At 35.4% G+C, this 140982-nt stretch overlaps 1 protein-coding gene across 1 annotated transcript; it reads left to right on the plus strand.

The window, feature by feature from the left end:
* The first annotated feature begins 7585 nt into the window (after positions 1–7585).
* Positions 7586–103042, plus strand: LOC145690443 (uncharacterized). The gene is made up of 8 exons (XM_081765333.1): positions 7586–7798; positions 42854–44235; positions 50327–50626; positions 52081–52212; positions 60232–60427; positions 65632–65870; positions 87949–88179; positions 102536–103042. The coding sequence occupies exons 1-8, from the start codon at positions 7702–7704 to the stop codon at positions 102842–102844; spliced, it is 2886 nt and encodes a 961-aa protein (XP_081621459.1). The 5' UTR covers positions 7586–7701; the 3' UTR covers positions 102845–103042.
* Positions 103043–140982: the final 37940 nt, after the last annotated feature.

The raw sequence follows: 140982 nt of genomic DNA on the forward strand, positions 1-140982 counted from the left end.
TTTGAAAGGACACAACAAAATATGGAAATCACGGAAAGGGGCACATATCTTACTTGTCACAGACGGTATATAATAAACTTATTCACGTCATGGTTTTAGAAAGTATTAAAGAAAATTGTGACAGAAATTAAGAAGTCAGAGTATTATGCATTAATTTTGGATTCGACAGTGGACAGTGCGCGTATTGATCAACTTTATGTAATTATTCGTTATTGTGTCGAAGGAAAGTTGTACGAGCGTTGTTTATCATTCATTCCCATAAAGCGCCACACTGGGAAATCTTTGTCAGATATTATCTTAATTCTTGAACAACATGGCTTAGATATAACTCATTGCCAAGGCCAGAGCTACGACATTGCTGCAAATATGTGTGCGCGATACAATAGTTTGCAAGCAAATATTGAAGAAAGAAAAACAAACAATTGCCTTCTCCATGAGCTTCTTATGCTCTAAATTTAGTTGGTGTGCGTGCAGCACAATGTTGCTTGCAAGCTGATTTTTTTTTTTTTTTTTTTTTTTTGTAAGTTTCTTTCTCAAGTTCTAGACAGGTGGAATTTGCTGTGTTCGGGTGTTAAACCAAATGAAAACAATCGATCCTAATATCACTCAGTGATACTAGATGGTGAAGCCATGCTGAATCATGTAAGGCTGTATTTTAAATTTTCAAACAATAACGAAGATCCTTGAGGTGATAAGCAAGAATGAAGAAGAGCGCACCCATACTCGACGAGATGCAAATATTCCTCACACACAGATGATGAAATATGAACTGCACTTGGGTTGTTTTGTGACAGAATATTAACAAGGTTTAATGAAACCAGCAACTACTTGTAAAAGCCTGGCTTAGATATTGTAACAGCAGTTAATTTGATGAAAAGTCTGGAAATTTTCGTATCCTCTCTAAGAGACAAATGAAAATGATGCACCTGAAAGCAGCAGAACCAAAAGGTTCCCTGAACGCAATGATGACATTCATTTAACACGAAGGAAAATTTTCAAAGTTGAGACATTTACCGTTATTATCGACATACTTCTTGTCGAAATCAAAAGAATTGCAGCATATGAACACGTCTGTTCTATTTTCCACTCTATTCCAAAATTAGGACGGAAATATGTCATGAAGGTATCCAACAATTCATTACAGTTCACAAGGAGGGCGTGGAAAATGAAAATATAAAAGATGAAATCACTCATTTCTCTAGCATGCCAAGTGAACTTTGTGGTGGGCAAACACCGTGTGCGTGGGTTGTCTCGGGGTTTTCCCGTTTCCTCCCATTTCATTCATTACTCATCATCACCGTCTCCTTTAGCCTAACGGGCATAACTGTGGGGACGTAAAACTAAAAAATTTCATTTTTATTTCTCTAGCTATATTACGAAAACGCAGCTTGAAGCTCAAGATAAGACAACATGTTATAAGCATATTTATAAAAATGATTTGCAATCAGTTTTTTTCCCGATAGTTTTATTGCTCTTCACCTGTATCTAACACTCACTATTTCTAGTTGTGAGGCTAAAAGAGCATTCTCAAAATTGTCATTCATCAAAAACTCTCTACGAACTGCGTTAAAGGAAGATAAATTGAATGCATTATCATTCTATCGTCAGAACATGACATAACGGGAGAACTGGACTTTTCTGAAACGATTACAAAGTTGCTGACTGAACTGAAGCAAGAGGCACTGAAAGCAAGAAAGAAGCAATTCAGTATATGAAAGTAGGCTTATTTTAACATACTTCCTTAAACAGAATGTAAGTGTTTCTATAACATGTAATTAGTGGTTCCAGATACTTTTTTTTTTCTCGAAAAGACATTTATTCATGAAAATGGAAGTGAAATACCTGCAACTATGTTAGAGTCACTTTTAATGTGTACGTAATTAAAATGAACAAATCAAGGAAGAAGAGTTATTCTCAATAGAAACAATAATGTGTCCTGTCTCCTGTTCATGGAACTAGGATAAGATAAGATTATTATTATTATAGTTACAATATGCGGCTTTCCCTTTTATTATTTGTGTTTTTAAATGTGACCTAATATGCAAACTAGACTCTAATATGCAAACTCTATACCTAGGTACTAGAGTTAAGTGTTATACATGTTTGTGTGCCTACTAAATGATCTTCGTATTTTCCACATGACTAGGGGAGGTGGAGCCATAATGGACACCTTAAGATTGAAATACCAACGTTCCTGTGAATGGAAAGTCGATGATTTTTCAGTACAATATACTTTATTTTTTCTCCTACAAATGTAAACACAGTAGGTGTATGGCATGAACTTTTGACCAAACAAGTTGTATGTGCAAATAAATTGACCTATTGTGAATGATCGTTTTATCCTACCCACTGGTGAAAATGGCCCCACCCTTGTTGGAACATATATACATTAACCAAAATTATGTTGTTTCGATAAGGAAATGCTATTTTCCTTACTCATTTTGAAAATATTAATGAAACAATTAGTTGTACAACTATAAAACAATGTGCGGAAAACTATAAAAGCGAAAATAATACTTAAATAAAACTAAGTGAAGAAGAAAATACAAAGTGGAATAGAAAGTCTATCAATAAATTTTCTAGATTAGGTCTCTAACATACACAGATGTTACCTCGGTCACAGGAGCACTGGCCTTCATAGTCAGTGTGTTAAGAAATAGCCTACTGTGTGTATCGATAGTTGTGCATTCCGCGCTATTGTGACTACATGTGACACCCCTTTTGCGATTCCAACATGAACGACTAGCTTGATTGACATGTGCGTTTCCAGATTGGAAGAACATCAATGGAAAACGAGGCAAGATCAGAAAGACTTCAAACGAGCTCAACACAGAAAATGTCTAAACCGTGTGTTCTTCGACAAGCCTCATGCACAAGTTACCGAATGCCACGATAGCTTGTTCATGTAGCAATCTCAAAAGGGGACGCACGCAGTCACAATAGCACGGACTGCATAACTATTGATATAAAGAGTAGGCTTTCTCTTAACACCTATGTCTCGTGGTACACTGACGTGTTAGAGAACTAGTCTCAAAACTGCGTGAAACTTTAGATTTACAATTAAATGTTCTACAGAAATTTGTACAGCAGTCATTCCAGAAAATCCTGTCTATCGCCATTGAAGCACTATGTCACGCACAAGTCACAGACATACAGCTCACAGATGACGAGAAGAACCCTAGCAGAAGTAGTGTGACGTAGGTATGGGCTCGCCCACTTTTCGCACGGGGGTTTCAAATGACACCACGGAATAGCATACAAATAATTGCCCGAAGTAGCAGACGACATCTAAGTATAGACCACATCTCAAAAACCGAAAATGGACTTGACCGTGTCGTTGGCCTTTCCCCACTGCCTCTGTTTTAGGGCTCTTCTCGTCATCTGTGAGCTATACTTCATCCTCTGCACCTGCTCCGGCACACTCGTCGTGTGGCCATTCTAAACAACGATCGTAACGAATCCACCCCCTTATCACACTTTGATCGCGCGAATGTGTCACAACAGAATATACATGTCATTGCCATCTTCTACTAGATGCTATTTCTCCCAACAGCTTCGTACAATTCGCTCGTATGCGTGATGGATTACCCGATTTCATATCTCCCACTCCATTATTCTTTTGTGTATTTTCAAGATAATGCTTATATCGAAACTAAGGCACATCCTTCTCTGCGTTTCACTCCCCGTCTTTGTTGTAGAGACGTACATATGGGAATGAGGCAGATGTTCTTAGGACTAACAACAGTGTTCTGAGCAGAGTCCTTCAATGAGTCAGGTGTTGAGGAAGCTGTGTTCTGAATAGATTCCATCGGCGGTTCAGATGTTGGAGGAAGGCTAGGCACATGAACGTCATCAGAAGGTCCAACAGAGTCAGAGGAGAGCAATTGGGGCGACGTTGTTGCTCGTACATATCCCGCACGCTGCATGCCTTCAGCAACTACTGTGATTTCCACCGTTGGCACTCTGTTCTCTTGCACCGTGACTTCTGACGGCAAAAAACTACGTCCGTAAACACATGTGGATCATACGAGAAAATACCACATTGACGAAAAAAGCAATGGTTGTGTTGGGCGTCGCAGGGTATAGTACGCTGCTCAATTCGTCACGCAGTATGTTGGTACCCTGTACAATTTTAAGGGACCATTTTGCCCCAATCCTGATATAACTTTCGAAAATCCTTTACCTGCTATTCGCAATCTTCCACAAGGAAATCATTCTTGATTGTTTGATGGCCAAACCTTTCTCACTATCTATGCGTCAATGCGTGTAACAGGTTTTATGCAAGTAATAACTTTTTTTCAGCAACAGGTAGAATATTCACTTGATACCTTATATCGACGTACCATAAAAATGGTTTTCTCCGCTTATTTCACACGCTATTGTAGATAGCGACGTCTCCCTTTCTCAACACTTTGCGCTACTCTAACTACGGCTTGTGCAGTTCTCTATCACCAGAGGAACATCGTCATATACCGAGGTGACCATCTTGCCCCGGAGATCATTATGTCCCATCTCCCCTACACACAAAGGGCTTTCTATCAGACTTCACCTCCCGCCTCTTATTGCTCTTAAATGAACCCTGGTAATTAAAGATAAGCAATGAGCATTGCACATAATTGATAACCTGTTTTTGTGCAAAAATTGGCGATTAAAAATTACCTACAGCTAGCAACCCTGGAATCCTCGTGGAAAAACAAGGATGCTTTACAGCAAATGTTCGAAGTGGCTACCGCTTTCTTGTAAACACAAATTTACACGTACCATGTTTCTTGACACCTTTTCAGGAGTGTTCTTGGTGATTAATTGAATTTTTGTTTCAATGTTTGTCTTCAGTTCCTCAGTGGTCCTGAGGTTATTCTTGTAACCACATTTTTTTTAGGTAACTCTATAAGAAAAAGTCAGGTGATGTTAAGTCCGGAAAATGGGAGGGCCACAAATGTTTGAAGATAATCTGATTACCAAGAACTTTCCCTAACATTTCTAATGCTGCTTGTAGACGATCCAAGAAAGCTTGAACAAGACCACTTAATACCTCAAATTTACACGTTCAAAGGAGTATTGTTTGAGACACTTGAACAAGAGTTTCGAATTGACTTGAAACAACTTTTACACGATCATAGAGGCATTTAATCTGTTTTATATTCTTGTTAATAGATGACAGTCCAAAACAATAGACTGTAACTATGAAAACAAGCGAAACTGCGTACTGATTTAGTTCAGACCTGCACATGAATAGCTATAATATTAGCATATTTTTCGCAACTTTCTGCAGGCATTTGTAATTTAATAGATTATATTAAATAATTTAGAAAACAAGTCAATTGATTTTGCAGCAATCCCATTTGAAGTTTAAAGAAAAGGCTGAAATCACAGAAAACCAAACGAAGCAATGATAATATTTTTCTGTTACAAGACTTACCTCCCATATCCGCATCAGACTTTCTTCACAAATCTTTCCCTGTTTTGGTACTGGTTAAGAATAACCCGTCAACGAATAGTAATATTACTGTTAAAATGTGAGTGTGTATGAAGAATTATCTGAGATACCGTTATAATTCCCACTGTCGAAACATGCCTGTATAATGTAGGACAGTATTTTATGTTTAGAAGTTTAATGTTACCAGTATCAAATAATTACAAGAGCTATAGTTCAGTTTAAATGAGTGAATATGATGTAAAGGGTTTGTTGCACTATTCTCATTTATACATAATTTTTATTCTTGTACTATAACCTCCGTCGATGACGCGCCTGCTCCGTACGGACGTACTTTCCCGTGGATCCCCTTCAATGCTCCTGCCCCGACACTGTTAAATAGCATCTCGATTTTATTTATTTATTACTATTATCGCACAGTCTTGTATGTAGCATATGTTAGGAAGCACATTTGTACCTTACGAGAAAGCACTGGTAAAGTTAATCTGCACACGTGAATGCAATCTTTACCTTAAGAAATAACTTCTAAATACTACTAACTTCCAAATACTACGTGTGGATTTCATGATAAAATAATTAGATTACAATAGGATAACATGTAATCATTTCCAGGATACTTCAGTTTGCGAGCATATTATCAATCTGTACGCAATTATTTGATATTATCAGAGATTAATGACAATACAAAACGTCTTATTAAATCAAGAAAAGTCAGTTATATATATATATATATTTTTTTATTTAATGGTCTCTTCTTGCTTAATCTACACCCGGTATTCTTGTATATTAAATTCTCAAATTAATACTTATACTTCTCATTGCCTCAAAATTTAACAAAAGTTATGGGCATGCAAGCACTATAACTATATAAATCCTGAATATTATCAATAAAAAATACTAACAATATCTCCCGACGCAAATATTAGCTTTTGTTTATTATAATACACACTTGGAATATCAGATAATTATGGAAAAGAGTACCGAAAAGATATTTATTCAACTGCAGCTCTGTCTCACGACGCCATCATACTTGTTTTTTATATTCCTGCACTCAACTCGATCGCTAATTGACTATTGAATGCTCTTGAATTGGATTGTTTAGAACAGGGCCGAAACGAAATTTCTTGAACGAAACTACTGAATTCAAGACAAAAATGACGTCAGTGCTGACGTCTTTTTTATCAAATAGTCTTGAATGGTCTTGAACAAGAGTCTTGTTCAAGCTTTCTTGGATCGTCTACAAAAAGTATAATGTATCATTTTAAGTGGTGCCAAGGTTAATAGCTGTAGGTGAATCATTTTGTATCGCAAATTTTTGCTTAAAAACTGAGGTTATCAATTATTTGCAAATTCTCATTGCTTATCATTAATTAGCCTAAAACACGCCTGTTGCAGGGATTTTGTGACAATAGTGTTGGCAGGTGCCGCGTTTCTGTCAAAAACACCCATTTTAAGGACTGGCATTAAAGTCTTTTTACATAGCAACACTGCATCAACTTTGTAACATTTTCGTACTAATGGATAAATGTTGATGCATACTGCACATATATATAGAGGGATTTATCCGCAGGAAATCAGTTTTCTGCAACTGGATATTGATTTTCTTCAGTTTGTACATTTTTATTTCACACTCGGTAATTTGTTTAGTTACTGCATAAAACTTTACAAATTCCGACATTGGTCATGATCTCAAAAATATCTACATAGAACACGCTTACATTTGTTTCAAGTCACAGGTCTTTATCGTTTTTGGTTCAAAAGATATACGCAATCAAACTTGGGTTGCAACTTTACGGACACACTTTAGTTGTCTTGGACTTCGTTCGTGTTTCGGTTTTCGGTATTAGGCGATATTTTTTGATATTTTGGTTTTCGATATTTCGGTTTCGCGTATCGTTCAGTATTTCGCTTTTTCCGTGTATAGATATTTTTCGGTTTTCAAAACACAGAAAGTCGGTATTTAAATAACCTCAATACCGAACACCCTAGGTCATTTATTTACTTTTATTATTATTATTATTATTATTATTATTATTATTATTATTATTATTATTATTATTATTATTATTATTATTATTATTATTATTATTATTATTATTATCAATTTTCAGCGTGTGGGAATTTTTTAAAGTATGAGGGAAAATTTGAAAGGGGAACTTCCACATAATGGTTGGCATCACTGGCCTGCGACTACATTTGATCGTTTTGAAGTCTTGAAATAATATAATACGTAATCTTATTTAATGTAACAGGAGAAATATTTGAACATGGAATTCAATGAAGTGCTTGCTCAAGTTCAAGGGATTTTGATTACGGTAGAAAAAGTGCATGGATCACTTATTTCATTTGAATATGAGAGTAATGGTAAGTAGCCTTGGATCTGTGTTTCTAAAAGCACTTCTCAAATACTTCTGCATGATAACTATAGTGCAGATTAAGAATAGTCCGTCAAATTAAGAAAACATGTTCCTTTTACATTTCTTGGTTTAAATGGTTCTCTGAGCCGTTCTGTATGATTGTTACACAGTTACATGCTCAGTTAATTGCGTACAAATTGATAATATGCGTACAAACATTTTGTCTCTCGAAATGACTACGTGGTATCCAGGGTGCGAAATCCCGGGGGGAGGACGGGAGGGATTTCCCCCCACCAAAAATTTTACACTTGCGTTTCCCCCTCACCAAAATCTGTAAGGGGGGGACACCTTAATAGGAAAATATAAGTAGGTCTATAATGAAAATTTTCAGACAAACGATAATTTTAAATGCATTCCCGTTTAGAAAAACACAGTTTATTTGTAAAAGGTTCAGGTGTTTAACTTTTTCGGTTGTTGACGAGATGAAGACCTTCATTCTCTAGCGTACCAGTTACCTGCAAAATTGGTAAAATTTCTCAAACAAACAGATTGTTTTTCAATTTCAGTGGACGAATGTACAAACAGGTTTGCGGATAAGCACTTGCTGTTATATGTAACATATGTGGACGAAGAAAATAAACCTTGTTGTCGTTTTTATAAATTAATGCCTGTAGAGAATGCCGATGCAAAATCCCTTGAAGAGAAAATTATTCGGTAACTCTTTACTTTGGGCAAGGCAGTGATATGCTATCACTGTTAATATTATTCACGGGTTGTCACTGATTCTTTGTTGTTCCTTATTCACATAGATATTCGTCACTAATGTCGTTGCCGTTCCTGATACACAGCGAGCGCCAGCGAGTGAAGGCGGGTTTGAGCCCCACAGGGCACGTTATTTTTTGTCTTTCGTTCTTGGGAACTGTAACTGCGGGAACCGGTTCAGATGAATCGGTTATTGTCACTGCCTTGCCTAAAATAAAGATTTGCCAATTATTCAAGCATTTTCCGAAGATGGCATAGATATTTTTAATCTTAAAGAATAACTTGGATTTAGTGCGGACGGGGATGCAGGGGAAGGTTCTAGATTACTGGTCCCTCGTGTAGGTTAGTAGCTAGGTTGATTTCTTTCTGTACTAAAGTTTATACATTTAATTTTCACAGTATTGCCGAGCGAGCGTTAGCGAGTGAAGGCGGGTTAGAGCCCCGCAGGGCACGTTGTTTTCTGTCTTTATTACTGCTCAATGGGAAGGGGGACCAGTAATCTAGAACCTTGCCGGGATGCAGTGTTTACTGGGAGAAACGAAGGTGTTGCTGCTCAAATTGAAAGAAATGTCAACCCGTGCCTAATTAGCGTACACTGCATGGTACATCGAATGGACCTAGTTTCTGAAAGAGTTTTCGGAATTGTGAATGTTGTTCACAACTTTGAATGTTTGTTCGGCGAACTTTACAAGGTGTTCAATAAGTCATCTACAGCTGCAAAACTTAAAAGTATCGCGATAGTCACAGATACGCAGGACTGCTGAAAATCAAACGATTGTTTCACACGTTGGATTTCAAATGAGAAGGATGCATTATTGGCAGCAGTGTTGGCTGGTTTAAACCAAGGTGGTTTAAACCATGGTTTAAACCAAGGTTTAAACCAGCTGGTTTTTTCAAAAAAACCAACTGGTTTAAACCAAAAAACAAAAAAATGTTCCTAAAAATGTAAGTGTTTGTAAAATCTTGATGAACACACATTTGTGGGTTATCACGTTTCACTCCCGTATATTATTCGTATTATATTCAGACCTAAATTTCCCATTCATTACTCAAAAAGATTATACTACAAAAGCTACTTTTTAGATAAGTTTATGAAAGTTTCTTATGTGATTTTTTTTTATAGTTTATTATTGTTATGTAACTGCAATCAAAGAAAAATTCTAAGCATTGTTTCGTTTTAATAATGTTTACTATTGATAAAATATATCGAAATGCCATACCTTTCGGGAGGGGGGTGGGGGGTTATACAAACCCCACGAGAGACATTTATTGAAATCAGAAGTATCTTTGGTATCTACTTATATATAAATGGGTCAGAGCCAAAGTGGACTCAAATAATTCGTATCTTTATTCACTTTTCTTACTGATATGCAAATTAAGTCGTATTTTTTTTTTTTACTTGGACTAAACTTTTTTTTACAAGTTTATAAATGTTTATTTTGTGATTTTTTTGTAGTTGTTATTATTGTTATGTAATTGCAATCGAAGAAAAATTCTAAATATTGTTTCGTTTCAATGTTTACTATTGATAAAATACATCGAAAATGCCGTACTTTGTGTGTGTGTGGGGAGGGGGGTCATACAGACCCCACGAAAGGCATTTAGTGAAATAAGTATCTTTGGTATCTATTTATGTATAAATGAGTCTGAGCCAAAGTGGACTCAAATAATTCGTATCTTTATTCCCTTTTCTTATTGATATGCAGATTAAGTCGGTGTATTTCTTTAATTTGGACCAATAAAAGTCGTTGTTAACTAACTTGAACTAGATTAGTTCTTCTGTACTCCGTCGTACTTTGAAATTGTTCATATGTAATTAATTCTGTGTAATGGTTTCACTTGTGCAACTGTTTATCTTTTTGTCCTTCTGAAATGACTCTTGACAGTTATATTAAGAAGCATGTAAAGACCAGTACAATGTATTTTTTTTTTTTTTTATCAGGATTCCTTCGTGAGTGAGTCGGCAGACGTATCGCATTTGTGGCCAATTAGTCCTGGTTCCGAGTTCAAATGGAGGACAATTTCTCTCGGATGTAACTCGAGAAGCGGTTTTTAATCCGCTTTAAGCTTATGTGACCCCTTCCAGCATAACCCGGTTGTTGCATAATAACATCAAGGCGAAACAAACTTATTTCTGTCCATATATGATATGAATATATAGAGCAAATCATTTAAACCATAAAAACCTGGTTTAAACCAAAAAACCTGGTTTAAACCAAAAAAACCTGGTTTAAACCAAAAAAACCGGTTTTTTTGGTTTTTTTAATAAAAACCATGGTTTTTGCCAACCCTGATTGGCAGCCTTTAGATATTTTTCTTATATGATGCAATTCCTACTCTTGGAGTACGAAAATAATGACCATTTCAACAGACAGTTTTAAACTGAGTGGTATTTACATATTTAAAAAAAAAAAAAAAAAAAAAAAAAAAAAACTGTCAGGGAAAAAGAACATTCTATTGTTCTGTTTTCTTCTGGATACTCGTATTGTGTCCATTCTGTCTAATAGTGAAATAATCCAAAAGGAAGCAGTTTCGTACAATGAAAGAGAAAAAATTGAATCTACTATCCATGCTCTGAGAGAAATGCGTATGAAAGATGATGTCTACCAAAGTCTTTGCAAAGATAAGTATTTAGTGCACTGCACACAAGCATCTGGTACAGAGAGTGATGATAGTGAGTTTGATCAAATAAGGGGGCAGGTAATCCAGCGTTTAGTAGACGAAGTGGAAAGAAGGTTTCCTTCTAATGATGTGCTAAAGTGCTATTCAGTGTTTGAAAATAAAGATCGTAATAGCATGAGTGGTTTATACGGTAACGTAGACGTATGTAAAGCAGCTCAATTGTTTGGTTTGAATCTTGATACTGCAGTGTCAGAATGATTTGGTTTGATTTAGTTTAACGTCCCACGCTTATGCCTGCTAGGCTAAAGGAGACGTGGACCTACTGATTATAATGGAATCCGAACCACTTTGGTCGTTTAACTGTACCCCACCGGGAATCGAACCAGGGACTACGCTAACCGAAGTCAAGCGTGGTAGCCACTAGACCAAGTGGGGGTTCTACAGTGTCAGAATGGAGAGAGTACAAGTCAAGTTGAAAGTCGGTAAATGATTTTCAAGTTCTTAAAGCCTTAACGCAGAAAGTTCGTTATCAACTGCTGCCTGTGAACGTGGATTCAGTGTTGTTCATATTAAAAGTTCCGAAAGAAACCGTATGTTGGCGAGCACCTTGCAATCTTTATTGATAATTAAACTCAGGTGGACTTCCTTTTAAATTATGGGATGCTGTTACTGCTGCTCGTACGTGGGTTTCTTCTCGCCATCACATGTCCAGCTCTCGTTACACACGGAAAGAAAGTGAAGTTTAATCTTAAAATATTTCTCTAAGATAAGAAACATTATTGCAAACTATATTTTAGGTCCATAAATACAGTAACACAATCATTCAATACTCGTATTATTGTGGCTCTCTTTGATGGTCTAGTGGCTAGCACGCGCGCACCATCTTCGGTGCACGGGGTCCTGGGTTCGATTCCCGGTGGAAGCACCTTACAAACATTTGAACGATTACCGTGGTTCGGATCCGCCTTAAACTGTAAGTCCACATCTCTCAGCCTCGCTGCTGAAAAGGGTCATTAAACTTAAATCAGCAAATCAATCGTTTTATAGTGTTTGTGGTTTTATTTTCTAAAGTTTAACGTCGTACGAATATTCACCAAAGCTAAGGAAGACTGTCATGATGAGATGAATTATAATGGTGAATTAAGATAGTGGAAGGAAGCGGGAGGACCCCGAGAAAACCCACACACAATTGTTTGTATACCACAAGCAGAATTTGGCGCAAGCTGGGATCCAGTCAATGATCCCACGCATCTGAGGTGAGCGCTCTACCATTGTGGCAACACGGCTTTTTGTTGTTTATCAAGTGTTTGTATAGAAATCATATCTGTTATTTATAATAATGTATTCTTGCTAATAATACAATATAGATACATAGTATCATTTAGACTTACAAAGGTGACCGGATATCTGAACGACCAAACTGAAACACTACATACTTAGCGAAGAAACGGTAATTTCATAAATAATAATAAAAGCTATACTCTGACTCTACAGCTCATGAGGATCTATGGCTGGCCAGGTGAAGCATTTCAACTTAGTAGATCTAATGCTTGGTTAGCACAACGATTCTCAGGAGCTATTATTTCTTACTTCTAGATCTCATACTGCTATTTTCGTGAATGCAGTCTTCAATATGATGGTAAACACAAGAGGAATGTGCTCCCATGGGAGTCTAACCCTGGACCGTACGCACCGATATGCAGTAGATAAATGTACCAATTTTGGTTAAATAAACAAATAACATTAAAGTGTTTTTAAATAACAATGACGACTAGTTTGAACATTATTATTATTATTAATAATAATAATAATAATAATACATTAATATTTCAATTTTTGGGGGGCTCCACGAAGTATTAGTGTGGATATCTGAACTTCCCCCCACCATTTTCAAATGATTTCGCACCCTGGTGGTATCCTATTACATGTAGTTATTTCATCACTAAATTCACTCGCAGTATCCTAGAAGAGGCATTACTCGAGCAGACGGTACTACCGAATTTTGGCATATTTCTTACATTTTCAGGTTAGATTAGAGCTTTGTATTTCTTTTAGCAAAGCGTGCACTAAATGAGGAGCTCCATTACTACTCGTCTTCAGGAGGGCCCAGAATAAATAAACGTATGGCATAAAAACTACAGTGCATAAAACAGAAACCAACTTGTGCTAGGTGCCACTAAAAAGCAATGCTATCTAACCGGTCAGGGCAGAAGCGCAGCAGGGGGTCCCGAACGATAGGGAAAGAGCGCGTCCGTAGGGAGCAGGCGCGTCAGTGATGGGGTATATATGCATAAACAGATAGTTGAAGAGCACACACATGCAATGCTTTCACTTCCATTCAAAATTCATTTCAATATTCTGTGCACTGACAGTAATTACTTATATTCACACTCTCATTTCTTCACGAGAAGTGTTTTATATCGTATTTTACCTATACATTTTCTATTTGTGAGAACCGTTTGCTCGAGTGAACCCCTAGAAGATTTTTAAGGTTAGGAGTTGCATTCATGAGTGCGAATTCAATTTACCAAGTCTCCCTTTTGGGTATAAATACGGGTTTAAACATACCATAGAAAAGATTTGTCAGAAAATGGGTAAACGTTACAATGGCCGCTCCAGTTGGTATCTTGCAATCCCAAGAAGTTATACTCGATTAATTTTAACATTGAAGGTGCAAACTTACCTAGCCCTAGGGTAACTATTATTCTCTACTATACCCTTTAAAACGGGCCTACTTACTAGAGTTGTAAACGCCGAAAATTCAATAAATCATGTTTTAAATCTCCCTAGCTTGAAAATTATAGAATTTGTCCAATCGGTTCAAGGAATAACACGGGAACTAAAATACACTCTACTTAATTGTTTATGTTGCAGAATCCTACGGTACCAGGGAAACGAATCCAGCAGTAGTACTTAAAGGAGTATTCCCATACTCCAACTTCTTGTATAGAATTCGTTTTTCCGATATAGAGGATGATAAAACATGGAACCATCACTGCTTTGCGTCACTGTTTTCACGGTCACTTAGATACATAGTGACCCACCCAATGCCATTGAACTCCGATTTAAGCCCTTATTGCACCCGGGGTGGATGGATGACATAGTGACATAAAAATGTTGAAATCAACCGATGTTAGTGTTGAATCGTTAGTTTTCTGCGGTGCTAACTTAATTGGTGATAGATCTGATACAGTTTAATTCCAACTTCTGGCCCTAGTGGTGGCAATATCACCTGTAGCCCTCCTAGTTGGGAGTAGGATTGGGCCATTCCATCTCCATTCAGGCAGGGGGAGCCAGGTGACCATCTCCGATTTTTTTTGAAAAAAGTATATTTGGTAGTCCTGTTGGAGATATGAAACCTGCAAAGAGGATTTTCCCAGAAAAAAAATTGTCTTCGAGTTATGGGCTAATGAAATTCGGACGAAAATCACTATTTGTAATACAAAAGTGAATGAGCATAATCTTGAAAGACACGTAGTTCAGTAACTACTTGTGATAATTGGATGATTCTTTTTTTTATTTAAAAGTGCTCAGATTACATTTGAGGTTCTGATATAAAAAGCACGAATTACAGTCCAACAAGAGTATTTTGCAAACACCGGAAAACTTAGTAAAAAAGTAAAATGCAAGAATTTTGACATTTATTTTCCGTATGAAAGAATGAGAGAATAACCGTATTATAGTGACAAAATATAATACTCCTTCTGGGATGCCTATAGATATTTTTGTTTCCCATCTACGATGGTACATGGGAGAGAAAATGTGAGTGAAAGTATGATTAAACGTCATTTTCGCCTGAAATTTGGGCGGATTTTCTCCAAAAGGCCATTCTTAAAAAATCTGAAAATCTGCCTGAACGATCTTTCATTGTTCCCTATGTGAATCTTGCAAACAGAAATGGAGATATTTGTGTATTAAATTTTTCGTAAATTTTTAAAATATTGTGTTGCACAGGGGCCGGCTATGCAACCACGCATAGCGTTGGCGCCTGTAATGTATGCAACCATAATACTGGAGTAGTTGCATAGTATTGCGCAACATGTACCTAGGTATGATGCAAGTGTTTTGCAGTACATCAAACGCTCTGGAATAGCTCCCATTTGGCATTTAGACTGCATTGTGTGAAGTGTTGTATGTCAACGATATTACCCATTGCGCATGTCAATGCATCGTCTTGTTCGTGTTTCACAATAGATATACTATCTAATGTATATAAAAGTTAGTTAGCATTGCAAATGTGTCTTCACAACATAGCACCAAGAGAGTTAAGTGCAGTGATTATTTAAAAAGACACAAGAAAGTAATATGCAAAAGTAACACGAAAAATTTTACTGTTGTTGGTGATCTTACAAAATTATTTCGGATCACAAGTACAAGTAAACAGTGCCGATAATTTGTGCAAAAACTGTTTTATTTATTACAAGGCTCAGATCGAGAAACCAGCTGCTTCGGTTGAACCAAATAGTGCGATCATTATTACAGATCAAATTACTGCAGATGACGATTCACTGACTTCAGATCCAATCTACGTTCCAAGTAGTGCAGTGATTGGTACTTTAAATAGTAGCATAAGTGTACTTGATACGCAAGTGTCACCCGTGAAAAAAACATGGCAAGTGAAGGAAGAAAGAAGAGTCACGTACGTAAAACGAAAATCAGAACAACTAGAAAACATGTTTTCGACGGCAGTGTCTGGAAAATTACAAGATGCTTTTGGTGTGAGTGTACCGTGTTCCTCAGGAAGTCCGTCCGAGAGTTGCAATAATTGTGAAATGTGGTTTTCCAACATCACTTGTGCAATAGAGAAATCACCCTATCGTGAAAGAGTACGACTTCTCAGTATCGTGCCTGAAACCTTCAGTAAACGCATGATCGTCGAACGCATCCCATCTGCGACAAACTATCTAATAGATAAGTCACGCAAAGTGAAAAAAGAAAAGGGTATGTGGGCAACGCCAGATCCGTACCAAGGACACCCTTTACCGCTTACCGCGAGACTGCATTGTCATATTACGTAGATGATAGTAAAGACTGTTCTAGACAAAGTTCGAATCAAAAAGATGTTGTTTTTGTACATGAAAACGGTGAAAAAGTAAAAAGAGTTAAACGTTTTATGACCCGCTCCATTAAAGAAGCCTTCAGATTGATGAATGAAGGTAATCCCGATATAAAGATATCTATTTCTAAATTTTACTCTTTACGTCCCAAGTGGGTTAAATGTCAGCCGGTGAAACAAACATGCACATCTATTTATTGTACCAATATAAATCTCATATGTACATCCCTGAGCAATCTTACTGAACGAAATATAGTAGATACAGATCTGTACTTTTTGTGTCTCTGTGGCGATCCTACCAAAAAGTGTTGGTTGCAAGAAGGTGAGAATTGCCCAGGACTAAATACAATTTCGGAACAAAGTTTAGAGATACAAGATACTGATGAAATCACGTATGCACAATGGGATAGCGGAGATCTTGTGAAAGAAACTGGAAACCTAAATAGATTTTTAAAGCATGTAAAATACTGGATTTCAAAAGGAATAACTTATAGCTATATTGGAAAAATCCAGCGAGAAAGCACAGCGGAAATAAAAAAGATCTACACTTCTTAAAACATCCTTGTTATTGCATTTCGATTTTGCCGAGAACTGGTCTGTTGTTTTGCCAGATGAAATCCAAAGTTATCATTGGCACAATTCACAGATATCTATATTTACGTGTGTAGTGTACTTCAATGGCAACACAAAAAGTTATGCGGTAGTGAGCAATGACTTGCAACATGATACTGCTCATGCACTTTGTGCAATCAAACTGATACATCAAGATGTTAATGAAATCACCGACTCATACAATGAATTGCTCATAATTTATATTTCAGATGGAGCGGCTTCTCATTTTAAAAACAGGATCCAGCTGTATGAGCTTGAAAAACATTTCCAAGACGATTCAATCAAGAGAAGATGGATCTTCTCGGCAACGGGACACGGAAAAAGTGCATGTGACGGTATAGGTGGGCTCTGCAAACATTATGCAACAACGTTTAATCTTCGAAATGACCCGGTAAGAGCTATAAGGGCTGCAGAATCGTTGTCAACACGGTTTCGGAACTTATCAAAGGCACAAGGCTCTTATTATTAAGTGCACGTACTAATCAAGACTTCAGAAATAAAAAATCACAAGAGTGGGCCAATGTTAAACCTGTGATTGGTATTCAGTCTAGTCATTTTTGGCAGGTCGACAATACAGGCACATTCATGGCAAGAAGCACGAAACATGTACTTGAGAAAATACAAGTAGCTAACAGTTCCAAAAGAATATATTATACTCTGAATGACCTTCAAATTGGAGATTTTGTTGCTTGCGTCTATGATAAGCAGTGATTGGTGGGTCAAGTAGTTTCACTCTCACAGGAATTTCGCGATATTACAGTGTCTTTTATGATTCCTCATGGACCTGCAACTTCCTTTAAATGACCAGCTGAAAACGATGAGTGTAACGTTAATTTGAAAGATGTTCTTCTAAAACTCATTCCGCCGTCTCCTACTTTTGCCTCAGCACGCTATCACAAATTCCTTTCCAAAGAAGTGATGCTGGTACAAGACCTCTTTGCTTCAACATGACTTACAGAGAGAGAAGCCAGTATGTAATAATTAACTATGCTATTGATTAATTTTTCATGTTATTTATACATACCACAAAATTGTTTAAATCGACCACTTTTTGTAATGTTAAATTCCATATATATATATATATATATATATATGTTCTAGTGTACATTTATATAAGAATATTGCATCATTGCACGTTTCGATTTACTTCTTCAAACGATGAAAATTAAAAAAGAAAAAAAGAACTACCATGTCAAGCGTGGTTGCATACCCGACCCCTGTGCAACGCAATATTTTAAAAATTTACGAAAAATTTAATACACAAATATCTCCATTTCTGTTTGCATGATTCACGTAGGAAACAATGAAAGATCGTTCAGGCAGATTTTCAGATTTTTTAAGAATGGCCTTTTGGAGAAAATCCGTCCTAATTTCAGGCGAAAATGACGTTTTATCATGCTTTCACTCACGTTTTCTCACCCATGTGCCATCGTAGATAGGAAACAAAATTATCTATAGGGATCCCAGAAGGAGTATTATATTGTGTCACAATAATACGGTTATTCTTTCATACGGAAAATAAATGTCAAAATTCTTGCATTTTACTTTTTTTTACTAAGTTTTCCGGTGTTTACAAAATACTCTTGTTGGACTGTAATTCGAGTTCTTTATATCAAAACGACAAATGTAATCTGAGTTCTTCTAAAAAAAAAAAAAAAAAAAAAAATCATCCAACTATCACAAGTAGTTACTGAATTACGTGTCTTTCAAGATTTTGCTCACCCACTTTCTTATTAAAAATAGTGATTTTCGTCCGAAATTCATTAGCCCATAACTCGAAGACAAAATTTTTTCTGGGAAAAACCTCTTTGCAGGTTTCATATCTCCAACAGGGTTACCAAATATATTTTTTTCAAAAAAATCAGAGATAGTCACCTAGTCAATTTTGCATATACCTGCCTGAATTGAGATGGAACGGTCGGAGTGGCATGCATAAAATGATTTTAAAAAAGACCGAATCCATATTTTCGGGATCACTTAGGTAAAGAGTGACACTCCAGATGTCAATTAATTTCAAGTTCAGCCCACATTAGCACCCTGAAAGTTGATGTAAATTGTGACATGTAAAATAATTTAAAATGACCGATATTACTGTCGAATCCATACGGGGTCCTTAAGTAGATTGATACCAATTCCGATGATTTATGTTCAACTATAGCCTCCAGTAAAGGTAAGACCCAACACACCTAGGAAAAGTAGAAGGAAATAACATAAAATGATCGAAAACGACCAATATTAATCAAGAGTTCATAGTTTTCGGGATCGCAGAGATGAATAGCAACACTTCCGGTGAAGTTTAAGTCAAAGTTCAGCCCCATTTGTATTCCTGGTGGTGGGGGTTGTGGGGAATGGTGGCATGAAATAAACAATCAAAAACAACCGATATTATTATTCAAATTCATACTTTTCGGGGCCCCAAAGCTAATTGTCGACACTTTCTACACTATTTAAGTCTACGTTTAACTCCCATTACTGGCCGTGGGGTGTTGAAAAGGGGTTGTAAAAATAATCGAAAACGAGCGATATTAGTGTCGAATTCGTAGTTCTTGATGTCACTGAGATTAATAATTACAACCCTGATAGCGTTAAGATCCCAGTTCAGTCCCCATCAGCAGGGGATGAGAAGAAGTGAAAAATGAAAGATCCCAAATGAATGAAATTAGAGATGAATACATAGTTTGGATTCGTAAAGCTATCAGATTACAATCGCGATGACATTTAATCCCAAGTTCATGTATGAACAAGCATGTCAGCTGCATTGGAAATTTGGAAGCCGAGGTGGCTTAACGTTAGAGCGTTCACCTGTGATGCATGAGGTCCCTCTTTCGATCCAATCTCGCGCCAAGTGAACTTTGTGGTGGAGGAATACTATGGACGTGGGTTTCCTCAGAGTTCTCCCATTTCCTCTCACTTTCTTCATTCCACCATTTTCATTATTTTATCATCGTCACCGTCTCCTTTAGCCTAGCCGGCATAACCGTGGGACGTAAAATTTAAAGATTTCATTTCATTTAATTTTCCGGAATATCTGGAGCAACTTTAATCAATCTTGGTAGAGATATGACTTTCAATCTGAAAAAAAAAAAAAAAAAAAAGTACTGTGATAGTAAAACACCTCAGGGGATGGAACTTGGGAGGAGTGACATAAAAATAATGTAAAACAACTGATATTAGTGTGCAATCTATAGTTTTCTGAGTCGCTAAAATGAGTTGTAAGACTTCCCAATAACGTTTAAGTCAATTTTCATCCCCATCGGTAGAGGATGAGGAAAGAAAAGAGGAGTCAAAAAATAAATTACTGACATTTTTGACATTTTTGTCGTATTCATTGTTTTCGGAGTCGGAAAAAGCGTGATTTTTTTTTTTTTTTTTTTTTTTGATGATTTTTGGAAGATAGGTAGTACCAACTTCAGGTTGGGCTTTTCAGTCGTATCAATTTTATTAAATGCGTATTTTGGGGCGGAGGGTAGCGTGTTTCAATATTTCTTTCAAAAGTGGAGTATCTTTTGAATTCTTTTTCATTAAACTTTCATTGGAATCAATGTTTTAAAGGTAAAGGGATTCAGATATTTCTCAATAATCTAATCTCACCTTGTGAAGAACGGGCATTTCAGCTAGTGTATATGTGTATATTAGCGCAACACTACCCGATCTCTCTCTCTCTCTCTCTCTCTCTCTCTCTCTCTCTCTCTCTCTCAATATACAGTGGTGCCCATCCCACCCCTCATGTCCATGACGCACCCCCCTCAGCTGTCTATCCATGGTGTTCTTCCATGAAAAAAAAAATCTTTTCGATTAATTTTTACACCCCCTCAAACATATTTATATAGATTTTTACCCCCCCAAATATTTCAATGACTCAGTTTGCGTCATAGCCCCCCTTTGTGGGCACTCCTGCAATATATATATATATATTAGTGTGTATGTGCGCGCGTTAATAAAATTGTTGAGTGCATAAAACTATATATCCTTCTTTCTAAGTGAACATCAGAGAAAATTATCAGAACAATTGAAAAAGAACTCAGAAAAAAGACATGCATGAAATACATTTAAGTTCTTTGGCGCAGTCAATATTAACTTCAAATTATGCGCTACTAGAGTTTGTGTGTGAATTGTACGAGGAGCTGCCGAAAGATTTTAGAAACTAAAATTCAAGTACGGGTTCGTATTAAGACGTATCACTTCTAAATGCGTGTCCCCCTCTAGTGATGAAAGATATAACTGCGAGGCTGCATGTTTGTTTGTTTGAAAATTAGTGGGCTGGAATTGTAGGTTGCTGTGAACCTGTTAGTCGGCAAAAACAGAGCTCGAGCGACATGATGTGCGTCAGTAAACTTTCATGTTTTTAAGTACGGTTTAACATAAGAGCAGTGCCATCTCTCTTATTTGGCTTACGAATGTAAACGCGGTCGATAAAGCCGGGCAGATGAGCCTCGCTCTGGGGGCCCTAGCACCGAAGTTCGGATAAAAATGTCGCTGCAGTAGGAAAATTATTGAAAGAAAATCGCCATATCACATACGAGGAAATTTAGTCAACTTTGGATAATGGTAAAACTGCAGTCCAGTTCAGTATGAAAGATTATCTCGGTCTTTCCAAGCATTGCATTGCATTCCACATGTACTTACGCCTGGGGTAACCTTGTGGAGTGGTGCTGCTATATGCTTAAAAGATTTTCGCAGAGACTAAGGAAAGACGTATATAATACCGTCACATATAACGAAAGGTGGTGAGTGTTGACTGAACGTTGGTGCATTGTATGTGAATGTCAAATACGAATGAAGTGAAACGTGTAATGGCAGTACATAAGTGTGTGTTGGGTATTTGCAACATACGGTAATTACTTCTCAATATTCTTACTACAGCATGCGATTTACGTTCTTTAAGGTACGAGTGGTACTTAAAAAAAAACCTCTATGGCCAATGGAACCCGGAGGTTCAATGCCGCGTTCATAGAAGCTCTCCACTGACTTCTATCATTAGCCAATTGGATCCAGTTTCTACTTTGTATTCCTATCTTTGCGAGATCCATCTTAATATTGTCTCCCATCTGCGCCTAGGTCATCCTAATGGTCGTTTTCCGATTGGTCTTCCAGTCAAGACTTTGAAAGCGTTTCTACTTTCTTCCATTCTAGCTACATGACCTGCCCACCTAAGCCTCCTAGATTTGACGACCCTAACAATGTTGGGTAAACCGTATAAATTATGTAGTTCCTCGTTATGAAGTTTCCGCCATTCCCCATTCCCGTTCCTCTTGGGTCCGAATATTCGTCTAAGGATCTTGTTCTCAAATACTTTCAGCCTATGTTCTTCCCGCAGAGTAAGTGACCATGTTTCGCAGCCATACAGAAACACAGCCAGAACAACAGGCATGATTATCGTTTTAGATATTTTAAGCTATTTTGCCTAAAGTTATAAAATCTAAAAAAAAATTCGGAGAGGGGATAGGACACTTCTAAATACGTCCTATTATCTGGGAACAAATATATAGACGCGCACACAAAAGAATCTTCGTCCTAAATATCGATGGTGGTTTCCCTGTTGGAATAGTTAACGATTTACAATATAAACCCTGTGTTACGAAGAGAAGAAAACAGGATTGTCCGGTTATCCGTTCAAAACGGGATTTTCCCTAATCATCCTCTGCATGACACTTGTTTTTATACTATGCTGTACATACTGTACATTTGAGTCTCATTGTATTATGATTATCATCTTCCATAATCGAAATAACAGAACAGGACTTTTCTTATTTTCACTTTAAATTATTTCGGAACTTGATTTAAATCAACGATTTTTATTTAAAAAACCAAGTGATTTAAATCGTGATTTAGGGCCGTATGCATAGTTATTCTGCGGGCTACTTAGGGGCTACGTACGGGACACGCGATAATTTGCGTTGCAGAGTTCTCCCGTAGGGTTAAACAAGCCCGCAACCTCCCCGTAAGCCGAGGGAATGGCTAGGGGTGTTTCAACGCACCCTTTGCTAGCCCGTAGCAGTTTCTGTTGTTGTATAAAATGCATATGCTCCGTGCTGAAGAAATGTTTGAGTATGTTATACCCTGGCCGGTGAACGATGATTTCTGACAGATCAGCTCCGGAGGACAACTGAGGAGTTCGGTGTTGCCATGTGCTTCTCGCGCAAGGGGAGAATAGTCTGCTCCCTCGTTGAGGGCGAGAGGGGGTGAGTGAAAGTTTGGCAATGTGCGGTGGTTACCATGGAGATGCGATAGATTCTGAGCCTAAGGTTGGTTGACCTGCTGTCTTCTGCTCGCTCGGCGTGACCTTGTGCAAAGCTGTCAGAAGTCATCGTTCACCGGCCAGGGTATAATGAGTTTACCGAATTCGTTTAGCTGATTAAGCGATAATGAATGACATATTTTGATGGCAGCCAATTTTAAAAATATATACCAATTCCTGAAAGAAGATTGCAAGATACTTTGCTTCCGCTAGTACAAATATTGAATACAAGATTAAAGAGTAAACGAATAAATTCAACCTGGAATAAAATAAGCGAGTGATACTTGGTGTTACAATATTGGTAGTAGATTTTAGATTAGATTGTGGATTAGCTTAAGAATTGATTTCAGGGGACCAGTGATGATTTCAGGAATCAGCCGAGGGGCATTGCTCCCCGATAACCATAACATTCCTTCGGGACCACATAACCTATCGTGCTCAATGCGGATTCCCGCATTTCATCCACAATATATTGAAATTCGCCACCACCAGAAAAAAAAAATTCTGGAATCATCACTGATTATACATATTTCATCGTGAAAATGTGTTTTTACTTCCTTTTCTTTGTGTTTGCCTCCATTTCCTAGTTAGCATAGGTAAAGTTGAGGTGCGGTACCATATATTTTTCCACTTATGATCTAACGTCTTCTGCATTCTTGGTTTCTTATCTGTCCACCAGCTGCGTATACATTTATAATATGCTTGTAAACTTATATGTTATAAATAAATAAGTGAGAAAACCATGCACGAATGTCTGCTAAGCGCCCAACACAAGCAAAGTTTGCATTTTTCGATTCCAAGCTGCACAATTTGAGTGATCACGTGTGATTTTGTTCGGGGAAGCAGGCGATGGTGGTGTGTGCATAAGGAAAGACAAGTGTGGAAAACATTAACTTCCTGTTTTGCGCTATATTGCTAAAAGTACGCATCGGTTCACATTTACAGTCCGTAGCAAAAACCTGCAACATGAGATGTAAGTTTATTGTGAAACTACGCCTAACAGCGCAGGGAATCAACATAACGTCTAAGTGGCACGATTCACGCCAGGAGAAACCTCGGCGTCCTCCTCTAACACTTATTTTCGAGGAAAAGACTTCGTCGTTTCACAATAAACTTACATGCTCATGTTGCAGGTTTTTTTTTTTTTTTTTTTTTTTTTTTTTTTTTTTTTTTTTTTTTCACTGCAAACTGTACCTGTGATTATAGGAACAGTGTTAAGAATTATGAATGAATCCCTCCATTCCCTCCATAGCTAATAGGGGAATTGCTCCACGTTTCATAATGTGTCTGATAGTCTCCTCTCTTCTTTCCGAAACGTTCTTAGTATATTATCTTTCTTCTACTATTTCCAGTACCATTTTATTTGGTACAATCATAATTATGCAATTATAATGCAAAACTAGATTCTAGTGACCACTTACTACAGATTGATGTATATTTTTGTACTGATTTGAGCATTATTCGAGCAGACAGTACAACAAAATTTTGAAACATTTCTTACATTTCTAGGTTAGGTTAGAGCTTCGTTTTTCTTTTAGCAGAGCATGCACTAAATGAAGAGCTCCCTTAATACTTGCAGATTGACTTCAGAGGGCTCAGTACAAATACAATGTGGACGTATGGCATAAAAACTACAATACATAAGGCACGAATCAACTTGTGCTATGTGGCCAAAAGCACGAATGCTATCTAACTGAGTTAGGGTAGGAGCGGATCAGGCGGGCCCGAATTATAGCAAGGGGGTGCATCCATAGGGAACAGGCGCGTCAGCGATGGGGGTATACCTACATAAGAGGATAGTTGAAGAGCACATTTACACATACAATTCTTTCATTATCACTTAAAATTCATTTCAATATGCTGTCATTGATGGTTATTACTTACATTCACACTCTCATGCCTTCATGAAATCATATTTTATCTATAAATTTTCTATTTCGTAGAACCGTCTGCTCGGGTGAACCCCTAATTCCCTTACATGTAGGCCTATAACCACCATCGCAAATTCTCCCGTTCCCCACGGATGCACCTCAACTATAGCCCTCCAGTTTACCTTGGCATAAACCGTAATAGATGCAAATAATAATAATAATAATAACAATAATAAATGCTTGTAATGAGCAGTTTGCATAGTTTGGTGCGTGGTTTTGAGACGTGTGGCTTACTAGCTATGTATGTGTGTGTCTTATGCAATTGTACGAAATTGGTTGATAACACTCTAGGAATAAGTAGATAAAAATTTTTACGCTATTTACATGGAATTTTCCCAAATAATACTGTATTTATAGACATAATTTTTATGCCTTACTAAGGTTAACCTTTACTGGAAAATTGTTTAGAAAATACATTCTCGAAAATATTATGGGCTGATTTTATCAAAAAAAAAAAAAAAGGTACAGTGTATATGTAATTTATTTCTAGTAGGATCTCTATTGTAAAGCTACAGCCTCACACGTTTTCTAGTTACATATCCTCCTTATTTCTTGCTGTGAGTTAACAGACTTTACCTGAAAATTAAAAAACTGTATTCCTAATCTACACCATTATTTTTCCGCCTTTGCAAGAACAAAGTTCAGAACTTTTTTTGATATAGCATACATTGTATCTATGCAGTTGCTGCTTACGATGTTAAATGTCTTATCATAGTGGAATTGAGCTTAGGAGTTTTACCTTCAACTTTTTTTTGACGAAATTTTAGCCTCGCTCGAGGTGTAATTAGACCAATCAGCCTTCAGTGTTAACCGTGCCTGAGGAATCACTTTGAAAGCTTTATGCATTGCACAGTCAAGAGGAAGGTTGAGGTATCCCAGAGGTACGGTTCGTCTAGGGGATCCCTACGCGGTCGACTATGCATATGGCCCTAAATCAGACTGATTTAAATCAATCCACCCTGTGCATAACTATGCTAGAGGAAAAAGAATGAAGTTGAAATAGATATTCGTTACGTATTACTCTGTAAGTTGGCCACCTGTCTATCTTGGAAGTTGGTCACACTGAAGCAATGTTTATCCTATGATAATAATAAATTTACCTGCGTATCTTGGCCACGCAAAATACAGTTTTGTTACTTTTCTTAACTCTTTCGTATTTCCATATGAGATGCAGATGTTCTGTATTTGTGACTGGACACAAATAAACATGGATTTGATAATGGAGCACAGGAGAAACACTTTTGATGAAATAGAGAAAGAAACAGGTTTATCACGGGTTCCCTCTACACTATCATTCATAAGGATTTGAAGCTGCACAAGGTGTGTGCACAACGGGTGCTTCATGACCTCACTGTTGCACAGAAACAAAAGCGTGTGGAGATTTGCCAGCAGTTTATGCCACAGTTTAGTGAAAATCCGACCGAGTTCTTCGAGCGTCTGATCACCGTCGATGACACTCCAGAAAAGAAACGCCAGTCCATGGAATAGAGGCATACTGGAAACCCTCGTCCGAAGAAGGCACGGATGGGACTATTAGTGCGGAAACAAATGGCGACCGTTTTCTGGGATCAGGAAGGGATACTGCTGGTGGAATGGCTCACTCCCAATACGTTCATCGCCAGTGAGAGCTACTGCGTTCACTGCATAGACTCCGCCGACGCATCCAACAATGCCGACAAAGAAAATGGGGCCGTGGCGTTCTTCTTCAACACGACAATGCACGGCCACATGTCAGTCGCCAGACAATTGCCACAGTGCATGAACTAAGGTTTAGTATACTGCAGCATCCTCCATATTTGCTGGATCTGGATCCTAGCGACTATGCTTTATTCGACACAATGAAAGAGGGCATGAGAGGTAAAAAGTTCAACACAAATGATGAATTCCACGCAGTTGTCTGCCAGTGGCAGAGAGATACCCCCAAAGAATGGTTTGCTACACAAATAAGGAAGCTTCCAGAACGGTGGCAAAGGTGCATAGCCATTGCCGGAGAATATCTGTAAAATAAACTGTAATCCTTTGTTCAATAAATGATTCCTGTGAAAACAAATTAATTGTAGTGCCAATCATTTCTGAACCTCCCAAGTAATTATTATCAAGTATAAAATATGGGAGATCTAGTGGCACCGACTTGTCCTTAAGTATTTATCATTTCTCTTCTACTTCTTCTTGTTTTTAACTCTGTTTTTGATTGATATTTTATCGGAGCAATTGAAAGTCTCCTGTAATATTCTTCCGCGCATGTATAATAGATTTCTGAAATTTCTACAGCTGAAGGATGAAAAAAATGGCTCGAGAAAATCCCCCTCCGCGGCCATGGTCCGTATTGGCCCATGCGTGAATACGGTACAGTGCAGGATATGATTGTGAACCGTGCCATATCACAAACTGACAGGATCGTTTTTGAGGTATATTTAATTAGAACGAAAAGTCCTGAACTCCAACACCGAAAAAGGGAGTGTAATATCCCATAACGATTCGTTCCAGTCAGTTATTGTTTATTCGTTACAATCAGTTACAGTTTATTTCTCTTGGGACCCCATATTGCATATGTGCACCATATTTTATGTTGAACATTATTAGTTGTATTTAATATTTTAATATTGTGATGCGGTGTGTTCTATGTTTGTGCGTAGTAGAAATAGTTGGTACGAAACATGGTAACGAATTCATCGCCAGCGTTTTTCGTTGCATCATATAGAAAATCATTGTGTTATTCACTAAATTTTATTCTTCTTTTATATATATAAAAAATGAATTACATGAAAAATCATTTATCTAGCTAAAAATGTAAGAAGGAATATTAATTCTTTGAAAAAAAATGCTATATTAAATACTGCTGAAGAAGACAACCCGATACTGAGGAAGAAACTCTGAAGAAGATGACTAAATGTGTTACCCCAAATATTCCTTCACCTGAAGAAGTTTGAAATCTAAGTGGAAACAATTGATTATCTAACAAACTTAACACTTATAGCCTACCAAGACTATTTCAAGTTGGAGGCACTTCCTATAACACTGTTAATAGTGAAGAAGAAAGATAGGTAGATTCTTTTATGGTAGGATAAGAGTAATTTATAGATACTTTAATATTATCGCAAATCAATTATTAGTTCTTCGAAATATCCAAAATAATGTTACATTAATGTAATTTACAATGATTTCAGTAGATTTAAAGTAACATTTATGCATTTTTATTCGGAAGGAAAACTAACCGTGACTTTGAATCTCTAAGTTGTAAAATCCGAAATCCATGGGGATTTAGCTATTTAACTTTTTTTCCCCTTCCTACTCTAAATCAAATGTGATATCAGGAAATACATTATAATGTTATAAACATCCATACTCTGACTGCATCTCAGCTAATGATCGTATGAAACGTGAAGTCAACGAAGCGTATTGATGGCATAAACGTGTAATCCTGTTTTCAATAACAACTGCAAAGTTACTCAACACCAGAGAATCCCGTGCTGAGAACGAATGTCTGATATATCGAATTAACATAATTTAAAGAAAGCAATGATTTTAATGTACCTGTATAATATGAAATATTTTATATATACATGTAAATAATGAAATATGATGATGATGTTATATGAAATACGACAATGTTTGTTAGATGAGTGTATTTATGATAAATTATGGAACGAATCGCTATGCAATGTATGATGCAATAACCACACAAACTCCGGGAGTTGTTGTCAACGAACTAGTATATTGTTTATGTGATGCTGTTTTCCTTTTGTTGTTTCTGGGAGACCCGGGTTCGATTCCCGGCGGAGCTTATGTGGTTCGGATTCCACGTTAATCAGTAGGTCCACGTTTCATATAGCCTCGCTGCTGAAAGGGACGCTAAACTAAAATCAACCTCAATCAACCTTTTGTTGTTTCGTATAGTTTATAGTTAGCTAGTTATACTACTTGGTACGTGTAGTTGTCACATGCAATGTTTTAACAGTTACACTAAAACACATTGAATGCTGCTAAGATTATTCTGAATTTATTAACGTTAAGAATAATAGTTGATTTCTTGATAAGTTGAACTCATCTTCTTTTCCTTTATGGATCTCCTGCGTTTTGCAGCCTGCGTTATCTGCAATTTCTAGTCTGATGGACAATCCATATGAATATTTCCGTAGTAATATCAGTTTTTGATGTGCACGCTACGCTACACAAAGCAAGGCGTAATAGATTAAATAAACCTAGTACAAGTTCGGCGACTGTATGATCGTAAAGGCTTGATGCAGTGTTGTTGAATGCAAAAGGAAGATGATGACAGAAAACAAGATGGACAGAGTGAAATTAAAGTAAGCTTGTTGTATGGGCCAAGAAGGACCTGTAAGAAAGAGACTCAAGTTGGTCAACTCGGATCATTTTTGACTCCTGTTATAAATAGTATCACTTCGTTTGATCTAAACTTTCAAACATTAAGGACAATTGAGTCGGTTGGAAGTAAAATGGTTATTTAAGGATTGCGGAAGTAACAAAATGGAAGAAGTAATTGTGGAATCACAAAGTAATAAAATGAAATCTTTCAGTTTAACGTCCCACGATTATGCCTATTAGGCTAAAGGAGACGGATGATATAAGCAAGTGAATGGCAATGGAAGAATTGAGGGAATGAGAATGTAGGACGTAACAGGACTACCCTGAGAAAATCCACGGACCGATGTTGACCACTACAAACTTACTTGGCTGGGGATCAAGTGGAATCACAAAGAGAAGGAAATAAATCTGTTAAGGAAGGATACAATACGGAATCGAATGGAATGAAATCAATAAAGGAGGAATCTGATGGAAAAAAAAAAAAGTATCTGCATTGATAGAAGAGGAAAGAGTTAGACCTCATCAAGACAATGCACTAACTTTTCAAATAATAATGAGACAATTAGCACTCTTGGCTAAGCAGTTTAGTAAGTTTTTAAAGGTTATCAACGATCCGAAGAAACAGAACATTGAAGAGAATCAGAAAATGCGCCAAAACATTGACAGGAATCAGTTGCGAAATAAGTAGGGATTTCGGAATAAGTAGGAATTAATAAGTAGAGAACGGATGCAATGAATGAAAAGCGTATCTGGCGAAAGAAGTGGCAAAGATCAATGCAGAGGTTAATCCGATTAACATGAAAAAGTTGAGCTACAACAATTGACTGAACTAAACGAAATAAGACGACCAAGAGAACATAATTTAGAAGGTAAAGTGAATATTGTAATGAAATCTCGAGTATATAGTTCCGTCCTGTGGTGTTAAATTTAAATTCAAAACTTTTTTTTTTTTGTAAGAATTAGATTTAATATTTTCCTTGTTTGTATTATATTTTGAGGATTACAACTCATCTGTGCACTTAAAATATCAAAAGCTTATATTTTAAATTCAATGAAGTGTAGCTACTGGATGGGTTCCCTTTATGGTCGATTTGATTTGAATATCCTAATGGAGTTGAGCAAGCGCATAAGCCCCATGGACTTGTACATTTTATTATTTGTTGGAGCATTGCGTTCTTTAGTTCCTGTTTCTTTCATGTTATTGACGAAGAAACTAGTAAAATGCACTTCATTGACTTTTTATATGCAGATAGAAAAAGAAACCTACTGGATTATATACACATAAACAGACAAATTGAAACACGACCTAGCAGGCAACTCTTTTGCTTTGCGTCAAACGACAGAAAATGTTTTGTAGTAGATTGATTGTGCAAGCAGTAGTGAAGAGACATGAAGGCTCTTTTGAGAATTTAGATAAACCATTGTTATTTATTTAAATTAGCGTATATTAAGGATTAAAAGTTTTGCAATATTCATCTGTCAGTTAAAGTTCATTTCCCAAACCGGAAACTAAAATACAAACTTCGGAGAGAGTTGGATTGAAACAACGATTGAATTGTCAATTAACAAAGAAAATAAATAAATAAATAAAATAAAAATAAGAGTTCTCTCTGAAGATAGGTAAACACGGCAAAAATTTTTAAACTACCGAATTATTACTGACTACTCGATAAATGAGAGAATAATCTTCAATGGTTAATTTCATATGCTAACATGACTGACATTTTCATTATTATTATTATTATTATTATTATTATTATTATTATTATTATTATTATTATTAGTAGTAGTAGTAGTAGTAGTAGTAGTAGTAGTAGTAGTAGTAGTAGTAGTAGTAGTAGTAGTAGTAGTAGTAGTAGTAGTAGTAGTAGTAGTAGTAGTAGTAGTAGTAGTAGTAGTAGTAGTAGTAGTAGTAGTAGTAGTAGTAGTAGTAGTAGTAGTAGTAGTAGTAGTAGTAGTAGTAGTAGTAGTAGTAGTAGTAGTAGTAGTAGTAGTAGTAGTAGTAGTAGTAGTAGTAGTAGTAGTAGTAGTAGTAGTAGTAGTAGTAGTAGTAGTAGTAGTAGTAGTAGTAGTAGTAGTAGTAGTGGTGGTGGTGGTGGTGGTGGTGGTGGTGGTGGTGGTGTAAATAGAAAAAACGTATTTTTTCAGAAATGTACGTTTTTTGTAGAAAAAAACATTCTCTCTTTGTTTTTCCCCTAAATTTCGTTTTGTTTTTCAAATAGTTATTTGTAATACATCTTACGTCTATTTAAGTATGAAATATTTTTATGCACGTGTAATCACCGTAAAATGCAACATAAATTAAACGCTAGATACTGCTACGCTACAAATATTTTACAATTTATATGAATAGCATACGTACTAACAATTCGGGTTTCAGCAGTTTACATCAATATCAACTAAGAAATAAAAGTAGAAATGAAATTTTGATTTTTCGTGAAAGCAGGCCTTTAATAAGTATGAAAATAATGTCACGAACAGTATAAAATTCAAATAACTTGTCTAAAGATAAAAACTAATACTAATTTGCCTAGTAGTAATTTTCTAAATATATTTGGTCTAGGAATTAATTCGTGCGGTTGGTACGCACACATTGAAGCTGTAGTACAAACACAAAATACATAAATACCTTAACGAAAATATTGTCCATCGCTAGCCACCACTTTCGCCCATCTGTCAGGCAATGTACGGATTACGTGGCGAAAGAAGTCCTCATCCTTGGAAGCGATCCAGTCAGAGACCCATGTTTCGATATCTTCTGAAGAAGTAAACCGCTGTCCAATCAAATCGTTGTTCATGCAATCGAACAAGTAGTAGTCCGAAGGAGCAACGTCTGGTGAATACGGCGGGTGGGGTAAAACTTCCCATCCGACATTTTCTAAATAGGTTTTGACCGGTTTTGCGACATGTGGGCGAGCGTTATCATGTTGAACAATAAGTTTATCATGTCTTCTCCCATTCTGGTCGTGTTCTGGCCAGAGCTTGCTTCAAACGCATTAATTGTCGTCAATAACGTTCTCCATTCAAAATTTCACCCGGTTGCAGCAGCTCATAGTACACCACACCTTTCATATCCCACCATATGCACAGCATAACCTTTGCACAGTGAATATCTCGTTTTGGTTGTGATGGACCTGGTTCACCTGGTTTCACCCAGGCCTTTTTTCGTTTAGGGTTCTCGTAATGGATCCACTTCTCATCACCCGTAATAATTCGATGCAGAAACCCCTTTCTGCTCTGTCGTTGAAGCAGCAATTCGCAAATGGTTTTTCGTCTTTCAACGTCTCTGTCTTTCAATTCATGTGGAACCCAATGTGACATCTTTTGAATCATTCCCATGGCTTTCAAGCGTTTGGAGACTGTTGTTTGATCAACGCCTAATGGTGCTGCAAGTTGTTCCTGCGTTTGACACGAATCCTGCTCGAGCAATGCTGTCAATTCTTCGTCTTGAAATTTTTATGGCTGTCCAGCTCGCTCTTGGTCTGCCAAGCCGAAATCACCACTTCTAAACCGTGCAAACCACTTCTGACACGTTCGCTCAGCTAGAGCATGGTCACCATACACTTCCACCAAAATACGATGACTTTCAGTCGCACTTTTCTGCATGTTAAAGTAATGCAGCAGGACACCCCGCAAAAACACTTTATCAGGCACAAATTGCGCCATGTTCACTTAACTACAAACTGGTGTTGTTGACGCTTTAATCCACTGCCCTATACTACGAACGATACGCGATGACAGGGGTTTGCAACACATGTGTGGATACACGGAACTGTGGGACGCTCCGTTCGTTGCGCCATCTCTTGTCCACCCGCACGAATTAATTCCTAGACCAAATATATAAATAATTTGTCGGCTAGATATATATGATATGCAGAGTCGGCTCTACCATATGTGCAACACGAGCATTTGCATGGAGCGGCAAGCTTAAAGGGTCCGGTAAAATCTGTCATAAGTATATTAAATATTTCTTGTTGGAAACAGACTTCATGATGATGGTAGTTACATTTACTAAGCTGACCTTCTATTTGAATATTACATTCATAAATTATGTTTAGGTCGCACTAGTTTAAGGTAGAGATGCAAGGGCTCGAAAAAAAAAACGGCTTTTTAGAAAAAAAAAACTTGATTTCTTCTGCTTCGCTTTTTTGCTTGGGAAATTTTTTTTTGTTTTTTTTTTTTTTTTTTTTTTTTTTTAATTTTGCTTTAAATTGATAAAGCATACTTTGTTTCGCTTCTCTACAGCACAAGAACTCATTTGATTAGTGATTGATGTAGATAATAATATAGAACCTCTAAACTAAACCATGAATTTCGAAAAGATTTTTTAAAAATTCTTAACATATTTACATTATGAGTATATAATTATTTTTTAACTTCTTATATACAAAAATAAGTACTTTTTTTAAAAAAAAGAGATACACAAATAACTAGCAAAATTGTGTATAGTATTTTTACTTAAAAATACCACACACCCTCTTTTGGAAACAAAAAGTAAAACATGAGAGAAATACATTTATATGATATTCTTAAAAGCTGCACATCAAGAGCTTGGTTTCGGGTAGTTCTGTACATTCTTGAAAGTTTTAAATTTTAGCTTTCACATACATTGCATGAATATTTCGAACAAATTTTTCATTCATTGATCACATACGTGTTAATGTTACCACCTATCAGGTGCTTGGAGTCTGCAAAATCGGTAAAATTCCGAATTCTGTAATGCACTGACTGTTTCTTAAGCTTGTTCGGAATCGGGAAAGTACCAAATTTTCTGTTAATGGATCATATGCGTAATAGACTGTTTATCTGATCGTGCTATTTCCTAGACTTATAACCACCATCACGGTTTATCCAGTCCTGAACGTTTCTGAATTTTTAACGACAGGAATTCAACATATCATTACGATTTTTTTTTTTTTTTAAGCGAAAACTATGGAATACATTTAAGAAGAGTGGAAAGAATCAATCATTGTTCCAATTCACAAGAAAGGCTACAAAACTGAATGTAATAATTATCGAGGCATTTCTCTTAGCATTGTTAACAAGATTGATTCCATACGCAGATGAAATTATTGGAGATTATCAGTGTGGATTTAGGGAAATCGATCAACTATCGACCAGATATTTACTATTCGATAAATACTCGAAAAGAAATGGGAATATGTTACCCAGTACATCAGTTTTAAAAAAAGCTTACGACTCGGATAGGAGGGAAACATTGTAGATCATTCTTACAGAATTCGAAATACCAAAAAAGCTAGTAAGATTAATTAAAATGTGTTTAAATGAATCCCAAAGTAACGTCCGAGCAGAAAAATTCTTGTCCATGAGCTTCCACGTTGAGAATGGCCTGAAACAGGGAGATGCGTTATCGCCATTATTGTTCAGCTTTGTTCCGGAGTACGCTATAAGGAAAACTAAAGATAGCAACCAGGCCGTAGAGCTGAATTGTATTCACCAGGTTACGGCGTATGCTGATGTAAATTTAATAGGGGATGATAGGAGAATAGTAGAAAGAAATGCAGAGTCCTTATTAAACGCTTGCAGCGACATTGGTTTAGAAGTAAATGCAGAGAAAACTAAATACATGGATGTTCACCGGGATCGTAATATGGCAAATTATGGATGCGTTAAAATATCAAATAATACTTTCGACAAAGTGGATACTTTCAAATACCTGGGATCAGTATCACCAGACCAAAATCATATCCACAAAGAAATTAAATGTCGACTGATATCAGGAAATTCGTGTTATTATTCAGCTCAAAGTATTTTGTCGTCGCGAATTCTGTCGAGGAATTTAAAGCTTAAAATATATAAAGCGATAATCATGCATGTTGTGTTTTATGGCTGTGAAATATGGTCGCATAATGGAAGAACGCAGACTGAAAGTATTTGAAAATAAAACCCTGATACGAATATTCGGACCCAAGAGGAACGAGAATGAGGGAAACTTCATGACGAAGAACTGCATAATTTATACGGTTTACCAAACATCGTTTTGGTCATCAAGTCTAGGAAGCTCAGGTGGGCAGGTCATGCAGCCAGAATGGAAGAAGGTAGGGACGCTTTCAAAGTTTTAACTGGAAATTCCAAAGTTTTAACTGGAAATTCAATCGGAAAACGTCCATTAGGAAGACTTAGGCGCAGATGGGAGGACAACATTAAAATGAATCTCGCAGAAATAGGAATACAAAGTAAAAACTGGATCCAATTGGCTAAGTATTGAAGTCAGTGTAGAGTTTTTGTGAACGCGGCATTGAACCTTCGTATTCCATAGGCCATAGAGAGAGAGAATATATTTAAGTTAAGCACAACTGCACAACAACCATGAGCGAGTGGTTAGCTTTTGCACTTCTATCGGGAAGTCCGGGATTCAACCCCGTATTCGACCATTTTGACAAAAGTTTTTCTTAATTGTATCTGTGAATGTAGAGATAATGCGTGTACTGTGAGTCCTGGCCGACTTCCTTTCTTATCGTTTTTAAATCGTTCTTATTACTAATTACCAGCAGTGACGGATTTGCGAAGGGTGTTAGGGTGGGGATGTTTTACGGATGAAGCTTGTACCCGAAATTACAGAATCTCTAAAACAAACGAAATATTTGTTATGCCTTTACTCAAACTTCAAGCTCTTCTCAAATAAAAATTAGGTATTTTTAGAAAAACTAAACATTATTAAGAACCCCCCCCCCCCCAAAATACTGTTCTAAATCCGCCACTAATTATCAGTATAAAATGGTCTTCAAGGTTGTATCCGGAAGGTTATTGCTGAATATACAAACAAAACGAAATATTAGTTATGCTTGTATTCATAAACTCCCAAATAAAAATTAGGAAATTTTAGAAAAACTAAACATTAAGCAGAGAAACACCTCCCAAAATACTTTTCTGAATCCGCTACTGATTATTTGTATAAAATGGTATTCAAGTTTGTATCCGGAAGATCATTGCTAAATCATTGCACAGCTACAGTCTAACAAGAATGTGGAAGTACGCTTTGACAGATATACTGACAAACGTACGCTCTGACGGATATATTGAAAAACAAAAGTTTAACTTATGTGCTAGAAGCTAGAGTAGGCCTACTAATCTCTAGGAAATGAAACACGGATGACTAAAATGAAATGATGTAGAAAAGAAAAAAATGTCGATAACTCAGAAGTTAAAATAAAATTAAATATCTTCTACAGTTGCCCTCAAATACTACGTACTGTATGTTTACTTTAATTCATAAAAGATATGTTCCATCCATCATGATGGTGAATTCCAGAGCGAAATATAGCATTTAGGCCATGAAATCTTATTTAACTTTAGAGTATACTATAAGAAAGCTAAATAAAAAAATCATGAAAATGAAAAAAGCCAAAATTTCCAAAATTCTCGTTTTTTTCCCAAAAAGGCCGGCTTTTTTGCATCTGTAGTTTAAGGTTACATGGACAATACTAAAGCAAATGGTCAAATAAATCCGAGCACAAATTGCTTGATTGTTGTCAAATGCAAGAATTCAATTCTCGAATAGTAGCGAATATCTGGTCCATTCCCTGGTCTGAATATCTGGTTATCACAGTTTTGATATGACAACTAGTCTTGTTTTTGTCACAAACAAGTTCCTTATCATTGAAGATAGAAACAAGTTTTTAAAAAAATGTTAACAGATGTAGAAGAAAAATCAAGAAACAAAGATAAAAGAGCTAGTTGCACTGGAATTGCAAACTGATACATTGAAATTGAAGCTCGATATTGAATAATATAAAAAGGATTACCATCTTTCCTCTGCAGGTGTGTTTGCTTTATCTTTCGCTAACATAATGGATTAATATTAAAAAAAAAAAAAAAAAAAAAAAAAAAAAAAACAACGAGATTGTATTTTTAGTAAGTATTTAAGTCTTTGAGTGCAACTGCACTTAACCTCCCCTTCGTTGTTCATGCTGGAGTAGCATACTTAAAATCATGACTTTTAAGATTTGTTCCTTCTGGAGAAAGGGGCAGGCGGCAAATTATGCTATTGCATGAGGCGACAAATTGCCTAGGGCCGGCCCTGATGATATGTTCATGCAAGACATGAATATAGGGTGACACAATTTGCAGTAATACAGGGTGTTAAAAAATTAATATTAGAGTTTTGAAACTTTGTAGTATCTATTACAATTAACTTTGTAGTATCTATTACAATTAACTTACAATTATAAATATTATATCAAGTGAAAAAGCAGCTCAAACAATTTTGTACGCACGCATGCACATGCATTGTTTCTTGTCTGCCGATGGAAAGAGCAAGTAGCAAAGATGGAGATTAGAGAGCTGAAAGCTTTTTGTTTTAATAAAGACTGAATCTGTAGTTTCAGTGCAACCGTCTGTGTGAAGAATATTAAGGAGACGCTTAAGGAACAATGAAGATTTTCTGGATCGTGTCGTCTTCAACGATAAATCGACATTTCACCTAGCATCTGGCGGTCAGCAAATCCTCAGGATATTAGTGCGGTTTTTCGTAGAGGGCGCTAGTGTTGTGTTTACATCAGTTTCTAGGTAAACGCGGTGGGACAGGGGAACGGAGAGCGTCACTCTGCAGTGTATCCAACGATTTTCAAAAGTTGCAGTTTACATGTTATAAGTAGCCTAATCTGTTTCGCTTAATAAAGAACTCCATAAATTGTATAGTTGTTATTGAATGCAGTAATTGTTATTCCTGCAGTAATGCAGATGTATTGTGGATAATGGCATATGCATGGAAATTAACAATTTAAGAACAAGATAGCACACAAGTGAATTTCTACCGTGTATTAAGCAGATTATAGCTATATATATAAAAATTATTACGTTTTATTTGATTTCATTATAAAACAATAGAAACCTGTAAAACTCAGTAATAAGATGTTAATGACTAGAAGATTAATTATGGGTTGGTAGCTTAGATACTTGCGCAATATCTTGTAACTGTAAGTTTAAATCAAGTTAAAGCTCGCGATGCTTGTATTTGTTTTAATGTAGGTCTATCGATTGACAACTAAATTATTTTCTTAAGTTGTAGCCAAGAAAGAATTCCGATACGTTTCCACTCGAGAATGTGAAGTTATCTTCGTTGGTCTATTGGCTAGCGCATGTGTCTGTTGTACGTGGTTCTGTGAGAGCCCAACAATTAATTTTATAATCTTTCACTTTCATTAATCATCTGTCTCCTCTAGCATAAAGAGCATAATCATGGGATGTTAAACTAAAGAAATTTCATTTTTTCGATGAATGTGAACCCTTTGGAGAAAAAGGAAGTGAAGAAGAAATTTTCCTTAATTTTTTAAAGGGCTACGGGATTGGATAGCTTGTCTTTCGGGATTGCCTTGTAAAACCTGATTACAATGCATCTTTCTTTTAGGATTATTATCGTAATCCAGCCTTTTGGTAAATGTGAAATAAAAGTATCGATAAAACATCAGCGTATGGGTAATATAAGCATAAATATCATTGGTTCAATACACAATAAATTCACAAATTTTATTTATGAGTATAGAAATTCCCTTTGAACTTCCTCTGAATTTCTTTCAAACCCTAGGTCTCTTGTGACAAAGAATTAATTCTACTATCTGTTTTCATACACAATATAATTTTGAAGCTTGGGAGCCTAGTGTTGTCTTTGTATCCGTAATACATAATCATTTGTCAATTGACTTCAGAAGACTGAGTTTAGCCCGTGAGCATAAGTTGCATATAGTTCAAACATACCAGATGTACGGTCTTGTTTAACAAATCCTGTGTGCACATATGAAATTCAAAGACAAAGGCAATCAATCGTCTTTAAACAGCTGTGTTTTTATTTCAAGTGTAAGTACGAAAATGTGCTACGTATAGTTCCAAGAGGGGATCCTTGAAAAAGAAAACGAAAAAAGAACTGAACTTACGTACCTAACATTGGCACTCATCATCTTCTTTATAATTTGATGTAAGAAGCGGCCGCATGATTTCCGGCCAATTGTTTCATCGCCGGTATCTTTGAGCAATGAGATGACAGTGGAAGACAAACTTGATCTTCTAACTTGATATTTTGAAAAACTTACGCAAGTGGTTTTGTTACTTAAATACATATCTATTCACTCTAATCAATTTCAAAAGTACCATTAACTTTATAATAACATAATGAATGTAAGAGTTACCATGAAAATGTATTTTGTATTTCTTTTTTAATATGAAATTCGTTTTTTTCTGAATTTCACTGGGGCTATAAGAAATCAATTGTCAGGCTCCCCACTTTAAATTTTAATCGCTCCCCTACCGCCCCCAATGTAACATTGGGTTTATTTCTTTTAAATATTTTTTTCAAAATATGGTAGAAATACTGGATTTTTAAATTACCAAACCATGCTAAATAATGACAGGTTAGATATCAGAGAAAGTTATCTTTATCTACCATCTTAATTAGGGGCGGATCCAAATCTCCTTCGGAGGCGGTTAGATTATCAGTTTCTCTGTCACCAGTCTTTCGCAGCACATCCGAAAATGATCTCAATGTAAATTTCTTACTGAAGGTACTGTCAATCAATCGATCACATGGTCCAAATCGGTAGCAATTTCGAAAACGCCTTATCTCAAAACTACACAATAAAACTTGCTTTAAACAATGAAAGCGCAGTTGCCAAATATAACTTTGATTCACAAAGATGAACTTCGAGGTTTTGTTAACAGATGAAGTAGGAATTCCTTACACTCTAATGCTACGAAGTTCTCAGTGTTCCTTTGTACAACACTGAGGTTAGTTTATTCGCAAGTTATTGCCAAATTAATATGGAGGGTGTATGTACTTTTTTTTGCAGTCCCTTAAAATGTTCTGAAAATAACTTACATAACTTTTGAAATTGTGTTTGTCTTAACTTGAACATATGCGTGAAGTGGTTTATTATGAACAGGGCAAAAACAACTGTGATAGATTAATTACAAGTAATCCGGTTAGAAACACTGTTGTTTGTATTTAAGTTCCAAAACCGGCCGCCCGCACTCGTTCGCTGGTCAGGATATACAGTTGAAACGAGACTACCCTAAATTGAATATGTTCTGTGCCATATGGCGGAAAGTTTATGGGCCTTTCTCGCCTATCTACTAGATGTGTGCCGTGTGACGAATTAATCTCACATCGAACACTTGTAGCAAAGACTGTTTGAGGTGCTGTTTTACTTGATGTATTGTTTATAATTAATTGTACGTAAAATGTAATAAGTACTACGAAGAATTAAAACTCCGATATTCATTTTGAAACACCCTGCATTTCTCACCAACAGTGTTGGAACTAAGATGTAAAAAGGAGAGAAAATTTTCCTTATAAACTTATTGTTTACAACTATATTATTAGTAGTAGAGGCTATAACTACTACAACAATACGGGTTAGTAGTCAAAAAAATGTAATCAAATGTACACTCGTAACCCTTTCGGACCCAAGTGGCCAAAGTGGCACACACGGGTGTGTCACTTTTTTAATCCGCTCCTATGTGGACACTAATTAAGATATCGGGATATTATTTTTGCCAAATATGGTTGGACCATAGTTTATCATATTAATTTCTTCTGGGTGTCGAATTTACTTCTTTTTTCGCTGTAGCTTCTTTCGTTGTAGAGAGACCTCCTTAAGACTTGCCAGGTAGATACCTCGGATGGATACCTAATTGTTGACATCAATTGGATGGGTCTGCGCGCAGTGTTGCCAATTAGGGAAATTAAAATTTTCCTAAATTTGGGCGAAAAATTCTAAATTTTTGTTTATAAATCCGTAGCTATACGTCCGAGTGCAAATCAACTTACGCCAGTCGAACATTTGTCCTTACTGAACAAACGCGGGTACTGATCGTTACATGGGGATAATTAGGGGGCGCACGAAAAATTCGTATTTAGGTTCTAACCCTTGAATTTTCTAGTTTTTCCCTACTTTTCTGTTTACCGTAATATATTTTTGGTAATTAGAAGCTTTTCTCCTTAAATATCGCCATGATACTTGTAGGATATATTCTTGGGGTACCAAGGTTTATTTTCAGATAGTTTGCGTCTGTATGATGGCAGTGTTTCCAGCCAAAACAATTCCCGATTTTAGTTGAAGAAATCGGAAAATTTCCCTTTTCCACTCTATTATTTCCCTCTTGCTGGCTACATGGAAACAAACGTACCACTACCTGAAAGCTTCCTCTTTGACCTACAGAACGCACCATAAAAAGTTTCAATTGGATAATTAGAGAAGCTGTAGCCCCGGCATATCTGTTAATTTTTGCTTCTGAGGCGTAAAAAGTATCAAAATTTTTGTATATGATGATAGAAAATTTTTTCTTTCCCTCTTTGAATGGAAGCCAGCGACTTCAGGATTTACTGTACCTTGTCAACACACCAAATAATTTTTTAAGTGACTTGAACTCATATGGCAGCAGTGGTGCTAGATACAAAAAATTTGGAAATTCGGTTAGGGAATTTTTTGTAAATTTTCAGCCCTACATTTCCCTCTATAATTTCCCACCCGTTGGCAACACCGAGGTGCAACTTACACCAAAAAATAGCCACATCCACTTTCTAATAAAGCAAGGCCTTAACCATATCAATCGAATAAATGTTGTTTGAGTAATAAGTCACTAACTGAAGATGTAGGGAAACGACAAAAATGACCTGGGTCCGAAAGGAATAATCACACAACTTTGCTCGTATAGGTACAAAGGAAGAAACTATTTGTAAGTTACGAGGGCTTCGACTCAAGTTTTGTTGATTATTTCAATAATCTGCAACATAAATCAATAAATAATAGTTGCCAGAAAAAAAAAACAGTCATTTGAAGAAAAAACATGAAAAAGAACGTTTTTTTATTGAAAAAAAACTTCACAGAAAAAAAAAACTTTTTTTTACAACACTAATTATTATTATTATTAGGTATTCTGCCTTTCGGCAGGTCCTGGGACTAATGAGTTTTTAATTTTAGATTTAGGCCTTCTGGAAATGTTTTTTTCACGTTTTTCTATCTTCAGCTTCCTCTTTTAACTCACAATATTTTCTTCTGTTTGCCAAATCATCGATCAGTTGTGTTCTTTTTCCTATTCTTCGCTTTCTTTCCATCTTTCCTTCTATGGCGATATGAAGAAGACAGTCATTATTACACAGTAGTATTACTTTTAATTAAATTCGACAGTAGTATTACTTACATGGTATTGAAGAAGTTACTGTATCATACAGTACGTTTAAGTATTCGAACTTGTGGAGTTTTGTTGAAGAAATCGTGCCACAGTATGTTTAGAAGTTCGCATACACTTCCGTACGCATTGTGTGAGTATAAAACTTCTAAAGAAAATGAGATATCTGTTTTCTGTCAATTGAGAAGCATTCTCATATCTCAATATCGTACATTATGTATAATCTTACAATCGAAACATGTTTAACTGCAGATAGACTAATTTTTTCATAGGTTTTCCCTTCATTTATGTTACTATTTCCAAGAACTATATTGCTATTGTTTTTGAGTGAGAAACTATAACTGCTTAACTGTTATATTTCTTTTATTACAGAATACCAGGGTAAAATACATGAAGTAGCAGAAGCTATTTCAAAGGAAATACTGAAGAGATGGTCCAAAGAAAATGTGTCCCCTGTAGAGTTGGACAGGATATTGAGAAATATACATTTGTACTTGCTGCTGAATACTGACGTTAGTTCACAGGATGATCTCTTAAATGACCTATGTTGTGGTCATCTCGTTAAAACTGCACCTACTGTCAGTAAGTGTTTATTATATGAGATTGTATGGAAGTCAGGACTTGAACCGTATTTTTGTGAAGCAATTGCGTTCTGTCCTCCTGTCCTAAGTGATGAGTTGCTTACATCTATTATAAAAAGTATGTCTTTACAGCCTCCATATGTTTGCCTAGAAAGAACAAAGAACCTTATCTGTGCTATTTATTTGAAACTAAAAGAACTACGTGATCATAGTGAAAATTATGAGCATATGCCATGCATTCTAGGCAAGTTTTTTGATTCTTTTGTAACGCTTCTGAAATACTACACGTGTCCGGATTCAAAAAACTTGCAGGGTTGGTCTCGTGATCAATTATTGGAATATGCGGGACATGTTCTTAGGAATTTATTATCTGTTGTTGGGAAGTGTTTGACGTATTGTTACAAAAGCGATTGCATAACAAACGCAAAAGATCAGTATGAAATGTCACTACTATTTGATTACAAAGTATGGTCTGATAAAATTATGCGTGATAAAATGGATATTTTAGAAAAATGTAACAAAGAACTCCTCAGTGTGTGTCAAGTTAATATTTGTGATGTAACTGTGGATGTGTGGTTATTTTGGAACGAAGTAAGTTTAAAGGATAAAAATATTAATTTGCAGTTTTCTGTAGGTGAAGAAGCGTATAATGTTCTTCGATTACTAGATTCTGTTCCAGAATCCAGTCCTAATTATGAGTTAGTCACTCAGTTGAAAGCAATACTTTCGCAGTTTGCGCAAAAGCCTAGGGACGAAGACGATGATATTGCAGAAGCTGATATCAAACTCCTAATCAAAAGTGTGTCTGACAGAAGTAAAACTCAAAAAAAGTGGTTTATGGCTTTGCTAAAGCACGAGGAATTGTTAATTAGTGATAGTTGTTTACAGTGTGTAGAAGATAATATGAACCTTATTGAAGAAGACAGTGTTAAACTGTTGCTGGAAAGATCAGTCACGCTACTGAGAGGTGGCAGTGAACTCATACAAGCTGCAAGAATAAAGGAAATACTTTTCAAGAGTATAAAAATACTGAACTTAGAAACTCAACAGAGAATTTTGCAATATTTCTTTACGAAATTTGGTGTTTCTACAGGAATGAATACAGAACATTTTGAAACAAGTGCCACAGAAGTCTTCAATAAGGCTGTTAATGTTAATGAAAAAGAAGAGAAGGTGAGTATAACGTTCAATAGGATAATATGATTCTTTCCAGATCAGATGTTAGGGCGTGTTCGTAAGTTTCTTACTTTCTTTATCAATTTAATTCCCATAATTACTTTATATACCGGGAGAGCACATTTTTAATTAAAATATTTTGCTTTCTTCTACGCTTAATTTCAATTCGCCGAAACTTTCAACATTTACGAGTGCTTTCTTCAGTCGGGTGTGAATATGAAGGGAAATAGTTGTACAGTTCGCAGCAAAAACCTACAACATGAGCATGTAAGTTTATTGTGAAACTACGCCTAACAGCGCAGGGAATCAACATAACGTCTAGGTGGCACGAATCACGCCAGGAGAAACCTCGTTGTACTCCCGTGCACACTTATTTTTCGGCAAAAGACTTCGTCGTTTCACATTAAATTTACATACTCATGTTGCAAGATTTTGCTCCGGACTGTACATCAAGTAGAGATGCAAGGGCTTGTAAAAAAACCGGCTTTGCTTTAAACTGATAATGCAGACTTTGTTTCGCTTCTCTATTTAATACAACAAAAAACTCATTTAATTAGTGGTTGATGCATACAATAATATGAAATCTCGAAAATAAACCATGATTTTCAAAAAGATTTTTTAAAATTCTTAACATATTTACATTATGATTTCCAAAGGATTAACCAATATATGTAATAATATTTTAACCTCTTATATACAATAAGTACTTTAAAAATGATGCACAAATAACTAGCAAAATTGTATGTAGTATTTTTACTTCAAAATATCACACACCCTATTTTTGAAGCAAAATAAAGAAAAAACATGAGAGAAATCTGCACATCAAGAACTTCGTTTCGGGTGGTTCTGTACATTCTTGAAATTTTTCAGTAAAGTTTTAACTTTCATATACATTGTATGAATATTTCGAACAAATTTTTCACTGATTGATCACATACGTAATAATCTCTTACCACCTATTAGGTGCTTCGGATCTGCAAAATTGGTAAAGCTCCAAATTTTGTAATGCACTGACTCTTCCTTAAGCTTGTTCAGAATAGGGAAAGTATCGAATTTTCTGTTCATGGATCATATACGTAATAGACGGTTCATCTGAGCGTATGGTTTCCTAGGCTGTAGAATATATAACCACCATCACGGTTTACCCAGTCCTGAACGTTTCTGAATTTTTAACAAGAAAATTCAACATATCGTTTAAAAAAAAAAAAAAAAAAACTTATGGAATACATTTTAAAAGAATGGAAGAATCGATCACTGTTCCAATTCACAAGAAAGACAACAAATTTATTGTAAGAATTATCGAGACATTTCTCTTAACATTCTATTAATAAGATTGACCACATACGCAGATGGAATTATTGGAGATTATCAGTGTGGATTTAGGGAAATCGATTAACTATCGACCAGATATTTACCATTCGACAAATACTCGAAAAGAAATGGGAATATATTACCCAGTACATCAACTGTTTATTGATTTTAGAAAGGCTTACAACTCGGTTAGGAGGGAAACATTGTACAACATTCTTACAGAATTTGGAATACCGAAAAAGCTAGATTTATTAAGTGTTTAAATGAATTTCGGAGTAAAGTCCAAGTAGAAAAATGCGAGATTGGCCTGAAACAAGGATATGCGTTATCGCCGTTATTATTCAGCTTTGTTCCGGAGTACGTTATAAGAAAAATCAAAGATAGGAACCAGGACCTAGAGTTGAATGGTATTCACCAGGTTATGATGTATGCTGATGATGTAAATCTAATAGGAGAACAATCGAAAGAAATGCAAAGGCCTTATTAAACGCTTGCAGGGAAATGAGTAAATGCAGAGAAATCTAAATTCAAGGAAGTTCGCAAGGATCGTAATACGGTAAATTATGAATGCGTAACGATATTAATTAATACTTTCGACACAGTGGATACTTTCAAATATCTTGAATCAGTATTACCAGACCAAAATCATACCCACAAAAATATTAAATGTCGACTGAAGTCGGGAAATTCTTGTTATTATTCAGTTGAAAATATTTTGCCGTCGCGAATTCTGTCAAGGAATTTAAAGCTTAAAATATATAAAATGATAATCATGCCTGTTATGCTTTATGGTTGTGAAACATGGGCGCTTACGCTGAGGGAAGAACGCAGACTGAAATTATTTGAGAATATAATTTTGAGACGAATATTCCGACCCAAGAGGAACGGGAATGGGAAATGGCGGAAACTTCATAAGGAGGAACTACATAATTTATACGATTTACCAAACATCGTTAGAGTCAACAAGTCTAGGTGGCTCAGGTGAGCAGGTCATGTAGCCAGAATAGAAGAAAGTAGGAAAGCTTTCAAAGTTTTAATTGAAAATCCAATCGCGAAACGTCCATTAAGAAAACCTAGACCCAGATGGGAGGGCAATATTAAGATGGATATAGCAGAAATAGGAATACAGAGTAGAAACTGGATTGAATTGGATAGGGACAGAAGTCATTGGAGAGCTTTTGTGGCCATAGAGAAAGAGAGAGTTAAGCACAATTGCACAACAAACATGAGTGAGTGGTTAGCTTTCGCGCTTCTATCGTGAAGTCCGGGATTCAACCCCGCATTCGACCATTTTGACAAAAGTTTTCTTAATTCCATCTGTGAATGTAGAGATAGTGCGTGTACTGTGTGTCCTGGCCGACTTCCTTTCTAATCGTTTTTAAATCTTTGTTACTACTAATTACCAGCAGTGATGGATTTGCGAAGAGGGTTAGGGTGGGGATGTCTTTCGGATTGAAGCCTCTACCCCGAAATTACGGAATTTCTAAAACAAACTAAATATTAGTTTTGTCTTTACTCATAAACTTCAAGCTGTCCTCGAATAAAATAATTAGGAATTAGAAAAACTAAGCATTAATAAGAAAAGCCCCTCCCAAAACACTGTTCTAAATCCGCCACTGATTATCAGTGTAAAATGGTCTTCAAGGTTGTATCTGGAAGATTATAGCTGAATATACAAACGAAACGAAATATTTGTTATGCCTGTATTCATAAACTTAAGCTCCTCTTAAATAAAAGTTAGGAATTTTTAGAAAACCCAAACATTATTCAGAAAAAACCCTCATAAATATTTTTTTAAATCCGATACTGATTATTTCTATTAAATGGTATTCAAGGTTGTGTCCGGAAGATTATTGTTAAATCATTGCACAGCTACAGTATAATGGAAATGTGGAAGTATACTCTGATGGATATATTGAAAAACATAAGTTTAGTTATGTGCTAGAAGCTAGAGTACTAAGCTCTAAGAAATGAAACACGGATGACTAAAAAGAAATGATCTAGAGAAGAAAAAAATGTCGATAATTCAGAAGTTAAAATAAAGTAAAATAGCTATTAGAATTGCCCTCAAATAGTACGTACTTTATGTTTACTTTAATTCATAAACCATGTGCTCCATTCATCATGATGGTGAATTCCAGAGCAAAATATGGTATTTAGGTCATGAAATCTTATTTAACTTTCGAGTATACTATAAGAAAGCTATTTAAACAGAAAAATCATGAAAATGAAAAAAAGCCAAAATTTCCAAAATTCTCGTTTTTTTTTTTTTTTTTTTTTTCAAAAAGTCGGCTTTTTATGTGCAAAAAGCTTTCGATTCAAAAAAGCCGGCTTTTTTGCATTTCTAACATCAAGGGGAAGTTTTTGAATAGGTTATTTAATATGAATCACTTAAACACTTCACACTTAATTTTTTTTTTTTTTTTCGAATCTCTCTCTTCGCGAACAAATTGGTTTACGAACAAATTTTGTGAATTATTTAACATTCTGTTCACGAATAGTATTTTGCGGTGCGAGCGCGCGCACACGTCTGTACCGATAATCCTACGCGCTCAGTAATGCTTCTGCACATTTGCCATAATTACTACTTGTCTGAGTGCTGTGCTCCGAAACAACTTTTTATTCTTCTTTGCACTTTGCACTTTATTCTTCTTTGTTATTATAGCTATCATACTGTTTTGTTTGACTAGTGTTACTTATTTATCTTGAAAAAGGATAATTTTATTTTCATTCTGTATTCTTCATCACAGATAAACACTTACAATTGTGAAAAAGATACGTACAGTACCATGTTTCTGCGTACAGAACGGATTAACTGTATTTACATTAATTTCAATGGGGAAAGTAATTTAGGTGCACGAATCCTTATGGGGCGACTTAAGTTCGTGACCCGTGGGTCCACTGTACATAAAATCTATTACTCAAGCTATATACACTAAATCTAGTCATTAAATCTTGATATTTTGGAAAGCAATTTTCTTAATAAAAACATTAACATAACAATTCGAAAACCTGGTAATTGTAAACATAGAAAGATTAAGTACATGACAAGGCAAAATAATTCCAGGAAGCTTCGACAATGAACAGAAAAAAAACTTCTGAAGAGCTGAAAAATAGGATGCAAGGATTGTTTGTTCTAAGAGTAGATGCGATTATATCCCATTTGCCGGATAAAACGAATATTTGATTATTTTTTAAAATTTTTTTTTCACGTTTTTACGCACATGTATCCATGATTACTTTGCAAGAAGAAAGTTTAAAGGTCCAAATTAAACTTGGAAAGTAACTGGAAAAAGTGGAAGAACAAGCGGATATACTATATGAAGAAAGCAGAAAACATTTTTTATTATTTACACTTACAGTGTCTTTCTGTAAGCTTATGTTGGACAGATTTCGCTTAATATAGTTCTGTCTAATTACAATTATTTTTCTTTATACGGGGACCGATTGACTCCCACGATAAGGAATCAAACTCTTACCAGGTTCTAACGCCCTATTTAGAAGTGGATGGTGGGTAGAGGTCAGGGCACCTTCTTGTCCATAGGACGGGAACCTGTTTTAAAAGGTGGATGAACCACAAGGTGGCCAACGGCATGGAGATGTGAAAGTAGTCTTGTGGATTGTTCGCCCTTTAGTAGTTATAATTGTCGGTGATTGCTTTTTTAAGAATTCCTTTCTTTCCTCTTGCCTGTCATTGGCTGTGTACCTCATTGTACTGTCTAGTGTGGGTGATTAAGTCTGATAGGGGAACTCCGAAAGTTGAGAACTACCCAAAATTTTCAAGATAAGTATCCAGTTTGTCAAGTATATGCCTGTTTGTAAGTCTTCAATTCACGTAAAACTAGCTATGTTGATCTGTGATGCTCACAACCCTTTTGAAAGAGTAGATTAGAGAAGAGTAGCAGAACTTGCGACACGGTCAAGTACTGTTTCATAAATTATGACTGTTTGTGTATAATTCAACAAATAAATACATTGGAAATAATGTAAGTAAAAGGCTAATAGTCACCGCAAGAAACAAAACACATCACTAGGAAGTACTTTCGAAGAACATCGTCAGCCTAGGCACACATATGGAGAAACCGGCACTCAATTCAGATAAAAGTGACATAAATGACATTTGGAGCAGTGTTTTTGCTACTCATATCCGCCGTCTGGAAGGTAATTATAAAAGAAAAACAGTAACCAACAGTGACAAGTGAATTACTATTAACATATGTCTATTTCTAGTGATAAGAAGATTTTTACTTCGCATATTTTTAAAATTTTTGTTAAGCATTTTTACCTATCCATAATTTCTTTCCTATGGTTTAAATCCTTTTCGAAGTGTGCCTAGGCTGACGATGATCTTCGAAAGTACTTCCTAGTGATGTGGTTTGTTTCTTGCGGTGACTATTAGCCTTTTACTTACCTTATTTCTAATTATGATCACCGCTCGCAATACAGTGATAAATAAATACATTGATTGAAAATAGTATATTCTTAAAACTAAATTCATTATTTGTTCTTACTTGTACACTTTTCTTCAATCAACATGTTATATATCAATGACTGAACAACGTTACTTTCTAATGGTTAGGTTTTGGTATTTTATAGGTTGAGCTGTACTTTCTTGCTAAAAGAAAAAATCTTACAATAGTAATGTTGTTTGTCTTTATTAATATTCTAGAGACAATAGTTCGTAGTGTATCATTAAAACAACTGAGGAAAGTAGTTTTAAATTAACCTTTTACTTACAGAAACCCAATATTGTGTAATTGTGTATGCCTTTTCTTAGATTCTTTCAGATTTCATATGTTTGTGTCTCCAGTTTCCAAGCGAAGTCATTCGTCGAACTATTGCGATGGGCATAAATAATTCTGGGCAGCTGGCACTAGTGAACAATGTCCTCTTAACTTTACGTTCCGCTTGTGTTGCACCTTTAGATCAAAGGGAACAGCAAGATTCATCATCAGCTACACATAGTAGTAATGTGCGTGATGATGGTAGACAACTAATGCTAATTTATCATATATTAAATAATATCCTTAAAACCAATAGTTGGACAGAACAAGAAAGGACAAACTTTATAAAAGTGGTGAGGAATTATTTAATTAGTATGTAGTTTATTAAAGGATAATCTGGAGTTTGTTGTGTAGAAAAAGGTCATTATTATTATTATTATTATTATTATTATTATTATTATTATTATTATTATTATTATTAAGTTTCGTATAACGTATTTTCATGAGCATTGATAAGTTACAGTGGGCCAGGACAAAATAACAACCATAATTGAGAGAGGGAGCATTTTCCATTCCTACTTCTTTCTCCTTGAGGCGACGGGTCGCTGTATGTACAAAGTCATTTATTTTCTGAATTTTTGTTCTATTTCAGATATGGTTGATTGATTTAAATCGATTTATTATCTTTTTTGTCTATGATTTAATTCAAATTTATTTTGCTTAAAACGATAATAAAATGTGATGTTTCCGACCATTCTGGGACACTGATCGAATGTAAGTCTGAAGCTCGCATCGTAATTGAATTCATTTAATACTCATCTTTTTAAGTTCAGAATTGTACATATTGTGACAATACGTATCATACCCTTTTTACCGTAACTGGAACTTTATATATGAACTTTAAAGGGCCGAACCGTTTGAAATTAATTTGTGAATATAGTGGACTGGAGCGAAAAATTCAGATTTTCGAGTATCGAATTTTAATAGAGCTCAAAAGTTGCGTATTCCCGTGCTAATCAATGAAAAAATAACGAAAAAATCACGCTTTGGATCTTCACTTCGCACAATACCTTTACGCGAAAAAATCAGATTTTCGAGTATCAAATTCTAATAGGGCTCAAAAGTTGCGTATTCGCGTGCTATTTAATTAAAAAATAACGAGAAAAATCACACTTTGGATCCTCAGTTCACGCAAGAGGGCCTGAACTTTTAAAAAATGACAAAAACACTAAAATTTACCTTATACAGGAAATATACAGAAGGTTTTTTTTTTTTTTTTTTTTATTTCTATAGCGTTTAAGTACTTTATTTTAGTTGTGTGAGGTTATGTTTGTTAATAATTCGCTAATGAGAGTGATTTTATATATTTTATTTTCATAATGTGCAGCTCTTCGCTCATTTCTCAAGTTTTTTTCTTTTCTTTTTGTTTTTTTCTTTCTTTATGAAATGGTCCAGAACTCACAACGAGGAGGTGGTTGCAATCTGAGTTCCACCTACACCCTCTCCAACTATCCTACCAATTAGGATGTGCTAAATCAATTATGCCAATTTTGTAACAACGAAATTCCCGTCCGAATTCTTTTATTTTTTATTTGTTAAAAATGGAAGAAATCATTTTACGGGGAAAATATAAACGTATTTAATGTAAACGTGAAAGTTATGGAAAAAACGTAAGATCTGGCAACCCTAGATAAAATGTTCATGAAACTATTGCAAACATACAATTTAGCAACGAATGAGTTACACCTAAATTAATGTAAAGCGAAGTGAAACTGTGTTCTAATGTAATGTTTACTTTCTTGAATAGGTAGTGTTGCTAACAAATAGTTGCATCATTGATGCCACTCAGTTTGTTACGAAGGTGCTTTTGCCTGGTTTAAGTGAAAGCATTGAATCAGAAGATTGGGTTTCAACCATTTTTCATTTACAAATACTGCAGGTACGTTATACTAATCATTCTATAGGAACTAGGTTTCAAAGCTAGTGTAAAGAGTAATACAGTATTTGGTCACACGAGTAATATAATGACATTCCTTAAGAAATAGAAACACACGTTTAATATATACCTTGGAAATAATCGTAACACCGTGATTCCAGACACACACACACACAAATAAAATAAAGTTGAGTTGAGTTGATTTTGAGTTTAACGTCCCGTTCAGCAGCGAGGCTATATGAGACGTGGACCTACTGATTAACGTGGAATCCGAACCACATGAGCTCCCGCCGGGAATCGAACCCGGGTCTCCCACGCCAAAGACGCTTACGCTAACCGCTTAGCCACGGATGAGCTCACAAATAAAATAAAAAAAATAGTTGTTATATTGTTTGCACATCATTTTGCTCTTAAAGTATATTTATTGCTTTTAAAAACTTTCCGTTAAGCTAATTTTCAGTGTGTATATATATATATATATAAGGGCGGATCCAAGGAAGGCTAAGGGGCTATAGCCAACTCCCCCCCCCCTTGACGCTCAGGTTTACACTGGATAAAATGGGCTTCAATTCTGCTTTACACTGGATAAAATGGCAAATTATGGTGATATATACGGGTGATTCCACGAAAAAGGGAAATTTTCTGTCACGGGCATTTCTTCAAACTACTACTAGAAAGAATCGCTTCTTTTTTTCTTTCTTTTTTCTTTTTTTGTTTGGTAGTAGTTGTCACAAAGTAGGTATACCATGTATAACAGTTTGCAAATATAACACGAAACATACGTAAAAAAATAATTATTGCCCAGATTTCTCAACACCGTGGGCTGTGACGGAGTACAGTTGACTGATTTTAATCAATAAATTACAACTGAAGTCGCAAGACAAACATCATTTAATGGTAATTAAATGGAAGAGAACATTTCAATGTTTCGGTTTTATGGAAAGTAAACCTTTATAACGATTATTTTCGAAAGCTTGACTATGCTTCGTTTCTGTCACCTCTATTTCGTCTCAACTCCATGGCATGAGAAAAAATTGTCATTGCTTTCAACAGATAGCATGGTCGTCCACATCATGGCAACACCCACAAGAAGACAAGGCAGACATGTTTGACTGAAGAACAGAAAAAGATGTGTGCATGTGTTAAAAGCTATAGGAAAAATATTTTTGTGTGTGGAAAGCAGGTGCGTATATTAATTGTTACTCAACACCATGGTATTTATTACTGAATGTATTTGTATGGTATATACCTTCTTTCCCTTGAGAAACCTACGCCTTAACGTAGAAAATTAGTACACAATTACTCACATGTGCTGGTTAAAAAGTGTGCTGGTAAAGATAAATTATATTCAATTTTCTCAACTCCATGTCCATCTGAAAACTAAGGAATCCACGGTGTTGAGAAAGTTCACGGAGTTAATCCTATAATGTTTGTTATGCTCATACTCTTCCAAATATTTGTTCTTTCAACGTATTAATAAAGCTCGTTTATGGTCCAGTGACTAGTACGCTCACCTTTCGTGCATGGTTCTGGGTTTGTTTCCCGGTGGAAGCTCAAAAATTAATGGTGTTTACTTCGCACAGTGTAGCAATTGAAAATCTCATTTGAGTAGAGATGTACTGAAACCTGATCGCGCAGACCATCACAACGGCCGTAGGAGCCGACACGCTGACCACGTGTCATTCACACACAAAGGCCGGCAAGTGGGTCCTAGCCCATTCAAGGAGTCTTTCGCGGAAGTTCAGTTTTGCGGCTGTCAGGTAGCCGGAGGTAAAACTTCAGTCAAGTCAAGATGGATGGTGTCTGTTTTTAACCTATTGACGTCTCAATCTATAAGTATTATGTGCACCAACAAAAAGCTTTTAAAGAAGCTATAAAAAAATTTTTGTGCGTGGAAAGCAGTTGCGTACATTAATTGATATTGGTTTATTTCCTCTCTTGATTGATTGATTGATTGATTGAATGATATTGAATTATTTCTTCTTAACTAACTTATAACTTTTTCCAACTCATTATTTGTCACATTTGAGTCAATAGAAGTTTATTAAAAATTCCGAAAAAATAAATTCGGTACGTATAATTTGGTACGTAGGCGTTTAACGAAGAAAGAAAAAAAACTTCATCAAAATCTTTCAATATCAATGAATTTCTTATATTTCTAAATGTTTCTTGTGTAATAGTCTATAAGAAGTAACATTTGTTAGAGTTTATATATATTACGAAAACTATTAAGTGAAAAGGAAAAGCTAGAAAGAAAGAGGGAAGCCGAAAAGAAACGTCGGTTGGTAATCAGGAATAATCCTATTAAGTATGAAGAGTTCAAGAGGAGAGAACGAGAAAGGTGGAGAAAGAGGAAGGAAGAAGGAAAAATAAAAGGCATATTGTCATTATCCGAAAGAGAGCAAAGAATAAAGAGAAAAAGGTGGCGACCATCATCAAGAGAATATTACGAAAAGAAAAAATCCGCACAAGTTGCTGAAAAATTTACTACTTTCCTGTTAACATCAAGTATAAAATGCAAGAATATTACATGGAACTATTCCGAAATTGTACATGGGAAAGGTGCTCCCGATGGGGTCGGGGCCACTCTTGAAAGAACCGCAGAATGCCTTATTGCTCAAGGATATGATGTAGACATTAATTGAACAAATGAGAAAACATTGCAGAAATGTCAAGATATACACTGTTTCAAAGGAAGAAATTTCATCTGTCGAACAGCAGCTTCCTCTCACCACGAAACGTTTTGTGGGAATATCAAAAATACATCAAGTAACATAGTGTAGCACAACACCACAAGTAATTAATTTCCGCTCTCTTTCGTGTTTTACGTGTCTAGCAGGAGATACCTGCATTCATTTCCATCTCGGGCAACTTTACTATTCTCCATCATCAGTGGCAACAGTTTCTTCAAATGTAAACATTTCTTGTGAAGTTGGTTTAACAGATGACAATCCACCGAAAACTGAAGAGTAAGTTGCAGTTATATACTTTGATGAGTGGTACCCCCGTAAAATTCAAATTATATTTTAACTTTTAAAAGCACTCTATAAACTCTCGCTTCTTTTATTATTTGGCCAAAACTTCTGATTACAAGGACTTAACTAAATCTTACCTTATGATCAGCTAATTGTTTTCTTTTCAGGGATTGTCGAAGAGTCTGAAAGCAATGTCAGTTTTGTGACGCGGATCGGGAGGAATTTCTCTTGGCCCACTAAACCTGACGTTCAAAAAACGTTGGTAGTTGACATTCTGTGTAGACTAGAACAACCCTTCCCTGTTTCCTCAAGATATTTCCTTCCTTGGAGTGGAAAATGTGGGCTACTTAACAAAAAACATCGAATTATCCAAAGAAAACTCAGAAATGATGAGTGCCTTACACTGTCATTTAGTGTTCATTATACAGGGTGTTTCAAAACAACGCCGACAACGTTTGGGTGGTGATTCCTAACCAAGATAAGACAAAAAGTATAGACCAATCTGGGTGCACAAATGCTTCCTTTCGGAGTTACAGGCTGCCGAAAACATGAAAAAATGAACTTTAAAGGTCCATAGTTCTAAAACTATGGGACCTACCGTAGTCGGCTCAAGACTTCACTTAGGAACTAGTATGTGCACTACCGAAATATCCATGTTTCAGAATCCTGCGGTACTTCCACAACAACTTCTATAGAAATAGTTGGTGAGTACTTTAGATTATATGCCCGTAGCCAAACTCCCTCTATAAAAATTGCTTCGTGAGTACTTCAGGATTCTGAAACATATTTTTGGATAGCGCAGCGCACATATTAGTTCCTAAATGAAGTCGTGACCTGACTACGGCAGGTCTCAGTTTTGGAGCTATGGACCTTTAAAGTTCTTTATATATATATATATATATATATATATATATATATATATATATATATATATATATATATATATATATATATATATAAATGTTTTCGGCAGCCTATAACTCCGAAAGGAAGCATTTGTGCACCCAGGTTGTCTATACTTTTCGTCTTATCTTGGTGTCAGGAATAAGCTCCCAAACGATGTCTGTATTGTTTTGAAACACCTTGTGTATATATACCAAATATACAAATACACTTACCAAATGTTGAAAAAGTATTGCACTTTCGACGTGTTGACTTGATCACACAGAGAAGACAGACGGTTTACATAAACTCAGAAAACAAATGAAATAGACAATAGACAGGTTTAGTGACTACTTCATTTGCTTCGTAAGCTTATATGAAACGTCTGTCCTCTCCATATGATAACCAACATATTGAAAGCGCAATAATTTTTCAATATTTGATAAGTGTATGTGTATTTCTTCTTTCCTTATTGTACGTCACATATTCATATATATATATGTATTCAATTTTGAAACCTTCATTAGATATATTTTCATATGTTTGCAGTATTTTCTGGAGTTTTTTTTTTTTTTTTTTTTTGGATAACAAATTACGTGTCATCTAGTTTCTTAGAATTTTATTCAACATAAGGAGAATAATTCTAACTTACAAAATTTATTGGAAAATTATTTCAATTTTTATGTAAATTATAAGCTTAATCACTTATAAACCGAAACTTATCACCCAGATGTGTCGCGTTTCTCAATTCTACAGCAATTTTCAACTCCGTGTTAACTAATCCCAACTCCGTGACCTATGGACTCAACTCCGTGGGTGCTGAAAAGTTTATTATTTTTTATTTACTACACCAATATCGAATCTGCTCTGCTGAACATCTAATTAACATGTTTATAGTGGTAGTAAGTGCATCTGATATTTTTTTTTTCGAAATAGGCGACCATCAACGGAACAAAAATTTTCCAAGTGAAAATTTCCCATTTTCGTGGTTATATATATATATATATATATATATACAGGGTGGGTCATTTTAATTAATCCACGGAAATATCTGAAAAATGATAAAACATAGAAGAAATGTTTGAAGTAAACGTTATATATTGCTAAGGGGGAAAACCATTTCCGCCAAAAGTACCCCTCTCCACCCCCCGGAAATGGGGGTAACGGGGGGTAACTTTGAAATGTCAAATAGGAACATGGGTCGAGTAATACCTCGTTCGAAAGGTCTTGGAAAACTAAGTAACGCTGTACCAAAATTTCGTTCATATGGAGCCCCAGTTTCAAAATGGCCGCCATGATATAGTTCGGAAACTCCAGTAGCCGTAGTATGAAAACCATGGGAGGTAAATGAATGGAACAAAATTGAAATACGTAAATATCATAGGGCATATCGAATGGTGTGGTCCCTGTGATCCCAGTGGCCTCCCTGAAGGGGTCTTGGGGGCTAACTTCAAGATTTCAAATAGTAACATGAGTCGAGTGGTATCTCGTTCGATAAATCTTGCAAAATCAAACATCTTGCAGGAGAAAACGATTGAGGTGAAATGGCAGTTTTCTCAAAAGGCCACCGAAACATAGTATCAGTGTCAGAGAAAAGGTTTAGTATCCGTAGTATGAAAGCGATTGGAGATAAATCAACATAAGAAAAACTGGAGTAGGTAACTGACGTAAGGCACATCGAGAGTTGTTATCGGGGTGACTCCACTGAAAGGTATCCGGGGCCAACTTGAAAATTTCAAATAGCAACTAGAAGCGAGTAACATCATGTTACATAGACAAATGAATATCAAACAGCTTCTGTAAGAATATTTTCGACATGAGACACCGTTTTCAAAATGATCGCCAAGACATGGTGAATGTGTCTAAGAAAACGGGTAGAGATAATACGGGTAGAGATAAATGAAAATAACGAAAATTAAATAGGAAAACCACGGAGGCGTTCCAAGGCTCGAGAATGATACAACAGAGATAAAAATGTTAGAGTAAAATTGCCATAATGTATAGAGAGATATCCAAGTCCTGCAAAATAATCTTTTCCTGTGCTCTGTATGTGAGTGGGGTGGAAAGTAACAGTGAAAGTTCAAGTGAGAACTCTACTTTAATTCGCAAATTAAGGCTACCTTACAAATAGGTATGATATGGTTGAAACATTTGTTTGTAAGGATGACGCTGTAGTGACTAAAAAAAGGTGAAATTTTATTTGAATGGTAACGCATATCTGTATGGCTAAGTATGATTTGATGCGAAAACAGAAGGAACGTTATACGAAAGAAGTTGTCGAATAATGCAGTTGCTGGAACTTACAAACGTGCGAATTTGCTAATCTCCGTCGCCACAGAAACTTTTATGCAATGCCTGCTGGTTATTCGGAAAGCATTTCAGGGATATACGTACACACTGTTTCGTCCCTCAAGCTCACAATATGACATGAGTGCTAATAGTTAATCAAAATGTAACTGTGGCCAAGGGCGCCCATGTTGTGGTTTCCAAGGGAGGCAAGAAAAAGCGACATTTCAAATATAGTTTCTAATTTTGCTGTAGCTATTCTAAAAATTCTATTGAGTTTACGATATTCCGAAGCACAATTTCCTCTAGGGCGGAGAGAGCCCCCCTTGACCCCCTTATGGGCGCCCTTGACTGTGGCCATCTGCATTAACTGAGTGCACTAATTCTCTATCCCTGAAGTCTGCCTTCCAAACAGCATTGGGTAGGTCAAGCGTACGCCCGAACCGTTGTCCGGTCGGACATTGAAATTTTGAAGTTAGCTCACAAGATCCCTTCAGGGAAGCCGCTGGGATCGCAGGGGTCACGTCATTCGATATGCCCTATGATATTTACGTATTTCAATTTTGTTCCATTCATTTACCTCCCATGGTTTTCATACTACGGCTACTGGAGTTTCCGAACTATATCATGGCGGCCATTTTGAAACTGGTGCTCCATATGAACGAAATTTTGGTACAGCGTTACTTAGTTTTCCAAGACCTTTCGAACGAGGTATTACTCGACCCATGTTCCCATTTGACATTTCAAAGTTACCCCCCGTTACCCCCATTTCCGGGGGGTGGAGAGGGGTACTTTTGGCGGAAATGGTTTTCCCCCTTAGCAATATATAACGTGTACTTCAAACATTTCTTCTATGTTTTATCATTTTTCAGATATTTCCGTGGATTAATTAAAATGGCCCACCCTGTATATATATACATACATACATGTGGTATCTTGTCTATATTACGCTTCTTCGATTCAAAAATGGCATGCGACTTAATGTTGATACCCTAAAACTATTAACAAACCGAAATAAAATTTCGGGGAAAATAATTGGCTTACACCTCTTTCAGATAAAGGTCCTGATTCGATCCCAGATTCCACCACGTGCGCTTTCGGTGGACAAACAGTGTGTGCGTGAGTTTTCTCAGGATTCTCCCTTTTTCTCCCACTTACTTCATTCTAATACTAGCCTCCATCTCATCATTACTGTCTCCCTTAGCCTCGGTGCATAATCTTGAGACATTAAACTAATAATAATACTCGGCTCACACCAATAACAACATTCGTACATTAGCTCACAAATATTTCATAGTATCGTTATAGAAAACCATAGTTATTTTAGTATAAAATAGCCACAATAAGTGCTCTCAACATGCAGTTGCATGCTTTGCGTAAGCTTTCTCTATGAAGTTTGTTGCTTAGGATTGAAGTGGTGAATTCGTCTCTTAATTTTAAGATAACGTTTCAGGGTTAATGTTCATTTAAAAAGAAAACCATCGAGCGTTTGCTTTAAGTCATAAAACTAACTTCTTTTGGTTTGAATTCTAGTTAGTCAAGGTTAAGAAATCACCTACGTTTAGAAAGAGGAAGAAAAGTTCGTCCACTTCTATAAAACACGTCATCACTAAAATAGTATAAAAGATAAAAATACATCTTAATATTGGGAATGGTAGTTAGGGAGATGCTACTTAATTCCTATCCATCCTACCTCACTAATTTCTTTTCTTTCTTTACTTCTTGCCTTTGTCTTTACAGTTCTGAAATTAGTCAGCGAAAATTTGACAATTGAGTTTGTTATACATACGAGGTGTTCTTTTGAATAAGCATGTTATTTCATGGTAATACTGAGAACAAGCTAATTCTCCGTTTAATTCTGTATGTATCATTGTTTCAGCCTTTCATAAATGAAGTTGTAACCAGACGACCAAATGTAGAATCATCCGTTTTATTGGTCATGTTGAGTCAGCTGTTGGAAATTGGTAGATGGAGTGTATTGACATTTAGAGCGAGTGCTGTTACAGTATGTGAGGAGACTTTAAATTTAATAGACGTATTGATAGAAGACTTCATCAAAAACACCACCAAAGAAGGTAATGTACTTATTTGGTTACGCTAAATAACTTGAAATAATGCGCAAAGAACATATTTAAATCCTTTTATTTCTAAGCTTTGTGTGTTTCTGATTTCTGAATTTTACTCATAATTTCGACCTGCAATCTTCTTGCAGGGTAGCGATAAAGCTGAAAAACCGTAAATGTCAGTACATGCCCCTTCCCCCCCCCCCTTCCCCCAAAAAAATCATACAGTATGTCTGCACTTTGTTTTCACAAGAAAATATACCTAAACCTAATAACACAGGTTCATAAATATAAGCCTGTTCTTGATGACTTTTTTTTTTTTTCTCACATACGCCGCCTTGATACGCTACATCAAATAGATAAGAAGTGAAAATGCTGAACTAAATCACGTAAATAATGAAATATGATTGCGCTTAATACATGAATAATAAAGAGTATACACTCACCTTCAATTTGCTATTTATTCATTTGGAATTTCGTGTAATAATGTCTTTATTACTTTGTATTAGCTACTACATTCGAGTGTTTACGAGATTTACGAGTGTAAATGAGTTTATTAATTATTCGCTTGTAATCAGTCTATTAGCTTGGTCTTTTATCTTAATAATAAAACTATATATATATATATATATATATATATATATATATATATATATATATATATATATATATATATAGATAGATAGATAGATAGATAGATAGATAGATACAGATCTGAAACAAGCCTACTTAGCTACCTTTTTTTGCTAAGCTATTTTTCACGTTAGTTAATATCACAGAAGCGTAATACTGCCACGGACTATGTTAAACTTTTGTCCATGATTGTAATCTTACTTCATTACTCTCCCAAAGATGGTGAAAGGAAACCTTAGTAATTTCAAAACTCATTTGTCAATAACTTAAGAATTCTTATCGCATCTGGAAAATAAAAACTGCTGTGTAGTGCTGTCTTTGAATTTGCTTCCACATACCGAAGTCAACTAGCGTACTTGTCATTATGTAAATTCATGCATCAACAAACATGATGATACGTGTGTATATTCCTGTAGGTACATGTACTTACTATTTTCACCACGAATACAGTAAGTGCACGACCTCAGCATTAGCCGAGAAACAAAATTGCTTGGAATCGCTAAATCGTGGCATTGCGACGTTATACTATAGTAAGAGGAGGACTCTGTATCTAACCTTACGAAAACTGAAGTGTGTCGTCTACAGGACTTGTATTATGCGACCATCTGTAATTCTTCAACATAAAAATAAGGTATATACCTAGGTACTCACTTCATATTTCTCAATGCCTAATCAGGGTACGGTATTTACTTCGACCATTTCAAAAGACACGAATAAGTGTATTTACATGCATTAAAATCATTACGGATCATCTATCATGATATGAAACCAATGGTTTACAATATAATTCAAACGCTAATTAAATTTTTGTTCGAGGGTAGTAATTCCATCGAGAACTACGCTTTTGGACTAGAGAAAGCATGCAGACCATGAAGGGACTCAATTTGCAACTTGGAATGAAAACTTTGACTGTATTCAGGATCTTTGTTAGTAGACATCAAGAAATTTTGCAAAAATGTTGTTAAAAAAAAAAAAAAAAAGTTTCAATTGAAACATGTTGTTTCGATAATTTTAATATAGAGAATTTTACGTAACTTTTCAGCAGATGCGATACTACCCTTAGGTCAAACGATCACGTGCCTAGCTGGTACCTTATATTTATAATGGTTGTATTTGTTATGCCACAGTCGAAACATCTTCATTATAGTGAAGAAATGTGTTTTTCTGCATGCTCTTAAGTTGCCGAAACTTAGCAACAAGTTATATGCCCAATCTGCTTGTGGACTTTTTGTCTCATATTCTTAACGTTACTCTTATGTTGGTAGAAGATACTACTGAGCAATTGTTGGTGGAAGCAAAGGGATTATGACCATTTCGATAATTATTAATTCTAGTTCTCATATCACAGTAATGCTGAGATCTGTCGCATGTGGTGCTGTTCACTGTTTTATAGAACATATTTAAAATTGTACTTGCTAGATGGCGATAAATATGTTCAGTTGGAAGTAAGGGTCTGCAAATATAGTAGAGATACCTTCTCGCAGCTCATTTATTGGCATACATTCTACCGGAAAATCATGTCATATGTTGCTGTTTTGTTTGATTTTATTCGAAAAGACTTAAAAGCAGCGAGCCTCTAAACTTTCTCTTTCTTGCCAAGTTTCCCTACCAATCAACTAATTCCTGAATCGCTGCTTACAAACGACTTCGCAATCGTATCTCAGAAGTGATCCGAAAGTGCTATCTGAGTTAGCTAAGTGAAGTATTCCACAGTCGTAAAGATTTACATTGTACCTCACTTTCGACAATTTTTTCACGAAACATTTTGAACATTTTCAGTGTGGGATAGTGTTGAAAATACAAGAAAACCAAACTTGCCGTTGCAGGTCAATTAACTTGCCGCAAGCTCTACTGTACAAGCCAATTTGCTTATTACAAGCTTGTGGCATGCTAGTTAGTTACATCAGAGCAAGGATTGCTGCAAGCTTGTCTTCACAAATGAAACGCAAGCCAAGGTAAGCGAAACTCATCAATGTCAAGCCTGAGTAAGCTAAATGCAAGCAAAAGACACGCCAAACAAGGCATATACAAGCGAATTTACGAATAACATAAAACAGTAAGAAATCCATGCAACAATCCTTGAGCATATCAAAAACATCCATGACCTATAAGTTTTCCTTCAATAATTGAAGCAAAAGCACAGCCGTGAAAACATCCACGACTCCACTCTGCTTCTACAAAAAAATCAAAATAATCATAATGGTTTGGTTATGATAAGCAACGCCTTTTTTTTTTGGTATGTTTACCCGTTCATAGGATTGCGTCCTTTCTTCGGTAAGAGTTAGAAAATAGCATAAGAGGTCCAAGTTCGCATGAGAGGGTCTAGGTACTATTCAATTATCAATTAGTTTGAAACTTTATTCATTTTCATGGGGAGGATCATCAATTGACAGAGGACAAGCCTCAGTTGTAGTGGGTGCTGGTCCAGACTGGCTGGCTGGCATAGAAGTTATGATCTTGCTGGAAAAACAACGCGCTGTTGCTTCTTGCCAATATCCAACATCTTACTATATTAGCCGCGAGTACTTGAAATTTCTACTTTTTTTTATATAAAAATACAGAAAAATGTTGAAACTTTAAACACAGCATTCAAATAAAGTTTATATTGTAAGTTAAACTTTATAAGTTCGTATTACAATATCTGCAACAGTTCAGTATTCTTTCGCAAAATAAGTAGGCTCAAATCTGCTGCCATCTATGTTCACACTTATGCTTTATACATAAATACCTCAATTTGTCATGCCTCATGGTTACTGAAATATGAGGAAATCAAGAACGATATTAAAGTACCTGGGACTAGAGTACTAGACGGCACAATTAAAAAAAAAAATGTCCTTTATTCAAGGTGAATGCTAAAAAGACGGTAACAACGCAAACACTACCTTGTCGCCGAAACTTAAGAGGTCAGCGTCACGTGGTTTTTGAGAACAACTGAAAATCGAACGCGCGCTGCCTTTTTACTTCAGTTTAAAGAAAATCGTATCGCAAGTGAAGCTTGGGTTGCCTGCACCACAGGTTGCGCTAAGCAAAAATAAGCTTTTGTGTACAAGCGAAAGCGAAATAAAATCAAATAAAAACAATGGGCAAGCTTGCGGCAAGCAAGCATGCTGTCGGGGGTTATATATTGTGCTCATTATTATTATTATTAGTATTATAACCTTAAGGGTATGTAACCAACTTTTTAACCATTGTGAACGTGAGGTCAGCGTACCGGCACCTTCATTATTAGGAAAAAATGCTATATATATTAACAATCTCCTTACGTCCTGCCTATAAAGCATGGAGATATTCGAAGAGTGACGTACAGAAGTTACTACTACTCATTATCCAGAATGAGTAGGTTAATGTTTAAGTGAGAGAAAATTATAATAAACTCTATAATTCGTTTCATTAATGTATTTGTCTAAATAATGTCATAGTGTCTGAGTGTATGTTCTGTGTGAATGTTGCCTAACGAATCAGGTCACAAATCGTAAACGACTGGAAATTGAATCACGATCAACACACACATAGCTGAGGCACACATACCTTCGTTATGCGATGACAGTCTGGACTGATGATTTTATACTTCTCAGCTCTGGATCTCCTGGACAAGGTTGATGTCTGTGTGTGATCTCCAACGGAATGCCAACTAAAGACCAACCATTACAATCGGACTGTAGTTGTACTTCAACGTAGAATAGATCACCCTTGATCTACTTATGGTCGTGGTCGATCTCAGACCACTGCTAGGCTACTAATTGTTGACCTCTGAACGTAGTACGATCCTCTGATCACCTACTCGGTTTCTGATCTCGATTCTCTCCAACACGAGGTTTTTGTGCTCAATTCCAGACGCTGGAATTCGCTATTTCGTTCAATTGTGTTTACCTCAGCTATTGTTGAAACATTTGTTTCAACCCGTATTACATCGTGACCAAATTCCCAGACTAACAATCTCTGCAGATCTGAAAGTTGTGCCACATTCAAATTGTGTTAATGTTAACAAACTAGATTGCACATTGATGACATTACAGTTCTCGATTTTCATCTTTACAAAACAAAACAAACAATCTGACGATCTAGCGTCTCGCCATGATTTCAATAACAACACAACATAAATACAACCATGTGTGGCAATTTACATAAACAAACAAATGGACGTGTTAATATGACATAACATAACATTATCACAGTATTTTAATCTTTTCAATTTTAATTCTAATAAATCTTTATCTCCGTCACCAAAAATAAAATCTTAAAATCCGTATACCTCTACAGTATATATAGCAACGCACTACTGTCAGTTTCAACAACTATGTGAAAATCTGCGTAGCAAAACAATTTAATCCTTTTACCCTGACGAAAAATGTTCGAGGCTAGAACAATTCAAATATAGACTAAGAAAACACTCAGTGAGGGAATAGTAGATGAGTCATTACATTATTATGCTCTGGTGAATCACAGAAATTGATCTTTTATGATATTTTGTTACAAGTCTCTTTTATATTATTATTGTAAGGTAATAGTTTTAGATGAGCCATTTATAATCTTTAAATTTTAATAGAAATACTGTAGTAATAAGTGCATGTTTGTATTTGCAGAAGAGAAGGTTGTTTGGTTAAGGAAAAATCTTCGAAATTCATTGCCTTTGAACAAATATTACTTCTGGAAACTGTGGGCAGTCTTTGGTCATGACGTTAAAATACCTGAAGACGTCACATGGTACGTGATATATTTAATGCATTGTGGAAAGGCCAACAAAGAGATGGAACAAGAGACCACGGATGCATTTAAAATAATATCAGAGACACCCAGTCTGTTAGTGTTTTCTTTGTTTAAGGTAAAGGAAGTTCTGAATTATCATTTCAGTATATATACAGTGAAACCAGTTTTATTGTTAACATAAGTACGTATCTTTTGTTTATGTTTTTTGGAACTTGTAGATATTTCAGTCAGATAAAATTACAAGTTAAACATTGCATATACAATATCAGATTAAGAGAAAATAGTTATGGAAAAGAAAATGAAAATGAAATCTTTGAGTTTTACGTCCCACGGTTATGCCGATTAGGCTAAAGGAGACGGTGATGATGAGTAATGAATGGAATGGTGGAATGAAGAAAGTGGGAGGAAACGGGAGAACCCCGAGGAAACCCACGCACACGGTGTTTGTAGTTATGGAAAAGAAACCAATATAAAAACATTAATGAAATTAAGTCATTCCCGTTAGTCTGTTGGCTGGCACCCGCCTTTGGTACACTGGATCGCAGATTCGATTCCCGATTTGGAGAGTCTTGAATGCATTACGATGGTTTAATCGGATTTTGGAATTTAGCGTCTCTTTCAACAGTAAGGTTATGTGAAACATGGACTACAGCTTAACGTGCAAGCCGAACTACACGAGTTCCCACCGGAAATCGAAATCGGATCTCCCATGCCAAAGCCATAGGCTAGCCATATAGCCACGAGCAAACTCCTACGGTGATTTAATTCCACCTTAAACCGTATGTCCAATAGGGTGGAGTGAAAAGAGGCTTTTTTTTAAGTTCAATTTTGGATAGGGGGCAAAAGTTGCATCATATTATAGTACTTTACCATGGAAAATTTCAGTTCTCTAAAATAATTTTTAGCCGGGGCGCAGTTGGCCTTAAGTTTGATAGATTATGCAAATAAGTGAAAAGAGACATTTTTTTTAAAATCTAAATTCGAATTTGGATATAGGACAAAAGTTGCATCATATCGTAGTACTTTACTATGGAAAATTTCAATTCTCTAAAATATTTTTAGCCGGGGCTCAATGGGCCTTAAGTTTCGTAGATTTTGTAAACAAATACACGTTTGTTGTGTATTTGTGTAATTATTAGACAGCTCTTCACTTGAAGTAGACTGTAATTTGAGGGTGTTAAGATTCGTTGTCGTGACGAGTTGAATTTCTAAAGCTACCGAAGTTGATATTCTATGTTACAGGCTACATCAAGCCAGAATTTACCACTAAGAGGTGGCTGCCGTCGAGTTCAATCCCACACACCCGCCAACATTAGATTGAATGTTTCATAAGTTTCGTTCACGTCTTCCTGCAAAATACTGCGACTTTGTCTCAAAAGTAGGCATGTACTTTCATGAGTAAATTTTGGAACGAATAGAGAAATCGCTCTCTCGTGCCCCACATACTCAAAAAAGTTTCACTATTTATTTTAATTAATCTTTCCACTACTTGCCAATGAATTTGAACTCAGGGATATCAACACATGTATTTTCTGAAGCGCGAATTTCTTGCAATTTTTCATCCGTCTCATGAGTCAGTATTAGCGTTCTGTTATGTTACAACCCGGGTTCGATTCCCGGCGGGAGCTCATGTGGTTCGGATTTATAACTATCACTCCAGTTCACTTATGTATTATTAATATATTTTAATTCTATAACAAATCACTATATGAAATAGCATACCTTAGGCAAAGAATGGTATTTTAAATCAATATATTTAAAATTATATGTATTTTTCATCACCAATTGAAAGTATATTAGTACATAATGGCGTCATTGTTCATCTATATCCTTTTCTTCTTCTTCTTCTTACTTGCATTTTCCATCGTTGCCAATAACAGAAATTATACAATATCATTCGTTGTACTCGTTGTACATATATCGTTGTATATAATGGCTCCCGAATTATAGGACTACTTAAATTATTTATAATTTAAGGAAGAATTCTGGACCGTAATCACAACTATGTTATAAATGGAGTTATATTACTTTTTGAATTGCCTTCGTATATAGCAAAAATCCAATTCATTATTATAACATTTACACAACTTTATATTTTATCACCAAAAATATTATTTTATACTTCTTTTTATAATAATTATATTATATTTCATTTTAATGTCGAAGAAAGGGCTAATTCGAAATTTCACAACTTAGTTATTTTATCAGGTCCCATATCAAATTCTTCTCTTAACATCCAATTACAGTTATTATTGAAGCCATTATAAATAAAGTATAATGCAACAGAGTTTTTTTGTTCGGGCGTATCTAATACAAACATTTAAGACACCATTTATGTCATAAAACAATAAACATTACAATAGAATCATAACAATAATAAAAATGAAATGAAAGTGACAATGAAGAATATAATTACAATAATAACTAAAATTACATGTAATAAAATTAATCAGAGGAATTGATATTATCACTAGTATCATATTCTTTATCTGCAGAAGATTTAATACAAGATATTAAAGTATTGTTATCAAACAAAGAACTCATAATTTTAGGATTTGGTATTTCAGTTGCTGGCGTGGTTTCACCCCATTCCCCACCAGCTGTCATTAGTTTAAAGTAGAATTGTTCATCACATCTACTAAGTCACACTGAATCACACATTCTCTTGTGGAACTGTTACAAAGATTCGGTTCATTTCTTATCTGTCTACGATTATAGAAATTTCTGCCATTTGCACGGTTATAATTATGACCAAATTTGTTTACATTCGTTGTGTTAGGTAAAATACACCTATTGTTTCTGTAATTTACTTCATTTGTAATATCGGTAAATCTAGAACTTTTATTAGGTTCGTCTACGTTACCTGTAAATCTGGAATTTCTATTAGTTTGATTTACGTTACTATTAAGTCTAGAATTTCTATTTCCTCCACAGTTACTTTGTTGAACACTTATGTTATGTATAGGTAAAGGATTATTACGTGCATTATTATTTGTATAACATTGTGTAACTCTTTGATTTTCAAAGTTTTGGACTACTAACAATAGGTTATTAAAATCTATACATTGCGACGTCATCAAAACTTGTTGCAGACTATAAGGCAACAAAACTCTAATAGATGCGATTATTCTTGAGTCAGGTTGATATGGATTCAATAATTTCAACTCATTATATGTGCTAATGACAAAGTCCACAATACTCTTATCTATACGTGGGTCATACTTTTTACTTCTAATGTGGGCATCCCTGTTAGCCAGTATGAAATCATTCTCGAAGTTGGCTAATAACATTTTCTTAAAATCATTATAACTACGTATGCCTGACTTAACTGCGTTAAACCATATAGAGCAAGGAGGTAATAAGACATGAGGTAGGATCTTAAGAAAGTTAGACTTACCGATTCCTACTAACTCGCATTCTGATTCAAATTTTTCAATAAAAGTGCTCGCCGGTATGTCATCAACTCGACCACTAAATTTAGTTAATGACTTGATCTCACTAAATTTTACCGGTACTTTTAGACATTTTACATGATTAGGTTTAGCAGATTTTAACTTCCTACTGTTTACTTTTACAGAATTCCGATGTGTTCTTTCTTCACTCTTCTCACTTACAGAATTGGAACTGGTATCATCACAGTGACTTTCCAATTGACTACAATCTCCATATCCATACTGTGGTATGGCAGGATTTACTTCACTACTGTGTACTGCTTGATGCATTATTGGACGTTGTATTTCAGTATCAATTTCTGGAATTAAGAAATTTATGCTATCTTCTTTATTAGCACTCCTATTATTTTTGAGTTCCAAAACTTCCCTCTGTAATTCATGTATTTGTGCTGTATTACCGTCAATTCGAGCATCAATTCTATCAAATTTATCTTTCAAACTTTGAGATAATTGTTCAAGTTTGAGAACCTGGGATTTCTCAAACTGTTCTAATTGATCTTTATGCGATGTTTCCAACTGTTCAAACTTTGCTGTTTGTGAATTTTCAAACAGTTCGAATTTCCTTATCATTTGCTGTTCTAAATTATTCGTCAGCTGTTCTAATTTTACTGACTGAGCTTCCATTTTACTTTCCATTAACTCTTTCATTTGAAGTATAAAATTTTGAAAGTCCGTGTTTGATAATTCATGCGACTGTTCTCCTACAATTTGTTGAACGGTTTCCATCTTTTGACTGGTATTAATAATTCGTTTATTTCTTAATATCATATAGTCTAAAATTTTGGCTAACCTTACTAAACTTCAGATTGAATCCAAAAATTCCTGGGACGGGTCCACCATTTATGATATAACTATCACTCCAGTTCACTTATGTATTATTAATATATTCTATAACAAATCACTATATGAAATAGCATACCTTAGGCAAAGAATGGTATTTTAAATCAATATATTTAAAATTATATGTATTTTTCATCACCAATTGAAAGTATATTAGTACATAATGGCGTCATTGTTCATCTATATCCTTTTCTTCTTCTTCTTCTTACTTGCATTTTCCATCGTTGCCAATAACAGAAATTATACAATATCATTCGTTGTACTCGTTGTACATATATCGTTGTAGATTCCACGTTAATCAGTAGGTCCACGTCTCATATAGCCTCGCTGCTGAAAAGGGACGTTCAACTCAAAATCAACTCAACTCAACTCTTGTTATGTTACACTCATTCCAGTTTATCATTTCTGTGTAATTATTAGTCTCGAAGTTTAATACTGGCACTTCGAAGGAACGAATTTCAGAAGGTTTAGACTGCTTTCTGGATTGGAATATTTTATCAGCAGCAAGGATTCGTGTAGTTGATCTGTCGACACCAATCATGGCAATGAGAATGTTTTAAGGATTCGCATAGAATGCATTTCTGGAAATTACTTTATTGACTGGAGTCTTGTATGGTTCTTGCAAACATCGTGATAGTTTTGTGGTCAGGAACAAATGTTTAGCTCCGTATTTGACAAGAGGTTTCAGTTTGATGTTGAACCACACTGGTGCATGTACTTTTACCACGAACTTTGATAGAGTTTTGAGCTCCTCTGAAGGATTTGGCATTGATATATACACATATAGACGCAAAAGTCTGTAAACCACTGTTAACTAGCGAACATGCTCAAGTTTCCCAGGTTTCTTAATCTGCTAGGCTTTTATCAGTCTCTCTTACGACAGATTGGAGTATTTCACACAAGTACCTCTGATCTTAACTGAGATCAGGCACATTTAGGAGTGTAGGAGGTTCTGAATAAATCGTTTCGAAGCCGTACACAGAATTTGTTTCACAATTCACAAATGAAGGGTAAGGGGAAAAAAGAAGGAATGTCACAAAACTGTATTTTCGAGAAAACGGCGTTTTAATATTGAAAGCCGTGTACAAAAGAATAGGATTAGTCAATACTTTTGCCCCTTTATACATGGATATTTTTACATCTACGGATGCTTACATATACAGTCAAATACTACCAAGAGTCACCAACAGATGGGACAAAGTACCCGATAAAGCACACACATGGACATTCCTTGTTTTTTCCCCTTACCCTTCAAATGATCTACCAATAGAGCCAAAGAAAGTGTAAGGGCCAGTACTTACACCACTGATTTCTTTTAGTAAATGACGAAGTGGTAGTTCAATGAAATGCAATAAGCATATGCGCCGCTGCAAGGGCCTCCCTTAATGGTTTTGGAGCACTCTAAATCACTCCTCCTTTTGACCCAACATTAATATTAGTGCCATTGCAGCCGATAGCCACCACATCTGATAGGTCCACATTATTTTCTTGTAATTCGTGGCAGATGAAACTAGCCATATTCTTTGCTGATGCTGATCCGGTCAAAGCAATTGCGGCATAGCCGAGAAATTTGTTACCCGTTTCTACACGGATAGAATAATGTTCTTCCATCTTCATATCTCTGACTTCCTGACATCATGAGCGTTTGGTCTTTCTTCCAATCAAAATAGATGGCATGGGGTTTCACTTTATTAACAGTTGTTACACTTATACCATTTTTCATAACCTCTCTCTGAATTTTACTTCTGTCGTATGGTTTGCGACTGCTCTAGACTCACATATTTAAAACCTTCCAAAACCGCAGTAGCAATTGCTGCAGTTTTTCTTCTAGTCACGCCGGTTTTCTCCTTCACTTTTGCTAATATTTGGACGAATTTTCTCATTTGCGTGCATCCAATCTGTGCTTGCTCTCTTGTCATCTTCAAAGAGTATTTCCAACTAAAATATGATCTCCTCCAGCTTCAGTGTGTTCTTTATTGCCTTCCTATCTTGTTTCCGAAGATGACAAGTAGTCTGAAGATTCGATAATGTAACTAGTAGAGTATAATACTCTGGTTGAAAGCTTCACCGTAAGATCTCTTTTTGGCGTTCTTTCCTTCTCTTTTCTTGAATTTCTTTGTCCAAGTAATATCAATAATACAGAATATCATTTTTTACTCACCACCCGGAGACACAACTAGGCTAGTTATCGCCCGGGGCAAGAGCTCACCTTAGTGCCCCGCCCCCCGACCAACCAAACCAAAAGTCTCCCCAAGTATATCTGATATTGGCATCAGACAGTAGTTCTCCTATTCCATTCTTTCTTCAAGTGATAAAGCTTGATTAACTGATTGACAAATAATTTGAGAGTAGCATGCTCGACACTTTCTTGCAGTCTTACCGAAATCAGTGCAAATCGCAATGTTTTTGGAATTATATTGGGATGGGGATATGCGTAGAATGAATCAACAGTATTTTGCTTTAAAATAAAATATTTAATTATGAAAAACAATGAAGCTGTTGTCTCGAGTACACTCGAACATTTTACAGATCTCTTAAATCGATGTAAGTTAAATAAAAACACAAAAAGCTGGAACTAAAATTTAACCTTAATTGGATGCAAAGGTTTTTATAATGTCCTCAAAACATAGCTTTGAAGCTAACTTATGATCTATGGATATGATCCTAAGGTTGGTGAGTCGTTGTTGCCCTATTAAGTTTCTAATGTAATTTTTTTATGATCTTTAGTTTGCTAAAACTCCTTCCCTTGCTTTATAGTGAAAATAATTATTTGCCCAGTTTTGCACCCCCCAATTCGACGCCCGGGGCACAAGCCCCGTTCTCCCCTAGTTATGTCACTGTCACCACCAACCAAACTATTGTACTATTAACAATACTGCCAAAAGTTCATTGTAGGTTATCAGAAGATTATTAAATAGCAAAAAGCTTCTGTATGAGAAACTCGCAAAATGCTTATAGTTGATCACTTTTCGTCTTATTATTCCCAAGTTTCTGGACCATTGCGCCCCGGCTAAAAATAATTTTAGAGAATTAAAAATTCATGTTATCATCTTTGACAAAGGATGCATCTTTTGCCCTCTATCCACAATACAAATTAAAGTCTACTTTCAGCGAAAATTTGCTAAATAGTTACATAGTAAACGGAAATTGATTTGCAAAATCTCAAATTTAAAGCCCCTCGCGCCCCTGCTAAAAATTATTTTTAGAGAATTGAAATTTTCTATGGTGAAGTACTACGATATGACGCAACTTTTCCCCCTATCCAAATTCGAATTTCGAAAAAAAAATTTCGCTCCAACCTAATGTCCAAATCTCATATAGCCTCGGTGCTGAAAAGAACACTAAATTTCAATCCAGCCAGTCAACTAATAAAACTGAACATTTGTTTAGTATTTCTTTTGTGTTGTTTGTTTGTCTTCTTTTTCCGTTCTGTTAACGAACGACTCGAGCTATGAAAACTTATTTTCTATACTTAATTCCTTCAGTGCATTTGTGCACTAAATAAACATGTTTCTGTTTATTGTAGCATTACTTTAATTTTAGTTTTTAATATGTAGAATAGAGGACGACAGTTTGTAAATTTCCCCGCACCACAGCATCGCAGACGTTTCTACTTTGGAGTAGCCCTATAGAGTGAGTAGTAATTGCGTTACTATAGGAAAATTTGGACTTTGACCCCGACCTTTGTGACGTCATAGGTCAAAGGTCAATGACCTTGGCCCGGGGTCAATGACCTAGGGGTACCTAGGACCACCCCCTCTAAATTTTGGCAGGGGTACCTTGGCCCACCCCCTAAATTTTGGCAGGGGTACATAGGACCACCCCCCTTAAATTTTGGAAATTGCCAAATTTAAAAATTGGGTGTGGTAGCCTAGGACCATAGTATGTACCTCTATCAGTATTGGGTGTCTATGTCGTTCCCTTTTATGGGTAAAAAATTGCCCAAAATTTAAATTTCGGGGGTTTTTGACCTAATTTATCCCCTTTGATGAGGTATTATTACCCTATATAGTTATATGGGCGTATACAGGGGTCCATTACCTTTCATAAGACATGGGTATATTAATGCACCCCTTGAAAAATTTGGGAGGGGGTACGTTGGCCCACCCCTTAAATTTTGGAAATTGCCCAATTTAAACATTTGGTATTATAGTACCGGACCCTAATATGTATCATGATAAATTTGGGTGGTCCACCTCGTTCCCTTCTAGGGGTACACAATTGTCAAAATATAAACGTAAGCAATACGTTGTACCACGTGTTTGGTTTCGACCTAAGTTATCCCTTTGATGAGGTGTTATTACCCTATATGGTTATATGGGCGTATACAGGAGTCCATTACCTTTCATAAGACATGGGAATATTAATGCACCCCTTGAAAAATTTGGGAGGGGTACCTTGGCCCACCCCTTCATTTTTAGAAATTGCCCAATTTAAACATTTGGTATTATAGTATAGGACGCTAATATGGATCACTATAAATTTGGGTGGTCCACCTCGTTCCCTTTTAGGGATACAAAATTGCCAAAATATAAACGTAAGCAATACGTTATACCACGTGTTTTGTTTCGACCTAAGTTATCCCTTTGATGAGGTGTTATTACCCTATATGGTTATATGGGCGTATACAGGGGTCCATTACCTTTCATAAGACATGGGTATATTAATGCACCCCTTTAAAAATTTGGGAGGGGTACCTTGGCCCACCCCTTTATTTTTAGAAATTGCTCAATTTAAACATTTGGTATTATAGTATAGGACGCTAATATGGATCACTATAAATTTGGGTGGTTCACCTCGTTCCCTTTTAGGGGTACAAAATTGCCAAATTTTAGTACAACCACGTGTTTGGTTTTTAACCTAATTTATCTCCTTGGATGAGGTCCTATTACCTTATATGGTTATATGGTCATGTATAGGTGTTCATTCCCTATCATAAGACATAGGTACATTGGTGCACCCCTTTAAATTTTTAGGAGGGGTACCCTGGCCCACCCCTTCAATTTTAGAAATTCTCCAATTTAAGCATTTGGTATTATAGTACAGGACCTCATTATGTATCATGATAAATTTGGATGGTCCATCTCGTTCCCTTTCATGGGTACGAAATTGCCAAATTTAGGTACAACCACGTGTTTGTTTTTTGATTTAATTTATTCCCTTGGATGAGGTCCTATTACCTTATATGGTTATATGGTCATGTATAGGGGTCCATTTCCTATCATAAGACATAGGTACATTTTTGCACACCTTTAAATTTTTGGGAGAGGTACCTTCGCCCACCCCTTTAATTTTGAAAATTGTTCAATTTAAACATTTGGTATTACAGTATAGGACCCTAATATGGATCACTATAAATTTGGGTGGTCCACCTCGTTCCCTTTTTAGGGGTACAAAATTGCCAAAATATAAACGTAAGCAATACGTTGTACCACGTGTTTGGTTTTTGACCTAATTTATCTCCTTGGATGAGGTCCTATTACCTTATATGGTTATATTGTAATGTATAGGTGTTCATTTCCTATCATAAGACAGGTACATTGGTGCATCCCTTTCAATTTTAGGAGAGGTACGTACCTTGGCCCGCCCCTTAAATTTTGGAATTTTTTTGATTTAAGCATTCGGTATTATAGTACAGGACCTTAATATGTATCATGATAAATTTGGATGGTCCACATCGTCCACTTTCATGGGTACGAAATTGCCAAAATATAAACGTAAGCAATACGTTGTACCACGTGTTTGACATTTTGACCCAATTTATCTCTTGGATGAGGTCCTATTACCTTATATGTTTATATGGTTATGTATAGGGGTCTATTCCCTATCATAAGACATAGGTACATTTGTGCACCCCTTTAAAATTTGTTAGGGGTACCTTGGCCCATCCCTTAAATTTTAGAAATTGCTCATTTTATATATTTGGTATTATAGTACTGGACCCTAACATGTATTATGATAAATTTGGGTGGTTTACCTCGTTTCTCTTTCATGGGTACATGTTATATGGGTATGTACAGAGGTTTATTACCTTTATATGTTTATGTTCCCTTTTAAATTTGGGAATTATCAAATAACAAAATTCGGTAAACGTTTTCTAAGCCCATTGTAGATGTTGATGTTCCTCTTATGGTCAAATATTCAAAATTTAAATGTTATTGACCGGCTTTATTATTGAATAAGTACAGGATTTATTACTTTTTTCATAAGACACAGGTGTATTTGTGTACCAATCTTAAATTTTGGAAGGGGTACATTTCTTATTGTCGTATCAATAATTGGTAATTGTTCTTAAAATTGGATAGTATCTCATTCATTGGGTAAATCATTATGCTCACGTGATCAGTTATTGACCTATGATGGGATTAGGAGTCCAGGACATTGGTACATTGAAACTTTGTAGGATAATTTGATAATGCGTCATTGGTTTTGATTATTCCCGCCAAATATAAACGTAAGCAAGACGTTGTACCACGTGATTGTCCTTGATGAGGTAGTGTACAGGGATTCATTTCCTTTGTTGTGGTACTTCTTAAGTTTGAGTACACACACACACTTCTAGAAAACAGTTGGTTCTACTCAGGTAAACAATTGACGGACATTATTGACCTTATTGAACATATTAACTCTAAGACTTAGGTATATCAAGAGAAGTATTCTTTAAATTTGGGAATGGTGATAAACAGAATTTTAACATAAGGTGCGAAATTTGAAACAATACATTGAACTTTAGTCACAGCTCATAGTCTAAGATCATTGGTGGTGATTGATTATAAATCTGATAGCTAACCTTATTGAATCTTATGACTCATAGACGAAAGGCAATACATGCTACAACACTGGCAAAGTTATTGTTAATGCAATTTGATTGGTTCATCACTATCTTTCCTGCAATCTGATTGGTTGATCACTATCTTTCGTGCAATCTGATTGGTTGATGATTTTCAAATCTTTGCTGTATTCAGTTTTAAGTTTTGTTTAACATTTAAAAATCTTGGTTTCGTTCAACATTTTGCACTCACTGATAAATATGATCAAAACCGTTTATTTGTTAATCGAATAGTTAAAAACCGGATAAAGTTTGACGGTTAACCGTGAAACGTAAAAATTTTTTAGTTTGAAATTTTTTTGCTTGAAATTTTTTTTGTTTTGAAAATTTTTTCGTTTCCAAATTTTTTTGTTTCAAAATTTTTTTTCGTTTGAAATTTTTGTTTGAAAATTTTTTCGTTTGAAATTTTTTTGTTTGAAAATTTTTGTTCGAAAATTTTGTTTAAAATTTTTGTTTGAAATTTTTCGTTTCCAAATTTTTTGTTTGAAATTTTTTTGTTTCAAAATTTTGTTTGAAATTTTTTTCGCTTCAAAATTTTGTTTGAATTTTTTCGTTTGAAATTTTTTGTTTAAAAATTTTTCGTTTGAAATTTTTTCGTTTCAAAATTTTGTTTAAAATTTTTGTTTGAAATTTTTCGTTTCCAAATTTTTTGTTTGAAATTTTTTGTTTCAAAATTTTGTTTGGAAAATTTTGTTTGAATTTTTTTCGTTTGAAATTTTTTGTTTGAATTTTTTTCGTTTCAAAATTTTGTTTCAAAGATTTTTTGTTCTAAATTTTTGTTTCAAAGTTTGGTTTGACATTTTTAAAAGTTTGTGCACTCATTAGTAAAGAACCGGAACTGTTTAGAACAAAAACCTTTGACAACATTGTGGTGCAATAGTACACGTTAGAACCTGGGGTTGTACTTGAAATGAAAAAACACAATTCATTGAAATGGATCATTTTATTACACTCCAATACATCCATACCAGATAGTGGTTCTGGATATTGTCGATACAATGTATTTTGAACTTCTTGCACTAGTTTGTCTTTAGCATATAATTTTAATTCCAATTGAAGTCTTTTAAGGTCTAATGCAATATCAATTGGTGGAAACTCAATGTCCATTTGATCACAAATAAACTGTTTATCAATACATGTATGCACCCAAGAACGATGTTGACAACCATCACAATATCTAGATACATGTTGTACAATATGCATAACACATTTTTCAAAATAGTACTTTTTCAGGAATATACTAGTTTTGTTGCACACTTCCACTGCATGTTTCACACACTGAAATACACTGATAAATTTGTTCCATTCTGTTTCCGTTAGATACACCATGTTGCGAGGGACATGGAATGTACTCTTTTTACGTAACAGCACCATCTTCTCTTCGAGGACTGTACGCAGCACCACTTCATGATTTGAGCCTAATGATTTGACTATGGTCACATTTAGCTCATCATGAAAATAATCGTTCATTTGGTCGATTCGTGAACATAATATTTGCCATTCTTCACAGGTCAGTTGTGCACCAAATTGTTCTGCTTTGCCCAATCGAATCACTGGGTCAAATGTTCTAGCACTGATACCAATCATCACATGTTTTGTTTGAAATATATTTATTGGATAATAGCTTGCGAAGATGAACTCTTTATCGTTAGAAGTACACATCTTTCCTCCTGAAAAGCACTTGCTCAAATGATTTCGTGGGATGACACTGTATTTGCTGGTTTATAGTTATTGCTGACGTCATTGGTAAGGAATGTGCTGACGTTTGAATTCATGATTTCATCACAGTTGCTGACGTCATGCCGACCAACCAAATTCATACAACTATGTCTGATGTGCTGATTCATGATTTCATCATAATGGCTGACGAATCTGGCTGTGTACTAAATTCAAATTGATGACTTCGACCCAAGAATCCTTTGTAACATAAAGATACAGATCCAGTATTTAAGAAACGCAGCAGTTCTTCTTGTTTTGATGGTTCCATGGGTAAATATCTTGCTGGTAAAATTATATTCTTATCATTTTCAAGCTTCACTACGATTCTTACTCCAAACTTTGTAGGGATCATTTGGCTAGCTAAGATTCTATAAGGTACATTTTGTTGTAAATCAGTAATCTTGGTAAATGATTTCATCAAATCACGTGTGTTTAGAAACTGCAGACAAGTAGCCATGATGATGTTATCATGAATACTAACTCGAACGATACTTATATATGATGCAAAACTGATGACGTTACATGATCATGTTCTAACGTGTACTATTGCACCACAACGTTGCCAGATGTTTTTGTTCTAAACAGTTCCGGCTAGTGCATACCTGTATTGATAAACAGTTTATTTGTGATCAAATGGACATTGAGTTTCCATCAATTGATATTGCAATAGATCTTAAAAGCCTTCAACTGGAATTAAAATTATATGCTAAAGACAAACTAGTGCAAGAAGTTCAAAATACATTGTATCGACAATATCCAGAACCACTATCTGGTATGGATGTATGTGGAGTGTAATAAAATGATCCATTTCAATGAATTGTGTTTTTTCATTTCAAGTACAACCCCAGGTTCTGACGTGTACTATTGCACCACAATGTTGTCAAAAGGTTTTTGTTCTAAACAGTTCCAGTTCTTTACTAATAAGTGCACAAACTTTTAAAAATGTCAACAAACTTTGAAACAAAAATTTCAAACAAAAATCTTTGAAACAAAAATTTTGAAACGAAAAAAATTCAAACAAAAAATTTCAAACCAAAAAAAAATTCAAACAAAATTTTGAAGCGAAAAAAATTTCAAACAAAATTTTGAAACAAAAAATTTCAAACAAAGAATTTGGAAACGAAAAATTTTAAACAAAAAATTTTAAACAAAATTTTCGAACAAAAATTTTCAAACGAAAAAAATTTCAAACAAAAATTTCAAAAAAAAAAAATTTTGAAACAAAAAAAATTTGGAAACGAAAAAATTTTCAAACAAAAAATTTCAAGCAAAAAATTTCAAACCAAAAAAAATTTTACGTTTCACGGTTAACCGTCAAACTTTATCCGGTTTTTAACTATTCGATTAACAAATAAACGGTTTTGATCATATTTATCAGTGAGTGCAAAATGTTGAACGAAACCAAGATTTTTAAATGTTAAACAAAACTTAAAACTGAATACAGCAAAGATTTGAAAATCAGCAACCAATCAGATTGCACGAAAGATAGTGATCAGCCAATCAGATTGCACGACAGATAGTGATCAACCAATCAAATTGCATTAACAATAACTTTGCCAGTGTTGTAGCATGTATTGCCTTTCGTCTATGAGTCATAAAATTCAATAAGGTTAGCTATCAGATTTCAAATCAATCACCACCAATGATCTTAGACTATGAGCTGTGACTAAAGTTCAATGTATTGTTTCAAATTTCGCACCTTATGTTAAAATTCTGTTTATCACCATTCCCAAATTTAAAGAATACTTCTCTTGATATACCTAAGTCTTAGAGTTAATATGTTCAATAAGGTCAATAATGTCCGTCAATTGTTTACCTGAGTAGAACCAACTGTTTTCTAGAAGTGTGTGTGTACTCAAACTTAAGAAGTACCACAACAAAGGAAATGAATCCCTGTACACTACCTCATCAAGGACAATCACGTGGTACAACGTCTTGCTTACGTTTATATTTGGCGGGAATAATCAAAACCAATGACGCAATTCTCAAATTATCCTACAAAGTTTCAATGTTCCAATGTCCTGGACTCCTAATTCCATCATAGGTCAATAACTGATTACGTGATCATAATGATTTACCCAATGAATGAGATACTATCCAATTTTAAGAACCATTACCAATTATTGATACGACAATAAGAAATGTACCCCTCCCAAAATTTAAGATTGGTACACAAATACACGTGTGTGTTATGAAAAAGTAATAAATCCTGTACTTATTCAATAATAAAGCCGGTCAATAACCTTTAAATTTTGAATATTTGACCATAAGAGGAACACCAACATCTACAATGGGTCCTAGAAAAAGGTTTACCGAATTTTGTTATTTGATAATTCCCCAAATTTAAAAGGGAACATAAACATATAAAGGTAATAAACCTCTGTACATACCCATATAACATGTACCCATGAAAGAGAAACGAGGTAAACCACCCAAATTTATCATAATACATGTTAGGGTCCAGTACTATAATACCAAATATATAAAATGAGCAATTTCTAAAATTTAAGGGATGGGCCAAGGTACCCCTAACAAATTTTAAAGGGGTGCACAAATGTACCTATGTCTTATGATAGGGAATAGACCCCTATACATAACCATATAAACATATAAGGTAATAGGACCTCATCCAAGAGATAAATTGGGTCAAAATGTCAAACACGTGGTACAACGTATTGCTTACGTTTATATTTTGGCAATTTCGTACCCATGAAAGTGGACGATGTGGACCATCCAAATTTATCATGATACATATTAAGGTCCTGTACTATAATACCGAATGCTTAAATCAAAAAAATTCCAAAATTTAAGGGGCGTGCCAAGGTACGTACCTCTCCTAAAATTGAAAGGGATGCACCAATGTACCTATGTCTTATGATAGGAAATGAACACCTATACATTACAATATAACCATATAAGGTAATAGGACCTCATCCAAGAGGATACATTGGGCCAAAAGACCAAACACGTGGTTGTACTAAAATTTGGCAATTTTGTACCCCTAAAAAGGGAACGATGTGGACCACCCAAATTTATAGTGATCCATATTAGGGTCCTATACTGTAATACCAAATGTTTAAATTGAACAATTTCCAAAATTAAAGGGGTGGGCGAAGGTACCTCTCCCAAAAATTTAAAGGCGTGCAAAAATGTACCTATGTCTTATGATAGGAAATGGACCCCTATACATGACCATATAACCATATAAGGTAATAGGACCTCATCCAAGGGAATAAATTAAATCAAAAAACAAACACGTGGTTGTACCTAAATTTGGCAATTTCGTACCCATGAAAGGGAACGAGATGGACCATCCAAATTTATCATGATACATAATGAGGTCCTGTACTATAATACCAAATGGTTAAATTGGAGAATTTCTGAAATTGAAGGGGTGGGCCAGGGTACCCCTCCTAAAAATTTAAAGGGGTGCACCAATGTACCTATGTCTTATGATAGGGAATGAACACCTATACATGACCATATAACCATATAAGGTAATAGGACCTCATCCAAGGAGATAAATTAGGTTAAAAACCAAACACGTGGTTGTACTAAAATTTGGCAATTTTGTACCCCTAAAAGGGAACGAGGTGGACCACCCAAATTTATAGTGATCCATATTAGCGTCCTATACTATAATACCAAATGTTTAAATTGGGCAATTTCTAAAAATGAAGGGGTGGGCCAAGGTACCCCTCCCAAATTTTTAAAGGGGTGCATTAATATACCCATGTCTTATGAAAGGTAATGGACCCCTATACATGACCATATAACCATATAGGGTAATAACACCTCATCAAAGGGATAACTTAGGTCGAAACAAAACACGTGGTACAACGTATTGCTTACGTTTATATTTTGGCAATTTTGTACCCCTAAAAGGGAACGAGGTGGACCACCCAAATTTATAGTGATCCATATTAGCGTCCTATACTATAATACCCAATGTTTAAATTGGGCAATTTCCAAAATTTAAGGGGTGGGCCAAGGTACCCCTCCCAAATTTTTCAAGGGGTGCATTAATATACCCATGTCTTATGAAAGGTAATGGACCCCTGTATACGCCCATATAACCATATAGGGTAATAACACCTCATCAAAGGGGATAAATTAGGTCAAAAACCTCCGAAATTTGAATTTTTGGCAATTTTTTACCCATGAAAGGGAACGACATAGACACCCAATACTGATAGAGGTACATACTATGGTCCTAGGCTACCATACCAAATTTTTAGATTTGGCAATTTCCGAAATTTAAGGGGGGTGGTCCTATGTACCCCTGCCAAAATTTAGGGGGTGGGCCAAGGTACCCCTGCCAAAATTTAGAGGGGGTGGTCCTAGGTACCCCTAGGTCATTGACCCCGGGCCAAGGTCATTGACCTTTGACCTATGACGTCACAAAGGTCGGGGTCAAAGTCCAAATTTTCCTATAGTAACGCAATTACTACTGAGTGGCGAATTTAGCCGGGGGGCCTAGGCCTCTCAGTTTTTTGATTAACAAAAATAATTGAAGCTATTATTTAAATATTTTTGAAAGTTAGTAGTAAGCATTGCCTTTTTTTTCTTTATTGGAAAATTTTTGAAACATTAGGTATAGTTTCAGTTCCAGTTTTTCTGCTATGCAGTGTGTGAAACAATATTTGAGGTTCACATTGTCAGCGTCCAACCTAGCCATAATATCTATTGGGAGAGATTTAAGTTGGAAACTTCTGCAGGACCCATGGAAAATTGTAAATCAATTTGCACACACAGGCAGTTGACTAATTAGTTCTTGAATGGATCACACTTATGTGTTGTGTCACTGTGCTGGTAGTAAAATGTAAGAAAATGAAGACTTCTTTGCGTGTTTTTTGCCAATGAAAAGAAGGTTTTTGAATCGAAGAGCTGATTCAAAAATCCAGACAAATCTTTTTAAAAAATAATATATGAGATACATTCACATAGTAGACCAGCTTCTCTTTGAATATCTCCACCTGTTGGCATTATTCAACTTCTCAAACAACAGTTAAGTTAGAAGATATACATGAAGAAATATAATATTATAGACTTTCACAGACAAATGTCATGTACTATAATCTTAAAATTATTTTTTGTCTGGTTTTTGGGATCACTCCCTTCAATTTAATTTATTTATTGCAACTAAAGATGGATACTCCATTATAGAGTAAAACTAATTTGTGACGCTATGTATTCTCGAAATGTCTGCAGAAGTTAAATAAATTGGTCCCCTTTGTTTTTTAGCTTCTAGTTAGTGCAATAACCGTTATGAAACATTTTTAAATATTTAACATTGCGCTTTATGCAGAAGTCGGTTCAATATATGGTGGCAAAAATAACAGAAAGTGTGCTCAGCATACTAATTATCATCATAAGTACCATTGAACATATGATAGGTCCCATGAGCTAAAAACTTCATTTGTTCGGATCTCCGGTTAATCTTTTCGTCTCCACGTATGAAAAAAAAAAAAAAAAAAAAAATCATCAATCGAAAATCATAAAAGTTTATTTTTGAATTAGAAAATTGCCCCAATTGCATTTTAAAGAAGGAATCACAAAAGCGGTCAATTTCAAAAACTTCTAACTCAAGACTTATCTCTGTATAAAATACCTGTTACTAATCAGAGCACTATTCAGTTTTTTTCGGTTTATTGAACTGGATATGCATCAAAGTACATTTCAAAAATAACAGTTTGCAACCTTTCAGCAACTTTGTACATCAAATGGATTTTTTCTTTGTTCGCCACTTCTCTTTCAAAACTCTGAGTAGGCTTAAAATCATAACAATGTTAGCCGCCGAAGCTACGCTAGTTTGTATCTAAATAAGACTAGTCTGCGTGATCACAGCCAAGAACTAATGAACAAAAATGAGAAAGAAAAAGAGTTTGAAACTCACTGCGTTATTTTTTGTTTGTAAACACCATTTCATGCTATTTTGCGCTCTCTTTGTCACCTCCCAATTATACTGTATGGAAGATGTTGATTTAAAAAAAGTACAACCTGGACTGAAAACTTGGCAACAAGACAAAAAATAAACTCCCAAAGTAATGGTAATGGATAAACACGTTTTTCTTTCTTTTGCTTTTATTACCATTGAACAGGCAACATTTGCATTAGTTATATCCTTGATTTTGCCAGTTTGCTACAATTCTACTGATTTGTCAATTATGCCTTCTTACGAAATGTCGAAACGAAGTAGTAATTCTAAGTTTTTTGTCTCGCACCAAGCGCAAGTGTGAGAAGTGTTAATAGTCAAAAGGATATAGCAGAAGATCTGCCATGTGAAATTGGAAAACATTAAACTGTCATTAAACCGAAACGTCTCAAGTTGATGGCTAAGAGGCAACTGTATCGGTTTCGAACGGAGAAGAACCCCCACGTGATATAAGCAGAGGTGTATTTGACTGTCCGTACCAACCACGTACAAAAGTTTACTAATACAGGTTTTTTTTAATGACGAAGAGAAGTTTTAGTAATATTGTGTTCGATAGATAAAAATTCGTTGAATGTTCCGAACATAAAGATGCAGTTTTCTGTTTCCCTTGCCGTCATTTTCAATCTGAATGAGACAATGCGGAGGAGGTTTTCATTAAAGTGTTGTTACATTACACTCAAGTATAATGTATCATAGTCCTTAAAATTTTGGAATCGCGACCACCAGTCAGTGATACATTTACACAGTCCATGGTCCGAAGGAAAGTGAACATCATTTTCATACACACACACAATTTATTATTATTATTATTATTATTATTATTATTATTATTATTATTAATAATAATAATAATATTAATAATAATAATAATAATAATAATAATAATAATAATAATAATAATAATAATAATAATAATAATAATAATAATAATAATAGAAGAGTTACAGTGTAGGTTTTCTAACTGGAAAAAGAAAGGAGAAAACTCGAAAAACACGCCGATTCTGATAGCCACAAGTCTTCAGTAATGAAGTGGAATTCGTTTTTAGAGAGTGAATATAGTAGAACATTGACGTCTAAGCTAAGCAAGAAGCACAAGGGTGGAGTATTGTACAATCACTCAGCTGTGTCGAGCGATACTTTGTGCTCGACAAAACACTTCATTGAGAAGTCATCGCGAAACTGTTACTGAAGACATGACTGACAAAGGTCAAAATTTTAGAGCTTATTAAATTAAAAAGTGAAACTGCTAGGAACAGTATCAATGGTCTTCCAAAAAGCGCTACAATTGCTTCTAAAACTACGCAAAATAAATTACTCGATATATCAGCTAATATAATCATTGATCATTGTAGGGGAGATAAAGAAATGCAACGGATACTTTTCCTTCATATTGGATGAAGCGAGAGATGTGAGCAAAGTGGAACAAATGTCTGACTGTTTTTGCTATGTATGTCAAAATTACGTAGAGGAACGTTTCATTGGTTTCATACATTTTTCCCAGTTAAACGCAAAAAGCAGTGCTAATTCAGCTTTAGAATGTCCTATTTCAGTTGATTCAGATCCAAGGAAGTGTATTAGGCATGCTTATGACGAGGCATCTATCATGTCAAAAGTCAAGAGGTGTTCAAGCAATACTTCGAGAAAAAGTTGGAAATCAATGAGTTTACGTGCATTATTGAACATCGTTTGAATTTGGTTTTGGTGGGTGTTCCCAAAGCCATTAACATTTTAGGTGCCACTTTTGGTTTGTTGGAATCAATTAATGCTCTTCAGTTTGCTTCTAAAGTGCGCCACCAGAAGTTTATGGAGAACAAGATTTTCAACCAAGAGAACCAATTGTAGAGATAACTCTTCAAAGTAACATGCGATGGTTGTGTAGATATAGGGGAGTGATTTACTTGAAGAAAAGCTTCATTTCAGTTAAAGTATCCCTTGAATATTTTTCGTAGTCATCTGAAAAGAAAGAGGCAGCAGAAACAAAAGAGGTATTGAAGCAACTCTGTAAAGCGAAAATGTTGTTTCTATTGCAAATATTTTCAGATATTCTTTAACTAACCAACAGAGTTTCTGTATTCTTATAGCAGAAACATGCGGACTTCGGAACTGTGCAGAGATTAGTCGATAGATTTATAAAGTAGTTATAAGAAAACGAAATGATGATTATTTTTGAAACATGTGAGCAGTTACATGCAATTTTGCTCAAACATCAAGTACAAAAATTGATGATGGTTATTCTCAAAACACTGTGTCATTATGTGTTAACTGAGCCCATCTCCAGAGAGGGAAATATCAAAAATACGACACAGTCAGGAAACTATAAAAGACAACTGTGTGAAGTATTGGACAATGTGGTAGAAGAGTTGCAGCGTAGATTTTCATTAAATGATTTTGTTTACAATGCCATGAATGCTTGTAATCCAAAATGTGACGCTTTCTTAAATTCAGACACATATAAACCTTCGTTTTCTGAAAGCGACAAACTCAAATCTGAAATCAGTGTAGCCAAGAATGGGTTTCAAACCAAAGTTTTCACTTTTTCCTTTTTCTCCGAACTTATGAAAATGAATGTTGCTTTCCCAATTGTTCTTCATCAGCTTTTGCAGAGCGGAGCTTTTCTGTCATGAAAAGCGTAAAATCGTATTTACGATGGAAATGTCGACAAGGAGGATATCCAACCTTGCACTTCCTTCAATCGAAAAAGAATTGAATTTAAAACTACTTCAAGATCTATCAGGTTAATAAATGGATTTGCTCAGAAGATTAGATATGTGATATAAGGATGTTTTCTGACTATCTCAAAACCATTTCATCTCCCTAGAGTTTTTCATAGTTTCTATACTGTTGACTGAGTAGTATGCGTGTATATGTGTAAATGTACACCTATATTCTCCTATTATTTTCCACTCCAATTGCGAAGAATATGACAATCTTGATAAATAGTCTTCACTTATAAAGGTTCACAAGACACTTCTAGGATAACAATAATGGTGAATTGTATATTTATATTCAACATTTATTTTCTCTAACAATTTCTAACTTGAATGTTAATTACAATTTTTTACCATATAAAGCGCAATGTCTTGTGGCTAATCGGTTTAGTTACCGTATCTGTAAATGCTTACAGTTTATTAATTGCAAAATCGTACTTCATGTCTAACTATAATTGGCGAAAGGAATGATTCATTTTGCATTCCTAGTTCCTGTTAACGAAGTGCATAAATTCATGATATACCTATCATATTCAGGATTCTGGCTGTCATCCCCACTCCAGTTTTTACCTTCCAGATCCGCCACTGGTCTCACAATTTTCCATAATAGTGGAACAGTGTCTCATTATTAGTTTCCTAGTATCCTATTTATTTTTTTATTTTTTGTTCGTTTTATAAAAGAAAGCACGAATCATTGTGAATATTTTCAGGTTCTTCCACTTTGCACGTGTAAGGAGTGGAGAAATTTGGGTCGTTGTTTAAAGGATATCATTTCATGCTGTCTGCCAGATAGAAATGGAACGTTATTCGTATTTGGATTGTTCACAGATGCTCTCCTTTTGTTGACCAAAGTAATCAAAGGTTATGACGAAAAGGAAGAAAATACTTGTGCTATGGCCTGTTTAGAATTCTGTATGAAAAACTTCGGATTCGTTATAAAGGTTAGTAGCTTATAATTTTCCTAAAATTAACTTTTGTCATTATTATTATTATTATTATTATTATTATTATTATTATTATTATTATTATTATTAGATATGTGGTAACTTGAGGTAAAAGTGTGAAAATGTAGAATTACAAAGTCTGTTTGATGTACGTGAGTAATTAAATAATAATAATAAATTTAAATGTATGTTAAAATAATCTAATACCCATTTTGCAACCCATTTTTAAAATAGAATAAATACCGAGCGCTCCATGATGTAAGAATCCGGAATAGCGGAATCAATAGTTGTTATCAAGTTAATAATAAAGAACAGATAGTAATTTATTGAAAGCAGAGAGACGCAATTTGGATAGAATATTTTGAAGAAATTTTAAAACCTTTACCTTTTTCGTACTCCAACTGTGAATTACAGGACAGATCTTCCCATATTTCAAAAATTATTTCCTTCAACTGGGGTAGTAGAATAAATTTCAAACCAAAATTAAACAGCAAGTGAGAAAAGGGCAAAGACAGAGGGAGAGTTGTGAACGCTGGAATTATTTTACGTTGATTTTTGTCTACAGTATATATGTTGCAATTACAAAAGCCAATATGATTCCGTTCTTCCCAATCGTCTCCTGAAATGGTATTAGTTTTAACAACAATTTCTTTTCATATCTTATTTTTAAATCGGGCCACAACTTCGATTGTAGAAGTTGTTGAAAGAAAGAAAGAGAGATTGAGATCAAAACAGAAAGTTGAGAAAGAGTATGGGACAAAAACGAGTGAGTTTCGTTTCAAATTGTGAAATTACAATAGACTTCGAAACTGTGTGAAGTAAGAAGCAATAGATCTGTAACTTCCTGTTTGCGATAGAGGAATAAGAATAGAGATGGAACTTGTTGTTCGTACTCCTGATCTCAACCGGCAGTTGTACTAGTTTTTACTACTTCCATTTTTTTCAGTAGATTAACAGCTGAAATGAAATCTGTACTTGGATTCCTGAATCTATATCGAAAAAACATTTGTCTCCTATTACCGTTCTCGCTCTATGGAAACAATATTGAAATCTGAAGTGGTAATCCATATCAAAAAACCGCTTCTCAGTATCTATTACCGTTTTTTCACTATGCCAATCCGTGCTGAAACCAGAAATCGTGAAGTTTTACCACTTTCGATGTGAATAGATAGATATAGGGGCAAGTGAAACTTACCCTTGGGTCACTGAATCCATTTCAAAAAGCTATTTCTGGCTGTGTCTTAAGTTTTTAGAATATGGCGATCAATGTTGGAACTAGAAATGGTTGCCTTCTACCATTTTTGATTTGAATAGAGGATTAATGAAGGAGATGGAACATATTCTTGGGAGATTTAATCGATCCCGAAAGAACCGCTTTTTTTTTTTCTACACCCTTATACCTATCGACAGGTGGATATAAGACTTCTCGTGCGCATGTATAGCTAATGGAAGACAAAAAGCGATTACCTTAAATATAATTTTGTATTTTATCCAGTAGTCTCAACTTGTGTTTCAGTTGAGACTAATTTAACAACACTAATTTAATATAGCATTATTGCCTCCGTAAACATGGAAAAACATTTGATGGTTGGAAAAGCTACTTCTTGAGTTTTGTTTGGGCTCGCGAGGCTTACAAAACTAAATGCGATCGTGAAAAATACTACGTCTGCATGACAAAGATATATATATATATGTAAGGAAATAAAGAGCATACTAGACGCACTATGAATGAAACCCTGGTTTCTGGTTTTTCCAAACATCTTTAAAAGGAGAACACGAGCTCAAGAGCTTTTTTTTTTTCAAGGAATGGGGCAAAAGTCCACAGAAACGAACTCGCAAATATAAACATCTTGATTCACATAATACTTCATGTAAAACAATTATTATTAGTCACATTACGTATCGAGTTCCTCTGCCTATATGGTTAGTGTATGCATCTTCAGCGCGGGAGCCACGGATTCAGTTCCCGATGGGAGTGGTTTTGATCCTACTTTAAGTTGTAAATCAAATATCCTCGCTGCTGAAAGGGGACACTAACCCCCAATTCAACCAACTAACCACATTGCATAATTCTATTAACTACAGTCAATATATTAAGTACCATAGAGGGTGAGTAAGCAAATCTAATATGTTTTGACATATATTTCGAAAAACTGAACCTCTTTCGAAGACCCAGGAAAGAGCCTTACCCTCTTTCTGCGAGCGCCCATATATTCAAGTATATTTTTCATTGTTGTAGCAATCAGGGTTGATTTAAAAAAAAAAAAAAACATATTTTTAAAACATAAAAAAGTTGTTTAAAATGTTTTAAACATGTTTTAAAACACATACACACAAAAAGAAAAAAACATGTTTTAAACATTTTGAATAGATTAAAACATGATTTTAAACATATTTCAAAATCGTGTAGTAACTTATTTGTTAAGATTTCTTGCCCTTTACTAGCAACCAGTGATGATGTTCTAATTTTTTAACAACCGGTTCTGTATATATATATATATATATATATATATTTGGTCTAGGAATTAATTCGTGCGGGTGGACAAGAGATGGCGCAACGAACGGAGCGTCCCACAGTTCCGTGTATCCACACATGTGTTGCAAACCCCTGTCATCGCGTATCGTTCGTAGTATAGGGCAGTGGATTAAAGCGTCAACAACACCAGTTTGTAGTTAAGTGAACATGGCGCAATTTGTGCCTGATAAAGTGTTTTTGCGGGGTGTCCTGCTGCATTACTTTAACATGCAGAAAAGTGCGACTGAAAGTCATCGTATTTTGGTGGAAGTGTATGGTGACCATGCTCTAGCTGAGCGAACGTGTCAGAAGTGGTTTGCACGGTTTAGAAATGGTGATTTCGGCTTGGCAGACCAAGAGCGAGCTGGACAGCCAAAAAAATTTCAAGACGAAGAATTGACAGCATTGCTCGAGCAGGATTCGTGTCAAACGCAGGAACAACTTGCAGCAGCATTAGGCGTTGATCAAACAACAGTCTCCAAACGCTTGAAAGCCATGGGAATGATTCAAAAGATGTCACATTGGGTTCCACATGAATTGAAAGACAGAGACGTTGAAAGACGAAAAACCATTTGCGAATTGCTGCTTCAACGACAGAGCAGAAAGGGGTTTCTGCATCGAATTATTACGGGTGATGAGAAGTGGATCCATTACGAGAACCCTAAACGAAAAAAGGCCTGGGTGAAACCAGGTGAACCAGGTCCATCACAACCAAAACGAGATATTCACTGTGCAAAGGTTATGCTGTGCATATGGTGGGATATGAAAGGTGTGGTGTACTATGAGCTGCTGCAACCGGGTGAAACTATGAATGGAGAACGTTATCGACGACAATTAATGCGTTTGAAGCAAGCTCTGGCCAGAACACGACCAGAATGGGAGAACAGACATGATAAACTTATTGTTCAACATGATAACGCTCGCCCACATGTCGCAAAACCGGTCAAAACCTATTTAGAAAATGTCGGATGGGAAGTTTTACCCCACCCGCCGTATTCACCAGACGTTGCTCCTTCGGACTACTACTTGTTCGATTGCATGAACAACGATTTGATTGGACAGCGGTTTACTTCTTCCGAAGATATCGAAACATGGGTCTCTGACTGGATCGCTTCCAAGGATGAGGACTTCTTTCGCCACGGAATCCGTACATTGCCTGACAGATGGACGAAAGTGGTGGCTAGCGATGGACAATATTTTTCTTAAGGTATTTATGTATTTTGTGTTTGTACTACAGCTTCAATGTGTGCGTACCAACCGCACGAATTAATTCCTAGACCAATATATATATATATATATATATATATATATATATATATAAAACTCACTTAGGAAACAAACCATACAAGGTAGACAAAAGCAATTTTTTTACTGGATACCACCAGTGACAAGAAGTGACCTACACAGCATTCTAATAAAAGGTGGTGTGATGAAATTAGGTACTACTGCAAATATCTAGGAAACAAATTATCCAACTTAGATGTTCAAAAAGTATTGGAAAGACCTTAATATAGCAATGGATCAGCAAGTGTTGACAATATGTATGCGTTTCAAGTATACGTAAATCACCTTCATCACTACACTCATGTGATCCCAGTTTTCATTCTTGATATCTTAGCATTTGAGATTAAGAAATAAACCGCTTATACTTTGTTCTACGGAATCATTTGTTTAACCGTTTAGCTGTGAGAATTTTTTAAAAAAGATAGTTAAACTAAAATTTACTGTTCCTGGGTATAACTGGGTAAAATTTACTGTTATGTCTGGTTATAACAAACGGTTCTGCGAACTCGAAATATTTATCAACCGGTTCTAGCGAACCGGTCGGAACCGGCTGAATAGCACCACTGCTTGCAACCGACTTTTTTATTTATTTTATCCTGGTTAAGACTACACTGTGTTGGGTACAGAATATTTCAGTATAGATTAGTAATTCTCAACTTATTTCATATCACGACCCCTTTTTATTACACCCTCTTGCCAGTAACTCTCAGAAGTACTTACTTGGTTGTAATAAGCTTTTAGGTAGATTTTAAAATCTATTTACTATGGGGATTTCACACAGTCTATCGATATACAGAGTGAAATAAAAGTCCTCGGCACCCTTGTGTGTTGAGAACGGGTTGAGGGAGGATAATGAAACTTGAAAGTGGTCTGATACATCAAATGGTGCGTCCATCTTTGATTGCAATTCGAAATTTCAAATGCAAAGGGAGTCATTTTACATGTTTTAAGGCTAAAATTTTACCAAAAATACGCTTGTGCGGTTAATTAGCCCTAAGACAAGTCATTTTGAGGTTAGTTTCTGAACGTTTCCTAATTATGCCCTTAGGGGCTAAACTCACGTTTCGTGGAGGCGGGTGAGATTTCAGTTGCAAAATTTGATTACTATTTCAGAACACTGATGGTAATAAAATTGTTTTAAAAATAATAAATTTTCAAAAAGTAATATTTGAAGCACACTTCATGTAGTGTTAACTTTAGAATATTTTCTGCAAACCCATGTAATTGTTTTTTTTTTTTTTTTTTTTTTTTTTTTTTTTTTTTTTTTAAGTCAATAATTTATTAAAGAAAAGTAATATTTGAGATGTTCAGAGCACAACGGATCCAAGTCCATTTTCAATAAGGTTCAATTTTGCTCAGCAAATTAATTCTATTTCAAAACGTAACATTTTCGCAGTCAAGAGTCCGAAGTAAGTGAAACTAAATCCATGTGAAAGGGCGTGGGATAGTTTCATATGACTGCCACTAGACAGGGGCGTCAGTGGGGGCAAGAGGGCAGCCTACCATGAATCTCGGATTTTGGAGACAATAAGGCAGTTTTAGAAACCTTTTGATAAACAAAGTCCAATAGAACAAGTTTGGGGTCCTTACACCGAATAAATACGGATGAAATATAGATTATCAAAACTGGAAAGTTGCTTAGGCCCAATTTCCAGAATTTTAAGTAGGCCCGAAACTCGAAAGTAGTGAAACCTTTGGAATCCTAGACCAAAAAATATACAAGAGAGCAATTTAGGCCTATAGTTCCTTATGGTCAATAGATATGGTGATCAAAGTCCGTATTTGTTTGGTAGAAGGACTTCAATTTTTTTCTGTGGAGTTTGCTCAGGAAATCAGCATTACGCTCCCAATATCTGAAATTCAGGGTAGGGGGTGGATGACCTCTAAACGGACGCCCCTCTCCAGCGACAATCATATAAAACTCTAGATTGCACCTTGTCACGTAGTTTTTCTTTCTTTCATTTCGGATTCTTTCTTTCTGTAAAGTATGTATGTATGGAAACTGAAAACCAACGTGTACTGTGTCAACGAATGCCTGCGATATTTCAGAAACACAATTTAGCAAAAAACCCTTTGTTTGTTTTCTGAATACAACACAAAAGCTTGTTTCCATGAGAATTCTTTCATTTATCAGTTCTATAAGTATACTACACTTTCTCGCAAGTTACTGATGAGCATTTAAACAATACAAGAAACGTTAAAAACAAGGGGGGGGGGAAGAGGCAAAATAAATTGTAGATCACCACATTGACCTTCTGTAGCCACAAGAAATCAAAACATTTACATGGGAAGAAAATAGTCTTGAATGAAAAGCACTCAGACCCGTAGCCAGCCTGATTTCTTAGGAAGGGGGGGGGGGGCAGAAGTGAATACCAAGGGGTAATGCTTAAGACATGACACAACACCACAAAATTGGATACTTATTTATTATTTATAGAATCTGTAACAGCTATAGTTTCTTTTATACATAATATCCTGTATTGACAATATTACAGTACACCAATTCAAGATTAAAAACATTGTTCATTAACATACAAAGATTTAAAAAAAAAAACTGCGATGCAATACAATTGAGGTGTATGGCAAACGTAGATGAGAAACGTCATTGTAAGTCGCATTTACACTAAACAAAAGCTAATTAACTTAATGTTAGAGTGAGCATACGTCCCATGAATCAGGATTGTTCCATTTGCAGAAAACAAAATATTATAAACAGAATATTTTGATGTAGACTTTTTTGTCACAACAAAACACTCCAATTATCTTTATTGTATAATGGCATCATTATATGTTCATTAAAATTGATTTCTTATGTTTGTATCTAAATAATAATAATAAAAAAAAAAACTATTTTCCTTCACATTCTTATTTTGTAGAAGGCGAACTTGTTTGTTTGTTAGTTAAAATTTAGCATCTTTTTCTTCAGTACCGAGGCTATAAAAAAAAAACGCGAAGATTGCAGTTTAAAGTGGAATACGAATCACCACATTGTTCTCGATTCCAAGAATTCCACGGGTATCAAACCCCGAGATCACATTCAAGCAAGCGCGCTCTAGTCACTAGACCAGCGGTAAGGGCTATTTTGTAGTATTGTTTTACAAATTATTAATTTCTCGTAAGCCTTTACTGCAGCTTTTTGTTTGTATTAACTCCTAAGAATGATGAGATAAAAATACTGAGACCAAAGCACTTGCATTTATTAATAGAAAAAAACTTGAAAGAGAATATTATTACATATGTATAATCGTTTTTTTTTTTTTTTTTTTTTTGTTTTTTTTTCTTAATACGAGCTCTTTGCGAGGCACTTTGTTTTATATTAATTAAAATTGAAGTATTTAGTTTTTAAACATTTGAAAAAAATTATATTACAGCTAGATTATATCAATACAAAATAGAAGTATATGTTTTATTGAACGTATGTACTCAATTTTCTACCTTCCAAAATAAGAGAGACATTATAGTTTATTTATATTCACAACTAACGTTGTGTATGTACTATGAAACTGTTGTTTGGAAGTGCATCTGGTATTCTTGGATGCTTGTCCTGGTTGCAATAACATGGCATGTTTTCAAATTCTTGAAATGGGTAAAGGCAGTTGAAGAGGTTTGGTGCATATAGCAAAGAAACATAATTTTACACATAAATGGGTGGAATTCGCAAAGTTGAAATTAATTTGATAAAAATAATAGCAAGAACTTCACTGGTTTTGTGTCAGTTTGAAAATTCTCTTCAGCGTGTTTTTAGAGGGGGCGAAAAATAATTTAGAGGAGACTGTGCCCCCTCTGCCGCTCCCTGGTTACGGGCCTGGAAGAATTTTTTAACCATTTTCTTTCTCTGGCATTTTTTTTTTTTTTTTTTTACAAAAATAAAATAAACTTATGTTTAAAACAAGTCTTAAAAAATACACGTGTTTAAAACAAAATGTATATAAAATTTGTTTTAAACAAAACAACCCTGGTAACAACGCACATCTTTCAAAAAAATAAAACATGAAATTTACCTTTCAGTCGAGGTTTGGAGAATGGACAGAAACTGGATTCATTTTTAGAAAACAGTTTTACAGAAATAAAACGTTAAAGAATGAGGATACAGCATTGCAAGGTTTCGCAATTTTACCATTTGTACATATTGGTTTATGGAGAACTGCACATATATATATATTTGGTCTGAACGACTCTTCCTGTCCCTGCTTTTATTGTATTTTATTTAATTAATTTGAAAGGTGTAAGTTTTTCCTATTGTGTTCTGTAATCAGACGAGAAACAAAATTATTATTATTAACTAATAATGTCATCTTAATCTCACTGCGATCGTCCACGTCTCATATATCCTGGATCCTAAAAGGAAACGTTAGAACTAAAAACTAACTAAATAAAAAATGTCACAAAAAGTCGAAATGTTGCACAGAAAAATGACTGAAGATTAAGAAACGTTAATTAAATTACGCAAATAATAATGGATCAGAGGTAGATCATATTTGCAGTTTTCACTTTTCGCAGTTGTAAACAACACTGCATTCAGTTAATGCCATGTATGATAATGGAGGTGGCTCTACATGAACTCAAAATCTAGTTTTCGTTTAATGTGTTGATCTGAGGTAGTACCATTAAAAAAACTGCAACTTCATGTTGAGTTGGGAACGCTATTAATCTGGGTGTTGTGCAGTACATCAAACCATTTTCCTTGTTGATATGGGGCATTCCGAGTAGTAAGGGCGAACTCAACAATTATTTGTTTCCTAAAAACGGTCAAAATAACTGCTTATTTATTTTGGAGCTGTAGTTTCTAAGAGAAAGTGGAACGACTTGCACAAACTATATATGTACGCACGAGAACTGGATGCCACAGAGCAGTTTGGTATTACTATTCGAATACCTCACATTAATTTCCGAGCTTTCAGTAAGTTGGCTCTTATTCTCCAGAACGCTTCATAGTTGCATCATTCAAAATTTCGATTGTTTTTTATGTATTAGTTTAAAAGTTACAAAAGAAGTTACAGTTCGGAAATACACAGGGTTTCTAGAAAAGGCTCATTAGATGACATGACGCCCATCAAGCATGAAACATGGTGATCATTTTGAAAAATTCCTCTAATAATTCTGTGGCTTTGGTCTAAAAAGGCCAATGTCACTTCTTGGCGAAAATGAGATTTTCAGCAATTTGAATGTCCCTAAATGTGTATTTTCTTGTGTAAGAAGGGCAAGTATCAACATGAAATAGTTTTAGAATAATTTTCCAAATAATGTTATAGGCTCTTGCTCAGGATGAAGTATTTCTGTGTTAAAAAAAAAAAGGCCAAAGTATACATTGGCCTTTCTTCTATCTATTAAAAATAATGGGTATTAGGACCAAAATAAACATTGACCTTTTTTGATCCAATATTGTTAATATTTTGACGCGACCAAAGAGAGAATTGACGTTTTTTGTCTAGGAGTTTTGGAAACTCTGTTGATACCAATATTTAAACTTTGTACTTATTTGTTTGATTTGAAAGATGGCGTCTTTTGTGTGACACCTAAAGGAAAAAAAGGTAATAATGTGCTTTTGTGTCTGTTAGTATAAATCCAACAACAATAATCTGGTTCATAGTGAGCAATCATGGTTAAAAATGTATTTTGTTAACACTGCATAGGGTTGCCAATTCAGCTACTTTGTGGCTAGATCTGGCCATTTTGAGAACCTGACTAGGCACAAATTTTCAAAAAAAGCCACTACTAGCTTTTCTAGCCATGTGCTGTTTGCTTTTAGCCATTTCCAGCCATTTTCTTAGTTCAGTCACTTTTTGATATATTTAACAACTGTTTAGGGTTGTTTTGGTATTTGTAATATAATAAGGAAACACTTGTTAAAATTTTACTTACATGCTTAATGTTTCACTTCTAGGAGATTAGCTACATAATTTTCATGTCAATTGCATATTATAGCGGAATGTGCTATGCTCAATGCATAATTTGTAAGCAAGCTCAAAGTTTAAACCTTCAATAAAGGGCTAATGTCATTGTATCTGATATATATATACATAAAAATTCAAGTATCCGATAGGACATAAACATATCTTTTCATTGGTAAAAGTATGAATTTTCTATTGGCAAGTATGTTTGAAAATACCTTCAAACAAAAAATTGTAAGAAACTTCAAATGCGTTTTTCTCAAAATGGTATTTTTTGCCATTGGTCCTTTTAGGTACAAGCCACAGAATTGTGCGCAGGGTCCATACAGGATATATGTGTAATCTGTGGATTTGATAATATGTGGATACATACAAATATCATACACATATATCAGAAACTCTTAAAAAGTATTGTTTTTTTCATACATATAAAATTCGTTACCTTTCGCTGAATGTAATAAAATGTATCTGATATGGAGAGAGGCAAATGCAGTTTCCCGTAATGTTATATCTAAAATAAGTTGAATTATTGCTTTCGTTATGATAATATTTGCGAATGAAACAAATTGTTTATCAAAGTAATGGTTCCTAATAATTTCAGAAGATGTGGTTCATCAACAAAAGCTCAGATATTGCTTGGATCGGTTTGATCTTGAACCCTATTCTCAATATCTCCTTGAAGCGCTAAAACTGCATTCTATACATTTGTTTATCATTTGGGCATCAAAATCATAACATATATTTGTTGCTATTGTGAATATTGTTCACAAGCTAAATAATGATAATTAAGGACAGAAATGTTCTTGCTGTATCTATTTTCTTGTGGAAAGGCTTTATTCCCCTTGGGGAAAAATTCGGTAAGAAAGTCTGAATGCTAAGGCAAGCATAATACTCAGGAAGGAAAATTAGGGAGAGAAAAAGAGCGGACTTTGATGAAAAGGTAAAATATTTTTTAAATTGTTCTTATTAAGATTACATAAGGAACCACTGAATCAGGAACTTCACTAAAACAAAGGCACTTTTTATTTATATTATATGGATACAATATTGCTTATGGATATAATATATGGACCCAATTGACACTGAAATCGTAACAAGTCCAGAAAATGTTGCATGGAAGGTTTTAATTTGTAAAATGAAGATGATATATGATGAGTTCATTTTCAAAAGAAAACATTTTTATCTCCAGTTTTCCGCTAAATAGATCTTCAACGGTTTCTGAATTTATGGAAGGAACTCGCCGGATTACGCAATAGAGTTTATACAAATGGGAATGTTTTCGGTAGAATTCACAATATAAAGTTGGTCGTGTCCATAAGAAAGAAATATATCCACCTCGTTCATTCACTTCTTTAAAATTAGCAATTACAGAATATTCCATCCCAAAAATTGAGAAACCATTAAAGATTAATTTCGAAAAAAAAAAAAAAAAAAAAAAAACCCTTCTTTTGAAAATAAGCTTCTCATATAAATGTTCCAAGCTTCTGTTTTGCAATTGGGAGGTTCAAGCTGTATTTAAATTTACCAGCTCGGAGTTTAAACTTCTCGCATAGTAACCATCTTTGAAATGAATTGAATACACCCTAGAAGTTTTGGTAAGTTGTCCTGTCCTGTGCACTTTCCAATCGGCTCTCAACGAGCGCTAATATCTTAAGAGAAGGCAAAGAAGTGAATATTTTTTGTATTCTAAGAATTGTTCGGCTAGCTACAATAGCACAAGTAGAAGGTACTTCCTACACAGTTGCACGAATTAACATTCTCGCAACGTACGTTATTCTAATTACTCAATAATACTAAAGACAAATATGAAAACAATGTAAACTGGTTCCACATATCAGAGCAGAAAGCACGCGCCTCCAACAAGGGATGTCTGCTCCGTACATGTACTGTGGTCTGGCCTATACGATTTCTTACATTATAGCGAGGTTCCGCTCACTACACAATTTTTTCCCTTCGTTTAGTCAAGACTGTACTACTTTTCTTTATATGTACACTCATGTCCAAAATGATTGTCGTATATCTATAACTGTCTTCTTGTAAGAATATAATTTGATAATGATTTTGCAGGGTACTTTTAACACTGTTACTATGTGTATAATCGGGAAATGCATATTTGTGGTAAATTTCATAGGAAAAAAATTATAAATACGAAAATTAGAATGAGTAAAACGAAATGTTGCTAAATGGACAAGAATTTTTTTAATTTGCGTTTTATTGTTCTTATTTACTGCTCTTTTGACACGAAATTTACCACATACACATCTTTACCGATTATACACATACTAACGTTATAAGAAATACCGGACGAATTCGTTATCAAATTATATTCCTACAACAGCACATTTATAGACATGCGACAATAATTTCGGACGTGAGTGTACTTTGACGAAGAAGACCAAGGAACAGATAAAATAATAAAGAACAAAGAATATGGAGAAAAGAGAAATAGGATGGAATGAAAGATCCAGGATAAAGAACGATGGAATGAAAGAAGTTGAGGAAGCGTCATACACATCCAGACCGGACACGATTCTGAAATCGGGAATTTATGATGATGATCATGATTTATTTTCTGTGAAATCGCAGTGATGGGATTGTCTAGATTTACGTTTTTAACGAGTCATTCAGAAGAATTGATTCATTGTTATCTTTACAAACTATGGAGTTTTTTTCCCCCCTAAAAAAACTTGTGTTGTAGTAAAATGAAGTCCAACAAATAAACGTAATTTTCCAATTCTTTCACGAGACAAGTCTTCTTTTCTTGTAACTTCACCACATTTGCAAGATAATTTCAGGTTTGAGTGAGTAACTTAATGCCAGTGAACATGTTCCTCTTTCACATTCCACTAGTTATACATTTTTGATCTTGTTATAACACACATTTGATGGAAAGGTTGCACAATCGGGAAAACATAACAACAACAACAACAACAACGATAAAACAGACCATGGTTGAGAAGAAGATGGATAAGTGCTGCATCTGACGTCTCTATGTATCTGCGTCGTCTATGGACAAATTATTGTTATTGAACAAACAAACAAATAAAGAAAAAAGTTAACGTTTCCTTTATGTTTTCCAAGAGTGTGTATTTTTGGATGTGTATAAGAAGAAACCACTATTATCACATTATCATGATATGTAGTAGTAAAAGATATGATAAATAGTATATTGTTACAGGCGAAAATAATTAAAACCGAATATGTTAAACCCTTCGTACGCATTAACTGTGATAATTTAATGCCAGATTGAAGTAAGGAGGAAACGAGTATCAATATATTCTCATCACCTTTCAACATTAGCTTGGCCACTACTACTGAAAATTTAGAAATTGAATTAAGTGATCTTGACTTGGAAAGAAGTATGTAAGTATACCTACTTGAAGGATTTTCTTTCATGGAATATTTACTATATGACAAATGTCCTAATAGTCCACTTTCTACAACAGATAAATTATATAGCCCTTCCTACTAGTCTAGTGGCTAGCGCGCGTGCCTTTGGTGTGCAGTGTCCCAAGTTCGATTTCCGTAGGAGAGTCTTGAAATTTGAATGTATTACGGTGGTTCGGATTCCAGTTTAAACTGTAGGTCCACTTCTCATTTAACCTAGGTACTTAAAAAGATATTTAACTTTAAGAAACAAACAAGTTACAAATGACATTTTTGGGAAGCACTATCTTTGTGAGCGTTTGTATTAGCGCATGAAACGCATGAAATTCACAGAAAAAGTTGATAAAACTGATGTCAAAATAGCACCAAATGTTATATGGCACCTAGAGTAAGAATTTTATGGTATAAACTAATTTCTGTAATATGCTGTATTCCGAGTAAGACCTACAAGGTAACGCAAAAGTTGTGAAATGTCACGAACTGCCCGCACTCTAATAAGCTTTTTGTTATCGGTTCTTGTCCTGTTTCAAGTTTCATATTTATTCTGTAGTGTGTTAAAATAATAGTAGGAATTCGTCTTTTGTGACGGATTTGTAAGTTAAACTTTCGATCATAGTATTTGTAAATATTCGTTGTTATTAAAACTAAAATTAATTACAGATTCTGTAAGAATACTGTAAAAATAGTCTGTTTAGGCAGATTCGGCAGAGCAATAACGTAAACGGGATTGAACTGTCTCCCATAACCGTTTTATTATAAAACTTCATTATGTTACGGTATAGTACAATGGTGGTCCGAAAACCAAAATAACTCATTGTGGTAAATTCATTTGGTTGTTGGCGATCAGGGAATTCTTCTGCCCGTTGTAGCTGGAGGACGAGTGGAATGTCCAGGCCGGTAGCAGCCTGGAGAAGGATTCTCAGTTCGGCGACTGAGAAACTAGGATTCTCTTCTGCCAGTTGCGACTGCAGAAGAATAAGGTAAGGTGACCAGTCTCAAAACAGGTTGATACCTTTGAAGGTGTTGCGGTTTCTTATACCCTATTCTGGGTCCTCGTAGAACCTCGGGGTGGGGGTGGGGGTTAAGGTTTTTTTTTTTTTTTCGGATCACATATTAGTGATGTTGATATGTCATCTGCTTGCTTGTAGGATATAGTAGAAAGGCTTACATTCATTCGTAAGAGAACATATGTATATAATTGCGAAGTGATAGGATAGGATAAACATTTATCGGAATGAATGGAAGATATCAAAATTAATTTATTGTTTTATTTCAGGACGAAGTAATATCCTCTTTGAACCAATTGACAGCCGAGGAAGTGTTAATTGCATTCCATCAATTAGTCCATCTTCATCATCAGCTTCCAGAATCAGTCAGGAATAGTGTTTCTGTTGGAATGACAAATATTTTAACTGAATTAATGTGTGGAGCAGTTGAAAAAATCAATAATTCTAAGGAGGTGAATGCTTCGAATTTGAGTTTGGATGAAGCCCTTACACAGTTCTGTTTGAGTTTGAGCATTTTGCCGGACGTTGAACTAAGAAAAATTTTGTCTAAAAAGTTACTTAGTATTGTAGAAGATTGAGACAGATTGTTTTTCCGAACTATTTGCTTTGTGTTTATCGATGTATATTGATCTTTCTGTGAATATTTTTGTTATTGTTTATTGTTTCTAAAAACTTCGTAGTTTTAGTACATGTGTAAAAATCGAGAGAGAGAGTTTCACAGAAAGAAAATAAGAAAATAACATTTAAAAAATAAATAATAATTATTATTACTGAATGTAATTTTAATTAATGGCAAATCTGTTTCTTGAAGTTTGTTAACAACGACCATTCCTGAAAATTAGAAGTGAACATTCGATATTTATACTGTCTGAAAAATTCTGTTCCTCTTTGGAATTGCACACATGTGGTATTTTAATATAAGACTATCAAAATTTAGCTTGTTATACTGTATGGTCATTAGATAATCACAATTAAACAGGCGGGTGCGTTTTAGGTGTAAGTTTAATTTTATCCAAAGATTCGAAACTATGCCACAGTAGTTATAATAATATTTCTGCAGTGTGATTTTAGAAAGTTGTGTACAGTGGTGATAGGTGTTACAAATAACGGAGGGGCGTATTTTGAACATATTTCTGGTTAACAATTTTTCTTAATAGTCCAAAAATTCTAAAATTACATACATTATAAAGATATGTTGTAGTGTAAAATACAGTGTTGAATTCTTGTATGGTCAATGAATTTTGAATTAGTGAAAAAATCTGGTGTTCGATACATAGGAGATAAAGTGCATTTGGGGGAAGTAAGATTCCTGTTGATGTAATTTATTATATGAAGTAAGTGAATGAAATTAGAAATTGTTCGGTTATCTTCAATCTTCATTCTCAATCTATCTCCTTCCTCCATCTGCCTGATTTTCATTTTACTTCTCTTTTACATTCTTTCTTTCTTATGAGAAAGGACTGAACTACTCTTTTTTGCTTTACTGGAGCAATTGCAATGGCGTGGCAGGATTTTCAAACGAGGTTTAAGTACCGACTGCGGTTTACATTCGAGTTCTCTCCCACTAACAGGCAGCGAGGTAGTACTTATTAGGTCAAACAATGTACACGTAGACAGAACAGAAGAAATCAATGTATTAAAGTAGTGATGCATCATGCTTAAGAAAAAATAAACTTACACATTAACATAACTCTTCGTACATCGTTCATACTAATCTCTGTCATCGTGTATTTTATTGTTATGCTGTTGTGGTCATGCTATGAAAGTTTGACCCCAATTTCTCCATTTGTCTTCCTTTTGTTGCAGGTAGGTCATGGCCGCTCCATTAGAAGTTTGCATCGAAAAGGAACAACGAGCAGTCATCAGGTTTTTGTGGTCGGAAGGTGTATAAGGGCCGCAATCCATCAAAGACTTTCGGCACAATAGTCAATAGTCACTCGTATGTCTAACAGAACCTTGTCACGTGCACGCTCAATGTTGTCATCTTTTGTGGCCGTAGATGGTCGTTCGGCTCCTTCCTAGTGCGTAACACTTGTGCGATCATTTTTGAATTTTTCAATCCATTCGTAGACACTCAGTTGCGGCAAGACACTGTTCCCGTATTGTGTCCATAGTCTTTGATGGATTGCAGCCCCTGAGACACCTTCCGACCACAAAACCGGACCACTGCTCGTTTTTCCTCTTTGGTGGAAACTTCTAATGGAACGGCCATAATATATATCTGCAATAAAAGGAAGACAAATGGAGGAATTAGGATTAAACTTTCATGGCCACAACAAAATTCACGAGGACAGAGGTCAATATGAACAATGTAAGAAGAGTTAAGTCAAAATTACGGATAATGTTTTACTTACCCTCGTATATATATACACACTTATCAAATTTAATAGAAACGCAAAAAATGCAATCCACCAGATTAATATGGCGTTGAATTATCTTTCGCCATCAGAACAGCCCTAATGCGACATGGATTGAAATCGTAGTGGTATTGAACTGTAACAAGTGGAATATAACACCATCCCGCAAGTAGTGCATCACTGTTCCGTGAGAGAGGATGGAGGCGAAAATTGCGCCAGATTCATGTCTCCAAAACGAACCACATGTGTTCAATTATGTTAGGTCAGGGAATTAGACAGGTCAGGGAAAGTATTCAATTATCGTAAGCATTAGTCCACAGCCATTTCACCCTGAATACGTTGTCATTGATGTTCTTACTGCAATTGAATTTTGTGTCCCCACTTCGAATCTTTATGATACTTTTCTTTGTTTCAAGATTCTTTCGTATTTCTCTTATATTGTTGTCACTTAATCTACAAATACAGTACTACTACTTCCTTTTTACGTAATGTTTTCCAGAATCTCCCAACAAAACTATTGTTTTCTCTAATTTATTCCCATATTCTCTACTCCAGTTGGTGTAAGATTTTCCACCATCCTTCAGAAGTAAAAGTCATTTGTAATCTGAAATCGGCGGTTATAAGGCAATCGCTTCTTTATTTTTATTTTTGGCCTCCAAAAGATATGAAAGATTGACAACGTGGATAGGCATTATTGCGTCATACTGCTGCTTAACTTTGTTTCATTCTCCCATGGATTTTTGGCAATTGGAAGTAGGAAACAGAAGGATTATTCTTTTGAACAATTCCAGGATGTTCCTGTGTTCCTGAAGGTTGAAGCTTTCCGCCGATATGTATTTCATGTATGTGGGGAGTACCACGGGGTAAGGAAACTACCTGTTTTTTTTTTTTTTTTTTTTTTTTTTTTTCATCACGTAATTACCCTCCCCCGTTTACCGTGGTACCCTCCAGATACATGAAATACATTAACAGTCGAAAGCTTCATTCTTCAGACACACACTGATACTAAAATTACCCTCCTAGCTTAATTAGGGGGTGAGTTATTGAGGTTTAAATTGAGTCACATTAAGGGGCGATCAGAATGTGACTATTTCACAGCATCAGACGGCTCAATGGCCGTAACACTGTAACGATGCATTTCCTGACATATGGTCATATAAACTTTTTTGCTTATCTACCTATAAAGAATCCACTCCTGAAATTTTGCCGTACCTTTTTGTTACACCCTGTATATGTGTGATCCATGTTCACCATGAAGTGTCAGTATATTCAATATATATAATCGTCCTTTCTTGTTTTCGTACAGTGAGTACTTGTAAGCAGAAGGGTTCCAATAAACTTCAGCTGCGTCTGTTACTTAGTCCGCTACTCCATTGCATCCGAATGCGAATGCGAAATGCAAATTCAACTGCTTACACTATATCCGAAAACCTGCGATTTCGGGGCCACGCGTTGCTGTCGATAGGAATGGTTTTCTTGTATCTCCATTCCCCTTGACCGCGTTGGCCCCACGCTAATCTTACGGTGAGAGAATGCTTATGGGATAGCCAGGGAAGTAGCATAAGTTCTCGCAAGTACCCCGGTGTGAAGTTGCGGCGTTCATACACATTTTCTGCTTATAAATGTGTACTTAGTAACTTATGGGTATTTAAAAGTCTTTAAAGTCGCGTCCGGGCTCACTGTCTCGTAAAAAGCCAAAAACAAGCGAGAGCAAGACAAACTCAAGTTGTAAATAGTATGGATAAGACAAGTATCGCGACGACTGTAGTCTGGTATCTTGTTAAAGATGCTGATAGTGCGAATGCTGAAGCTAACCGTCTGAGTTCTATTAAGGGCTTTTCCCCTTTCCTTATTAATAAAGTTATTACTTATAACACTGGACAGTTATATCAAGAAATTATGGAATGGCACTTTATTGGTGTAAACGGTCGACGAGAAGTAAACAGCAAAGCTACTCAAGGTAACCTCAATTGGACCAGCAAATGTGACAGTAGAATCCCATCATCTACTGAATGTCTCTCGCGGTGTGATACCATGTTCGGACTTCCTAAATGCCACCGAGGAGGAGATTAAATCGGAGCTGGCTGACCAACATGTAGAGGTAGCTTACCTCAAAAGTAAGAAGTCAGGTGAACTCGTTGCTACTAAATCACTGATTATTACTTCCAGTTTGCCTACACTTCCGGACTACGTGAAGACTGGTTATTATTGACTTAAGGTTCGTCCATATATTCCAGTCCTATATTTCAAATCTCAACACCGGATACACCAGCACGTTGTGGTATGCGAGTGCTGCTTTTCGTGCTAATTGTGATCAGGATAGTCATGGTGCGAACCCTATGCAACGACCAAGCCCGTTTGTGTCAACAGCAAGGGCTAACATTCTGTTTGGTCTCGAGACTGTCCAGCTTTCTAACATGAGAAACGTATCCGAGAGCTAATGGTTGTTGAGAAGATCTCTGCTATCGATGCTAAGCGTCGTTTAAAAGATAGCGTCCCTCAATCGCTTTCTGTGCCCTTTGCTACTCATGCAGCTACCTCTTGTAAATCTGTGTTTGGCAACTCAGTAGTCCGACGTTTCACCCAAACTAATCTTGTTCCCGACAAAAGTCCAGGAATTCAGACCCCAGCTGCATCGACTAGCTACCCCCTCCCCAAAATTCTCAGTGTTTCTGTTAGTATTCGCCTTCGGCGAACTTCAGCCCTTCTCTCTCACCTTATATATTTAGCCAGTATACACGTCAACTCAATGATACGATCCTTTCTCCGAAAAGAACAAACTCCCCACCTGTTCGTAAGCCGCCTTCAATTTCTTTGAAATCTGATATGGTGAAAGACAACCTGATGGATACTGAGTGGATGATACCTGGACCATCCCCCGTGTAATTTAACCTATTATAAAAAAAAATGAAAATCAACATCAGAAGGTCGAAAGCCATGTGAATATCCCATGAAAACGCGCCCTTGCGAGCCAGTGTAGAACAAAGAGAATTTGAAGAGGTCGAGAATTTCAAGTATCTGGGAAGTATTTCAACGAAAGACGCTTGCTGCACCGAAGAGATCAGGTCAAGAATTGCCCCAGCCAAAGAAGCATTCAATAAGAAAAGACCACTCTTTATTAGCAGGCTTAATATTGGATTAAGGGAGAAGTTAGTCAAGTGCTATATATGGAGTATTGGACTGTTTGGTTCAGAGACCTGGACATTACGGAAGTTAGAGAAGAAATATTTAGTGTGTTTCGAAATGTGACGTTGAAGCAAGATGGAGAAAAAATGAACGTAGGGCAACAAAGATGTTTTAACACGGATAGGAGAAAATAGGACGCTTTTAGCCAGCATCTTTCGTAGGAAGGTAAATTGGACTGGGCACATCTTGCAAATAAATTGTTTTCTTCATGCCACCATAGGAGGAAAGCGAGGAATGAGAAGAAGGACACAACTGATAGATGATTTGAAGAATCGAAGAAAATATTGGGAGTTAGAAGAGAAAGTTGAAGATCGAGAAACGTGGAAGAAACATTTCCAGACCCAAAACAAAATTTAACTGCATTAATATATATATATATATATATATATATATATATATATATATATATATATATATATATATATATATAACGTACAATTTAAAGAATTCATTTCATTTTTCCTCCTTTTCAACTGGGATCTGGTTCACTACCCTGAACGGTGTTCGTGCTCATTACTCTCAAAAAAGATCACACTCGCTTCTACTAAGTCTGAATTTTCTTCGAGCATGCGGTCATTTACATTTACCTTCAAAGGAGCTCAGATTCATTACTTTCACTGGGGCTTGGGCTCACTCGAGATCTTGTTCAAATTTATTTGTTTTCGTGCTTGCTCTCATTACTTTCAATGGTACTGGTAATGACTCGAGCTAAGACTTACTAACCTCAAGTGGGTTCGTGATCAGGCTCACTCCCTATTGTTTAATATTTTAAAAAATAGCACGTGAGATATTGCGATTTTTAACTTTAATTTATGGGACATTGATTACAATTTGAGCCAACAAAGATGATTGAAGTAGGCGTTCCCAAGTTGTGATATACTGTGTATATATATATATATATGGGCTCGACAATAAATCTAAAAACACTTCATACAGGACACGTGAGTTTGGCTCTCCACTGTACAACATGTGTTGCGGTTGCCGATCGTTTTTTGTTTTCAATGTGTCATGTGGACCTTCCTCTTCCGTCAGCAGTAACCAGTTCACCTGTGAGTGTCGTGATGTGAAAGTGGTGCGGTAAAATGGGCGACCTGACAGACTTCCAAAGAGGCATCATCGTTGATGCCCGTCTGGTTGGAGCTTCAGTGGAAACAGTGGGGGTATCGAAAGGCAATGTGTCCAATGTCACGAGGGCATACACAATTCATGAGCAAACGACGTCTGCAATGCACAACACTAGTCGAAAGACAATCCTGTCAGATAGGGACAGGAGGGCATTAAAACGGATTCTAGCAGCTAAAAAGAAGACCACTGCAATGAAAATTACGTCTGAACTCAATTCCGGCCTACAGAACCCGGTTTCATCGAAAACAGTGCGACGGGAACTTCATAAAATGAAAATTCATGGCAGAGCCGCTATCGCCAAACCCCTGGTCACAGTAGTAAGTGCGAAGATGCGTATCCACTAGTGCAATGACCACAAGGCATGGACTCATGAACAGTGGAAACAAGTAATGTGGTCCGATGAATCGACCTTCACCTTGTTTCCAACAACCGGGCGTGTTTACGTATGGAGAACACCATCGCAGGCCTATGATACAGACTGTCTGCTCCCAACTGTAAAGCATGGGGGTGGTTCTATTATAGTATGGGCAGTGATATCGTGGTTTTCTGCAGGTCCCATCGTAGCCCGCATGGAATGATGAATGCTAAGGTGTAGGAGGCCATTTTGGGGGAGCAGGTTCTACCCATGGTTCAAATATTGTTCCCTGATGGTGATGGCATCTACCAAGATGATTTGGCACCCTGTCACGCTGCAAAAACTGTGAAATCATGGTTTGAGGAGCATGACCAGGAGCTATCACACCTCCCCTGGGTCCCACAATCACCAGATCTAAACATCATTGAGCCATTGTGGTCTGAGTTAGGCGTGTTCGGTCTCATTACCCTCCACCAGCATCCCTTAAGGAACTGGAGCATGCTTTGGAGGAACAATGGTACAAAATTCCACACACCACGATTCAGGAGCTATATACGTCCATTCTACGTCGGATCCAAGCTACTTTGGACGCAAAAGGAGGCCCCACACCATACTAGGTACGATTTTCACAGTTTGCAAATGTTTTAGATTTTTTTTTGTCCAACCCCTGTATATATATAATATGTCTTCATGGTTTTGCAGTACGAGCACGTCCTCTATTTTGTAACATTGGCTTCAGGGTTGGCAAAGTAATTTACTTGTTACGTATTTTACGTAAATTACGCGTAATTTACTAGTAATATACGTCATGTAGAAAACCAGTTTTTTACGCAGACGTAGAAAACTATATTTCTTTCATTAAAACTAAGATCATTTTGAATAGTTTGTTATATTGTAAGCTTAGTTTTCTTTTTTAAGCATTAAAACATTATTATCTTCTAAACATTATATTTGAAAGTAATGATTTCCTGCCAAATCATAGTAATAAAAGATAATTTTGGATAGCCCCTCGCCGGCCCACTACTACTTTCCACCTATTAGCGCACACCCAAGCACAACCACCCAACATATAAGCACACACATTAAAAATATGTGTTGGTTCGGATATGTTTGAAAGTATCAAGTAATCTTTTGATTATATCAATTTATTGTTATACCTTTGCAGCTTTTATTATAAAACTCGAAACATTTCAGTATACTTTGAAACTTCTATTAGAAAAGAAAAAGAGATTGATTGTTAGGCTCATTTCACCTTCATATTACACACTGACACACACACATAACTGATACGAAAAATACTGATCAGAATATTGAAATAATGAAATTTTAGAATAAACTGATTTATTTTTCTTCCACGTCTCAACGATACTATATATACCACTTCACTTAGCACGGCGACATATTGAATTTTCGATGTAAAAGTGATTAGATTCTCGTTTTAAACACACACAACTGAAAAAATATAAAAGCACCCAACAGAACATTATACTAAATTTTTCGGAATGAACTCACTTATTTTGCTCTTTTCTTCCAAGTCCAACAACAACACTAAATATATTACTTTCCTTAGCACTTGACTATCATTTGAACATTTAATGTAGACATTTTTCATGTTTATAATAAATAGACAAAACCGAAGAAAATACTCAACAGAATATTGAACTACTTGTTTCTTAGTTGTTTTTTTTTGGGGGGGGGGAGAGAAACAGTTTGTCTTTCTTCCTAGTTTGAATACTGAATATATCTCACTTGGTTCCAATAAAACTGCGTATATCATTTCATTTAAAACTTAGCCATTATTTTAATTCTAAAAAAAATGTTACATACCATTTCCATTATAGTTTAGTACAATTCGAACACAATACTCTTAATCACACTAATATTCATAACTTGAGTGGTCTTGTAATTTGAGGGTGTAGTATATTTGAAGTAGTGTCTTCGAACGTTCGAAGCTGAGCCGGTTTCTTGTGACGTTATGGACAAAGGACCAATTTGAGAAAAAGTCTTTCAATTTGCGCTGAAGATGCTAGGATGCTCAGTAACTTCATAGCTAATTCCGACAACTCCTTATGTTGCCGAGTAGCGAAATACCAGAATGTGCGTGGTGTTGTAATTCCCTTCTTCATAAGTTCTTCAAAATTCCCACATTTTCCCCGATATTGCTGGTAGCTAGTTATTCCTGAAGGGCCGAGGTTTTCCAACAGAAACTCCTCTACTTGTTCGTGATGCTATTCTCAGACATTGCAGAAAGTCGTCACAAATGGAGACAACGATGGCTTACCATTGTTGTTATATTGCACAATAGTTTCTTCCATGGCTTCTCTGGCATAAATCTTTTCTCGATTACAGAGGGTTTAAAACATGAAACATGATGAAATGGGTTTTGAACAGTCACGCATGAAAACTGTATTATACAATGCTACTTTACAAAGCCAATACAAAATTCCCAGTTTATGCTTACGGATTAAGTTTTGCAAAATCCAGCTAGATTCCATACAATTTTAGGAAGAATTTTTTTTTTAAGCTCAGCGCCTAGAACGTTTTCTTTTAACTTGTAGACCTGTTTCTAATTTTTTACGTATTTTACGTAAATTACGCGTTTTTACGCATATTTTACACGTCACGTAGAAAACCTTTTTTTACGCGTAATTACCCAACCCTGATTGGCTTATAACACCCATCCACATTCACTAGCTTTTTTTTTAAACCTCAAGAAATAGAACCAAATGACTGATAAACTGAAAGGGTTGGCGGCAGCACTCAAATGATGACTACACCATGTTTACGAAACTACTAGTCACAAATACATTGAAAACCCAGTTTTTCTTTGGTTCCCTTTACTTTAAAAGTTCCATAACTTCTACATTAACTTGAGTTTGAAAAACTAGTACTACGAAATCTTCTGTAAGCTCCGCTAACTTCACTTGAGGTATGTACAGTACATTATAAGACTTAAACTAATCACTTAATTTTGTCGTATAATATCTGATTCACTATATTATCTTCATGCTCCATACTATATTGGAAACATCTCTTGATATAAAATAAGCTTAAAATTAAAATTCTTAGTCGCGACTAAAGCATTTATTATAATTATTATTTTCTGTATGTGCTGCTGTATATCACAAATATACCGCGAAATCGAGAATTCTAAATATTGTGTCATGTGTGAACTTGTTTAAATATTACGTAAGCATTCGAGAGGAGTAGTTCAATTTTTTGTTTACTTTTCCATTCCATACATGTTTTTAAATGGGACATCTTCTTCTTCCTGACACTTGAACGTCTTCTGTTAAAATAAGGGTTCCAGATGACAGGGGTGACATGTGAAAGTACCGCCCAGGGCGGCGAAACTACTAGCGTCGGCCCTGAGTGAGGGCGATTCTGAGTGCAATTGATACATTAGGGAAATTTTCAGTCAGCTGGTTACTGGTCAAGTATGTTAGTCCGTGGTTGTTGTTGAAATGAAGCTTAAGTTTTACTTCATCGGTCAACGATATTGGTAATAACGAAAACAACACGTGCTGGCAGGAAGAGGGGTTCAAAGGTATTTCCTTATTTATTATTATTATTATTATTATTATTTCATAGTGCCACTTGTAACCCCTTGCTATGTTGTTGCAAAGTGGTATACTCGATTTCACAAACACTGTCGAAATGAATGATTTGGCAAGAACTGTACATAGAACAAAGTCCTACAGCTTGGCGTGGCGGTGTCGTTTCTAAAACTTCAAAAGTAAGTGCTGTATATACTGTTCCCTCTTCACTGTCACTTTAAAAGAGTAACATATATAAAATCCAATAATATTCATTGCTTGGGAAAAGTTCACAAAGAACATAGCCCACTGTAAACAATATTAACTCCCCCTGACTATGGAGCCCCGGACAGTGCCCGGGTAGACCGGTCCTTGGTCCACCCCTGCTTATTTGTAACAATATAGATAAGAGCCAACTTACCGTGCCCAGATTGTTGAATTAACATTATAAGTGAATCGACAAAAACAACAAAACGTCTTCTTCCTGGCAATCCACACAGCTAATTGTCACCAATTTATGCTACACTTTTCTAAATCTCCTCGCTAGCGATCAGCAAAATCGTCTGGCTTCTAACAAGCTTTCTTGGGCGTAAACTTGGGTGTTCGGAATTACCACAGTGTTCGCGAATATCTCGGTTTCCCGTATACGTCGATACTTCTAACCTAGTAGAAGGGCTACTTATCCTACACGACGCTCTCCTAGAACTTTATTTCTGGACCTCTGAAAACGGCATGTCGGTCAATTGGGAAAAATCTTACACTCTCTTCACCGAAAAGTATTCAACCTTCCATCCATCTCACGGCAAATAACACTCCGTGATATAAATAATACAAATTACACCTACTTTGCAATATCTTGTTTTTCATCTCGACTCAAACTAAATTGGAAACATCTTAAAATCATTAGCACTCAAAGCTCAACTGTACTTCAAGTTGATGTTCTGCATCAGCCACAAGGTTTGGGGAACAGACATATCCTCCCTCCAAGTCTGTGCTCAATGTGTAAATGCAAAACTTCACTATGGTGGAATATTAGGGCCTACTCTCTCCGCTACCTAAACAGGTCGGCGAATACCACATCCGCTTCAAGCCGCATTTCAACGAATTATATTTCGACAACCCAAGACGGCACTTTCTTCAGCACTCTTAGAAGAAGCTGGAATAATTCCTTTTTCAGTAAGAACATATTTTGTGGCTAAAAAGTTTCTCATTCAACGCTTATGCTGCATCTTCTCTTTAGTATTACCGAAACTACAACTCTTAACACACTAGCGGATCCAGTAGGTGGTTCTCTTCCTGGAAGATGAGCGTAGCCTCAAGGTAACCAGAATTTTACTTTGCAAAAATCGGACGTATGTGAATGCGGGACTTAACGGGGGGGGGGGGGGTGACTGATTCCCAGATTCCATTTTGGAACCAGAATTTGTGAGTTTTTTTCTTTTTTTTAAATGAAAGTATATTCTTTCTTTAGATTTAAATTAAATACGCAATTTCGTTTTGGAGACATGGCGGTGTCATAATTCACTAGTCACCGCAATATATCAGATGCGCTGTTTAGCACAGTACTTGCACAAAAGAAAATACTGTATTGACGATGATATTCATTTTAACAAAAGAGTGTATAATTTGTTCTAATCATTTATATTTTGAATAACAATTGCAGGAAAGCAGTTGAAAAAAACGACAGGCTCGGTCTACACAAAAATAGATAACAAGAGTACACATGCATAAAGAATAATACAAAATATCAATAAATAACAAAAGACATTATTATATTTCTATGTACTACTATGAGCAAAATAAATGACGCGACTCTTTATTTTGAAGTTTTTTGAAAATATCTCAGTTTTCTTTATATGTTCGAAATTTCGGAAGGTTTCCCCAGCAGGACAGGTTAATAACGAACCCGTTTTTAATATTTGTGTTAGATATTAGCTTAAAATAAATAAATTAGAAGCAAAAAACATTAAATCGACCGAAATTACGAGAATTATCAACTCTGCTAAAGTGGGAAATTTTCAAGAACGCGAGGGAATTCTGCAGTTCAACACGAAGCAGCGACACCTATGTGATTGAGTGAAATGCGGATTAAATCTGCAAACGAAAATTCTAACGAAATATTTCTAATATGTCTTATCACATGCATTATCTGCAAACTCCTAATATATGAATCTATACTAAATATTAACGTATAGATAGAGCAAAAAGTGGAAATTGCCTATGGAAAAGGACGAATTGGTAGCACGATCGTAATGAAAATTCGTATTTACCGTAGAATAGTTTCACTCACGTAAGAAAACAAATAGCTCTCAGCTAAAGCAACGAGCCTGTATGCCGCAGGTTGCGTGTTCGAACCCCCATAAAAGTAGAATGGTTATTTTTATTACTATGGTTATTTTATTTGTTTTTTATGTGGGAAAGAATCAAATTGTAACATGTGTGTAAAACTCATGACGATACCAAAAAAAGAAAAAAATGTTGTCGCACTTGCATTAGTGTCCCTAATTTTTGTTTGCAAACAGTTTCGTAATTATTTTCCCTGTGCTCACTGCTCACTACATGCTCACTGGTGCTTAACGAATGTTTTCCAGTAAATGTTAATTCTAATTCGGAGAATTTTATAAAGATTCACAATGTTTATCACTAGATAGTCTTCTATCTACTTTTTTTTGGACACTTTGATGACAGATTTCCCTCTTAAATGTTTAATTTTCCTTATATATATTTAATTACGGAAAAGTTTTACAATGTATTTGTTTTAAATTGAAATTGTTTTGATTTTACCACATGAGGTAAGTAGCCCGAAGGAGAAGAACTCAAGTAACTGATATTCTACATAAAAGCAACCAATTGTAGAATGCTTCTTACCTTCAGCACATAATCTTTACGTTAGAGAGTCGGACAGAAAAATCCTGTTTTTTCCTCCCCTATGACCACTCATCTTAGAGCTCTACATGTAATGATTCGTGTCACATAATTTCGGCTCTCCAAAGACATTCATATTTAACAATAACAGTAATAATAATATAATAATATTCCTTAATATGCCACCCTTACCTAATGTAGTAACCTTAGACATCTTAGTTTAAAATGCTTTCTTTAGTAATAATTTGAGCAACTATGTGGGAGGCGGCATGACGATTTATTTTGCCCCTCTCATTTCAGTACCCTCCCAACAAAAAGTAATTTCTGATAAGCAGGGCAGACAAAATGAATAAGAAATATATTTATAGCATCCTCTCCCCCTTAATAATTGGAATATCACGTAGCATTTTTTATTCTGTGCGTTTAGGGGTAGGTAACTAAAGAAATACGTAATATACAGCGCCCCTTGATTGTAATATTACCGCTTCTTTATTTGTTCGTGGGAGCTCCTACACAACCAAGGGTGACAAAAAGTATAGGAAAAATGTCTCTTGATTCTAGTGGCGGATCCAGCACGGATTCCTGGGGGGAGGCGGTGAAGTGAAAGATTCTTTTGATGATGTGAAGCTGTCACAAATTACTACTTAACTAAACTAAACATAATACTGGGGTGAACTGGAACCCAGTCAGTTCAAATTGATGTAAAAGTTTAATTTTTGAGTTCATTTTAAAGTTTTGGTTCCAAATGAGAATTTCAGTCCGAGTGATCAATGATCAAATCTCGGGGGGCTCTTCGGTGTAAAGGCTATGACCCCCTTATGGGAAAAGGCAAAAATAATAAAATTCTTAAAATTCAAAGTTTTTGTCAATTTTAAAGAAATTTTTGGCTTCATATTAAAGTGTTGTTCCAAATGATAATTTCAGTCCGAGTAGACAATGATCAAATATCGGGAGACTCTGCAATGTAGGAAAAACAATGACGTCTATGTTGTGATCCTGTTGGTGACATCACGAGTCATGACCTACATATAGCACAAAGTAAACGCCAAATGCTGTCGGCTCTCGTAGCCGAGTGAGTGCCCTCCCCGCTGGTCTAGTGCCTAGCACGTGCGCCTTTAGTGTACGGGGTCCCGAGTTCGATTCCCGGCGGGAGAGCCTTTGTGATTCTATCTGTCCTCGATGTTTCTATGTTCGTGTCCCTGTCGTTCTAGATCATTGGAAAAGCAAGGTAAAATGAGTAAAGCAAGTAAAATTAGTAATAAGTAGTTCAAGTTTCTGAGGCACGTTCGGTGAGTCAGTTAACTTAAGAAGAAAAAAAGTGAGCTAGCGCAACATGCTAGTAGTAGTAGTGGCCGACGTATATTGAGCCGAGTCAGCAAAAATTTTTGTGACGTCATAGGTCAAAGGTCAATGACCTTGGCCCGGGGTCAATGACCTAGGGGTACCTAGGACCACCCCCTCTAAATTTTGGCAGGGGTACCTTGGCCCACCCCCTAAATTTTGGCAGGGGTACATAGGACCACCCCGCTTAAATTTTGGAAATTGCCAAATTTAAAAATTGGGTATGGTAGCCTAGGACCATAGTATGTACCTCTATCAGTATTGGGGGGTCTATGTCGTTCCCTTTCATGGGTAAAAAATTGCCAAAAAGTCAAATTTCGGGGTTTTTTGACCTAATTTATCCCCTTGGATGAGGTGTTATTACCTTATATAGTTATATGGGCGTATACAGGGGTTCATTACCTTTCATAAGACATGGGTACATTAATGCACCCCTTGAAAAATTTGGGAGGGGTACCTTGGCCCACCCCTTAAATTTTGGAAATTGCCCAATTTAAACATTGGGTATTTTAGTACTGGACCCTAATATGTATCATGATAAATTTGGGTGGTCCACCTCGTTCCCTTCTAGGGGTACAAAATTGCCAAAATATAAACGTAAGCAATACGTAGTACCACGTGTTTGGTTTTTGGTCGATTTTATCCCCTTTGATGACGTGTTATTATCCTATATAGTTATATGGTCATGTATAGGGGTCCATTACCTTTCATAAGATATGGGTATATTTGTGCACTCCTTTAAAAATTTGGGAGGGGTACTTTGGCCCACCCCTTAAATTTTGGAAATTGCTCATTTTATATATTTTTGGTATTATAGTACTGGACCCTAACATGCATTATAATAAATTTGGGTGGTCCACTTCGTTCCCTTTTAGGGGTACAAAATTGCCAAAATATAAACGTAAGCAATACGTTGTACCACGTGTTTGGTTTCGACCCAAGTTATCCCCTTGGATGAGGTCCTATTACCTTATATGGTTATATGGTCATGTATAGGGGTCCATTCCCTTTCATAACATATGGGTATATTGGTGCACCCCTTTAAAAATTTGGGAGGGGTACATTGGCCCACCCCTTAAATTTTAGAAATTGACCATTTTACATATTTGGTATAATAGTATAGGACCCTAATATATATATATATTACTATAAATTTGGGTGGTCCACCTCGTTCCCTTTCATGGGTACGAAATTGCCAAATTGTTAGTACAACCACGTGTTTCGTTTTTGACCTAATTTATTCCCTTGGATGAGGTCCTATTACCTTATATGGTTATATGGTCATGTATAGGGGTCTATTACCTATCATAAGACATAGGTACATTTGTGCACCCCTTTAAATTTTTGGGAGGGGTACCTTGGCCCACCCCTTTAATTTTGGAAATTACCCATTTAATATATTTGGTATTATAGTATAGGACCCTAATAGAGATTACTATAAATTTGGTTGGTCCACCTCGTTCCCTTCTAGGGGTACAAAATTGCCAAAATATAAACGTAAGCAATACGTTATACCACGTGTTTGGTTTTTGGTTGATTTTATTCTCTTTGATGAGGTGTTATTACCTTATATGTTCACATGAGCGTATACAGGAGTCTATTACCTTTCATAAGACATGGGTATATTGATGCACCCCTTTAAATTTTTGGGAGGGGTACCTTGGCCCACCCCTTTAATTTTGGAAATTACCCATTTAATATATTTGGTATTATAGTATAGGACCCTAATAGAGATTACTATAAATTTGGTTGGTCCACCTCGTTCCCTTCTAGGGGTACAAAATTGCCAAAATATAAACGTAAGCAATACGTTATACCACGTGTTTGGTTTTTGGTTGATTTTATTCTCTTTGATGAGGTGTTATTACCTTATATGTTCACATGAGCGTATACAGGAGTCTATTACCTTTCATAAGACATGGGTATATTGATGCACCCCTTTAAATTTTTGGGAGGGGTACCTTGGCCCAACCCTTTAATTTTGGAAATTGCTTAATTTCATCATGTGGTGTCATAGTACTGGATCCTAATATGTATCATGATAAATTTGGATGGTCCACCTCGTTCCCTTTTAGGGGTACAAAATTGTCAAAATATAAACGTAAGCAATACGTTATACCACGTGTTTGATTTTTGACCTAATTTATCTCCTTGATGAGGTCCTATTACATCATATAGTTATATGGTCATGTATAGGGGTCCATTCCCTATCATAAGACATAGGTACATTTGTGCACCCCCGGGAGGGGTACAATGGCCCACCTCTTTAATTTGGAAATTGCTCAATTAAACATTTGGTATTACAGTATAGGACCCTAATATGGATCACTATAAATTTGGGTGGTCCACCTCGTTCCCTTTTAGGTGTACAAAATTGACAAAATATAAACGTAAGCATTACGTTGTACCACGTGTTTGGTTTTGACCTAATTTATTTCTTTGGATGAGGTCCTATTACCTTATATGGTTATATGGTAATGTATAGGTGTTCATTCCCTATCATAAGACATAGGTACATTGATGCACCCCGGGAGGGGATTCGGTATCATAGTACAGGCCTCAACATGTATCATGATAAATTTGGGTGGTCCATCTTGTTCCCTTTCATGGGTAAAAATTGCTAAAATATAAACATAAGCAATATGTTGTACCATGTGTTTGGTTTTTGGCCCAATTTCTTCCCTTTGATGAGGTTCTATTACCTTATATGGTTATATGGTCATGTATATAGGTTCATTTCCTATCATAAGATATGGGTACGTTGATGCATCCTTTAAAAATTTGGGAGGGGTATCTTGGCACATCCACTCGGTTTTAGAAATTGTTTAATATAAGCATTTGGTATCATAGTACAGGTCTTCAATATGTACCACTATAAATTTGGATGGTCCACATCGTTCCCTTTTCATAGGTAAAGAACTACCAAAAATCAAATTTCGGAGGTTATTGACCCCTATTTAGCACGTTATATGGTTTATTACCTTTATATGTTTATCTTCCCTTTTAAATTTGGGAATTATCGAATAACAAAATTCGGTAAACGTTTTCTAGGACCCGTTGGTATTCCTCTTATGGCCAAATATTCAAAATTTAAAGGTTATTGACCGGCTTTATTATTGAATAAGTACAGGATTTATTACTTTTTTCATAAGACACAGGTGTATTTGTGTACCAATCTTAAATTTTGGGAGGGGGTACATTTCTTATTGTCATATCAATAATTGGTAAATGTTCTTTGGGTAAATCATTGTGATCACGTGATCAGTTATTGACCTATGATGGGATTAGGAGTCCAGGACATTGGTACATTGAAACTTTGTAGGATAATTTGAGAATGCGTCATTGGTATTGATTATTACAGCCAAATATAAACGTAAGCAAGACGTTGTACCACGTGATTGACCTTGATGAGGTAGTGTACAGGGATACATAGCTAACCTTATTGAAACTTATGACTCATAGTCTTAAGGGAATACATGCTACAACACTGGCAAAGTTATTGTTGATGCAATTTGATTGGCTGATCACTATCTTTCGTGCAATCTGATTGGTTGATCACTATCTTTCGTGCAATCTGATTGGTTGATGAGTTTTAAATCTTTGCTGTATTTAGTTTTTAAGTTTTGTTTTACATTTAAAAATCTTATTTTTGTTCAACATTTTGCACTCAATGATAAATATGATCAAAACCGTTTATTTGTTAATCGAATAGTTAAAAACCGGATAAAGTTTGACGGTTAACCGTGAAACGTAAAAATTTTTAGTTTGAAAATTTTTTTTGCTTGAAACATTTTGTTTGAAAATTCTTGCTTTCAAATTTTTTGTTTGAATTTTTTGTTTGAGAATTTTGTTTGAATTTTTTTTGACAACTTTTGTTTCAAAATTTTTTGTTTAAAATTTTTTTTGAAATTTTTTTTCGTTTCAAAATTTTGTTTAAAATTTTTGTTTGAAATTTTTTCGTTTCCAAATTTTTTGTTTGAAAAATTTTTGAAATTTTTTTGTTTCAAAATTTTGTTTGAAATTTTTTCGCTTCAAAATTTTGTTTGAATTTTTTCGTTTGAAATTTTTTGTTTAAAAATTTTTCGTTTGAAATTTTTTCGTTTCAAAATTTTGTTTAAAATTTTTGTTTGAAATTTTTCGTTTCAAAATTTTGTTTGGAAAATTTTGTTTGAATTTTTTTCGTTTGAATTTTTTTTTTCGTTTCAAAATTTTGTTTCAAAGATTTTTGTTTGAAATTTTTGTTTCAAAGTTTGAGTTGACATTTTTAAAAGTTTGTGCACCTATTAGTAAAGAACCGGAACTGTTTAGAACAAAAACCTTTGACAACATTGTGGTGCAATAGTACACATCAGAATATGGGGTTGTACTTGAAATGAAAAAACACAATCCATTGAAATGGATCATTTTATTACACTCCACATACATCCATACCAGATAGTGGTTCTGGATATTGTCGATACAATGTATTTTGAACTTCTTGCACTAGTTTGTCTTTAGCATATAATTTTAATTCCAGTTGAAGTCTTTTAAGGTCTAATGCAATATCAATTGGTGGAAACTCAATGTCCATTTGATCACAAATAAACTGTTTATCAATACATGTATGCACCCACGAACGATGTTGACAACCATCACAATATCTAGATACATGTTGTACAATATGCATAACACATTTTTCAAAATAGTACTTTTTCAGGAATATACTAGTTTTGTTGCACACTTCCACTGCATGTTTCACACACTGAAATACGCTGATAAATTTGTTCCATTCAGTTTGTGTTAGATACACCATGTTGCGAGGGACATGGAATGTACTCTTTTTACGTAACAGCACCATCTTCTCTTCGAGGACTGTACGCAGCACCACTTCATGATTTGAGCCTAATGATTTGACTATGGTCACATTTAGCTCATCATGAAAATAATCGTTCATTTGGTCGATTCGTGAACATAATATTTGCCATTCTTCACAGGTCAGTTGTACACCAAATTGTTCTGCTTTGCCCAATCGAATCACAGGTTCAAATGTTCTAGCACTGATACCAATCATCACATGTTTTGTTTGAAATATATTGATTGGATAATAGCTTGCGAAGATGAACTCTTTATCGTTAGAAGTACACATCTTTCCTCCTGAAAAGCACTTGCTCAAATGATTTCGTGGGATGACACTGTATTTGCTGGTTTATAGTTATTGCTGACGTCATTGGTAAGGAATGTGCTGATTCATGATTTCATCACAGTTGCTGACGTCATGCCGATCAACCAAATTCATACAACTATGTCTGACGTCATTGGAAAGAAATGTGCTGATTCATGATTTTGCTGACGAATCCGGCTATGTACTAAATTCAAGTTGATGACTTCGACCCAAGAATCCTTTGTAACATAATGATACAGATCCAGTGTTTAAGAAACGCAGCAGTTCTTCTTGTTTTGATGGTTCCATTGGTAAAAATCTTGCTGGTAAAATTATATTCTTATCATTTTCAAGCTTCACTACGATTCTTAATCCAAACTTTGTAGGGATCATTTGGCTAGCTAAGATTCTATAAGGTACATTCTGTTGTAAATCAGTAATCTTGGTAAATGATTTCATCACATCACGTGTGTTTAGAAACTGCAGACAAGTAGCCATGATGACGTTATCATGAATACTAACTAACTCGAACGATACTATATATGATGCAAAACTGATGACGTTGCATTATCATGTTCTGACGTGCACCACAATGTTGCCAGAGGTTTTTGTTCCAATCAGTTCCGGCTAGTGCATACCTGTATTGATAAACAGTTTATTTGTGATCAAATGGACATTGAGTTTCCACCAATTGATATTGCATTAGACCTTAAAAGACTTCAACTGGAATTAAAATTATATGCTAAAGACAAACTAGTGCAAGAAGTTCAAAATACATTGTATCGACAATATCCAGAACCACTATCTGGTATGGATGTATGTGGAGTGTAATAAAATGATCCATTTCAATGAATTGTGTTTTTTCATTTCAAGTACAACCCCATATTCTGATGTGTACTATTGCACCACAATGTTGCCAGAGGTTTTAGTTCTAAACAGTTCCGGTTCTTTACTAATAGGTGCACAAACTTTTAAAAATGTCAACTCAAACTTTGAAACAAAAATTTCAAACAAAAATCTTTGAAACAAAATTTTGAAACGAAAAAAAAAATTCAAACGAAAAAAATTCAAACAAAATTTTCCAAACAAAATTTTGAAACGAAAAATTTCAAACAAAAATTTTAAACAAAATTTTGAAACGAAAAAATTTCAAACGAAAAATTTTTAAACAAAAAATTTCAAACGAAAAAATTCAAACAAAATTTTGAAGCGAAAAAAATTTCAAACAAAATTTTGAAACAAAAAAATTTCAAAAATTTTTCAAACAAAAAATTTGGAAACGAAAAAATTTCAAACAAAAATTTTAAACAAAATTTTGAAACGAAAAAAAATTTCAAAAAAAATTTTAAACAAAAAATTTTGAAACAAAAGTTGTCAAAAAAAATTCAAACAAAATTCTCAAACAAAAAATTCAAACAAAAAATTTGAAAGCAAGAATTTTCAAACAAAATGTTTCAAGCAAAAAAATTTTCAAACTAAAAATTTTTACGTTTCACGGTTAACCGTCAAACTTTATCCGGTTTTTAACTATTCGATTAACAAATAAACGGTTTTGATCATATTTATCATTGAGTGCAAAATGTTGAACAAAAACAAGATTTTTAAATGTAAAACAAAACTTAAAAACTAAATACAGCAAAGATTTAAAACTCATCAACCAATCAGATTGCACGAAAGATAGTGATCAACCAATCAGATTGCACGAAAGATAGTGATCAGCCAATCAAATTGCATCAACAATAACTTTGCCAGTGTTGTAGCATGTATTCCCTTAAGACTATGAGTCATAAGTTTCAATAAGGTTAGCTATGTATCCCTGTACACTACCTCATCAAGGTCAATCACGTGGTACAACGTCTTGCTTACGTTTATATTTGGCTGTAATAATCAATACCAATGACGCATTCTCAAATTATCCTACAAAGTTTCAATGTACCAATGTCCTGGACTCCTAATCCCATCATAGGTCAATAACTGATCACGTGATCACAATGATTTACCCAAAGAACATTTACCAATTATTGATATGACAATAAGAAATGTACCCCCTCCCAAAATTTAAGATTGGTACACAAATACACCTGTGTCTTATGAAAAAAGTAATAAATCCTGTACTTATTCAATAATAAAGCCGGTCAATAACCTTTAAATTTTGAATATTTGGCCATAAGAGGAATACCAACGGGTCCTAGAAAACGTTTACCGAATTTTGTTATTCGATAATTCCCAAATTTAAAAGGGAAGATAAACATATAAAGGTAATAAACCATATAACGTGCTAAATAGGGGTCAATAACCTCCGAAATTTGATTTTTGGTAGTTCTTTACCTATGAAAAGGGAACGATGTGGACCATCCAAATTTATAGTGGTACATATTGAAGACCTGTACTATGATACCAAATGCTTATATTAAACAATTTCTAAAACCGAGTGGATGTGCCAAGATACCCCTCCCAAATTTTTAAAGGATGCATCAACGTACCCATATCTTATGATAGGAAATGAACCTATATACATGACCATATAACCATATAAGGTAATAGAACCTCATCAAAGGGAAGAAATTGGGCCAAAAACCAAACACATGGTACAACATATTGCTTATGTTTATATTTTAGCAATTTTTACCCATGAAAGGGAACAAGATGGACCACCCAAATTTATCATGATACATGTTGAGGCCTGTACTATGATACCGAATCCCCTCCCGGGGTGCATCAATGTACCTATGTCTTATGATAGGGAATGAACACCTATACATTACCATATAACCATATAAGGTAATAGGACCTCATCCAAAGAAATAAATTAGGTCAAAACCAAACACGTGGTACAACGTAATGCTTACGTTTATATTTTGTCAATTTTGTACACCTAAAAGGGAACGAGGTGGACCACCCAAATTTATAGTGATCCATATTAGGGTCCTATACTGTAATACCAAATGTTTAATTGAGCAATTTCCAAATTAAAGAGGTGGGCCATTGTACCCCTCCCGGGGGTGCACAAATGTACCTATGTCTTATGATAGGGAATGGACCCCTATACATGACCATATAACTATATGATGTAATAGGACCTCATCAAGGAGATAAATTAGGTCAAAAATCAAACACGTGGTATAACGTATTGCTTACGTTTATATTTTGACAATTTTGTACCCCTAAAAGGGAACGAGGTGGACCATCCAAATTTATCATGATACATATTAGGATCCAGTACTATGACACCACATGATGAAATTAAGCAATTTCCAAAATTAAAGGGTTGGGCCAAGGTACCCCTCCCAAAAATTTAAAGGGGTGCATCAATATACCCATGTCTTATGAAAGGTAATAGACTCCTGTATACGCTCATGTGAACATATAAGGTAATAACACCTCATCAAAGAGAATAAAATCAACCAAAAACCAAACACGTGGTATAACGTATTGCTTACGTTTATATTTTGGCAATTTTGTACCCCTAGAAGGGAACGAGGTGGACCAACCAAATTTATAGTAATCTCTATTAGGGTCCTATACTATAATACCAAATATATTAAATGGGTAATTTCCAAAATTAAAGGGGTGGGCCAAGGTACCCCTCCCAAAAATTTAAAGGGGTGCATCAATATACCCATGTCTTATGAAAGGTAATAGACTCCTGTATACGCTCATGTGAACATATAAGGTAATAACACCTCATCAAAGAGAATAAAATCAACCAAAAACCAAACACGTGGTATAACGTATTGCTTACGTTTATATTTTGGCAATTTTGTACCCCTAGAAGGGAACGAGGTGGACCAACCAAATTTATAGTAATCTCTATTAGGGTCCTATACTATAATACCAAATATATTAAATGGGTAATTTCCAAAATTAAAGGGGTGGGCCAAGGTACCCCTCCCAAAAATTTAAAGGGGTGCACAAATGTACCTATGTCTTATGATAGGTAATAGACCCCTATACATGACCATATAACCATATAAGGTAATAGGACCTCATCCAAGGGAATAAATTAGGTCAAAAACGAAACACGTGGTTGTACTAACAATTTGGCAATTTCGTACCCATGAAAGGGAACGAGGTGGACCACCCAAATTTATAGTAATATATATATATATTAGGGTCCTATACTATTATACCAAATATGTAAAATGGTCAATTTCTAAAATTTAAGGGGTGGGCCAATGTACCCCTCCCAAATTTTTAAAGGGGTGCACCAATATACCCATATGTTATGAAAGGGAATGGACCCCTATACATGACCATATAACCATATAAGGTAATAGGACCTCATCCAAGGGGATAACTTGGGTCGAAACCAAACACGTGGTACAACGTATTGCTTACGTTTATATTTTGGCAATTTTGTACCCCTAAAAGGGAACGAAGTGGACCACCCAAATTTATTATAATACATGTTAGGGTCCAGTACTATAATACCAAATATATAAAATGAGCAATTTCCAAAATTTAAGGGGTGGGCCAAAGTACCCCTCCCAAATTTTTAAAGGAGTGCACAAATATACCCATATCTTATGAAAGGTAATGGACCCCTATACATGACCATATAACTATATAGGATAATAACACGTCATCAAAGGGGATAAAATCGACCAAAAACCAAACACGTGGTACTACGTATTGCTTACGTTTATATTTTGGCAATTTTGTACCCCTAGAAGGGAACGAGGTGGACCACCCAAATTTATCATGATACATATTAGGGTCCAGTACTAAAATACCCAATGTTTAAATTGGGCAATTTCCAAAATTTAAGGGGTGGGCCAAGGTACCCCTCCCAAATTTTTCAAGGGGTGCATTAATGTACCCATGTCTTATGAAAGGTAATGAACCCCTGTATACGCCCATATAACTATATAAGGTAATAACACTTCATCCAAGGGGATAAATTAGGTCAAAAAACCCCGAAATTTGACTTTTTGGCAATTTTTTACCCATGAAAGGGAACGACATAGACCCCCCAATACTGATAGAGGTACATACTATGGTCCTAGGCTACCATACCCAATTTTTAAATTTGGCAATTTCCAAAATTTAAGCGGGGTGGTCCTATGTACCCCTGCCAAAATTTAGGGGGTGGGCCAAGGTACCCCTGCCAAAATTTAGAGGGGGTGGTCCTAGGTACCCCTAGGTCATTGACCCCGGGCCAAGGTCATTGACCTTTGACCTATAACGTCACAAAAATTTTTGCTGACTCGGCTCAATATACGTCGGCCACTACTACTACTCTAGTAAGGGAAATTGGTTTTGGCGTGGATTCAAACCCTGCCTAAGGAGAGTTACTTTTATTATTTTTTTTAAAAAAAATATAACATTTCTTCGTTAAAAAAGATTAAAAATAATATTCAAAAAGTGATTTAACGATTATTTTTTTTAAATTCTCATTAAACTTCTTTCATTAAAATAAGTCTGCCCTTGTACTATACAGATCCATAGCAAAAGTAGTAATAGTAGTAGGAATGGGTTAGAATGTATTTCAGCATTCATTTGTTTCCGTGCGATGTTGCCAAACGTAACTCGCTTACAATGCCTTCTGGCTAGGACTGAGTGTATTTCGAAAATATGCTTGCTGTTCGGGATGAAGTTCCAAGGTTAAACATTTACTAGGAGTTTTTGCTATTAATATTCCTTCTAACAATATTGGCAGTGGACAAAAGTTAGCCTGTGTTGAAGCTTTTTGCTCTTAATTTAGTTATTTTATTTTATTATGTAACGAATATATTGCAAATATATTTGTCAGCAAGCACGTATGAAGGAATTTATTTCGGGAGCGGTCCAAAGCTATTTGGGGGGTCCGACTTCAATATTAGGATAAATTATAATAAGATTTTTAAAAATAACTCCCAAAATTAGGTTAAATTTACAGAAAAGTTGGGATTTCAGAGGGGGTCCGGACCCCCTTAACCCACCCCTAAATGCGTCCTTGTTTGTCACTAACGTTTCCTCATTTTGAAACCCTCAGAAACTTAGAATATATAAAGGAAAACGAGTTATTTTCGATAAAATAACACTTCAAGGAGACGCGACATTTTTATTGCACATGGTGGTACTCCACTTTAACAAGGGCAAGAATTACTTCTCTTTGGTTCTCTGCTATTGCACTCTGTCGTAAGGTTAGGTTTGTAAAATATTCCTCCTAAGAACAACGTGCTTGGGAGAGGACCGTGATACTGAACAGAACTCCACAGAAATGCATGCTGAACTTTCGTTTATAGCTAACCTTTGGTGATTTGCCCTCAATGTCAATCGAGTGGTAACTCAGTTCAGTCCCTGTTCTTAAGCCGTGTTCGTTTTACTTCGAACAGTTTTGACGTATGTTTTCCAACCACTATAGGAACAGACAATCAGGGCAAATCATAGCATACAATACATTTAAGCAAGTATATTTGTCGCGCAATTATTACACACATTACCCAAAGACTCTTAATATATGAATCTATACATTTATTTATATGGATAAAGCAAACAGTGGAAATTACCTATCGAAAGAATAAATTAACAGCTCGATCATAATGAAAAGCTTGCCTCGTAGTATAATAGACTTCTTTCGCGTAAGAAATTGAAACTCAGTTGGTCAGAGCAACTAGTCTGTACGAATTAGGTTGTTAGTTCGAGCAAAATACGAGTAAGGGTTTTTATTACTATTGTTTTTCTCTTTTTTGTGTGAGGAAAAATCAAATGGTGACATCGCGATATCAAATGTATTTGGTTAGGTAACTTTGTCTTCGCTAAACTTTAAATATCAGCAACCGTCGAAATTATTTCACTAACCGATCAGTTATTGAACATTTCAAACACGTCAAACCAGTGGCATAACATGAGGGTTAACCTCTCCTCCGCAGCCCTTAGTTATACGTCCGTACTTTCAAGAGTGGAGCAAGGGCCTGGCAACTACCCGGGGCGCCAAAACGAGACTCAAAAACTAAATTTTATAATGTGTTTTCTACTGACTTTTTTTGGTTTATATTCTTGTAAAGTAGCGGCAATTACATAATCTTTAGCGGCGTTTAACAGTAACCCACCGGGAATTGGACCCGGGACCAGAGAAGGCAGGCATGCTAGCCACTAGACCAAGCGGGGGGGCAGAGTTCGTATTGTTTATAGCGGGCCATATCCTTTGTGAAGTTTTCCTAGGTGACGAATGTCTTTTTGAAAAAATGGGTTTAAACTATTAAAAACACTATGATAAAATGTAAAATATAGGCTAGTACAACGGAGGAGGGTGTCAAAAAGTCACTTTGCCCAGGTGAAAATTTGGCCTGGTCCGCCCCTGCGTACTTCCTATATATTTTTTGGATTTGCAGCTTGTGCGGTCCCCACGCCACAGGGTTGCGGGGGCGCTATTTACGCCTATGCTTCGAACGTAATTCAATAACTGTTTCAGAAATTCTACCATCAGCGTGGAAACGGGAATATATATTTTTCTAATAGTCCCATAGAACTTTCACCCATAACACCAGATGCAATTTTTCACAATGGGCTCTCGCTAAGTATAAGGAGGATCTGATATTTCCTAAGTAAGTTCCTTTCAGAAAGTTTGCTTTTTCTTTAACGGTGATGTAAATAAACATACTCATTGTTATTAGCCCGACACCAAACCATCCTGGACAAATCCCTCTAGAGCAACGATCGGCAAAAGTTTATTCTGCCTAATTTTATAAGCGACTCAAGGGTGAAACACTTGTTAACGGAAGCAATGCTGTGTATACACTGCCATGCTTCTGACAAAATATAATGTGTTTTGTAATCTTTAGACACTTTTCCTATTCTTTTTGTCACCCTTGGTTGTGTAGGGCGCCCTCGAACAAATAAAGAAGCGGTAATATTACAGTCAAGGAATGCTATAAATATATTTCTTATGCATTTTGTCTGCTCTGCTTGTCAGAAATTGAATACTATCTTTTGGGAGGGTGCTGAAAAAGAGGGGCAAAGTAAAACGTTGTGCCCCTCCTACTTTTAAATTTTGTTACGTGGTTGCTCAAATTATTACTAAAGAAAGCACTTTTAACTAAGAAGTCTAAGGTTAGTACATTATGTAAGGGTGGCATATTCAGGAATAATAATAATAATAATAATAATAATAATAATAATAATAATAATAATAATAATAATAATAATTCATTTATTATTATTATTATTATTATTATTATTATTATTATTATTATTATTATTATTATTATTATTATTATTAAATATGAATGTCTTTGGGGAGCCGAAATTATGTGACACGAATCATTACATGTAGAGCTCTAAGATGAGTGGTCATAGGGGAGGAAAAAACAGGATTTTTCTGTCCAACTCTCTAACGTAAAGATTATGTGCTGAAGGTAAGAAGCATTCTACAATTGGTTGCTTTTACGTAGAATATCAGTTACTTGAGTTCTTCTCCTTCGGGCTACTTACCTCATGTGGTAAAATCAAAACAATTTCAATTTAAAACAAATACATTGTAAAACTTTTCCGTAATTAAATATATATAAGGAAAATTAAACATTTAAGAGGGAAATCTGTTATCAAAGTGTCCAAAAAAAGTAGATAGAAGACTATCTAGTGATAAACATTGTGAATCTTTATAAAATTCTCCAAATTAGAATTAACATTTACTGGAAAACATTCGTTATGCACCAGTGAGCATGTAGTGAGCAATGAGCACAGGGAAAATAATTACGAAACTGTTTGCAGACAAAAATTAGGGACACTGATGCAAGTGCGACAACATTTTTTTTCTTTTTTGGTATCGTCATGAGTTTTACATACATGTTACAATTTGATTCTTTCCCACATAAAAAATAAATAAAATAACCATAGTAATAAAAATAACCATTCCACTTCTATGAGGGTTCGAACACGCAACCTGCGGCATACAGGCTCGTTGATTTAACCGATTGAGCTATTTGCTTTCTTACGTGAACGAACCTATTCTACGGTAAAGACGTATTTTTCATTACGATCGTGCTACCAATTCGTCCTTTTCCATAGGCAATTTCCACTTTTTGCTCTATCTATACGTTAATATTTAGTATAGATTCATATATTAGGAGTTTGCAGACAATGCATGTAATAAGACATATTAGAAATATTTCGTTAAAATTTTCGTTTGTAGATTTAATTCTCATTTCTCTCAATGACATAGGTGTCGCTGCTTCGTGTTGAACTGCAGAATTCCCTCGCATTCTTGAAAATTTCCCACTTTAGCAGAGTTGGTAATTCTCGTAATTTCGGTCGATTTAATGTTTTTTGCTTCTAATTTATTTATTTTAAGCTAATATCTAACACAAATATTAAAAACGGATTCGTTATTAACCTGTCCTGCTGGGGAAACCTTCCGAAATTTCGAACATATAAAGAAAACTGAGATATTTTCAAAAAACTTCAAAATAAAGAGACGCGTCATTTATTTTGCTCATAGTAGTACATTTCTTGGTACCTTAAAAATAATAGAATAATTAATTATAAAGTGATGTTTAATAGTATATGACACAGTGTTCCAAATGGGCCAAAATATAGGGGAGCAATCTTTACACATTGCTTTCATTTCTGTTTATATCATATATAATTCAGCAAATTGAAAATTGAAAAGAAAAAAATATAATATTCAAACTAAACTCCAAGGATGTTTAGTGGCTCCGTGATTATTCCCCATGGTAGTGATTGCCCGAACATGAATTTCGTGCCTTTCCCCCGAAATAAGAATGTTATGGTTTTTGCCTTAAAAGAAATGGCCTGCTCGCTCAAGGCAGACATCAAGTACAGGAGAATGAAATGGATACACTTCCTAATACATAATACTAATACTTACTGCATTTAAACCTTGTACTGTACTACTAACAGTCAACCAGAGCAACGGTTTGAAGTTAAACTACACCAGTAATGAATTGTGAATATAAATCTTATATAAATACGTATAATATAAATCCTATATAAATATAATATATTGCAGTACTCCTTAACCATACAAATCACTACGAAGGTAAATGCACAATTATTCAATCAAATACTGCAAATAATGTAACAACAAAAATATCAATACTAAATTTTCTCTTACACGAACTCAACAGAAATTTTGTCGCATCTAGCACGAAATGTGTATAAATTTTACATGAATTAAAATTATAAGGAATCACAACATACGCCATTATAATGTATAACTAGTAAAAAAAAAAAAAGATTAGCAAAACCTACAACAAAATGAACGAAAGAAGATCAGAAATGTAAAACTAAAAATCCATTCATTACTGTATGATCTGTCAGGAAAGTAAATGTACACCTATTTTTCGAGTCTGACATTCCTGCGCTCCATCCGTGGAGAGTATGAGAATTAAATCAATCAAATGTTTACTGAGGGGCAAATAGAAAAGCTTAATCTGAATAAGACATTGCAGAGGGGCACAAGCTGTGAATACGAATAGTGCATAATGTAAATAAAGGACGACACCGAAAGAGAAAGCCAGAAACAGCTGTTAAACTTACAAAAAAAGAGTAAAAATTGTCGAAGTGGGAACATAAAACACAAATACAACAAATTACGCCGACAACTAAATGATCACCATGCCATGATCTTGGTGTAGTGGTTAAGGTGCTGGCTTACAAATGCAAAGGTCGCCAGTTCTAATCTTAAGCGAGGACATTTTAAAAATTTTTGTTAATAATACATACAACTCATGAGAGATGGTAAAAGAGGTCGTATTTAGTTTTTCGTAGCAATTATTATTGGTAATGTTTAGTACTGATAATACTTTTTGTCTTTGCGTATTGCTTTTATTCTTTTCTTCATTTCGAAAGAGAAGAATATCCGAACAGATTCCACCAAAATTCCTCATATTTTGAATGTAAACGCCATTTGCAATTAGTGAAGAATAAAAATTGAACGTTCCGATGTAGCTGCAAAAAGTAAAAAGAAAAACATGGAAGTGGACCATACTCATGGTTATTAAAAATACAATTTCTAAATGCCTTACACCTCCCGACCACGTTTCTACGTTAGCAAGTAAGAGGTTTGTGTTTAGGTTAGGTTGGTCAATACGTTTTGCAAAGGGCCCGGTTTAGCTCTGACGCACCACAGGTGCGAGAAGGGAGAAAAACACTTTTTCTCTCTCCCTCTGTGTGTCTATTTCTCTATCTATTTGTATATATTTATAACGCTATTTGTGAATGCCATAACCACCCTAATTTTCAGCGGATTGAGACGAAACTTGGCACAAACATTAATTGTTGAAATATCTTGATGAGTTCGTTAACCAGAATAATCAGATGAAAATGTTCAAAATGGTGGCCCTTTAAACTCTTAAAAAGTTCCAAGGGAACCAAATTTCGCCCATAAATAGGTATTCAGAAAGTTTGAATAAATTTTCCTCTTTTACTGAAATATTTGTGTGCAGAAACTTATTGAAATATTGGACTCGATTAATCGCCTAAAGAAGGTTCACGCCCTTTCGCTATGGTCAGGGTTTTTTTTTTTTTTTTGCAGGAGGGGGTTATTTTCCTATCGGAACAAGATGATTGTTAGTGATGATATGAAATTACACATCGAAAGTGAAGTAACTTGTGAAACGTGTTATTTGATTTGCTTTTTAGTAACACATTGCATTGCAAATAAAGGTAGGCAACATTAGTGGTAAGTAAAATAATAATAATAATAATAATAATAATAATAATAATAATAATAATAATAATAATAATAATAATAATAATAATAATAATAATAATAATAATAATAGGTGTTTTTTGTGGCAAGGTAATATCTTAATCAATTCTTCTTCAAACGTAATGATTGTAACGCCATATCTCCCTTACAAACAAAATATTAGCAATTTATATCGAGAGAACGAGAAACTGTAGAGCGATGGGAGCAACGTTGGACAGTATGCACTCATAGTACTCAGAAAAGTAAGCGATTTCAATGCAAAAGGAACGAAGAGTCATTGTCATGGGTACTCATGGAGCCACGGCAGAGCCCTCTATAGGCAAAGTGTCAATAACTTATATCGAGAGGTGATACTGGGATGGGACCAACTTTGGACACCGTGGACCCATAAAGCGCATCGAAAAAAATAGGGGGGCGGGCGCCAGCCAGCCTTACTTATTTCCACATAATAATATAAAATTATATTGTCGAAATACACACACGAGTTAGCTACTAATATTTAATATTATTATTATTATTATTATTATTATTATTATCGACAGCGTCTTTTCATTATGTGTGCGTGTTTGACATGAAGCCAAAGAGAAGATCCATCATTCGTAGAAAGAATAATAGTCAGTTACTTTAACTGTGAACGTCAGCGAAAAATACGAAAAGAGTGGACTACCTGTAGCGTAAAGAAGCAATATTTTCTCTCAAATGGATAAAAAATCAAGCCGAGATTGATTCGAACTCGCATGGACGGCGCGAAAAGCCAGTGCTTTGTCCACTTTTTTTTTATAACTGACTCACTGAACGTGTTTCAGTAACTTACTTATTGCTAATTTTACTTGCTTCACTCGTTTAACTTGCTTTTTCGAATAACTTATAACGACAGGGACACGAACACAGAAACATCGAGAACAGCTAAAAATCATAGATGCTCTCCCGCCGGGAATCGAACCCGGAACCCCATACACCAAAGGCGCACGTGCTAGCGACTAGACCAGCGGGAAAGGCACCACTCTTTCCCTGTGTCGTTAGGATTACGACCACTGTCTTGCCAGCTATCACTTCTGTGGGTTGTATTCTATGATCACATGTTTCTTCTCTGCTGGAAGAGTAAAACCTACATTATATGTAATACATGAGGTATTTAGACCTACATGCTCTTCATATAATGTAATAAAAGGGTCATGCTGGGAATAAGAAAAAGAACATTCCTTGGACAAAACGGAAACTATTAGCATCAGAAATATTTATCTACGAGGCATGCGCAGTAGTATATTTCAGAATAGTTACTGTTTTGTTCAGTAAACGAAGAAAGGGGTATAAAAAAGCAAATATGTCGCGTCAACGAGATCGGCCAGATTTGACAGGGGCGGAAGCAGATGTATAGTAATACAACAACTTCGCTCATTTGATACGAGCCGAGCCGGTTGATATCACTACCCGAGTTGGTCTTCTGCTTGGGCTCAAGAATTCGACCGTGCAGGTCTCAGCCTTAATTTTAAGAATTACAGTATATACTTATATTGGTGATTACGACATTTGAGGCTGTCTCGTAATAATAATTAAAAAACTCTTGTCTTCTCGTTATCTAGACGAGACGAGATACACTAAAATTGCCCCATGAAATGCACCAAAATTACGAGAGGAGACGCACCCTTGCCGTGAGCAACACTAAAAGTATCCCACATTACTGCCTACATTTCTCATGGCTTTTGCTTTCCAGTCTGATCAGGCCAATATTTCAAAACGAGCTGAACGAGCGAGAGAGCCATTATAAAACTCGACTCAACTCGAAACTCGACCTCGAAAACAGCGCCTTGGCTTGGAACTCAACTCAAGAAAAATACCTTTGACTCGACTCGGATTGAAGTCGAGTCGAGTCGAATTTTGGCTCGACTCCTGCTTATGCCTATTCGTATTTGTATTTTGTTTTCACTTCAACAATTTCTACTCTTTTTTTCTTCGTTTACCTATTGTTTCTGGATTTCTCTTTCGGTGTCGTCCTTTATTAACACCATGCACTATTGTTATTCCCAGCTTGTGACCCGCTTCAATGTCTTATTCAGTTTAGGCTTTTCTCCTTACATTGACTTGACATGTGATTGATTTAATTCTCACTTTCCGCGCACCACCGATGAAAATGTTTTATTATTATTATTATTATTATTATTATTATTATTATTATTATTATTATTATTATTATTATTATTATTATTATTATTATTATTATTATTATACTATTGAACTTGCACGGCGAAATTACTGTATAATACGATATCATTTCAGTAATTTTATTCCATTGTATGTTATTTAATTTATTAATGGGCACTAAATTGTCTGCAGATCAACGAATAAATTAACTACGGCATGCACTTTGGTGGAAATATCATTACATGAACATGTTTGGAACGAACCAATAATCTTATTGTAATGATATTTCCACCAAAGTGCATGCCGTAGTTAATTTATTCGTTGATCTAAAGACAATTTAGTGCCCATTAATAAACTAAATAACATACAATGGAGTAAAATTACAGAAATGATATCGTATTATACAGTAATTTCGCCGTGCAAGTTCAATAGTATAATAATAATAATAATAATAATAATAATAATAATAATAATAATAATAATAATAATAATAATAATAATAATAATAATAATAATAATAAAAACATTTTCATCGGTCGTGCGCGGAAAGTGAGAATTAAATCAATCACATGTGAAGTCAATGTAAGGAGAAAAGCCTAAACTGAATAAGACATTGAAGCGGGTCACAAGCTGGGAATAAGAATAGTGCACGGTGTAAATAAAGGACGACACCGAAAGAGAAATCCAGAAACAGCAGGTAAAAGGAGAAAAAAGAGTAGACATTGTTGAAGTGGAAACATAAAATACAAACACGAATAGGAATGAGCACAAGTCGAGCCAAAATTCAATTCAACTCGAGTACAATTTGAGTCGAGTCAAAGGTAATTTTCTTGAATTGAGTTCCGAGCCAAGTCGCTGTTTTCGAGGTCGAGTTTCGAGTTGAGTTGAGTTTGATAATGGCTCGCTCGCTCGTTCAGCTCGTTTTAACTCGTTTTGAAATATTGGCCTGATCAGACTGGAAAGCAAAAGCCATGAGAAATGTAAGCAGTAATGTGGAATACTTTTAGTGTTGCTCACGACAGAGGTGCGTCTCATCTCGTAATTTTAGTGCATCTCGTGGGGCAATTTTAGTGTTTCTCGTCTCGTCTAGATAACGAGAAGACAAGAGTTTATTATTATTAGTATTATTACGAGACAGCCTCAAATGTCGTAATCACCAATATAAGTATATACTGTAGTTCTTAAAATCAAGGCTGAGATCTACACGGTCGAATTCTTGAGCCCAAGCAGAAGACCAAGTCGGGTAGTGATATCAACCGGTTCGGTTCGTATCAACTAAGCTAACAGCTCGAGTCGGCTCGGTTGGGATGAGCCGATGACCCGAGCCGGCTTAGTTGGAACAAGCCATCGACTCAGCTTAATTGAGCCGATGGCTCGAGCTTTCTCGGTTGGGATGGGTCAGCTACTCGGCTCATGTGAACCGGTTCGAGCCAGCTAAGTTGAAACTAGTTCATCAGCACGTTTCGACTCAGCTCAACTAAGCCAATGGCTCAAATCGGCTCGGTGTGGTGAGCTGTTGGCTCGGCTCACTTCTCGATTCGGTTCGATATTGAATGAGCTGTAAGCCGAGCCGCTCGAGCCGTTGAGAAGCCCAAACCCGGTCCCAGCTGTTTTGAATATGTTTGGATGAAGCATATAGCTTTTAACAATTTTTTGCTCGAGCCCGAATACTTGCCCCTTCGGAACTCAAACCCAGAACGTGACCGATGTCCTTGCCTCCTGAAGACTTCCAGACGACCGAGATCGACAGTCAATTAGCTTTTACTATTCAGATACAAACCGTATATCTTTTAAAGATTATACATGGAGTTGATATAATAATAATAATAATAATAATAATAATAATAATAATAATAATAATAATAATAATAATAATAATAATAATAATAATAATAATAATAATAATAGTTTTAAACTTGCCCTGAAATTTGGCAAAACTTACTTAAAATAGAGATTTCGGGGAAAGGGTTCCGTACCTTCAAGACACACCTCTGCAACTACCAACATTTTAAACTAGAACCTTTCATTGAAGTTTCATGTAGAAAGTATGTTTTGAGGAAAATAACTGTAATAAATATAACTGAATATCACGCGACAGTAAGGCATATAATAAACTAATTTTTAGAATATGCAGAGGTAAATATAAAAGCTTTGCTACAAAAATACCTACACAGAGCATAATTCAATGAGCTCTGAAATACAATGTAACGAAATAGCCTATGAGATTCAGTCTACAGAGCAATTGTTACTTAAAGAATGGACATACACTATTTCGAGAATCGAGACAAGACGGGAAATGTTTACGATACTTTTCGTCTCGTCTCGATTCTCATCTCCAAAGAGAGACGAAAATTTTGATTTAGCCCTGACCCGTCTCGAATGTAAAATGTTAATTCTCATGTTATTTTATTTGTTTTAGAAACGAGATGAGAAACTCCTCTTCTCGTGAGCAACATTAAACCAAACCGAAATATTCTTTCCAAATGTCACGTTTCTACTTGTAATGGTATGACCTGAGCGATAATTTAGCTTCTAGCTTTTAATCTTCTACGAGATAATAATAATTATTATTATTACTATTATTATTCCTGAAGATTTGATAGTTCAGGTATTGAAACATCCGAGTATTCAAATATCTGAATATAATAAAACGTATGTTATCGCTGATCAATCGCCATCAAAAATTCTAAAGTAAGAAAAAAAATTGCAACGTGCATTCGCAGAAGCACCTTGACCACTGAACCGCGATCGCTACGCGGTAAACGATCCGTCTTTAGTCTGGTTACGTTAGGTTTCTTTGTCTCCGCTTGCAAACTTGTATGTTATATTTTTCGATTCAAAATGTCTTTCGTATTTCTTTTATGAAGGTCGGCAAAGTTTACATTAATAACTTGAGTTTTTCTTAAACCACTGGTTCACAAGTTCGTTCTTTCTCCACACGAAACTACAAATATGACAGACTGAATTCTCATACTCCCCATTTCTTTCAAAGCAGTCGCCATTACCTGGTCAAAGACTTATTTCCGCCACGATTCATATTAACCAAAATAAATTCATTTTTCGGAAGCGGAACTTTCACTTTCCGGATTTCGCAAAATTATGGAATTCAGTTATACTCCGGAATTCAGGAGAATTTCGGAACTCGGAAAGAATCCGGAATTTAGAAAATTCCGGAATTGAGAAAAACTCCGACTTTCGAAAAAATCCGGATTTTCCGAATTCCGGAATGTTAACGAAATCAGAAATTTCTAAATTCCGGATTTTTCCGAATTCCGAAATTATTACAAAATTGGAATTTTCCGGAATTTGTCCGGCCTTACTTTCGGGAGTCCGAAAACTAATAATTCCGGAACGAGCTATCCCTAGTTTATACACAACCTTTCAGAACACTAAGCTAGTAGCTGTCTACAAACAAACATGTAATGCAAAGCATGTTGTATCCTGCAATACGTCATGTATTAAAATCCGATACCATGACCCTTTTATTACATTATATGAAGAGCATGTAGGTCTAAATACCTCATGTATTACATATAATGTAGGTTTTACTCTTCCAGCAAAGAAGAAACATGTGATCATAGTATACAACCCACAGAAGTGATAGCTGGCAATACAGTGGTCGTAATCCCTAACGACACAGGAAGTGAGCGTTGCCATCGCCGCTGGTCTAGAGGCTAGCACGTGAGCCTTGGGTGTATGAAGTCTCGGGTTCGATTCTCGGCGGGAGAGCATCTATCCTTTTTAACTGTTCTCGATGTTTCTGTGTTCGTGTCCCTGTCGTTATAAGTTATTCGAAAAAGCAAGTTAAACGAGTGAAGCAAGTAAAATTAGCAATAAGTAAGTTACTGAAACGCGTTCGGTGAGTCAGTTAAAAAAGTAGTGGACAAAGCACTGGCTTTTCGCGCCATCCATTCGAGTTCGAATCAATCTCGGCTTGATATTTTATCCATTTGAGAGAAAGTATTGTTTCTTTTCGCTAAAGGATGGATTTTCTCTTTGGTTTCATGTCAAACATGCTCACGTAATGAAAAGACGCTGTAGATGATAATAATAATAATAATAATAATAATAATAATAATAATAATAATAATAATAATAATAATAATAATAATAATAATAATAATAATAATAACATAATAATAATAATAATAATAATAGACCTAATAATAATAATAATATGAAATATTAGTAGCTAACTCGTGTGTGTATTTCGACAATATAATTTTATATTATTATGTGGAAATAAGTAAGGCTGCGCCTTATGCGTCCACGGTGTCCAACGTTGGTCCCATCCCACTATCACCTCCTGTTTTCTCGATATAAGCTATCGACATTTTGCCTAAAGAGGGCTCTGCCGTGGCCCCATGAGTACCCATGACAATGACTCTTCGTTCATTTTGCATTGAAATCGCTTACTTTTCTGAGTACTATGAGTGCATACTGTCCAACGTTGGTCCCATCGCTCTACAGTTTCCCGTTCTCTCGATATAAATTGCTAATATTTTGTTTGTAAGGGAGATATGGCGTTACAATCACTACGTTTGAAGAAGAACTGAGGAAGATATTGCCTTGCCACAAACAACACCTATTATTATTATTATTATTATTATTATTATTATTATTATTATTATTATTTTACTTACCACTAATGTTGCCTACCTTTATTTGCAATGCAATGTGTTACTAAAAAGCAAATCAAATAACACGTTTCACAAGTTACTTCACTTTCAATGTGTAATTTCATATCATCACTAACAATCATCTTGTTCCGATAGGAAAATAACCCCCTCCTGCAAAAAAAAAAAAAAAAAAACCTAAGCCATAGCGAAAGGGCGTGAACATTACACCTGGTCGGGAGGTGTAAGGCATGTTGAAATTGTATTTTTAGTAACCATGAGTATCTTCGACTTCCATGTTTTTCCTTTTACTTTTTGCAGCTAATCGGAACGTTCAATTTTTATTCTTCACTAATTGCAAATGGCGTTTACATTCAAAATATGAGGAATTTTTTTT

The sequence above is a fragment of the Thermobia domestica genome, chromosome 7 (assembly GCF_964235325.1).
Source record: "Thermobia domestica chromosome 7, izTheDome1.hap1.1, whole genome shotgun sequence".
Lineage (NCBI taxonomy): Eukaryota > Metazoa > Arthropoda > Insecta > Zygentoma > Lepismatidae > Thermobia > Thermobia domestica.

What these genes read in the sequence shown, in the direction of transcription:
- LOC145690443 (XM_081765333.1), top strand. Translation starts at nt 7,702, where the DNA reads ATGGAATTCAATGAAGTGCTTGCTCAAGTTCAAGGGATTTTGATTACG. An exon ending in TTAATGAAAAAGAAGAGAAG is followed by an intron (nt 44,236 to 50,326) that starts GTGAGTATAACG and finishes GCCTTTTCTTAG; the next exon opens with ATTCTTTCAGATTTCATATG. An exon ending in TTCATTTACAAATACTGCAG is followed by an intron (nt 52,213 to 60,231) that starts GTACGTTATACT and finishes TCATTGTTTCAG; the next exon opens with CCTTTCATAAATGAAGTTGT.